The sequence below is a fragment of the Engystomops pustulosus genome, chromosome 4, assembly GCF_040894005.1.
Source record: "Engystomops pustulosus chromosome 4, aEngPut4.maternal, whole genome shotgun sequence".
Lineage (NCBI taxonomy): Eukaryota > Metazoa > Chordata > Amphibia > Anura > Leptodactylidae > Engystomops > Engystomops pustulosus.
The window spans coordinates 159,296,425-159,418,320 of record NC_092414.1 but is presented as its reverse complement, the minus strand read 5'-3'; the positions used below and the strand labels follow the sequence as shown (position 1 = coordinate 159,418,320).

Here is a 121,896-nt window from a genome sequence, read left to right as displayed (position 1 = left end):
TTCTTCCACATAATATCACTAAAACTGTAATACCTAGATATCTGCTTTTCAGCTAGACATTTTTAGACAGTCACAACCTGCAAAATATAGCAATAAAACTGAAAAAAAGGTAAAGGCGCCATAAAACCTATACAATTTTGAAAGCAGACAACCAGGCGATGCATTTGGCAATTAACATTCAAAATTTCCTCTAAAATATGTACAAATCCAGAATACTTATATAAAGAAAATATACTTTCCTAAAACAGTAAGATGTGAGGAGAGCATACATACCCCACACCAATATACAGTATTCACCAAAATATGCAGCAAATGGAACTGCAGAAAATTCACACAGATGTATCATTGTCTGTTCCTTAGACAATGGTAACCCAAATAAATAACTATATATCCATAAACCTCTCTAATGAGATAATAAAAGTCACTTTTAGATGTGCGCCATTGTATTAGCAGCGCAATAACAGAACCCTCCGCGCTTCATAAGAATGAGAGTGAGAACGTCATAACATCGGTGTAAATAATGTGTGTGTTTTTGGTGTTACATATAACTTTATGGACATGTTCTGGTCGCGGTGTAGTCACATTAGGCAAAGAGGATCGAATGTTCATCATATCAGTCAATTTTCCCAACAAAAAAAAACTATCACGAAATAAAAGGGAATAAGAGAAAAAGGGCCACATTTATCACTTTTGTGCGCCTAAGTGTAGTAGCTGCGCCTAAATTCTGGCGCACTGTTTTCCAGAATTATCACAAGCTACAACCATCTGTGATAAGTTAATTTCCTGCCTCTTATTAATCGCTTTACATTAACACAGTTTAGGCACAATTTTGGCGCAGTTAAGGCGTAATGTTAGATTCAGGCACTTACATGTGATCGTGCTACAAGCTCCTCTCTGCTTCTCTCACAGCCCAGCATAGCTCAGGTGTGTGGCACCCAGTGACCTCCTCAGCAGGGGCTTCTCCTGGAGGGGATCCCCCAGTGCTGATCTTCTGCTGCACCCCTGTAATTCTGCACAGTATCCCCCTCAGACACATTGGTGATACTGTAAAGAATTACATGGGGGACACTTGTCTGTAGTATCTGCAACGTTCTCAGCACTCTTGCTTTTAGCTCAGGATTCTGCAGAATGTGTTGTAAATAGAAGGTGATGAACTGTAAATAGAGTCTGCAGCTCCTGTCTGCAGAGTATCTCATGTCTGTATGATCTGTTCTAGTGTCTGTAGTGTATGTAATGTCTGTATGATCTGTTCTAGTGTCTGCAGTGTCTGGCTGAGCTTTGCTGCTAGAAATGAGCTGTTCTGCAAAGGGGCTCAGTGCTTTCTTCTCAGTTAACGCCACCTTCCGGCTGGAGTGTTTTTGCGCCTAAATGAAAAGTCGCAAGTGATGAATATCATAAGGCGCAGCAAAACATCTGGATTGCTAGGATAAATGAGGGAAAGCTGGTTATTTTTGCCGCGCAGCTAGTTTGGCGTTTAGCCGCAAAAATGGCGCAAAAACGGTGCGCCTGAAGGAAAATGCACAAAAACAACAGAAAAAAACGATTGATACATGTGGCCCAAAGTGTGTTCTTAGATAGTTCTGCATAGAGAAGGGTTAAAAACATGAATATTAGTTTATATTATCCATTCTCAAAATGTAGTAACATATAAAGTGAATATTTCCATTATCTGTGAGGTGCAGCAGCTCCTGTGTGCAGCAAATGCTCCCTGCAGCCTGATGGCTAAGAATCTGGATTGGGGGGGGTAATTTCAGAGGGCTATATCTCTGGCTCTGTGACACATAGAACCTTACTTCTTTTTTCCTATGAAAGAAGAGAGTCTCCTCTTTTAACCCCTTAAGGACGGAGGGTTTTCCGGCTCATTTCTCGCTCTCCAACTTCAAAAATCCATAACTTTTTCATTTTTCCGTGTACAGACCTGTGTGAGGGCTTATTTTGTGCGTAACAAATTTTACTTTCCCGTAATGTTATTTATTTTAACATGCCGTGTACTGCGAAGCTGAAAAAAAATTCCAAATGTGGAAAAATTGAAAAAAAACCGCACGTGCGTCACGTTCTTGTGGGCTCAGTTTTTACGACTTTCACTCTTCGCTCCAAATAACACGCCTACTTTATTCTTTGGTTCGGTGCGATCGCGGTGATACCAAATTTATATAGGTTTTATTGTGTTTTAATACATTTTCAAAAATTAAACGAATGTGTACAAAAAAGAAAAAAAAATTTTTGCCATCTTCTGACGCTAATAACTTTTTCATACTTTGGCGCACGGAAATGTGTGAGGGGTCATTTTTTGCGAAATGAGGCGACGTTTTCATTGCTACCATTTTGAGGTCTGTGCGACATTTTGATCATTTTTTATTTCATTTTTTATGTTATGTAAAAAGGTGTAAAAGTCGCATTTCGGACATTTGGGCGCCATTTCCCGCCTCGGAGGTCACCGCCGGCCGTAACCGTTTTTATATTTTGATAGATCGGGCATTTTGGGACGCGGCGATACCTAATATGTCTGTGATTTTTACTGTTTGTTATGTTTTATATCCGTTCTAGGGAAAGGGGGGTGATTTGAACTTTTAATATTTTATTAATTTTTTTTATTTTTTAAACTTTTTTTTTTCTTTTTTTTTTCACTATTTTTTAGACCATCTAGGGTACAATAACCCTAGATGATCAGATCGCTCCTATCATATACTGCAATACTACAGTATTGCAATATATGGCGTTTTTGCAGGTCTTACATTACAATGAGCCACTGGCTCATTGTAACGAACCTGCATAAACCATGTAGCCTCGTGTCAAGAGAAGACCCGAGGCTACCATGGTAACCGATCGCCGCCCCCCGATGACGTTCGGGGGCGTGGCGATCGAAAAAAAGATGGCGGCGCCCGCGCGCCGCCGTCTTTTAAACGCCGCCCGCGACTTTGCGGGCGGCGTTTAGAGGGTTAATAGCCGCGATCAGTGCAAGCACCGACCGCGGTTATTAGCGGTGGGGGTTTTGTGCAAAATGCAAAAACCCCCACCTCTGTATGAAGAGGACTCAGCCCGTGAGCCCTCTTCATACTTCCCTTATACCTCTGCGCCGTAGAGCTACGGCGCAGAGCGTTAAGGGGTTAAACTAATCTAAAATTGTGTTTCTAAGTTTTAGGAAAATGGAGATAATAACTGTTAAACTGCCGTTGGGAGTGATTTTTATATATAAAAATGGCACCTGATATTCTCACTTTAAACCTGAATATCTCTGGATCCATGGCACCTAGAAACAAAATTCAAGATTCATTTGAAAGAAGAGATTCTCTCCTTTCAGGGGGCCCTGGGCAATTGCCACCTTTGCCTACCCATAGCGCCGACCCTGTACCAGCTTATGGTGTAGCTTCGCAGGCTGTTACAATGTACAAGAGCATTTCCTCCCTCTCACTGTGTGCTAAAACTAACTGCTGACGTGAGATTTTAGGGAGCAGAGGGTGAGAAGTGCTCCTCGACAACGTTAACACCTTCAGGAGCTTGCTCACTAGCATTATTTTAGAAGTTTATTTTAGAAGGGAGGAGTCCATTCAGAGGCAGGGACCCATAGCAAACTTCTGAATGGGACCCGCTGCACATTTTATAGCCAATATTTACCACTAATATGAAATACATGTCATTAAGGAGAATGTACTACATACTAATTAAAAAGGAGGGGATGGCTATTCAGGGAATGTACTGTGTATCACCAGTTGTGAGAATTATATATTATTTAGGAGAACAGTATGGGTTAAAGTTGTTATCAAGACTCATTGGGGCAGATTTATCAAGCTGTCTGAAAGTCAGAATATTTCTAGTTGCCTATGGCAACCAATCACAGCTCAGCTTTCATTTTACCAGTGCTCATTATATTTTAAAGGGGAGCTGTGATTGGTTGGTTCCATGGGCAACAAAGAATATTCAGATTTTCATACAGCTTGAGAAATCTGCCCCATTATGTTATAAGTAACTGTGATATTTTTAAAGACACAGCCAATTCTGCAACCTTAAGTCACAGAACACTTTTATTGCTAAGGACATAACCCATGTGGCCTGGATTCTAGGAGTAATAACTTTGGATCACTGGCACCTAGAATCTCCGATTTTTGTTTTCTCTGAAAGAGGACAATGTTCTCTTTCATATGAATTGAAACGGAGATATGCACATTTAAAGTGTAAATTTTTTGGTGCATTTTGAGTGTATATACTTTATATCACAACTGTCACTTTACGAGGTAATATCTCTGGCTCCAAGAAATACAATCCTAGATTCATTTGAAAGAAACCTGAGATTCTAGGTGCCAGGCATTCAAAGTTACAGCGCGCTAAAGTGTACCCCCCTCCACTGCACTTTGCACTGCAAAGTTAGACAGAGTAGCAAAGGAACACATGCACAGTGAGCAGTGAGGCTCGGCAAAGTTGCCTCTCCACTCACTGTGCATGTCGGGGTTAACCCTACATCACAAGTGGAAGCTGGAATAGAGGGAGGTTGTGGGAGGGCATTTGGGATGTGGGGTGATAATTATGAGCAAGGGTATGGGCCAATGCTGGATTGAAACTAAAAGTCGAACATTATTCTTTTAGAAAGCACAACCCCCGGGACTTCAGTCAGTAGGGAGCCAAGTAAAACTTTACCATACAATATTTTTGTAACCAATTCATATATGGAATATTTACAAATAGGTTTCCAAAGTACTATTTACTGTCCGGTGTAAGCTGTCCCCATTGATAAAAAGCCCTGTGGTTCCCTTTAAAGGACAAATTAATATGCAAAAGGCACAATGTTTATAGGATACAAAAATGATGAAATAAACAGACCTACATAAAAATAAAACTGTAAAATAAAAAGGGACCTCTTACTAATTAGATTGGCAGAGATATCCCTGGAGGAGAACCAATTAAATCCTGGACAGCACTGCAAAACTTAGTTGACTAAACACCTAATCTTTACCCTTTTTCATGTGAGAAGGAGCTACACCTGAATCAAGGTGGGAAGTTGGGGACATTTCTAATTATTTTTCTAATTATGTCTGATCTTCTTCCAGGGGATCTACTGGAAGATTTTATTCCCAGCCAGGGGCGGGCTGGGAAACAACTTTACTACTAACAAATATAATATAGTACTGCATTTTATGAACAAGAATAGAACTGTCCCCTGTATATAGCCAGCCAACCCCCACAGTATGTAGCCCGCCAGTCCCCCAGTATACAGCCAGCCCCCTTGTATATAGCCAGCCAGTCCCCCCCAGTATGCAGCCAGCCAATCCCCCAGTATACAGACAGCCTGCCCCCTGTATATAGCTAGCAAGCCCCTGTATATAGCCAGCCCCCCCGTATACAGCCAGCCCACCCCTCGTATATAACCAGCCCCGACCCAGTATATAACCAGCCAGTCCCCTGTATATCGCCAGCCCCCTGTATATATACAGCTAACCCTCCCAGTATATACCCAGACAGTCCACCCAGCCCACTGTGTATATTACCAGCCGGAACACCAGTATACAGCTAGCCAGTCCCTCCAGTATACAGCTAGCGAGCCCCTCCAGTATACAGGCAGCCCCTACAGTATACAGGCAGCCCCCCAGTATATAGCCAGCCTCCCAAGTATACAGCCAGCCAGACCCCCACTATACAGCCATTCCACTGTATATAGCCAGGCAACCCCCCCCAGTATATAGCCAGGCAGTCCCCCTGTATATAGCCAGGCAGTCCCCCTGTATACAGCCAGCCTCCTTGTATATAGCCAGCCAGTCCCCTAGTATACAACCGGCCCCCTGTATATAGCCAGAGAGCCCCCGAATTTACAGCCAGTCCACCTGTATATAGCAAGCCAGCCCCCCCATATATAGCGACCCCTCAAGTAAATAGCCAGCCCCCCCAGTATAAACCCAGCCAATACAGTCAGCCCCCAAAAACCTCACCTCGGCTTATACTCAAGCGTAAAAAAAAAATTGTGTACTTACCTTCCGATGCCCCCCCCCCCCGGCAGGTCCTCTTCTATACAGCAATGTTCCGGCATCCGCTCTGTGTCTCCTTGCCGTCCGTTGTAGGGATGGTGACGTCAGATGCTGGCGTTATGGTGCCTGCAACGGACGGCGTGAGGACATGGAGCCGAGGCCAGATCCACTGTACAGTACACTGTTTATTTATTGCAGGCATTATATTGGGGGCAGGGGCAGCAGCCTATATACTACAAGGGGCTGGCAGGCTATATACTACAGGGGGCTGGCAGGCTATATACTACAGGGGGCTGGCAGGCTATATACTACAGAGGGCTGGCAGGCTATATACTACAGGGGGTTGGCAGGCTATATACTACAGGGGGCTGGCAGGCTATATACTACAGGGGGCTGGCAGGCTATATACTTCAGGGGGCTGGCAGGCTATATACTACAGGGGGCTGGCAGGCTATATACTACAGGGGGCTGGCAGGCTATATACTACAGGGGGCTGGCAGGCTATATACTACAGCGGGCTGGCAGGCTATATACTACAGGGGGCTGGCAGGCTATATACTACAGGGGGCTGGCAGGCTATATACTACAGGGGGCTGGCAGGCTATATACTTCAGGGGGCTGGCAGGCTATATACTACAGGGGTCTGGCAGGCTATATACTACAGGGGTCTGGCAGGCTATATACTACAGGGGGCTGGCAGGCTATATACTGCAGGGGGCTGGCAGGCTATATACTACAGGGGGCTTGCTGGCTATATACTGGTGAGGCTGTGACCAATGCATTTCTCACCCTCGCTTTATACTCGAGTCAATAGGTTTTTCCAGCTTTTGTATTAAAATTAGGGGTCTCGGCTTATACTCGGGTCAACTTATACTCAAGTATATATGGTACATGACAGTTTGATATTTTTTTATTTAAATATTCATGGATGGGAAAAATGGCAAAAAAAATGGTGATTTGGGCGCTATTTTCCATTACGCTGGGAATAAACGTCTTTTTTTACATTCTGATAGAATGGTTATTTCGGGCCGTGGCAATACGCAGCACGTTTATGATTTTTACGGTTTATTTTTATATGTGCTCTAGGGAAGGGCGGTGATTTAAAATTTAACTTTTTTCAATATTTTTTTTTACTATTATTTCAGACCTTTCTTTAGGGTACTTTAACCCTGTAGTATCAGATTGATAATACTATATACTGAAATACTACTCTATTGTAGTATATAGTAATTTTACTGCTGATCTCGAATTGTCTTTCATCTGCAAACTATTAGAGATCACTATCCATGGCAGGCCTAAGAAACTCTGTGGTACTGTAGGCTGCCATGATAACCAATTGGTGCCCACTGATGACATCACGTTGAGGGGGTGGGTTGATTAGCCATCCAAGATGGCAGCACCCACCTTCAGTTCTGTTAGATGTCACAGTAGGCTTCAACCACAGCACTTATACAGCCAACACCCACCACGGTGTATGGAGAGAGCTCAGCCAGGGAGCTCTCTCCATACACCTCCCCTGCATCAACAGGACATAATAGTACATCTTGTTGCACAAAGGTATGTTTATTACAATGATCAATGATTATTTGTATAAAGCCTAATGTACATGAATGTATGGGGTCACGTGATATGGGCGCACAATTTGCAACCATGTCACGGCTCCCTTAGAGGTCCATGGCACCTGATCATGGTACGGTGGGCACAGTGTCTCACCGCACCGTGACCTAGTTGAGCGTCTGTGTCGCAACTTATGGGATGTTTTACTTTTAAGTTTTTATGGAGCAGCCACTTGGCTTTCATTGTTGAGGGGAGGGGTGAGGAGAGCTCATACCCCTCCCTTCTCCACCCCATCATGTACTATGCCCAGGATCTATTTTTTTTTTGAGGGGGGGGCACGCGGCCGTGTGAAAGGGGTCTAACAATGTCAACTAACTTTCCATTGGGTTATGCCAATGACACTACAAGTTTTCACTGGGATTTTTTTATCAGACCTCTACGTCCTAGAGTAGTCCCAGTATACATGGCACCTAATGCAGGGGGCTCAAAGCAAACAGACTATAGGTCAAGATAGGAAGATTCATGGTCACGGCTAAAGCCCATTGCCCGCGAGAGTGTCTGGTCTGACAAATTCTGTTTGTATACTTGCAGGATTTACCAGACTGTACCTAAAATATCTGAACTGAATGGACAGGCTTAGCTTAGTTCTGTGATTCTAGGTTTGGTCGGTAAATCCTACAAAAGCATGAAGCATGCTTGTGGACAATGTGCTAAAGTCACATAAGAACATCAGGTCACTTGCAAGATCCAGAAACCTCCTCATAGAATAAGCTAAAAGTTGGAACACAATCGTCAAACCTTTGCCATAGACTAGACCAGTGATGGCAAACCTTTTAGTAGCCGAGTGCCCAAACTGCAAGCCAAAACCCCCCTTATTTATCGCGAGGTGCCAACCAAAAATGAAAGCAATGTACACAGAGAACCGTGGGGCCGGCAGTAGGTCCTCCAAAGATAATTCGGCCCTTCTCCCACTTCCTACAGTCCCAAGTAGCGAAGTAAGTATCACTTAAATATATGACTGAAAGCAGCATCTTTTAAGTTGCTTGGAACTGCAGGAAGATTCTTTGAGTCTTGTCTGGTGTAATGGGGCGATGGTCCGGGTGCCCACAAAAAGGGCTCTGAGTGCCGCCTCTGGCACCCGTGCCATAGGTTCGCCACCACTGGACTAGACTATTTGGAACAAATTCTTTTTAACAAAGAGGAAGTTTTGGACATTTTGAACACGCTGGAGAGGTTTTACATTATAATTCTTTAGCTTCACAACCTGTACATAGCTTAGAATAGTTGGCATTTAGAACAATGTGACATTTATGTATTGGCAGCGGGATAGTGTTCGCAAACAGTGCATGGTACAAATAGCAATCTGCCCATGCATTACATTCTACAATAATGAGTCAGAAAGGTAAACATAATGTACTTGTGTATATGTTGAAAGGTGTGTATACAGATATGAAGTGCTCTACATGTATCAATTGGAAGGAAGGAAAGATTACACAAGCTGGGATCTTGTATGGTTCACACTAAGCAAAGGCACTGAAAGAAAAGTGAAAAAAAACAGGCACATGAACATCAATGCACACAACAGTCTTGTGAGCTAAGGGAGGGGATGGGTTAATCCACATATCATATGCAGAAACATACTTAAGACAATAAAAGCATATTAAGCACCATTGGTTAACATTGCAACATAGTTTCCTTTGCTTGTATTCTGTCATGTGTAACAACAATAAACGGAGGGATATGAGGTGCAACCAGTCAAGGTCACAATCAAACCCTCCCTAGAAGCCACCATTGGGAAGGGTATTTGTTTTAACATTATGCTTAGATACACTAATATTCCATATGACGCATTTAATTTTCATCAGTGATAAATGTATGTACATGTACATTGAAAGAGATGTGCATAAATACATAGACTATGAGCTCTTATTATTTCCATGTGTACAGAAGGTAGTCTCACCCCTTAAATATTTTACTCTCTGTTTCATTGAGGCCAATTGGTAAGATCAAATCAGTTATCATTAATGTGCCCTCTGTACCGCATCTTGACAGAAAAAAACAGAAAGGTAGATATTTTTGCCAATTTATTAACCCCTTACTAACTATTACGTCGGGTGTGGATACATGTAGAGGGCTCACGGACTGAGCCCTCTCCATAGCCGGTAAGTCTTTGCTGCATATTACAAAAAGCCATACAGCAGATCAGCATGGGCCGGATTGCCATCCGCTAGATAAATAACACCAAAATGCTTGAAAAAATAAGTCAAATGCGTGACTATCATAAAATGTAAACTTTATTAAATGCAAAGCAAACATTTTTTACACAACACAAGCATGAAAGAAGCAATGAGGTGTGTGGACCACAGAGAGGAATTTAAAGTATGTGGGTCCCTAAGTAATGCCACTGAAGGCTGGAGGTAGGTTGTACAATCAGGAATACACATAATGTAAACATAAGACTGCAGCATGAATACCGCTCACAAAGTGCAAAGTGAGTAAATAGAAGCAAATACCATACCAAGGGATGAGACCACACGTATGAGACCCCTGGACAGATATATCAAATTGTACCCCACAGAGCGAGGGGAAGGAGGACAAGACTGTACTCACGAGAAAATAGCAATAAAAATATGAATCTTTATTGGAACAGTGCTAACATTAAAACTACATAATGTTATAACAACAATGGCACCAAGGGTAGGGTGCCCAGGGGATACAGAGCAATCAAGAATGGTGAAACACAGGAAATACAGTCAAACCCGGACAGTACATGGAGAGTATTGATGAAAAAGTTAAGAAGAAGCTGGATGCAAGGTATAATGGGGGCCTATGGAGAACCCTCTAAATGGTAAACGTATAGTACACAGAATATGCATGTAATATGAAACGTGATGAGAGGGCCTCCATTCAATTAATTTCCAGTCCTTAACAAATGATGAGGTAGTGTGCTCCACTGTTCAGGAAGACAGCGCCCCGACGCGCGTTTCGGCTCTGTATGAGCCCTCATCATTTGGGTCAACAGTGAAAGCCAGAAAACCCAAACCCCCAAGAAAATGGCGCAAATGCGTTTTTTCACCATTTCCACTGCATTTGGAATTTTTTACCCGCTTTCCAGTTCATGGCATGGAATATTCAATACCATCACTATGAAATGAAATTTGTTACACAGAAAACATGCCGTCATGGGGAGTGAAAAATGGAAATGAAAAAAACAAAAGGGCCAGGTCGTTAAAGGGTTAAACAAGAAAACCTGAAGTATCACATAGTCATATTCAGACCCTTTGCTGTCATATTTAACTCACTTGCTGTCCATTTCCTTCTGATCCTCCTTGAGATGGTTCTACGCCTTCATTGGAGTCCAGCTGTGTTTAATTAGACTTGATTAGGAAAGGCATGTCAGAGCACATGAAAATCATGAGGTCTTAGGAAATGCCCAAGGTGCTCAAAAACATAACTGTGGCAAGGCACAGATCTGGCCAAGGTTACAAAATAAATTCTGCAGCATTTAAGGGCCCTATGAGTACAATGGTCTTCATAATCCTTAAATGAAAGAAATTTGTGACATTCACAACTCTTCCTTGAACTGGCCCTCCATCCAAACTAAGAAATTGTGGGAGAAGAGCCTTGATGAGAGACGTAAAAAAAACAACAAGATCACTGTGGCTGAGCCCCAGAGATGCAGTAGGGAGATGGGAGAAAGTTCCACAAAGTCAACTATCACTGCAGCCAGGCCCGGCGCCACCACCCGGCTAACCCGGGCAAGTGCCGGGGCCCCGGGGTACTGGAGGGGCCCACCCGGACCCACGGATCTCCCCGGGTCAGCAGGACATCTGCCCCGCTGCCCGGGAGATTCCTTTCCTCTCTCATCGCGATCTGTGTCCTCCAGACACTTGCATTTGCACTCACTGCTTTCCCCAGAGGCTGAAGGCTGAAGGACCTTTGATGATGTCATGGTCACCTGACATGCTGGGGAAAGCAGTAACAACACAGAGAGAGCTGCATCAGGTGAGGGGGAGACATGACAGGGGCCAGGGAGGGGGTCAGTGTGTATACAGGAGGGGAGGCAGTGTGTATACAGAAGGAGGGGCAGTGTGTATACAGGAGGAGGGGGGCAGTGTGTATACAGGAGGGGGTCAGTGTGTATACAGGAGGGGAGGCAGCGTGTATACAGGAGGAGGGGCAGCGTGTATACAGGAGGAGGGGGGCAGTGTGTATACAGGAGGAGGGGGGCAGTGTGTATACAGGAGGAGGGGGGCAGTGTGTATACAGGAGGAGGGGGGCAGTGTGTATACAGGAGGAGGGGGGCAGTGTGTATACAGGAGGAGGGGGGCAGTGTGTATACAGGAGGAGGGGGGCAGTGTGTATACAGGAGGAGGGGGCAGTGTGTATACAGGAGGAGGGGGGCAGTGTGTATACAGGAGGGGGTCAATGTGTATACAGGAGGGGATGCAGTGTGTATACAGGAGGAGGGGCAGTGTGTATACAGGAGGAGGGGGGCAGTGTGTATACAGGAGGAGGGGGGCAGTGTGTATACAGGAGGAGGGGGGCAGTGTGTATACAGGAGGAGGGGGGCAGTGTGTATACAGGAGGAGGGGGGCAGTGTGTATACAGGAGGAGGGGGCAGTGTGTATACAGGAGGAGGGGGGGGCTGTGTGTATACAGGAGGGGGGGCAGTGTGTATACAGGAGGAGGGGGGCAGTGTGTATACAGAAGGGGGGCAGTGTGTATACAGGAGGGGGGCAGTGTGTATACAGGAAGGGGGGCAGTGTGTATACAGGAAGGGGGGCAGTGTGTATACAGGAGGAGGGAGGCAGTGTGTATACAGGAGGGGGGCAGTGTGTATACAGGGGGCAGTGTGTATACAGGAGGGGGCAGTGTGTATACAGGAGGGGGGCAGTGTGTATACAGGGGGCAGTGCGTATACAGGAAGGGGGGCATTGTGTATACAGGGGGCAGTGTGTATACAGGAGGGGGGGCAGTGTGTATACAGGAGGGGGGGCAGTGTGTATACAGGAGGAGGGAGGCAGTGTGTATACAGGAGGGGGGCAGTGTGTATACAGGAGGGGGGCAGTGTGTATACAGGAGGGGGGCAGTGTGTATACAGGAGGGGGGCAGTGTGTATACAGGAGGGGGGCAGTGTGTATACAGGAGGGGGGCAGTGTGTATACAGGAGGGGGGGCAGTGTGTATACAGGAGGGGGGGCAGTGTGTATACAGGAGGGGGGCAGTGTGTATACAGGAGGGGGGGCAGTGTGTATACAGGAGGGGGGGCAGTGTGTATACAGGAGGGGGGGCAGTGTGTATACAGGAGGGGGGCAGTGTGTATACAGGAGGGGGGCAGTGTGTATACAGGAGTAGGAGGGGCAGTGTGTATACAGGGGGAGGGGAGGAATGTGTACACGCGGATGGAGGGGCAGTGTGACTACTGGAGGGCGGCCCATAAAGGGGCCCACTAGGGCTCTGTCGCCCAAGGGCCCACTAAAACCTGGAGCCGGCCCTGACTGCAGCATCCACCAGTCAGGGCTTTATGACAGCGTGTGCCAACGGAAGTCTCTCCTTAGTGTAAGTCATATGAAGAAAAAAGAAAACACATGAAGGACTCCCTGACTATGAGAGGTAAGATTCTCTTATCTGATGAGACAAAGATTGAACTTTTGGCATTAGTTCAAAGCGGTAAGTGTGGAGAAAACCAGGCACTGCTCATCACCTGCCAAATACAATCCCAACAGTGACACATGGTGGTGAAAACATCACACTATGGGGGTGTTTTTCTGCTACAGGGACAGGATGACTGGTTGCAATTGAAGGAAAGATGAATAAATGAATGTGGCCAAGTACAGAGAGATCCTGGATGAAAACCTCTTCCAGAGTGCTCTGGACCTCAGACTGGGCCGAAGGTTCAACTTCCAAAAAGACAAAGACCCTAAGAACACAGCTAAAATAACAAAGCAGTGGCTTCAGAACAACTCTGTGGCCACTCTCGACTGGGCCAGCTAGAGCGCAGCCCTAAACCCAATTGAGCATTTCTGGAGAGACCTGAAAATGGCTATCCACCAACCTTCACCATCCAACCTGAGAGAATTGCAGAAGATTCCCAAATCCAGGTGTGAATCCAGGTGGCTGTACTAGTTCAAAAGGTGCTTCTAGGGACTTCTAATTCCGGCCCTGGCTGACAGCTGTTACTGTGGATTCAACTCGCTTAGTGAAATAACTAGATGACCTGGAAAACAGATCACATCGGAGCAATCTGCATCTAGTAGGGCTGCCAGAAACAGTCCCAGCTTCTGCTAGGGCCAAACAAAGTGTAACGGGAGTACAGAATAAGCCCCCAGAGAGTGCCACCATCCCCTTATATGCAACCATTGGGAGGGCTGGCCATGCCAGGTCATCAAGAAATACCTGGATAATGCGGAGAAGGAAACTATATTACGGAGTTACAGAAAAAAAGCGGGAACCACTGAGAATTGACAATGCATCCATACTGATCTTCGTAGATTACTCGGCAGAGCTCAAGAGTTGTAGCTTTAGCTCTCTATGCTCTGAACTTTTCCAGAGATGTTGGAAATTTCAAATGCTATATCCAGCCATGCTGAAAGTCACTCACCCAGTTGGCACATGTTGCAGCTTTACAGACTACAGAGACTACAATTCAAGGTCTACAGGTTTGGCGTGCACACCCAAGACAGTGACAGACGCCACCATCATACATTGCATCGTAACTCTTCTTAGGACGGGAAGTAGCCTGGGGAACATCTGATGGGTCAGCAGGTAGTCCGTATCTCCAGTGGAGGCTCTTCAACTTTGCAAGTTTCAGACTAGCAGCGAGGCTCATTTTTGCAGGAAAATGTGGAAGTCACCGTTTGAATCCTCGTTTTGCCCAGAGTTGTGGGCGTGGGTGACTATACACTGGATTTTATATTATGTTTTGTTAATGTTCAATGTGATGTTGTTTTTTTACTGCTTGACAGGAGACATTTGCCACATTGGGATAGTGACAGAAGGGGTACATGTTTCTATAGCAGCAAGGGAAGCTACTATGTTCACAAAGGTAGTCTTGTGGAATGTTAAGGGGAGGTCACTGCAGAAGAGATCCCTGGTTTTACGCCACCTACATAAGCTGAAGGCCGATGTGGCATTAATACAGGAATCCCACCTGCTTAGTATAGAATAAGGCCTGATGAAACATTTTTGGGTCTCAGAAGCAATAGGGGGTGCCTCAAGGTCTAGACGGAGGGTGAGGGGTGTTCCTTTTATTTATCACAGTGCACGCCCACTGGAGTATAACCAGGTACTGCATGCTCTCCTAGACACTCCTAGAACTGACCATGTGCCCCTAATCATGACCAACACCCATTCTTTCTCAATCTCACAAAAATATTGGCCAAGGCCACATCACCCCAAATACTCCTGGCTGGGGGATGAACTTCCCTGATATCAGGAGATACTATCTCGCATCCTTACTAGAACACTTAATTGACTTAATACTTGGCACAAACTACTTCTCCAATGTACGATTGGAATAGGCATTACTTCAGAACTGTGGGTTGGTGGCGGCTCTCAATATCCCCTACGAAAATTTTCCAAAGATGTTGAAACAGTTGGTACTCTTAAGAGATACCATAGCGACATGGAAAGTCCTGTGCAAACAATTTGGGATGTCATACCAGCTGTCTTAGCACCTCACCATATGGGATAATCCGGAATTTCAAGCGGGCAGGACAAGTAGGCTATTCACTCTATGGAAGCTTAGAGGTATTAAACAGATGCAACATCTAGTCCACCAAACTGCACCAAAACTTAAATCTCTGACCAAACTCTCGAATGAATATCCTTTACCAGGTAGACAAGAATTTTCTTATGCTCAGCAAGAGACATTTTGTGCCTCTAAAATGAGCAACCTGGCGGGCGAAATGACCACAAACACATTTGACCGGCTACTTGGGGTGGAGACTATACTATACATCATGGTGGGTCGGAGGGGGGGGGGGTCTGCAGACCATTAACTTCCCACACTGGGAGAAACGATTGTGCACGGACCATATACCATCTCGTATTCTACAGGGACAGGCGGGGGTGCGCACACATACTCTGAGTGAATGCTGGGAGAGACCTTCTACAAACGTATGCATGAGGCTATACATGCCTTCAATATTCCGGCATCCAAAACACTAAATGCCTGAAGTGCGATACACCGTGAGTGGACCTGTATCATGCTATTTGGCCATGCCCCAACCTTCAGCCTTTCTGGAAGGAAGTCCGAGACCAATTTGCTAGGGCGTACTCAATCATTCTTAGGTATCCTGTTCAGCAACCCAAGAGGGGGAGAGTGGAGAGCCATTGCCAGCAATTGTACATATAATTGTTGGTTAGCCAAAAGATGCCAGCTGAACCATTGGCTGGAGCAATCTTTACTTGACTGGGCGTATCGGCTGGCCCAAATAAAAATTTATCTAGAGGTGGACAGAATGGAAACAGAATATTTGGGCAATAAGCACACCAAAATCGTTAATTTATCACCACATATCTGATGAAATCAGGCGACTCATGACAAAGCTGTGCGGCTCTGAATGGTATCATACTGAACACCTGAGAAGGAACTTGGGTTGCCTGCAAGTAGCACTGTACACAAACTTAGCCTAACCGTACTCATTTATGTCAAACCAGGATATCCGAATCTTTCTGTTACTTTTTCGTGTTTTAAATGTTTTTTTTTTACTAAGCAAGCCATACCCTGAATGGACAATGCACCGCTGTAATTATATCATGGCAAATGCAAAATCACCAAAGTCAGACCAAATAAAGCATTAATAATTAAAAAAAAAAAAAAGGTGCTTCTATTCAATACTTCTTACTATGTGATATTTCAGTTTTTCTTGTTTAATAAATTAGCAAAAAGATCTACTTTTTTTTCTGTCAAATGTGGGGCAGAGTGTAACATTAATGATCTCCCCAACAAAGATACCCACTGTGTGTGGATGTATATATTATATGTATATAACAGAGAGTCCTAGTACCTTGTATTGGTAGTGAATTCATGCAATGCTCTAATGGCACTAGAATTTATATGTAAATGATTGATTCCCCCTGTAGTGAGACATAAGTCCAGCCTTTAAAGGGTTAATCCTTCAGATTCCTCCCTGTGTATGACATCATAATGTATGACAGGTGTAGACGCGCCCTCAGTGGTCACAGATGTTGTGCTGATGTCATAATTACTGAATGTTCCATAATAGCTTCCGCACTGCTGTGCCCGCTGCCATTTTGTGCCATTGGACCTTGAGCTTGACTACCTACAATATACCTACCTTGATGCGATTTGGAGGTTCTAGCAGGGACGCCCCATCAGCCCAGGACTCATCACTACAGCGCCGCCATCCTCTTCAAGGGGTTGTCTGCCTCAGACCTGGAGCTGCGAGGGAGGAAGGGGACATCCACCACCAGATCAGCCAAATTATTCTAAATTGGGTGAGAGATATTTATTGGCAGTGACCCTCTAAGCCCAGAGGAAGGGCGACCCTTCAGCCATGGCTTCCCTAGAGGTTTCCTCCACAGGGGGTTTTTCCTCTCCTGAGTGCTGAAGGGTGACTCTTCGTGAGTCGGGGGGCTGCCATGGGGTTGGGATATAAATAAAATTTGGTCATTTCATTCCCAATGAAATGTGTTTTGTGTTTTTGTTGTTTCATAGCGATTGGTAATTTTATATTCATGAAAATTAGCACAAGACAAATCCCTGGGAAGCAGCATGAGCTCTAGTGCTCGGTGATATAATTTACAGCAGCCATTTGGCCATATACGACCACTGTCTGGAGCGGACTTTCCTAGGTGTTCTTTGTGCAGATAAAAGATGGTGTTTACTATAGGCAGTATTTTGTGTTGTACTGCTGTCTTAAACAATCAAACAATCTCCCCCACTGATCACGAGATTGGAAGTTCTATCCTCACTTACTTTATGAAGAGGAGGGTCGAGCATGTGTCCTGCACCCTATTCAGTACGGTGAGAGTACCAGAAATTGCCAAGTGCAGCTCTCGGCAATCTTTGGAAATCTCAAAGACGATGAATGGAAGTGCCAGAGATAGCCAAGCATGCACAATTTCAGGTGATATACAATAAAAACACCCCAAATTATGCACTAATAAACATGGAATAGATATGGTTAGATCAGTACTGATCTCATCCTGTACATCAATTGGTTGTTCCTCTTTCCAGCAAGTCCACACACACATTGTACCTTTTCCTAACGTACATATTTTACACATCAGCTGCTATTAGTTTGCGAAACACACAAAATGGTTGCCACACAATTTCCTCATTTTAAATTTCCAAGTCCGTAGGGAGTAATGTATCCAGAGGATACAAAGGACAAGGTTTTGGCGTGACCTCCAAAAACATAGCCCGTCCACCTAAAATCATTATGAAAATCTGTATTGGTGAAAAAACCCACACCCAACTGCTATGATGCGAGGTTGAAATCTGCAGACCTGCGCAGGGAAACGACACAAAATTGGGCGCACGATTTTAGTGAATCGCGGCACAGTGCATTATCGTTGCACTTTTGGTGAACTCCGCTGACCGGGTAAGTAAATGAGCCCCATTATGTTGGAAATTTGTTTATAGTTTTATCCATTCCATGGTGAACTTCTCACCAGCTTTTACTCCACTACAATACAAGTACTCTCCTCAGGTAGAGTATGAAATGTCCCTCTTTGTGAAATCTCCCCTTAAATCAGGAAAATATGACCCTTCTCATCCCCTTTCACATGTGCTTGCAGGGATGGTGTCACTTCAGAAGCCCCTATCTTTGGTTCTATATCTAAACATCTAACTGGATCTTTATCTACAGCTTTTATTTCCAACTGGGTCTCCAGCTGCCTGTATCTCTGGTTCTGTAGCTCACAAAGCCACAAGACTGATGCGATCTGAAAGATGAGATCCTCATATTTAATATTACCTCAGCAGTAGGTTTTTAGGTACTATAGATGGGGGCTTATGAAGTGACATTACCCCTCTAACCGCTAAACTTGACTCATCATATGTGAAAATGGGATGAGAAGGGTCATATCATTCTCTAGATTTTGGGGGTAATTTTTTTCCTATTTAAACAATTTCACATAAAAGAGGGAATTCTAGAGAGGACATTACTAGCTGGGGGTGCTAGTAGCTTAGTGGGGTAAAACCTTGCGACAGGTTCTCTTGAAGGATTTTCAGATTTAGACAATTGTAAGAATTATTTGAAACTATAAAGTTGTGTTTATATATTTGGCTCCAAATCTTTCCCAGATATTATTACATAGAATAACCCATTCCCAAATAGACTCATGATTCACACCATAGATTATCTAAATTATGCATTTATTTAATCACAACATTTGTAGTTAAAAAATATTTGAAATATCCATTTATTATTAATTTTGTTAGTACTAAAAGTCTGAAACGTACAATTATAAAATGCAAAACAATTCATTAGATTATCAAAATTATCTTTTATAGGTCATATCTGTACCAAAAGGTATAAAAATGTCGACAAGTTCTTCAAAAGCTTCTCTTCAGAGCTTGTCAGAGTCTTCTATATACACCATATTGTGCTAACATGTACATGCACATGGATGAAGGTTGAGGGGCTTATGAATGGATTGCAAAGGTCATTTCCAGGTGTTTGACACGTTCTATTTTTCTATAGATCTGAAAGTGAGAGGTTTTATCAGTCCCACAAGAAGAATTCAGAGCTCTACAATATAGGAGGATTGAAGCTTGATGACTAATGTATGCAAATGTAACTTTCTTATGCGTAAAAGGAAAACTGGGTCACTGGATGGTAAAAAAAGTGTCAAGGTAAACAAGTACTACCACTATAAATAAATGAAGTGGAGAAGAGAAGTGGGATGTTCAGGCAACTATTTTCATGCATGCACACTAGATTTATGCTTTATTCATCTTAAAGGGGAACCTGTCATCAGGAGCCCTTTTTCTGGCTCCCCCATGTCCCCATAGAGAGGAACATGGGAGTTTTTTTTATGTGAAATTGATGCATGACAGAGAGGTTTCCCTGGGTCGGGGGAACACTCCTCACCGGCTACTTCCATGGGACTAGGGACACAGCTCTGCATACAGAAAGGTAAATTTTGATATCCTTTTTTGTAGTAGGCCAGTTTTACTATAAAAACTCTTTAGAAACGAGTACAATATTCTCCATGGAGACATGGGGGAGCCAAAAAAAATGGCTCCGGATGACAGATTCTCTTTAAAGTGAACCTGCCAACAGATCTCTACATTCCTATGTGAAAGCGGAAGAGTTTTTCACCACAAAATGAGTTCTGAAAAGTCCCTTTAATCTACATTGCATTGGGAGGCAGTTGCTGTGCTTATTTAGTGAGCACTTAAAAAAAAAAAAAAATAGTCGGCTCCTGTTCTAAATTTTTACAGTGGGCTTTGCCTTGGATTTCCATGGAAAAATGCTTGCTAGTACTTTAATTACAAAAACAAAATGTGTGAATTAGCTCTTAGCAGTCGAGTTCATACATAGCTGATACTACTAAGGTTGTGTTCTCCATTAGAGGATACAGCACATTGTAGATCCCATTGGGGTCTGTTCATTTTTGGCCCCTCGAGGAAAAACTGCCAACATAGTGCTGCATCGTATGCTATTCAATGGGCCATTTTACGTGGGTTAGTTAACCTGAAATCTCCATGTCACAAGTGAACAATATGGAGAAGGGTCACTTGCCATTGATCATAACCCATCCACAAATTCAGATATTTCAATCAGCAGAATTTTATTTTCCCAACCGCCTTCCAAAAAAATCAAAGCAGATCCACAATAGGTGCACAGCATAATAGATGGGGATGCAAGATGGAAATGACCTTACTTATAAGTGAGCCATGCAAATGTTGTGATTGCTCATGCAGACATATACATGAAGTGAAATAAATCTTTGAAGTTCTGTGCATTCAGACACCTAACTGGGTCCCTGGCTCCAGAGCCTTGTCCTACCCTGTTTATGTGGTCATGAGAAATACAACCATTTTTAATAATGACAAGGACATCTAGTGCACATAGGAGACCCATGTGAAGCACACCCATGAAGACATGATACATACCAATAATCTAGAAGCCTGGATGAAAGATATTGGTTTATGCTACCTCCATCTTTTTCCATCATCAGTGCAAATCCACTGTCCTTTATATTTTATATTAATAAGCTCCTCTGTGTATACTATATAAACATCTGCAAGCTAAGACTGGAAATTGAAGAGATATAGTATATGGAGCAAAAAGTCTCCTAGAAGATGAAATCTACAGACAGTACCTCTACCCCTCGTTGTCATTGTCCTCGTTCCTATAATGGCAACTTGATCATGTTCCTGTATTTGTAGTACAATGCCAACCCCCCCCCCCCCCCCCCCCGACCTCAATCAAAGATTGAGACGATCCGTAGGCCGGCCATCGAGAAGACAGCTTGGAGGTAGGAGAGTCTACTTAGTTTTGACTTTCTATCATTTACATTTTCTATAGGTTGCCATTTGGTAAAATCAAAAGATTAGACCCCCCTATTGACCATTCTTTCATGTTAGAAACAAAATGAAACATGTTGAGGGGATTTCCTTGTGAAGAGGCACAATATAGCTTCCCAGAAAGCAGACAATTCCTTTACACAGTGGATGTCATGTTGATATCAAATGTTCAACTAATTTTGACAATATTAACCATTTTCTCCTTGATCAGTCATGTTGAATTTTTTACTTCCATGAAAAGCAGTGGCTCACAACATGTACAAGTCAAACACCCAGAATGCAGACTATAATAGCAAAAGCTATATAAAAGGTGGAAGGAAACTGTGCACATATACATACATTATAGTGCAGATGACCTGCTGATTCTTTAGGTTATTGAGATAAGGCTCTTCATATTGTTTTATCCATATTTAAAGGGTATTTCCATATAAGAAATATATGTCATAACTTAACTACAGGATATACCAAAACTTAACTACAGGATATAAACTGTATGTTGTGGGTCCCAGAGTTGGAAATCGACTCTAGCTCCACAAAGGAGGCCAAGTCACATGGTAAGTGGTAAATGAAGTGGTGGACATGCCCGGATGTGGGCATTATCACTGTGATATGGCCATCTATGCATTCAGAATGGAATACCCTCTTAATACTTCCTATTGTCTTAAGATACAGGGGCTTATTTATGAAGGGTCCCGCGGGCGCATTTCCGTTGGGTTATCCGTCGTTTTCGGGGATCGCCCGCTGGGACCGAGATTTAGAAGGGGATTGTGTCACACGCGATTGAATTTTGCCGCATCGTCGCCGGCTTTCATGCAACAGAAATAGGGGCCGGCGATCGGACGATCCCACTGATTCGGACTGCGCGGGGGATTTAACAGTAAAATTGTGTTGCAAGCAACCCAGTTACATACACCGGGAAGAAGAAGGTAAACTCCGGCGGACCTGAGTGGGGAGCAACACATGCAGGATATCGGGCGCACGCTCTAAGTGAATCTCGGCAGAGTTCATTCTCGTTGGACACTCCGGATCGGGGAAGCACAGGGTCGGGTAAGTTAATGTGCACCACAGTGTCACAGATGTCCATTGATCGGTGCAGAAATTGAAACATCATATACCCGGTAATCTGAGGTAACCGCAACCAGTAGGATGTAGTAAGAGACTTATAGCAAAGGCTCACAGACTGAATAATGGAAACACTCACTATAGATTTCTGCTGTCACTGCACATCATATAGCACAGATCATAGATACAGGAGCCCCTATGAGAATCAGTAGAATTATAAGAAAAACTATACAATCCGGTCAGTCTTGTCGATTTTATGCCATTTTTTCATTTATGTCACTTTATATCTCACTTTTTTCTATTCAAGAGGCACAATTTACGAATAGGAAGGTGGAATACTGCAAAGAATTGGCAGAAATATACATCATTGTCTTTTTGTAGTGCACAGATCTTTCTGAAGTTAAGTAAGGCACAATTCAATGGAAAAAGATTTCACAGTATTCCAATCCTCCCTCAGATTTGTATAGAATAAAAAAAAAAAAAAAAAACCTACAAAATACTTTAGATTACATGTTGTAATGGGAAAACTGTAAACCCCAAGCAGAAATATTGATTTCATGATAAAAATACAACTGTGCAGAGCCTAAGGGTTACATCATGGTGCTCATTGTGCTTCCCCTCGTATAATGTTTTCTTCACTGACAGTGTTGTCCACTTGCTCCATGATCTAGAGTGAGAGAGAGAAGAATTATTATTGGGAACAAAGGCGGCAAATCAGCAGGAGAAAACACACAAGGTCCAGCAATGGACCAGATATCATTTTTTCCCCTAGACCATTAGAGGTATTTTACCAAATTCAATTTTTAAGACTGGCATTTTAAATGCCATTCTTGATACTCCACCGCCCATCTCCCCCAGCCACGAAGTAGATCAAAAAGGGTTCTCTGCCCAAATACTTGGGACAGGGTGTTCACACCCCCCACTTCCACCATCAGCTGTATCCAGGACTGAAGAGCTCAAAAACCTGTGGAGACAACACAGTACAAGCCCTCCAATATGTCTCATAACCAGAAACCTATTTTTATTTTTTGGGGTTCAGACAAAAGTCCTACGAATTCAAGTTCCACCAGTGGTTACAAAGGGTTTCCATGCATATTTCAAACAACTAACATCAGAGAAGTCACCTAAAAGTGGTTTTGGCTGCCTCCCGATACTATGATAAAGTGGATGGGGTCAGAAACAAAAGACACAGTGGGGGAGATGTATTAAAGGAAATCTACGACAACGATCAAGGATTGTAAACCAAGCACACTGACATACTTGTTTGTGCCCCCTCTGACTGGATCTGCTATTTTTTAAGATTCCTATGCCCTTGTGTTTAAGAAAAAAAGGCTGTAATAATTATGCAAATTAACCCGAGGGGCTCCGGTCTCCAGGCTCCATAGCTGTTAATAGAGCCTGGAGCCCCTCATACTCATTTGCATAACTTTAAAAGCCTTTTTTTGTACAATCCAGGACATAAAAAGCTAAAAAGAAGAACACATCCTGCCAGAGGGGGCACACACCATTATGTCAGTGTGCGTAGTTTACAATCCTTTATCCTGGTGGTAGACGTTCTTTAAGCCAAATTTTACAGCATTCAGCAATTTTTTCGATTTGTCCAACTAAGGGGGCGTGGTCTGTAAAAAGGGATGTGGTCTCATGAAAAGGGGGTATGGCCAGGGGGTATGGCCAGTTTTTAACGAGAAATTTTTGATCATTGCAGCCTGGGACTAAAATACAGTAAATGTATCCAGAGAGGTCTGTTTGTAACTAGGGGTTGTCTGTAAATCGAATGTTCTTAAGTCTGGATTGCCTGCACTAAAATGCAGTAACCTGGCACAGCTATAACACAATGGGTGCCATCTACTTCTGCCGCTATCCAATAAATAGGCTCTGTATAGGTTTTTGTTTGGTATGGAATTGGGATGCTAGACCCCTACCAATTCCATAATTGTAGAATAGGTTATCAGTATGAAAACTTCATTATGCAAATATACACACAACTCAGAGCACATGCAGAAAAATCCAGTTACAGAATATACACTATCTACATCTGAGATCAGAGGACACTATGGCGCGCTTTGTGGGTGTAGTCAAGGCTGATAGGATCAAGGTATGTAGTGTAAAAACAGTGTAAATGCATACCTCATAGCAGCCGCCATTCCAAAACTTCTTCATTTCCTTTCTTCTCCAGGCAACAAGAGAACTGGCGAGAAGTGTGCAAGGCACTAGATACAGCAGGGCCGGCTGCCCCATATTGAGTATAATCAGAATAACTAAAGTCAAAATCATTCCCACTGCATAACCTAGAAGAGAGGATGGGCAGCAGGAAAATCAATGCAGCTGGCAAAGAAAGCCAAATAATAAGAACGGCAGGCCTGAATACCACTAGCAAGTTACATTTATAACCATTTTAACAAATGACAATTGAATTGATAAACCATAATCCACCATCTAGAATATGTCCGCACATCGTCTTACAAATCAGATTTTCACGATACACTAGTTAGATAGTAAGATAAATAGCTATAGAAGCCCATAAGGTCCATCACAGGCATTAGGACATGAAGATATGACACATACCTATTGTGCAGGAGATGTAATAAGCACTAGAAGATGTAAATCGTACATCAAATCTTCTGCAGTACGCTACCAGCAGGCCTACAATGCAAACAGAAAGTGCACAGGATGAATCCAAATAATTGTACAAGAAATTCTGCAATACTGTGCGGGAGCAACCCCCTTCCCAAACTGTGTGCTCAAACCTCCTGTGCTGCAGTGATATCACATCAGGCCAGGGAGGGAAAGGGGGATTTGGTGCTGAGGAAGCACAGAAGGAGGGACACTGAATCTGCAGCAAATAAGGACTCTGGTAATGCCCTCAGAGCCCTTCAGGATCATTAACATAGCTTTAAGATCACCCTAACTATTAAGTGTCCCTGGTTTATCATGCTTGAAAAAAAAAAAAAATCAAAGGTTGATTCTTTCTGCAAATGTAAACAGATGCTAATTTATGCAGAGAAGTTAAAATAATGGGCAACTAAAAACATTAAATTACTTTATTTCAGAACTTCAGAAGTGTAGCTGCAAAGAGACTGACATGATGCAAACAGAAGGCTTCAGTCTTCGTTAATCAAAAAGGTGTCAAATAATCTGATCCATTAAAAAATGATCGGTTAAAATCCAAAGCATTTGGGAAGTAAACAGCAGAACCTCTTCCTTAGAGTCTGAAATCAAATCACATATTCTCAACTGACACAACACATCTGAGACACATCTTCCCCCAAATGACCCACCAAAAAGTGAATGTGGATGCAAAAAAATGTAATAGGCAGAAAATAAATGTTTACAGAAATATTGGGAAGTTTAGATACATTCAATAACTATAAAAGAATATCATATACAGCATGTACTATTTTCAGCCGGTTAGTATATCAAAACATTATTATATAACAATATATAATATCGATAAGATTACTTTTGCTCCCTTTTTTAACTCACCAGGTACAATAATATCTCCAAAGCCCAACAGTGAAAAAGGCATAACACATAACTTTACGGCTGAGTACTCCAACCTAGGTACTCTAATAACTACCGGTAACTGGAAAACAAGAACAGAACAGGTAGATTTTAAAGTGTAACATTAAAGAAGCATTGCAGGAAATAAAGACTACAATAGACACTAGTAGTGTGGTTTATTAGCTTAGCAAATTTCCTCATAATTTATGAGCTGTATTCTGATTCTCTGTGTATCCAATACTTGGTGACCCAGAACCCTGACTTCTTGTATCCTACAGTATGTACTGTGTGCACCAAAGTCAGTCTTTACATGCCCAGGAGATGCACTTTAAAGAAAATCTACCATGATGAATCTACAATCAGCATATGTCTGATGGTACATTCTTCCTGCTTGCCTCTGCCCTTATCTGTAATTTAATAATTCTAGAACCTTTGTAATATATAAATGAATTGCAGAGGGTACTGGTCAGGCACTGAGAGCTATGGTTACTCCAGGCCCCAGCAGCCTCTGCAGTTAATTTACATATTACTAAAATAAAGTTTTGTTAGATTCCAGGATTATTAAATTACATATTAGGGAAGAGGCAGGCACAAGGAATCTACAATCAGAGCTACTTCTGATAGTAGATTCCTCATGGTAGGTTTCCTTTAAGACTCTCACAGGTTCACACATGTGACGCTGTAGTTTACGGGAAGGCAGTGTGTGCTTCATGTGGAAAATCAGAGAACAGAACTCAAATCACGAAAAAGAAGATTATTTAAAAAAGTGACTAGCAAGCAAATTAAACAAATCGGTGTTCTAAAATTATGGTATTCACATTTCGGGAGTGCATCTCTTAGGTTGCTCACTGACATAAAGATGACCATCCCAACTGTCAAGAATGGGTATAAACATAAATTATTAGCTTTTTTAATGTGCATGGTATTGCTCACAATATATATAAGTAACATAGCAAAAGTAATGTAAACCATTGCCCTTTTCTCCACCCTTGCTGAATCTACATTTCTATGCTAGAGAACTGAGTAACCAATTTTTGCTTTGCTATGTGTTAATAAAATAGGCAGAAATTATTAAAATTCTCCACCAGCAATGGTGCACAATGCTTCTCTGCTGAAGGGGTATTACTAGGATTTGCCATTACTATAAAATAATGGTCCAGCTAGTTATGCGAGAGAACACTTGTATATCTTATGCAAAGTTTGATCTTGCTTTACTTTCGAGTATATAACATATTTGTCAACCTAGGGCACGTTTACAGGGCTAATCCTGTACAGCCCCTTTAAATAGTCAGTAAAGCTGTGATGGTCACTAACCTTTCAGACAACTTGTGCTCTGGTTCTAGCCATGCTGAACACAATTGCTATCTACTTCTGTTCATGTTCCAGCCCCCACCTTAGTAGAAAGCAGCCGATGACTTCACCATCCGTCCTCTATGGCGCTGATTTACTGACCGTTACCTGCTGTATACAGGCACTCAAGCGTCTCTATCCAAAACCAAGTGACCTACACGGGTTATTCTGATGAAGCCCTCTGGAGCTGCTTTGTTTATGGACATAAATTTATGCAAACTTATTATGCCAATATCTATGCCTGCTTCACGATCAATTACAGTGCAGTAGATATAAATCACATTAAGGGGTTGTGCACACAGGCGTGTCTGCAATACGCACCGCAAACAGGGAAACTATGCAGCCAATATTGCACAGGTGGACATGGGTACTGAGCAGTCGTTATGTGCTCTACATTTTTTGTCTTGATATGCTATAGATTTTTTGCCTCCAGCAACATGCTGGGCACAATAGATCTCTATGGGGGCCGTGAGATATTGCCACAATTTGTGTGGTTAGTTCATGCCCCCCAAATGTAGCCATGTGAATGAAGTCAAAGGATGTATAAATTTGAATGGGAGAGCATGGCTCCAAGATTATGTTCACATACAGCATAAAAGGTTTCAGTGTAAAAGGACTTGAATATTTTATCTTTCTGTGAATTGGATTAAGATGCTATGAATAATGATAGAACACATTTTACAATTATACATGTATAATTAAGGTCAACTTACAATTCATTAAACATTGCAAGCAAAACCCCCATTACTCTTATTGATGGAATGGTAACACATATAGTATGATAGTAGCAGATTATATGAAAATGCTAAGAAATAAAAAATGAGATAAATGCAATACGGTAGAGATATCATTGAATATGTGATAAAGTGTGATAAAATAATCCATTGAAGTTATCTGAAAGACAATCCTTACTTTCTCGAAGGTAGCTTGAGAGTCAGGGGGGACCTCCACATAGTTCTCACCATTCTAGGATCAAATCCAAGTCAAAGACATTTAATATCCAAATGGATCAGCCAAACATAGGCCAGACTTTATAATATTTAGAGTATTTCTACCTCAGTGTAATGCTTAGAACATAAAAGCAATCACAGGACTGACCATAGGCCACTTCACAGGTCATGCTTTAGAGTCTAAATATTCTACACTTGTACATGAAATCAAGTTGTTAGATATATGGTTACAGGTCTGATTGAAAAGTGATGCCTTGATAAAATTATTTCTGGCAGTGATCACTGTCCTGTAGAGATCATTTGCTCATTGCAGTAAATGCCGGAGCTTTGGCAGCATTTGCTGGTGCAGGAAGTTTATCTACATGGTGGTTTACATCCGTGTGGTATCTATTTCACTCTGCAAACAGGAATTTACATTGAAAGGAGATAAGGATTTCTATGTTTGTTTCCGTGTATTTGAGCATGACAATCCTATAATCATGCCATGCAGCAGATTAATGGCGTATTCTTGACATTTCTAACATATCCACAACGGAGGTCCACCATCCCCCAGTCCAATATAAAACTATAAATGTTAAAAACTGCACCAAAATAAAAAATACAATACAAAGATTTTAAGAATGGCTTTCATTTCAATTACTGAAGTACATACCTTTTCTGTACTTCCTGACGGCCCAGCTGCTACTTCAATCATGATGCTTTGGCCATTCTGAAAATATCCAGAATAAAATATCAGTCAGATGATTGAATTACATAACTCCTGACCATCCCTATAATAAATATGGGTCAATTGTCTAATTCCCACAAAACAAATCCTAGTTTTCAGTATTTGTAAGGGTGCATTCACACGCGGCCATGTGCGGGAGAGGAGGTGACCCCTTCCCCCTCCATATGAAACAGCGGCGCACGGCCGCACACTTGCGAAAAGATAGAGCGGGCTCTATTTCACTGTGTACGGTGCGTAACGGTACCGCCGCCGGGCCACCATTGCCGTCTGAATGTACCCTTACTGACATTCTCTTGTAGTGCAGCAAGTTAAGTACACATCAGTTTTCCCAATTTCCTGTTAAAAGATACTCAGTTTCTGTTCTCCTCATCACCACCCCCCTCCCCCCAACAGTTCTTGGTTGTGATTTGTATAAAATCACTAGGATGTGATTCAGTGTTTCATCTTGTGAGATAATAGAATAAAGAAATTCAACGTAAATGAGAAATAGAACGACATGCCACAGGCAGCTGTGGGTGCACGTACATGTGGGTTTTTGCCCCAGCTCCCAAACTTGTTGTGTTTTGAGCACCTGCTCTATGTGAATAGTTTACTATCCCATGAAGGCTGTGACAAAATCTGCACAATTGTTTATTCATCTGCTGTTTCAATGGTCATTGTCCAGGGAGGGGAGCTGGACTGATGTTGCTGCATACACTATCATGTGCTTTTTACTTCTTTTCACCTTTTTAATTGATTTTATTCACTTTGTGCGCAGTCTTTCAGTATTATTAGTATTAAACAGAGAGCATCCATTATCACAGGAAATGTTTATTATTATTCATCTTCTGAGATAAGTTAAAGAAATATTTAAGGCACAATTCTTATCGTTTATATAGCATCAGCATAGAAAGTGTAATCAAAATGCAACAAAAAAAAGATTAGGGGCAAATTATTGCTTAGCATGAATCATAAAGCTAGGTCTTCATCTCTTTTCTGCCCTCTGCTTTAAGGAAATGTCAGGAAGACTCCTGGTGTATCAGCACAATGGAGAAATGTATGCTCAAACAGAAAGATACCGTTCGTCCTGTTCAGCTCCTTTCCTCTAGAGCAGTGATGGCGAACCTTTTGGAGACAAAGCGCCCAAGCTACAACCAAAACCTGAGTCGGTCCTGAGTTCACCGATACAATATAAAGATGATGGAGAAATTTGGATTGTAGCTTCCCTCCAGGGTCCCCTGAAGAGAAAGAATCAGTGAACCCAGAGCCAGAGCTCCATTGACAATCCATCTCAATCCAACCATTCCCGCTCCTCCTGTAGTCCTAGAATCCAAATAGCGCTGAGCATGGCACGTCCTGGGCTATATTGGATCACAGGAGAAAGCCTTGAGTCCTAGCTGGTAAACCCTGTGTTGGGGTGAAGGTCTGAGTGCCCACAGAAAGGGCTCCGAGTGCCACCTCTTGCCCCGTGCCATAGGTTCGCCACCACTGCTCTAGAGAGTAGGAGAAGCAGTGAACAATTGCAGCGATTTGCTGATGATAATGCACAGGATAGGGGCAGTATCATCACGGTGGGAGCAACCACAGCGTACATTCAGCAGAGGCTGGGGATGGAGGCTGTACAGTGCAATCCATCTCCCATGGACTCCAATGGCCTCAACTGAACATTTACAGCAGGATGAAATAGCATTAGTCTATGATTTTTTTTATCTAGTGTTTCTTGCTGTATGCAATGTATATGTATATGTGGATGCCTCCGCCTGCCAGCATAAGCCTATGGACACGTTAAGCATATATGATGGTAGCCTTCCTTAACATGTACAACAATTAGATCTAATCAAAGCCTAAGTGCTAAGGGCACATGTAATTGTGACGTATAATGCAGGGATGGGAGTACTTGCGTTATATAGAAATATAAGGCAAGGACGTTCCTTGCATTATATCTCCATTTCTTTCTGTGTGCAGCCTTTGGGGTTGTGGCACCATACAGCAACTATTTACTGGCTGTACATATTTGTGTACAAGAGCCCTTAGGGCTCATTCACACTGCCGCATGTACGTCCCCATAGACGGCAATAGCGGCAGCAAGCTCTATCTTTCGGCGGATGTGCGGGCAAACCACGTGTGAATGTACCCTTAGACGGTGAAAAGGCAGGTATAGCAATTTTTTCTAAATATTTTTTATACCAAATGTAAACAGTCAAAATAAAGACATTTGTTTTTGCTCTTTTTTTAACATACCTTTGTAATGAATGGCGTTATAAAGACAAAGAATACATCATACAAAAGCAAGAGGCCTAGGAGAATGACACATGCCTGTAACAAGAAAACATAGATAGGATAAGCAGACATGACAAGAAACTTCCTCAATGAGAGGACAAGCCTCTTCTCTGCTAATTTACCAATCAGCAAGTATCAGGCATCATTTTCTACGACAAATATATTCTCCAAAGGGAATAGGGTTCAGGATACTGCACATTCCAAATGGCATAATCTATATTACAAATTAACTGCTTCTACAAGCAACATCTGACAATCAAGTGAAATCCCCAATATAGTATTGCCTTTGTGGAGAATCGCATAAACTGTTCCTTTCATGCTGGATACAGTGCTAAGACATCAAACATGGTCTACAAAGGAGGGCTGCAAAGTATTCACAATGTAGTGGCCCCTAAACTCCAATTCCACCAATTCCATCACCTGACATCTCTACAAATTATCAGAGATTAGATTATCATGTAATTGTGTGTATTTATAAGATGTACATTTACTAAATATATGACTGTGTATTTCTAATTGTGATTGTAAACTAATCAAAAAAAGATGTAGGTACTTGTCTTACCTTAAAATTTGGCATTCTTAATGTTTTGATAAAGTTAAGGCAAAATGCAATTCCTAGAATATCTTGTAGTATCCAGATCCATCTAAGTAAACAAAATATAATCAATACACATGGATTTCATGTCAGTACAATGTAACTATGCACACTATGTGGCCACTTGCATTTATAGTTTTATCTTAAGTGACAGCTGTAGCAGTAGCACAGTCAGGATATTAATAGTACAGGGAAAAAAAAAATCTGTCATGTGCATTTAAAACATCACCATACCTGTCTTCATTCCGAAATACTGCCCAAGTCACGGAAATGGCTGCACAAAAGAGTGCCAAGAAGATTAAGCGCACTTCTGCACTTTTACTTAAACAGGAAATTCTGTGTGAAGCAAATAATAAAGAACATTAATACATTTTACATAATTTAAGGGAAACCTAGAGTAAAAAAATACATATATAAAATGAAGGCGTACCTGCATCTTCCGTATGGGATGTACTGGATCAACGCAGAGAGACAGTTAAACATACTCAAGGCAGATGCCAAGCAAAACACACAAATGATAACATACACTGCAAAAAGAAAGAGAGAATTTATACTATGAGTGATTACACTAAACAAATGTTCATACAGATCACTAAATAGAAGAGCACGGCTGTGCAGCCACATTGTATATGCCATAAATATCTAACAGGCGCAGTTTTATTACTGGGACCCTTGATATCAGGAGAAAGGAGGTGCTGTGTCCCCTGAATTCATCATAGGTAATTATCAAGGGCTCATTTACGCAGGGTTATAATTGCCCAATCACCCCCATATATGTTCATTCTCAAACACTGCCAATGTTAAGTTTATCAGTAGCAGAATGGGGTTCAAGTTTACAAGTTATCCTCCAGCCACCGGACAGGTAAGTTTGAGCAGTTGGACACCCACAAACTAAAAGCATGAGGGTGTGGTGAGCCGACAGGCAAGTATGCATTCATCCTCTATAGGACTTTAAGATACAGAAAGTACAGAGCATCGCAACCTCCACAGTTGCAGACAATGAACTGAGCAGTAAAATGGTTGTGTAATCGGTTGCTCCACTCAGATGGGGATATGGGACTCATAGAAGGTAGACCTGCACCAATCAGATGGGTCCACCCTTTTCAAGAGAACTGGTCCCACAGGCTTTCCACATAACAGATTAAAGAAGATATGGAAACAGACAAGTTTGCTCAGTTAAACCATTCTATAGCCATCACATACTGGACTACAGAGTGATACAAGGTCCTGTCACCTAAAGTTAAATGGTACAGAGAGACAACAACAGCAAGGACCCACAAATGTAACTTCCGGATTACAAATCCCTCTTAATAGGGCCTGGAAACATCTGTGTGGATTTTACTGTTGTCCACTTTTCGGAAGTCGAAAAGCTCGAAAGATCAGTCTTTTTTTTTTTTTTTTACTTGTGGATGTACGAGGGCGGATCAATAAGTACCCGTGTTTGACGACAGAGGGTGTTCCTAAAGTTATTATTGTGTGCCGCCATCTATCTGACGATGGCAAAACAAATTGCAGACTGATTGATAGGTTAGTTTGGGTTTGGCAGCCATTTGAGTAAGACGTGTTTCGTGATTTTTGCTAATATGGAAAAAGAGCAGTAACGTTCGGTAATTCGCTTTTTGTTTTTGGATAGGAAAAAAACGTGAGGAGATAAAAGCAAAGTTGGATGCTGTTTATGGGGACACTTCGACATCTATGACCACAGTTAGATATTGGTTCAATTAATTTAAATGTGGGCGAACATCCATTTTTGAGCGACCAAGGAGCCCGGCAAACGTGGTTACCGAGGAAGTCCACAACATGATGATCGCTGATCAACAAACAAAAGAGCGCAAAGTAGCAGAGGCCATGTGTTGACCAGAATGGCAAATAATATCTTACGTGATAAGTTGGCGATGAAAAAATTGTCGTCCCGATGGGTGCCACGATTGCTCACGGTGGACAACAAGCAGATGCGGCTGTTAACTGCAAAGCAGTGTTTGGAGTAATTTAAGCGACATCCGAAGGAGTTTTTGCATGAAACCTGGATTCATCATTACACACCAGAAACTAAGCAACAATCAAAACAATGCATTTCTCCAGGTGAATTTGCTCCAAAGAAGGCAAAGGCGGTCCCATCGTCCGGAAAGGTCATGCGAAAGGGATGCGAACAGCGTCATCCACATGGATTTTTTAGAAAAAGGAAGGACGATCACTGGACTACTACAGCGAGTTATTGGACCGCTTCGACAAAAAAATTGAAAGAGACACGGCCGCATTTAGCAAAAGAGAATGCACCAGCACATTCATCTGGTGTTGTTGCCGCCAATCTGCATGAATTGCGTTATGAATTGCTGCCGCACCCCCCGTTTTCACCCGAACTAGCTCTCTCTGAATTTTTTTCTTGTTCCCCAACATGAAGAAATGGCTCGCGGGAAATTTTTTTTAGCTCAAACGAGGAAGTCATCGCCGAGACAGAAGCGTATTTTGGAGAGTTCAACAAATCCCCTTTTTTTTGGAGGGTTAAAAAAATGGCAGGAACGTTGGGAGAAGTGTATCTTTCTAAAAGAGGACTATGTTGAAAAAAAAATAATTTAAAAATGGTGTCTTCATTTCTAACCTGGCTACTTATTGAGCCATCCTCGTATACTACAGTTTTTAAAGGAAACCTACCACCACAAATCTACCTATAAAGGTAGATCGGGTGGTAGGTGAATCAATGGGACGTGAGGATAGCCCTTTTAAGGGCTAATCCTCACGTCCCCGCACTTTTTTGTAAACTTTTATTACCCTAATATGTTAATTTTGTTATGCGGCTACTTGGGCGTGGAGTAGCCGCATCTGAGATTACACGAGGCGGCTACTCCACGCCCCGGTAGCCACTTTACCCCTCCTACTCACCATGTTCGTCCGCCAATCCTGCCGTCTGCGCATGCGCAGAACAGCAGGCCCGCGCCTGTGCAGCCCCGGCTTCGGAGCAGTGACCGCGCAGGCGCGGGCCTGCTGTTCTGCGCATGCGCAGACGGCAGGATCGGCGGACGAGGGTGCGCAGCTACGAGCAGCTGCGCGCCGAACATGGTGAGTAGGAGGGGTAAAGTGGCTACCGGGGCGTGGAGTAGCCGCCTCGTGTAACCTCAGATGCGGCTACTCCACGCCCAAGTAGCCGCATAACAAAATTAACATATTAGGGTAATAAAAGTTTACAAAAAAGTGCGGGGACGTGAGGATTAGCCCTTAAAAGGGCTATCCTCACGTCCCATTGATTCACCTACCACCCGATCTACCTTTATAGGTAGATTTGTGGTGGTAGGTGCCCTTTAAATATGTTCTTCTACAGTCTTTGTCCTGTAAAGTTTTTATATTGTTTACCACTTGAGGTGCTGGAGACTGCCCTTTCTTGATTTAATCTACCGTTACTGACGTGCTTCATGGATCCAACTCCGGGCACAAAATGGGACGAAAAACTGGAGTGGTAAGTTGACTATGCCTTTCATTTTTCTCCCCAAGAAAGTACCTAAACTGCCTTCAAACCCTTGATAAGTCTACCCTAAAGAGCAAAAGAATATAACCAAAGTACCATAAACAATACTTACCTAACCACTTATAGAAGAAGTATAGCAGAAGTAACATGACGCAACATATAACTACAAACAGGATAACAGTAAAAGGAGTGAATGTCACATTCTCATCTTTCTTCTTCCCTCCTTCGCTTTCCCCAGTATTGTGGGAGGGTCTTAAGTCTTCCCTGTAAGAAGAAATCAATAGTTGAAAATGATATTTTCGTCTACAATGTACAGTTAACTGTTAGAAGACCAGGAAGTTTCATATTCAGCTTCTCTCCCTTTAAAATTTATCTGAAGGTCAAACTAGATATTAGAGAGCTGTGTAGCTACTGTAGCTCTCTGTAGTTCTTCAGTAGATACTACTATAGTAGTAGACACTACTACAGTATAGGGTAGCTTTCACTTGTAAGAGGGGAAATTCCTACTACAGACTTTTAGAAGGGTATTATCTAAGTAGCTCCTACATAGATAGGACTAACATTTCCAAAGGTGAAAGTACAGTTTGACTAGAAAGAGTAGGACAAGTGCATTACTGTATACAAAGATAAGAACAGAATATGTGCTCCCTTCCTCATACATAATTGGAAATGACAGAACCACAGTTTCTCACACTTACAGCTCTGATACTCCACTCCAATAGCCACCAAGTGCCACAGTGAAGACTGAGATAAGGAATATGACCAGCATGCTGTAATCAAACAATGGAGGCGATGGGGAATACATTGTCACATTAATATTCCTTCCAACGTCCTAAGAAAGTAAAAGAAAAAGAACAAAGTGTATATTATTGTATATCCTCGCTTCAATTTTCATTAAATGTAATCATTAAAAGTCATTTAAACATAAATGTAAGTATATTAAAATGTTGCTTCATTTGTAGGCAGTAGTTTTGCGTCCCAAATCACCATTTAAGTCCCTCCATAGCCGCAATTAAAATAAAAAACCTTGGTCCAGTATTTGCACAGTATTACACCACGGCTTTGCAGCACATGCTCCAGCTTCAGTGCAGAACTGCAACAGCACGCGGAGCACAAGAGATGAGTCCGATACAGTTACAGATCCGATAAAGTTGTTTTTTTTTATCACGGCCATGGAGGGACTTGGTAAAAGGCAATTTGGGATACTAAACCACCAGTCCTACGTGTCTTAAAGAGGACCCATCAGGGCAATTGAAGAATAAAAATTTGAAAAAAATAAATAAAAAAATCTGCATTTTTGACATTTTTACAACCTGACAGAACAGCCAATCTGGAATAAAGACAAAGTAAGAAATACATGAGCAACAGAATGAATGGTCATAATCAAATGCACATATAACCCCACCAACCTTCCATAGTCTCAAATCTAAAACAAGAAACTGTAGTGGGGACAAGAGTAACAGACAAGAATAAAGGACAAAGCATGTATAGTTGCAGCAAAAAAGATGTCATTCGTGTAAAAATGGGCAGAAAAATAGAAAGAATGTACACAAAAGTTTGTCCCAATGAACTTCACTCTGTATTCCATAGATAATGAAAATTGTATCCAGTGAAGCACAGTATTAAAGGGATAGGCCAGGAATAACTAATGGCTATCAATTGTTTACTGGGTGGAAGGTGACAATTCTCCAGGAGATCAGGTGCCTGTTATGGTCAATAGCTTTAACTACGTACAGACCGGCTCTCAATCACTTGCAATGGGAGCCAAAGCTGCAGTGATGGCACCGTTCACTACAGGGCAAGGGCGAATTCCATAGCACAGCGGGCACACATCGGCGCACAGGAGGGGGAAGGAGCGCTGCTTGCCCCTGCCCCTCTCCATAGAGATACATGGCGCATAGCACCATAATAAGGGGAAAGATAGGACATGTCTTATCTTTTCCCCAGATACTGAACGATACAGTGCCGCAAGTGTGCTGCTCCGTGCACCCATTGCCGACCAATGGGGGGCGTATATACGACATATATACGGCAGCCGTATATACGTCCCCCAAAGGCCGTGTGAATGTATCCTAAAAAAGCTAGCCAGTTCCATCTCACTCTCCTGTCCCTGTGTTAACATTGGCGTGGGGTTGTATTCGTATAATAGGCCATCAATAGTTAATCCGGACCAACCCTCTAAATAAAGCAGTACTGTGTTGGATGGAACACAAATCATTAATGCTTGGGTGTCAATAGCTGCTTTTAGTGGGTCAATTCTATACCAGAATGTACACTTAAACATACCTGCTCCATGTTAGCAATATCTCCATACTTCACATAAGCAATAGGTATTGTCAAGCTTTCATATCCACTTCTGTTGTCTGTAGGACGAGGCTGTAACAAAACAGGACAACAATTATTAGCAAGAGAGGCTGATGTATTCTTATAAGGTTTTTTTAGTTATTGCCAAGACTTGTGATGACAATCCCTGTTAAATTTTCATAATAAAACTGGCTTTTTCTCATAAAAAGAAAAGTTCACCTGTCTCTCTGCAGTGTCCCATGTCCTATGGGAGCAGCTTATGAGGTGTGCCCCCACCCCTGGAGAAACCGCTCCGCCAGGAGTCTTTTTCAAATTAGAAAAGGCCCATATTACTCCTTTTTAAAATAGACTCATGACCAAGGGGTTTCCCGAAGGTGGGGGGAACAACTCCTCACTGGTCACTCCCATGGGACTAGGGACATTGCTCTGCAGAGAGACAGGTAAACTTTCATCTAACTTTTCTCTTTATTGGAAAGAGAAGGTTTTATTAAAAAACACTTTGGCAGTGTGAGGGGAGCCAGAAAAAGGGTTCCTGATGACAGGTTCTGATTAAAACATTTATAAGTTTAAGTGTTGAAAAAAAAATGACACCATCCATACACTGAAGTATTAAAAAGTTATTAGCGCCTAATGAAGGCAAAATGAAAAATTTTAATGTTTGTAATTGTATAAAAACATTATAAAACCTACCGTATACACTCAAATATAAGCCTAGTTTTTCAGCACAATTTTTGTGCTGAAAAATACCCACTCGGCTTATACCCTGTTTATTTTTTATATACCCAAGTACTCAGCTTATTTGGTTTTATGTGCAGGTCATACTGGGGGCTGGCAGGCTGACTATATACCACAAGGGCTGGCTTTCTCAGGAGGCTATGACCAATGCATTTGCCACCATAGGCTTATATTCGAATCAATAGGTTTTCCCAGTTTTTTGTGGTAAAATTAGGAGCCTCGGCTTATATTTGAATATATACAGTATATAAATTTAGCATCCCTGTGATTGTACCGACCAAAATAATAGAAGAGACTTGTCATTTGGGACGCAAAGTGAAAGCTGTAAAAACCAATTCTACAAGAATATGGCGCAAATGCGTTTTTTCACCATTTGGAATTTATTTTTCCCGCTTCCCAGTACACAGCATGGAATATTAAATACCGTCACTATGAAGTGCAGTTTGTTAAGCAGAAAAGAAGTCCTCACACAGCTGTTTACATGGAAAAAATGTTAAAAAGTTATAGATTTTTGGGAGTGAAAAATTAAAATGCGAAAACAAAAAAGGGCCTGGTCGTTAAGGGGTTAATATCGGACAGTCACAGAACTGTCCGAATGAGCCTTCCTAATGATAAATAACCCCCATATAGCACAGTTCTAAGAGAAGATTTATGTATGGAGTTAACCTTTGACAACATGATACATGGACCTTAGAGCTGGGTACCGAGGAATATAGACATTTGCTATTGAGGTAAGGGGGGGGGAACATCCTAAGGTACAGCACTGGTTTAAACACCAGAGCATCATATTATCTTCTCACGTTTCCTCAGCTCTTGCAAATCTATTTTACAGCATGGCCCCCAATGTAACGCAAGGGCTTGGCGAGTTGGGGTTTATACGGTAAATAAAAGTGATTACAGTTACCTAAAGGTATCCCAGTAAAAAGGGGAAAATTACACTTTTTGCACATGGTGACACCTGTTACGTTTTCAGCCTCTCAGGATGCATTTACCCAAACGCAAATGACCAGTATATAACACAGACACTCACCAGACCATCTTTACTTGCCACCAGTAGCATTTTTGCATTTCTGCTTTGAGCAATCAGAGCTTTGTCCAAAATTGAGCAATTGCCCACCATCACCACTACGGCTTTATTCTTCAGATCTGTTCTAGGTAATTCGGACTCGCTGCATAGCCAGATTGAACTTATATTTTCTAGCTTGTAGTAATTCTAAAACAAAAATGATTACATCCATTAGATGATGTTTATCCTATCAGTAAACTGATCCTATACAAAGGGGAAGTCATTTCCTCCAAATATAAACAATATATGATTCTTCAAATGTATAATTACATCAATTTTAGCCACTGCTGTACTGTCTGGTATATCAGTACAGTGCCATGCCTGATTATACTACAGTACTCATTGTAATATTGCAATGGAAACAGCAGGGACAGAAATAAACTGCATTGTCTATAGAAAGGTCACTGCTAAAAATATGTGGCATCACTTCTAGCAGATGTCATGTTCAGTGTCCATCATGATCGGGTTAATCAGTGGTGTAACTTGGAGCTGATGGGCCCCGGTGCCAGGCCCGACTATAATGTATAGCTTATAGTACTAGCCTTCTCATATGGGAAAGTGACACCTTATGGGCCCCTTAAGCCTCTAGGGCCCGGTTGCAACTGCACCCTCTGCACCCCCTCAAGTTACACCCCTGGTGTTAATGAACAATTTCACTTTCGATCCTCCTGCATTTATATTACCAGACTATTAGATGTGATCAATGCGTGTTCATTCAGGGACGTTGTTGCCTCTATGTGAACATAATATAGAACTATTAAGACATTGTGAAGCTCAGTGTTTGTATAGCAAGTCAGGCTCTGGATTGTCACTGTGCAGACACCATAGCATAAAACACATGCTACATGGCTGCATACGGGCCTGCTTTAGCTCTTGAGATCAAGTGTGTCAGTCTCGGAGCTCCATATGTTGTTCTATCTATGGCACTGACACTTTCGGCGGTGTAATTATTATTTTTTTTTATTTAAGCCACTACTTCTCAAACCGGCTAGCCTACATTTTAAATAAATTACATTTAAGGAAATCTACAATCAGGCATGAATAGCCAGGGACACCAACTCACAGATCGAAGCACTGTGACTGTGGCAATCTTCTTATATTTGTTATGTATGGCCCCCTTCCCTATGGCTCCTTGGAGTGTTACCAGAGCCCCTCTGTGCTGTAGCCTCTATTGTGCAGGAGCACTTCCCACTCCCACTGCGTGCTGAAACCTCCTCTCAAAGCAGAAGAGGAAGGGAGAAACAGTGTAACAGCCCATTTACAGCACAGAGGAGCTCTGGTAACCCCTGCAGAGTTAATATGATAACAATTTAATTTTATCATTTTATCATTTTGATTTTGAAAGGAGATCATGGGTAACAAATATAAGAAGATTACCACAGTGGTTCTATGAGTAAGTGCCCCTGGTTTATCATGCTTGATTTTGATGGTAGATTTCTTTTAATATTTAAATGGAATTTTCACTAGAACAATGCTGTATGAGACTACCTGCACATATGTGAATTGTCGGGCCACAAACAATAGACTAATTCTGTTAACCATCAGTTCCTATAGGAAGGCTACCTTCCTTTATTTAAACTAAAAAATTATGGGGCCTGTTGTGCTATGCTTTAGATGAAAATAATGTAAGCATGATGAAAGGGATGCTGCCATACATGAAAGTCTACAGATGAAATATGGGTACTAGATTTAGGCTTCCGATTTCATAACAGAAGTGAAGTGAGCTTAGTCTTATCTGTAGGCAGGATGCTATAAAGGAGGGGGAGCCAGGCAGATGTATATTCAGGCTTGTATAAAATTACATTTTATTCATAAACCTCTGTTCTTTTTTTGCTTATCAATCTAGCGGCTAGTCCGATCAGAGCATACAGATATATAGCTGCCAACCACAGACTAGCTGCCAAACTACTAAGCCTAGAAAGAGCAGCATATTAGAAAAGAAACAGTAGGTTCCAGAAAGAACAGCAGTTTTCATTAATTTTGTATTTTTTTTTTATACAAAGTCATTTTCTTTGTGCTACAGTTGAATGAGGAACCACCTAGGTTTTCCCCAAGATAACTAAAGAAGCAAAAAGTTTACCTAAAATAACAAGCCAACAATTATTCAGCAGAGAATTCTGCAACACTCGAGATCAATGCTATTCTTTACTCACTTTCTGGTGTCCCATACACCCATTTACAATAAATTACCAGTTACTCATAAGGACTAGAGAATGTTGTTTCTTTATTACCATCAGTCATTCGTGTGCAAGGTCACCATGGAGGCCAGTGACCTCAAATGAAAAGAACACAAGAAGAGCTGCAGCAGCCGCGACCAGAGTGCCAGGTGAGCTGTGCTCTATCATACAATGTATAATACCCAGAAGAAATATTTACCATCTGTATGTGAAAATATATAAGGTCTTTTCTCACCAAACAGATTTCTTAGAAAAACATACAGATACATTTGGCTGTAAACTCACAGCATTGGCGTAAGATGTTGGAAGTGTAGTCCATGAAGAATTGTATGTGATACAATAATCTTTTCCAGTGTTGGGTACGCCATCGCCAACTGCATGCAAAATTCCTTGGGTTGCACGGATCTGTAAAATAAACACAGCTTTGTTTGAGACCATCCAAAGCAAATATTCAACAGCTTTCTCTAATGTTTTCACTGTACTTGACAATGGAAAAGCTAATTCTGAGACTCGTCTTAAACTATTGTCACAACAAAAACATAGATTAATATAGCAATAGTTAGTCCTGTTTGATTAACCAAGGAGTTACTTTAGACCAGGCAACAAGGGGTAATACACTAATAAGCAAATGCCCTAGCTATATATATAAAGCTTAACATTTAATTATGTAGTTAATAAAAACTTAGTCTCAGCGCTGAAAAAATGACAAACAGACACCCTAGTTACCCTGAACAAATAAATCACTAAGTTTAAGGGCAGAAGTACACCTCAGTTGTATATTTTCACAGATGGGAAAAATGATGCATAAATCATAGTTATTAATAAAGAAAAGGTATCATCTCACCAGTCTTCATTACAGGTGCAGCAGTCAACAAATAAGCTCTCACCTGTCTTCATCCAGGGTGCGGGAGTAGGGAATTATGCTGCGGTGCTCACCTATTAATCCCTACTTACAACGTAACCCTGAACCCATGGATTAGCTCCCAGCCCTTACAAGGGCGGTCCCAATCTGTCCCTCGGTGTAACTATTATGCCCTAGAAACTAAGTGATATAGACAATTCGTATCCCTACGCGTTTCATGTACCGGTAGAGGTACAATCCTCAGGGGAATAAAGTGCAAATGTAGAATTGTAAAAATTCGCTCAAAAAGAGATAGGGAACATCGGTTCCATAACATAGTAGAGGACGAGCAGTGGCTTATCCTTCCTCTGTAAGCGTGGACCCAGACATTAGGACGGCGTCGGCCAAAAACAACAAAAACATAGGAAGAAGGAAAGTGAAAATTCATAGTGCAGTTAACCACTACATCCGATCAGTGGTCTCAGTGGTAATGCCAGAAAGTATAGATTGGGACAGCATAAATTAGTAGTAAGTTTTATTTATTCATTTTCTACTACATTTGGGACACATAAGAAAAAAAGTAAAAAAATAAAATAAAAATCTGTAAACACCATTATATTAAGAAAACATCTTAATTAACATATTTTAATATTCAATATATAAAAAGAAATGGCTTAGGGGATTATCTCATAACAGTGTATAAATACCTAAATGGACCATACAGGGATCTTTACAACTATCTTTTTAATGTCTAGACCTGTGGGAAGGCCAAGGGGGCATCGTAGAGGAGAGGTGGTTCTACCATCGCCACAGACAGAGCTTCTTTCCAGAACTCTCTGCCGCTGGAGGTTGTTATGCTGGATACTTTGTACATGCTCAAGAGAGGCCTGGATGCCTTTCTTAAGAGCAAAAGTAAAATTTTATAAAATAGTTGTAATTTACCTTCCTCTGTTAAACACTTTAGGTTGGGTCTTGATGCAATGATACTATTATAGTGTATCAAGTAAGGAATAAAGCAGCCTTTACGTGTCCTATGACATATCCATGGATCAGCAGTACAGCTGTGTGTAGGAACTTGACCTAAACGTTGTATGGTCCAGGGTGGATCCTTAGTTAACCAGGTAAATGTAGCCCCATGTAGCTACAGTTTGAAATTGGAGGAAGTTCTTCAAGGAAAACCCCTATAATATGTCATTTTGTTTCTAAAATTATATGACAAGAGGTAGGTAGAATCATGTCATGGTTGTTGGATAATACATAATAGAAACCCTTTACTTATCACTACTTATTATGTAAAACAAAAAATAGGCAGCACAGTCCAGATCAGCAAGTACTTATTACTACGTAGCCCTAATGCTGGTGGTCAACTGGCTCTGTGCAATTCTCTGCAGATCTGATGCTGCTGCTCGGGAGAGGATAGAGACAATAGAATGGCTAGAGCCCTGTAAGCACTCGTTTGTAGAGAAGATCAGTATATAAGCCAGGGGCGGATGACTTCTGATATCCGGATTTGTTAATTCCCACACTGCACTCATTAAAACAAGCGCCCTTCCATTGGTTTGTTGTTAAGCCAGAAGCTTCTTAGGCATTCATACAGATGGTACACTAGTGCACTAGTAATAGCCAGAGGGGATTAAACAGGGATCTGCCAAGATACCTAATCACTGCAAGTCAGCACTATTTGTGCTGGAGTTTGAGAGCAGAGATCCAGCCGCCGTAGACAATGCTTCCTGGGAAAAGATTGGTGTATGTCAATTTTCGACCCAGTCAATGTAATTAACCCCTTAACATGTGACATATTAGAACATCATAAAGCTGTATGAACAGGCCTCATGGGCAAACAGCACGAGCTGTGACAGTCTGATGAAGACAGACTTAATAGATGAGCAGTATATGCACCATATTCTGCGATAGTACAAGTACCTAGGGGACCTAGCCGCTGCTGACATCACAATTGTGCGCTGGACGGGCCGTGCACACAAAGCTGTCGGGGACCTGGAGCCGGGACCCGCACACATGAAGACAGAAAAGGAACTAGCAGGGCGTCGGAATGGTGAGTACTGGTGAGTTTATTTTTTTATGTGCTGGATGGCTATACAGGCAGTCCCCGGGTTACATACAAGATAGGGTCTGGAGGTTTGTTCTTAAGTTGAATTTGTATGTAAGTCGAAACTGTATATTTTATAATGGAAGTTCTAGAAAAAAAATTTTCTTTTGCCCCAGTGACAATTGGAGTTTCAAAATTTTTGGTGTAATTGGACCAAGAATTATAAATAAAGCTTCATTACAGACACCTTACAGCTGATCATTGCAGTCTGGGACTATAATAAAGCATCCAGAGAGCTTCACCAGAGGTCACAGTGGGCAGAGGGGTCCGTCTGTAACTATGGGTTGTCTGTAAGTCGGGTGTCCTTAAGTAGGGGACCGCCTGTATAATAGACGGGGCTGGCTGCCTAAATACTGGGGAGGCTGTGACCAATGCATTTCCCACCCTAGGCTTATGCTCAAGTCAATAGGTTTCCCAGTTTTTGGTGGTAAAATTAGTTACCTCGCCTTATACTCGGGTCGGCTAATGCTCAAATATATACGGTAGGTTTTGTTTTAATAAATTGTAAAAAATTAAAACATTCTGTACAAAAAAAAAAAAAAAATAATCTTCATTTTGCCATCTTCTGGCAAAAAATGTTCATACTTCAGTATACGAAGGAGTTGGGCATGGTGTCTTTTTGTGTGTGTTGAGATGACGTTTTAAATGCTACAGTTTTGAGAACTGTACGGCCGTTTGATCACTTTCTATGTTGCAAAATAGCAAAAAAAAAGTGCACTTGCGCACTATTTTCCATAACGGGGTTAAACGCTTGGAATAACCGTTATTATATTTTAATAGATCGGACATTTTGGGATCTGGGGATACCTAATGTGTACGATTTTTACTGTTTATTTTTATTTATACTTTGCCATGCCTAATCCTGTGCACTGGCACATTGTAATGAATGATCAGAAGCTATACAGCCTATTACACAGACCCAAAGCAGTCATAGCAACAGATCGTCGCTCCCCATTGTATCGCGGGGAGCAACGATCGAAGCAGCTTTGCCGACACCCTCGCGGGTGTTACCGCTGGGCGTTTACTGCAATATACTGAAAACACTCACCTTGTATGGAGAGGGTACAGCCCCTGATCCCTCTCTATACGCTCGCAGGCTATGTGTGATGTTCAAATGTACAAATTACGGCTTTTGAAAGAAGCAAAAAAAAAAGGTAAAAGGGCAGCGGCGGTAAAAGGCTCTAACACATTTAGGGATATTGTCCAAACATCTAGAAAGCCAGAGTTCCTGCTTATTACAGAGCAGGGTGCTAACTGGGTGGGGAGATGCCATTTATGCAGAGCTCAGGAACGCTGGTCTGCCTGGCAGAGATCAAGGGAGTAAGAAGTACAAATACATGGACATGTGGATCCTGTGTACCTGCATCCAGGCAGTAGAATGGGCTTCCCATGGACTTCTTCACAGTCCTGCACACTAGGGTGTTTATGTATACACATACTTATTGTCCTGCCAACAGCTACAGCTTCAATGTAAGAACTATGTGAAATGGCTCCAACTTTGTTTGCTCAACCTCTATGCTTCTTTATTAATGCATTCCTGTTTGTATAATGTGTGTACATATTCCAGTGTGTGGCTGGATGCGTTTCATTTCAAACCAAGCTCATCTACAACCCTAAGGGCAAGAAGACAACTGGTTGTCTAATATTACTCGTCTGACCAGAAACAAATCAGAAGAGACTTTTGTTGATGTTCTCCTTTAGACAGGGCCTTCTCACCTTCATGGGGCGTAAGGTACTTTCTCCTCTATGTAATAAAAGGGGACATCACCAATTATCCATCTAAACTGTATTCTCACTATAAAACAGAACCTTAAAACTATACACCCAGTAGCTACTCCTCATAGCAACAGAAATCATTCTTCGGTAAACAGCATTTATTCTTTGTGGGTTTCTTGCCAAAGCGCTATATAAAGATTATTATTATTATTATTATTATAATTAATAAAAAAACAGGACACCAGCAGTATGTAAAGCAAAACAATGATCCATAAACCACAGGTTGTGTAGGAATGATGAATATGTGTGACATTTCCCTGCTAGACCTCTTGAGCTCTCACATTACTCCCACACCTCAGCAAAGTAACCTGGTAGTGGGAAGTGCTTTAAATCCCTACAAGTCATACTGGGGCATCTATGGAGAGCTCTTGCTTGTAAACAGACCAATAACTAAGCAATTGTAAGACAATTAATACAAAGGCAATTCCATTCTAAATCCAAATACTGAAATAGTAGAGGGGTTCCTGCTCAGCAGAAATGACATGTTATGTATCACACGGTGAGCAATTCATCTGAATAAATATTGAGCAATGCTACAATCCCCTGCAGAGAGACGAGTAGCCGCACGACTCCCTCGGTTCATTATTGGGGTAACAGAGGCCGGACCCGGAGACAACTTCATTTTAGTAGAATTGTAAACTGGATAAAAGCCTTTTAACACAATTGGATAAGTATCCATGGTATATGATGATTCTTATGGAGTTAATGTACTGTATCTTTTGTCAAATGGACCAGGAATTCAGGAAAGAACCAACCTCATTGGGTCGGTGACTGGGGCGACTGGTAAAATGGACAGCCCCGCTCTCCGTTCCTTTCTTATATTCTGTTTTGGAAACAACCTCTTGAACATCAGATTGAGGGCTCCTTAGCAATGTACGACATGGACCCATTGGCAGTATAATACAGCTTATAGACCCCTCAAACATAAAACAAGGTGGTCAGTGTGGACATTCCACTTTAGTGGTTACTCACTGATCCTTGGACTAGGTACATAGAGGTGCACTTGGAAAAGCTATGGCATACATGTTTACATTTCCATTACCTGCGGAAAATGTCTGTGCTGGTGACATCCTAGCAGGTCCTTACATACAGGATCCCCACAAGAAAACCTAAACAGCCATATGATACTACTGAGCAGGGATAACACTGTATGTGACTATAGTTTGCACAGTGCATTAGTCCTGACCGCTGGGACCATGAGATAGAGGAACAATATGTTGCTTGAGCTGAGTTTTGGATTTTTTTTGGACCTTATTTATATCACATGTATGTATCTAACAAATCTATAAATCTCATTCACTCTGACAAAGGTTTGTAATCATGTGTCAATCAGTACTTCCTGTAGAACTACATGTCCCAGCACACCCTTCCCCCAGAAGTAAGTGTCACAGCGGCCCCCTCCCTCCAGCACCCAGTGTAGTCAGGTAGTCGCCCGCCCATTACCTGCGGTAGGTGCAGCAGCAGTACGAGGCCCAGCACAGCGGGCAGCTCCATCTCAGCTGTCTGTCAGTCAGAGGTGGCCGGGCCGGGGTTTCATGTAGGCAGAGCCGCAATAATAATGTGTCAGCAATAAAATAAAATGGCTTCTTCTTCTTCTCCTATCCTCACTTCCTGTCGGCCGAGGACGCCCTGTAAACAAGCAGAGGACGGGACAGGACGTCTGCTCCCTAACCGCCCTATGACACGGCTCTGCCCGGGACAGGAAGAGCCTCTGACCGGAGCTGTCGGTTCAGTCCCTGGAGCCTCCTACCGAGATTTGCATAGCAACAAGTGACGCTGTGCGGTGGACGCTGGGACTAGGGTTGTATTTCTCGGCGCATGCGCACACGTCCTCCGTGCAATCCCCTGGTTATGACTTTGGATTATATGTCATGAGTTACACGTCCCTGAGCGGTGCCTGTGTGTGGACCTTATTATTATAACCATGTCCACCTGGATTTTAGCTACCAAATGTTCACACATCACGGTGCACAAGCAATGTCACACCTCAATGCGACCACCAAACCCCTCATCACAAGGGGTGTATATTATGCTAGCAAATTAACCCAGAATTGTCCAGAATTGAGTTCCCACACATGGTGCTAGCATTCTTGAGGAATGGAGGATGTGTTCCTACCGCCTGCTTTCAATCTGCGGTTTCAGGACCTTTGGAGGACCTTCAAAGGTCCCAAAATGGCTTTTGTGTACATGTGAATTGAGAGCAGGAAAAGACAGGGCCGCCATCAGGTAGGAAGTGGTTAGTGCGACTGTGTTCAGGAGCTGGACAGCAAATTTGCAGAGGTGCTGGCGGCCATTAACGGGTGCCAATCCAAGGTGGATGAGCTGCGACAGGACTTTGTTCTATTAAGGCATGATGTCCATAAAGCCAAGGAGCGAATCACCGAAACTGAACGCAGAATATCTGAGGTGGAGGATGTCCAGAGGCCTATGCCGACACAGATCAGAGAGCTTCAGCTCCAAATGTCTGCATCCATCGACAGAGCTGATGACCTCGAAAACCGCCTGCGACGGAACAACGTCAGAGTGGTCGGACTCCCCGAAAAAGAGGAGGGGTCTGACCCTGTATCCTTTTTTGAAAATTGGCTCAAAAATATGCTACCTGCAGATACCTTCTCCCCGTTCTTCACAGTGGAAAGGGCCCATCGAGTGCCATCCCGCCCTGGTCCCAAGGGGGCAATCCAAGACCCTTCCTGGCCCGGCTGCTGCACTTTAGGGACAGGGACTCTATCCTCAGGGCGGTCCGTTTCAAGGGAGAAATTCAGTATGCTAACAGCAGAGTGTCCTTTTATCCTGATTTCTCTGCATCAGTCAGGAAACAGCGCGCACAGTTCACCGAGGTCCGTGCCCGTCTCCGTGACAAGGGGTATAAATACTCCATGATGTATTCTTCCAAGCTCCGAATTGTGGACGGCCAGAAGACTCGATTCTTCACCTGCCCAACTGAAGCACTTCACTGGGCTGATGCAGCCCCTCGGGCTCCTGCTGGAAGGCCCGCACCTCCTGAGTAACTGGACCGATATCCTTTTATCTGTTGTGCTATGACAATGCTGGACTTAGTCCTGAATAGATGTCTAGGGGTTCCAAATCACTGTTACGGTTTTCTAATATTTGTTTACATTGGGGCTCGCGCCTCACAAAATGTACCCTGTGACTGATTTGCGTTCTCTTTTTGGTCATCTTGGCCAGTGCGCCACATATGGCACTTCCCCCTCTCCCTCCCTATCCCCCCCTCCTCCTCCCTATCCTGGTACCACTACCTCTCTACGTCTCCCTCCTTTCTCCTCCCCCCCTCCCCTATCTCCTCTTTAGTTCTCTCAAAATATGGCTGCCTAAGAATCTCCTGTTCATCTATACATTAACCCCGTCCCGACGCGTGCCGTACTAGTACGGCGCGCGCCGGGTCCCGGTGCATGGAGAGTGCTCGCGGGCCGAGCCCTCTACGCAGCGGGTAAGTCTTTGCTACCTCGATGGGCGCCGCCATCTTGTCGTGGATCGCCGCTCCCCGATGACGTCCGAATACCCGAGGCTACTGGAGGATAATGGTGTTCCGAATACCCGAGGCTACTTTGTTTTAACCCATGCATTACAATGTGCTAATTGCACATTGTAATGCATGGGGAGTAAAATCCACATATACTGTCATACAGTAGTATGGCAGTATATGATAGGATGAATCAGACTACCTAGGGTTAGAGTAGACAAAAAGAAAAAATTGTAGAGATTCAGCTCACCCTTCTGTGGTCAGGACATCAGGTGCCGGTGCGCGGATATGCTGAGCCGATTCAGTGCATCTTGGACAAACAAACGATTAATCCAGCATCCAGGCTAGATGTCTGTATTATGGTATCTTTTTTAAACCTTTTTATACCTTGATGAAATAAATAGAAGTTTTATAGCAGCTATTTCAAGCCTGGATGCTGGATTAATCGTTTGTTTGTCCTAGGGTTAGAGTACCCTAGGGAGTCTGAAAAATAGTAAAAATAAAAAAAAGTAAAAAAAAAAAAAAAATTATAGTAAAAAACCCTAAAAATCACCCCCCTTTCCCTAGAACTGATATAAAAATAAATAAACTGTAAAAATCAAAAACACATTAGGTATCGCCGCGTCCGAAAATGCCCGAACTATCAAAATATAATAAAGTTTTTTCACTGCGTTTAACCCCGTAACGGAAAATAGCATCCAAAGTCGAAAATGGCATTTTTTTGCCATTTTGAAAAATATAAAAAAATTCATAAAAAGTGATCAAAAGGTCGCACAGTCCCAAAAATTATAGTAATGAAAACGCCATCAAAATTTGCAAAAAATGACACTATCCACAGCTCCGTACACCAAAGTATGAAAAAGTTATAGGCGCCAGAAGATGGCAAAATAAAAAATTGGTACAGGTTTTAATTTTTTTAAATGTATGAAAACATTATAAAACCAATACAAATTTGGTATCCACGTGATCGTACCGACCCAAAGAATAAAGTAGACATGTCATTTGGGACGCAGAGTGAAAGCTGTAAAATCCAAGCCCACAAGAAAACGCTACAAATGTGGTTTTTCACCATTTTCACTGCATTTGGAATTTTTTTCCCGCTTCCCAGTACACGCCATGGAATATTAAATACTGTCACTATGAAGTGCAATTTGTTACGCAGAAAATAAGCCATAACACAGCTCTTTATGTGGAAAAATAAAAATGTTATAGATTTTTGAAGTTGGTGAGTGAAAAATGGAAGTGAAAAAACTAAAAAAGGCCAAGTCGTTAAGGGTTGAGGGTCCCGGGACAAATGGTGTAGGTTTGTCTTGAGTTAGGGACCACTGTTCTACTATTTGACTGTTCATGTGTCTAGGTCTACACTACTGCTGTTAGGGTGTTAGACAGGGGGTTTATATTCTTGGGATTGTTCGTTCAGTTCTGGTTATATTTGTTATGCTCACTGTTGTCTGTGTGTCTATGTCTCTGTGGTATGAAAGGATGAATGCTTGGTTGCTCAAGTCTCCTTCCCCACACCCCTTTCCCTTCCGCTAATATGTCTTCACTTAAGGTAATGAATTGGAATGTGAGGGGACTTAACTCCAAATTCAAGAGGGCCCTGATGTTAGATGTCATTAAGCGACAGGCCCCTCACATTGTATGTATCCAAGAGACACACCTTACGGGTCAGAAAGTCCTGTCTCTGAAGCGGGCATGGGTGGCTAGAGGTTATCATTCCTCCTATTCTGTCTACGCTAGGGGAGCATCTATACTCATTTCTAAAGCGCTTCCCATAGAAGTCATACAGATAGCGCCGGATCACTTTGGCCGGTATGTAGTCATACATTGTGCCTTATGGGGCTTTACCTTCACTATAGGGTCTATCTATGTCCCACCTCCCTTTGATCCAGCTGTGTTGCAACTAATATCCAGTAAACTGGCTGCTATGCCTCCCAGTCCTATACTCTACATTGGAGACTTCAATGCAGTCCCTAATCCCTCCTTGGATCGCACAAGTGGCCTAGACTCGGGCTCGGTCCGTCTGAATGAGTGGCTCACTTCTCTAGACCTCGCCGATGTTTGGCGTAGTAAGCACCCTCAAGAGAGAGAATACTCATTTTATTCCTCTGTGCACAAGAGCTTCTCTCGGATTGATCTGGCCTTTGTCTCTCCAGATATATTGCCGCACGTTGATCAGGTATCCTATTGCCCGAGCAGTGCATCAGACCACTCTGCCTTGCTCATCAGTCTCCTTATAGGCCCCCCCAGCGACTCCCGCTTATGGCGCCTGCACCCGGCCTATTCCCAGCGGTCCAGAGTACTGTTAAGGCAGAGCACAGCGAGTTCTGGGATGTACACTCAACCCATTCTGATACCCTTCTAGTCTGGGACTTGTACAAGTCCTCGGTGCGGGGAGCATTCATGTCGGAGGTCATCAGACCCTGGGTTTATATTATCCTTAGATAATTGCAAGGCGTTTGACTCTGTGGAGTGGACATATTTATGGAACCTCTTGCTTAGACTGGGTATTGGCCCTCGATTTACAGCATTAGTTAAACTACTGTATAAGGATCCTAACGATAGGGTACGGACCAATCTTAATATCTCACCGACTCTCCCTATGGCCAGGGGCACTAGACAGGGTTGCCCACTATCTCCCCTCCTCTTCGCACTCGCCATTGAACCCCTCGCTGTGGCAATCCGCCACTCCGATGGCATTACAGGCATTACTAGAGGTACTATTATGGAAAAGGTATTTCTCTATGCTGATGATACACTTATATACCTTGGGGATGTGGGCGCCTCTCTGGAATCCCTTCTGTCCCTGATAGAACGCTATGGGGGGCTCTCGGGTCTCCGGGTTAACTGGGACAAATCGGCCCTCTTTCCCTTATCAGATGCAGGGATACACTCCCTCCCCGACCCAGTTCAGGTGGTGTCCACTTTTAAATATCTAGGAGTCCAGGTGTTACGCAAGGTCCAGGCATATACGGAGTAAAACATTACACCCCTGATAACTGCAACGGAATTGTGCCTAAAAGCCTGGTCCACTCTCCCCTTGTCTCTGTACAGGCGTATTAACATATTTAAAATGATCTTTCTCCCAAAATTTCTTTACCTTTTCCATGCTTGTCCTATACTACTCCCCAAGAGCCTGTTTAAACGCATAGACAGCATTCTCAGGTCCTTCTACTGGCAGGGTGGCGCCCCCCACTTCAGGCTCCCAAGGCTAGGGGTGGGCTGGCTGCCCCGGATCTGTATCTTTATTACCTGGCTTCCCAGCTAGAATATGCCCAGTGGTGGATAGATATAGATATGGGTAATGCTGTTACTGCACTGGCTGGAGCCCTGGTAGGTTCCTACGAGGCCCTTACAAACCTGCTGTACAGATACAAATCCCTATCTGATACCCCACTTCCCCTACGTACGGTAGCGGTGTGCTGGTGTAGGGCGCAATCCCTGGTAGAACCGAACAGCTCTCCCCCTCTCTCGCCTAGGACTCCATTGTGGCTCAATCCGTGGCTTTCTCACTTCCTCTCCCTCCCGGGCTGGACAATGTGGGGGGCAGCGGGGGTGAAATTTGTAGGTCAGCTTTTATCCCCGGACACAGAATTGCTTAGCTTTAACGAGATAAGGGAGAGATACACTGTACCCGATACGGCTAGCTTCCACTACACGCAACTGCATTCAAAGCCCAATTTGGCTCCTTTAGCCTGACAGGGAATTTTTGAAACTAGAGACTCTGATGAGTACCTCGGACCTCCCTAAGCCACTCACTCAGTGCTATGCTCTACTACAAGAGCAAAAGTCCAGACCGTTTGATAGAGCCCGTGAATGTTGGAGACAGGATATCCCTGACCTTCACATCTGTAGTGAGTGCGAGGGATTTCCTGATCCAGTCTAAATTCCTTCATCGTGTATATTTCACCCCTGCTAGACTATTCCACATGGGAGCAATGCCTAATGATCTTTGCTTTCGCTGTCAGGCTGAAGTCGGATCCTTTCTGCACTGTGCAGTGGTCCTGCCCTAGGGTTCATGTCTTCTGGTCCGAAGTGCTGGAGTTCCTAAATCTACACTTTGATTTCCTACGCTTAATGTCTCTCTCCGTGTGTCTCCTCGGCGTCATAAATGAAGTTGTCAATGGCCACTATGACAACATTTTCTTTAGGTTTGTCTTATACTATGCCCGGAAAGTGGTGATGATGACTTGGAAGGACCAGGAGCCCTCTCCATTAAAAAGATGGATATTACTCATTAACAGTGTCATTCCCCACTACCAATCCCTGTACGTCAACAGGAAGTGTCCCCAGAAATTTGATCGCATCTGGTCCAGATGGTGCGTGACTCCCCATACAGCCTTATAATCACATGTGGCATCTACTTTTTTCCATGATGGAGACTGATTGTCTATGTGTCAATAGTTATTTGTGTTGTATCAAGACGTCTGGCTACAGTATCCTGCTGTCATTTACTGTGCAATATCCCTCAGTTAATTTTGGAACGCAGAAAGACCCTGAATGTTACCATGGTTGTTACATAATAATCCTGTAATGTGGGGAAGAAAATATGTGACAGACAATCTTGTTCTTCAGTTCTGTTTATTGTAATTGTATAAAATTAAAAAAAAACTGCAAAAATAAATACTTTTTAAAAAAAAAAGAAGTGGTAGGTGTAAGATGCATATACCGAGCACCAGCTCAGGGTGAGCTGGTGCTTACTTTCATTAGTGTCCTAAACCGCTGTATCACGGTTTAAACACTTCTTTACAGCCAAAGGAGCTTCGGCGCACCAAGAGCGCGACGTCACCTTCACTTCCTATGTAGGCTCCGGCATGGTGCGCAGAAGCTCCTTCGGCTGTAAAGTAAGTATATACATCTTACACCTACCACTTCAAGTGATAGGTTTCCTTTAAGCTGCCTAAAAGCAACACAGAGCAGCTTTAATTTTAAGATTTATCTTTAGAACTATCAGAAATGTAACCTGTGCTGTGTTTGGTTGCTATGGGTAGCCAGGATAATTTTTCCGTTAGGCCTTGTTTCTCTATGGACCTGAAACCTGTGCAATATGGCTTCTTCACATGGTAATGGGCAATCCCTGGGGCAGATGCATGCAGAGGAGCAGTTATTGGACTATGTTCCCTTATGACATGTGATGTGTACAGACCCTGATACTCAGACAGAATTAAACAAATCAAAGAAGACACAATAAATACACACAACACGCTTCATTGGGAATTAAATGGCCACATTTTTATTTATATCCAAACCCCATGGCAGCCCCCCGACTCACGAAGAGTCACCCCTCAGAGGAAAAACCCCCTGTGGAGGAAACCTCTAGGGAAGCCATGGCTGAAGGGTCGCCCTTCCTCTGGGCTTAGAGGGTCACTGCCAATAAATATCTCTCACCCAATTTAGAATAATTTGGCTGATCTGGTGGTGGATGTCCCCTTCCTCCCTCGCAGCTCCAGGTCTGAGGCAGACAACCCCTTGAAGAGGATGGTGCGCTGTAGTGATGAGTCCTGGGATGATGGGGCGTCCCTGCTAGAACCTCCAAATCGCATCAAGGTAGGTATATTGTAGGTAGTCAAGCTCAAGGTCCAATGGCACAAAATGGCAGCGGGCACAGCAGTGCGGAAGCTATTATGGAACCTTCAGTAATTATGACATCAGCACAACATCTGTGACCACTGAGGGCGCGTCTACACCTGTCATACATTATGATGTCACACACAGGGAGGAATCTGAAGGATTAACCCTTCAATGGCTGGAAATATGTTTCACCACAGAGGGAATCAACCATTTACATATAAACTCATGCCATTAGGGCATTGCATGAATTCACTACCAAATCAACGTCCTAGGACCTTTACAGTTAGGGAATGTGCTGTTTTAACCAATTTTACTTGAGTATAGAGAAATTCAAATTTTTTTAAATTAAAAAAGTCTTATCCCAAATCTGTTTTACATTGCTACTTTAAATTGTGTTGTTGCCGTTTCTGCTAAGTTTCATGAAGGCCAAAATAACACTAAAAAACTGGAGGGGTTAATGTAATATAGAATACAGGTAGATAGGTTCCTGTGCTCTAGGCGTTGCAAGCAATTCAGGGTTTGATACAGTATTGGCTCTACTGTATATCGTAGAATCAAACTCTGTGCATCATATATTAAAATTATACATGGAATTCAGTCCCCAGCATTGTGATCGGTCTGTGGCATGGGCACACTTCCATGATCTCAGACTAATATAAAAAAAATATAAACAAAATATTGGCAATTTACTTGTGTCCTGACCTCCTGAGGGCGGTGTCCTACGTGGCATTTTTGTCACATTTTTAAATGCATTCAAAATGCAAGTGGAGGGGGTTTGGCCAAAATGCATGCATTTAATGGGAAACGTATTTGCATTTTGTCCAAAGCCCCTCCACTTGCATTTTGGATGCGTTTAAAGATATGACAAAAATGCCACGTGGGAAACGGTCCTCAGGCTACATTGCTGGTCCCAAAGTAGCAGATACTGCATATATAGATCCTCTATTGCTCCCTATGGTTATTACATCAGGACCTGTCTACACAAATGTGTTATGTTGATTGTGTCACTTTAGTATTTTTCTATTAAAGATTATACCATTTTTTAAAATTAGACCATTGTTTCAGGCCTTTATAGGTTGTAATTGAGGCTTTAAGGCTCCTTATATCTCATACCAGGGACTGGCTACCGATTCCTCAGCAGTTGTGGCTTGTTGGACTTGGCTTTCTTTCTCCCCCTCCAACACTCTTGAGTCTCACGGCTTCTGCAGAATTATTCCTCTTGGTGACCGGCCAATTCCCCTCAGGCATGTGCTTCTTCCTGCTAAGTAATTAGTATTTGCTTAGTGTTAACTTACCATATATATTAGAGTATAAGCCAAGTTTCCAGCACAAAATTTGTGCTGAAAAACCCTAACTTGGCTTATGCTCTAGACTTAAAAAAAAAAAAAAATTACCACTGTACTCACCTTTCCGACGTCCCTCGTAGATAGTCTTCGGCTTCAGTGCCTCTTTAGATTCTGCAGGTCCTCTTTCGCTCCTCTTTGGGTACCCTCACAATGCCAGCACCTCACAAACAATGACAGCGGCTGACATCATTCTGTATGCCGTCTGAGTGGAAGAACTCAGAGGACGTTGCGGGGTCTGGCAGGCTTCTTACTGGGGCATGTTACCAATGCATTTCCCACCCTCGGCTTATACTTGAGTCAGTAGGTTTCCCCAGTTTGTGGTAAAATTGATGGGGGGGGGTCGGCTTATATTTGGGTAAATGGTATTTTATGACTCCATTTGCATCTAAGCTCTATTCCGCTTAAGGCCTTAGTCACACGTTCTGTTAGTGTTGAAGTAGGTGAGGACTCCTCAAGAATTGCCCTTGCAGTAAAATTACAGCAGTGAATAAACATCAGTTTTTAACAAAAAATACATTACTCCATGTACAGCTGTGCCCTCTGCATCCATTGTGCAGGAGGGTGCTGCTGGGTAGGAAAAAGCTTTAACCCCTTAAAGACACAAGACAATATTGATAGTCATCAGCAGGCCTTTGCCGCAAGAGGACGATTTATATCGCCTTTGGGATGGAGCTGGCACTGCCAGGGTGCCTGCATGATCCACAGCAGGAGACCAGCTGTTACATACAGCCTGGTCCCTGCTGCGTCTGCCCGACATGGAGATCAGTCCTTGCCAGGCAGTTTATTTAATTTTATTTTAACTTAAGGAGTTAAAGGAAAAAGAAGAAAAAAAAAAAAGAAAAAAAAAACTCCCATTTCTCTATATACACTTATATATAAAATAAATTAAAATGACCCCCTAAAAGCAAAATTGGTATTGTCGCAATTTAAGTGCTTCCTACCCCCCCCCAAAAAAAAAAATTAATAAAAATCAAAAAGGTCAGATGTACCCCATCATAGTACCAACCTAACCAATCTTCATTGCAAAAAGCAAGCCCCAATAACCCTTTTTTGGGTTTATTTATTTAAAGCTCTCAGAATATGGCGACACCTAGGAAGATGAGCTTTCCATAAATTGGAGTTTTTATTTGTTAAAGTAGTAAAATGTAAGAAAACCTGTACATGTTTGTTATCTTCTTAACCGTACTAACCTATACAATAATTATATTAAAAAACAAGCGGAAAAAAATAGATTTATTCTGTACGGTTGCAGAATTTAATACATTTTTATCATCATCGCTATTTTTACGAGCAAAATAAACCTATTGGAAAATACAAATCTTCCTGCAAAAAACAAGCCCTTATATGCACTTGTTGGGAAAAAAAAAAAAAAAAAAGTTAAATCTTTTGGAATTTGAGCAGAAAAAAGTAAAGTGTGTCCTGAAGGACATTTTAGGGTGTGGCCTTAAGGTGTTAATGAGCACTGAAGCCATAATAAAAGGGGTTTTCCCCTTAATGAACATTTATACCCCCATCCACAGCATAGGAGATAAATGTTTAATTCCCTTTGATCAGCAGGTTGTCCTAGCAGTCTTTAATTGCCGACTTTCAACTTAGGCCAATTCTGTGACCCATAGTGGAATGCTCCATTGACTTAAATGAGAACAAACAAACAAACAGGTTTTTGTCCGGTGCTCCATAAGTTGTTATGGGACAACTATCATGACTCACAGGACATTAATAACTGAAGTCTGGAAGCACAAGAAAGCTAAGGGGGGTTTTGCGTGCACTGGTTATGCAGATTATGGGCATTCCGGTAGAGGGACCTCCTGCAAATCAGGCATTAAACTCTATATAATGAAAAACTCCAACTTGTGCTCTATATGTTAAAAGCATTACGGATTCTTAAAACTAAAAAATAAATAAAATATGTAATTACATACCGGTAATTTTCTTTTGCGGAACCACGACAGCACCACTGAGAGAGGGGTCCACCCCCAGGGACAGGAAACCCAGACTTTAAAAAACTCCATTCCTCCTCCATAACCTCAGTGTATTTCAGAGAACGGTATGAGACTTAAACAGTATTTTAATTACCCACTCCCAAAAACACCCAGTGGCTACCACCACACCACGTGAAAATATAAAAACTCTCAAAAGTGCAGGAGAGAACTAAGTGGTGCTGTCGTGGTTGCGGGAAAGAAAATTACCAGTACATAATTACCGGTTACCCCCTCACCACGGCAGCACCGCCGAGAGAATAAAATAGGAACACCGCTTAGGGAGGGACAGAATATAACATCCTGCACCCAAAGGAAAGATCCTGTGCTCCACCAAACTCCAAGCGGTAGTGACGTAAGAAAGTATGAGGGGGAAGACCAAGTAACGGCTCTACAGATCTGGTTGATTGAAACTTCCCTAAATTCTGCCCAGGAGTAAGATACTGCCCTAGTAAAGTGGGCTAGCTCTAAGATCTGAGGGTAGTAGTAAATTAGCTACAGAGTAAACTAAGGAAGTGGCCAATTTAATCCACAAAGCCATATTTCCTGCAGAGGCTTCCCTGCCCTTATTTTTCCTCTGAACAGTATAAAAAGATTTTCTCCAGGCAGCTTTTCTGTCTAAATATTCTAGTAAAGCTCTCCTGACATCTAGGTTAAGGAATTCTCTTCAGACAAAGGATGGGAGAATTGTCTTCTGAGAGTGATGAAAATCTCATAATACCTTAGAGAGGAAAGCTGGATCTGTAAGGAGCACTATACTGTCATCTAGAATCTTTAGGTATGGGGCTTTACAGGATAAAGCTGATAACCACAGCAAGACGAGTGGGCGAGTTATTGCCACCAACAACACTACTTTAAGAGTCAAAATTTTAACCGGGATCTCCTCAATTGGTTCAAATGGAATTTTTGTAAAAAAAAAAAAAATTCAGTACTACTGAAAGATCCAAGGGAGGAATCGTACACCTTGGAATATGATGGATACGAGAAATCTCTTTAAAAAAAATAAATAAAAATCTAATAATCCATGTGTGAGAAGCTAACGAGAAATCAAATAAGGAACCCAATGCAGAAACCTAAAAACTTTAAGAGTCAATAATTTCAAACATTTATCCAGTCCCTTTGGGATCCTGACAAAAAGAAAAAAAAAATGCTTTCCAAATACTGAAATATATTTTAGAAGTTACAGACTTCTTACTACTCTGTAGGGTGTCAATGACTTGCTCTGAGAGACCTTTTTTAGTCAATATTAACCTCTCAAGAGCCAAGCTGTCCTATGAAGCCTGCTATTTGATGGATGAAAGACCCTGATATAAAGGCTCCGGAATATCTGGGAGGATCCAAGGATCTGCTATTGATAGTTCTCTGAGGACTGAGAACCACACTTCCCTTGGCCAAAATGGAGCTATCAAGATTACGGTGGCTCGATCACCCGATTTTCCTCAACACTCTGGGTAGCAGGATTAGTGGGGGAAAGGCATATGCCAGCTGAAAATTACACTGAATTGAACATGCATCCAGAGCCAAGGCCCATCTTAATGATTTAGGGAGCAGAACTTTTGGACTTGAGTGTTGAGTAGGGAAGCGAACAAATCCACCTCTGGATTTCCCCATAGCCTCATTATTTTTGAAAAAAGGTTTGTTGAGGCGCCATTACCTCTTAGTTTGGTTCGGCTCTCTTCTATGAACTGCTGATATGGAGTTCAGAGGTCTCTCTGCTAGGGAGAAGATGCTGAAAGTTAAAAATATCAAATTCTGGACTTGGGAAGTCCTTTTTGTTGATCAAAGCTTTCCCAACACTTTATCAAGTGTAGAACCAAAGAGATACTCTCCTTTATTAGGCACCACATTGCCACCCCAGGTTTTAAGCCATATGGCTTTTCGGGCAGAGTTCACCAAGGCAGTCCACTGATGCGTCTGCCAGAAACGCTGAAGCTTTCAAAAAAAGAGTGTTAAAATCTTTTAACACCTTATTCCTTCTTCAATCTTTTCCTCTAGTTGGGATAGCCACACAAAGAGGGATCTCGCTGCGCACGTAGCCAAAATATTAGGTTTGAAGGCAGCAAGGGATGCTTCCCACAGTCTTTGAGAAAGAATCTGTCTTCTTATCCATTGAGTTTTTCAAAACCCCCACATCATCAAATGGAAGAGATGATTTACAGGAAATCTTTGAAAGGGCTGCATCAATCTTCGGCGGCCTATCCCAAGTCTCCGAAGATTTTTCATTAAAAGGATACTTTCTTTTTACCAGCGTGGGGAATGAACCCTTTCTTCTCAGGTCTTTTCCACTCAGCCTGTAAAAGTGAAGAGATATTCTTTTTTAAACTTCTGTTTTTTCCCCCAGGCCCTGGAAAATGACGTCTTGAACCGACCAATGTTTTTTATGTTCCTCTATTTCCATAGTTGCTGAAAGTAGGCAGCAGGAAGGCAGAGAGGTAGAGAGGTACAATCCAGAGGCCAGCTGGGAGCATGAACTGCACACCGAATAGTGAACCAAGACCTTTTTAAATTCGAATTTTGCGCCCTCAATCAAATGACGCGCTGCAAGCTACCCCCTTTGCTCACTGTGATCTAGGAGCCCCCCTGCTACATAGTCAGTGGATCAGCACTCACCTGTCCCGGAGAAGGTCCTTCCCATGCCCCCAGACTGCAACGCTAAGGAGGAGGCAGCAAGGTGTGCAGAGCCCTGGCGGAGGGGTTCCCAGGGCCTCCGACGAAGGTATAGACATGGCCAACAGGGGACACTGGCGACTACCAGGACCCCCTTGGTCCGATTAACACCGAAAGGAGTGAGGTTCCAGCTGGGTCTCCCACAGGGACAGGAAACTGACGATATGGAGGAGGAGTGGAGTTTTTAAAGTCTGGTGTTCCTGTCCCTGGGGGCAGACCCCTCTCTTGGTGGTGCTGTTGTGGGGGGGGGGGGGGGGGGTAAACCTAGTTTTAAAGGTTTTGGAGTAATCTTTCCTAAAGCAGTGCTACGGGGACACATAAGTGATAAGTCCAAAGGATGCATGTACACCCTGAACCATGTCATTTAATCTGCTACAAGAATAAGAAGCTGAAGTAAGGCATTTTCGGATGTGACAGAACAGATGGAGCACAAGGCGACTCATTGAATAAAATACCTTTTATTTGCCATATGCAGTCAACGTAGAATCTTCATTAATGCACACACAGTGTACACATTAAAAAAAATATATATAAAGATTTAAGTGGCTAAACAATCCAGGTGAACCACATGCTACAAAATAAAACAGGACAATCCTCATGGCTACCCCAACTTGTAGTCAAGCATAGCACAGCACAAATTTGCTGGGAACACCATAGTGTTGCTGGCAAATACCTGCCATGATTGGTGGACAGGGCTCAATCCCACATTACTTTTAGAAGCAACCTTAAAACAAATAAAGGCTGCAAAAACCTTACTTAAATTTAGCATTCAGTACCAGAGCTAATAAATATATTGTTTTACTCCTAGTTCTGCAATTTGTGTTTTCTTTACAGAAATAAAACAGTGTAAAAATTACAAATAGAAAGTTGTGAGAGGATTAAAGTGCAAGACACAACTCACAAATAGACAATAGTCCTGAGGATCAGATCCAACCCATCATGTCTCTACTATACCATGTTATGGTCCAAAATCCAGGTCATTTATCAAACAGGACTTGTTTTGTCTTTGTTAGGACACAATATTTATAAAAGGAAAACAAAACAAAAACCAAGCAACCAAAAAACACAAACAAAAAACCATATTGGGTAAATAAAACTCAAATGGTTAATGGTTTTAATCAGACATGGAAAAAAAAAAGTGCCTAACATCCATGGTACCAGGACACGTAGGAATATTGAAGATTCACAACAAAAACAGTAATAGTGTAGTATTACACACAACTAGAAGCAAAGCGGGTTAAAGGAACACAACAGGACATGGAGTGATGACAGGCGTCATGCATGTGTTGTATGGTATGTGCCAAAATAAGCAAAAAGCTTCAGGATTGAACTTTGTGGACTTCACATTTTCAGTAGTACTTGAGTTCCAAAAATACCATTTAACTTCCATCTCATTCATTTCTTCATTGAAGATGTTCTATGCAATGTGCAGGAGAGTTTCCGGGCTATATCTGTATTAAAATCAGATCACATCACATAAAAATATATGAAATTAATGTAATTAGGACAAACAGCAATTCTCATCCGCAGTTCTAACATTAAAAGGCTATTTCCATCTGGGCAGACCCATTTACCGTATATACTCGTGTATAAGCCGAGTTTTTCAGCACAAAAAAATGTACTGAAAAACGTCCCCTAGGCTTATACACGAGTCTATTACAAAAAAATGTAACCACTTAAAAAAAATAAACTTGTATACTCACCCTCCGATGTCGGCGCGGCTGCCCGATGTCCCCGTGTTCCGTCTTCTTTCTTCTCCACGGCTCCTCTTCTTTCTTCTGTCATGGACGCAGCTATGTTTGCTTCGTGGCCACGCATACTATGACGTCAGCAGCGGCCGCGTCATAGTATGCGCATGCTAGAAGAAAACATGGCTGCGTCCATGCCGGAAGAAAGAAGAAAGAAGAGGAGCTGCGGAGAAGAAAGAAGACGGAACACGCTGACATCGGATAGCCTCGCCGACATCGGAGGGTGAGTATAAGTTTTTTTTTTTTTTTTTTTTTTTTTTTAAGGGCTGTGGGGGCAGGCTGCATACTACATGGGGGCGGGCAGGCTGCATACTACTAGGTGGCTGCTGTATACTACTAGGGGGGGGGGTTTGACCAATGCATTTCCCACCCTCGGCTTATACTCGAGTCAGTAGTTTTTCCTAGTTTTTGGTGGTAAAATTAGGGGTCTCAGCTTATACTCGGGTCGGCTTATACGGTAATTTATAGTTTGATACATTTCTTCAACTGCATTAAAAAAAAAAAAAAAATTCCTTTAAACTCAGTCATAAGGTCATTTAGAGATTTTTTTTTTTTTTTTAATAACATCCAATTTAAGAACTGTATGCATACAGCAGATTAATTAAAGGGGGTTGCAGAAATATTATATATATGGCTAAGGGGGGGGGGGCGTAAAAATAACAAAGATGATACACACCGCCTCTGGCGATCCCATTTTGTCGTCCACCAGGGTCGGGCCTCTCTTAGTATGCAGAGGCTGCCGGTGCCTTCCGAACATTGCTGTGCCTCTGCTACTGCTTGAAATAGTAGCAGAGGCGGGGCGGCACAGCACTCTGTATACTAACAGGGAATGATATGTGGTGATCAACCAAGGAGGAAAGTGTCAACTCTTATTTTAACAGCCCCCCCACCAACCACATATATATTAAAATAAATAAATTCCAGGGCAACTGCTTTAAACTACATGTGAATGGTGAATATCCAGTTGATTATACAAGCTTAAGGGTGTGCTGATGACTCGAACATCAAAAAATGTGGCTTAAAAGGCAATGATAAAACCAATGATGCTCCTTCCCCCTGCCGATACCCGTCGGCTTTGCCTCCACATGTCAGGACTTCAACTGTGTCTTCCAGGCAGATATAGAGTTCATTAAGATGATGGGTAGGAAGATGAAATTGGGGCCACAAAGTAAAGGGGAGCAGATGTAGGAACCAATTGCTTTTAACCCCCGGGACTGCGAGATCTTGATCCGGAAGCCAGGTCCGTGCCTTCTGGCAGGACCCGGCTGTATGACACTGGGCATGCGCAGCAGTCTTACATTACACAGTGCAATACATCTGTATTGCACTGTGTAACCTGTAAAAAAGCTTGAACAAGTGATCATAAGATCACTTGTTCAAGCTAAGATGTCAGTAACTGTAAAAAAAGTAAAAATAAATAAAGGTTTTTTACAATAAAAATAAATAATAAAAAGAACGTGAAAGTCCCCCCAAACACCACATTTCCCTTTACACAAGTAATAAAGTATAAAAAACACAAAATCACGAAAAAACCCCACTTATTTGGTATCGCTGCGTCCGTAACAATCTGTACAATAAATCCTAATCATAATTGGACCCGCTCGGTGAACGTGGTAAAAAAAAAAAAAAAAAAAAACACAACACTTGCCAAAAATTAAAACTATCAAATTGCTTTACAAAAAATGTTCTAAAAAGTGATCCGAAAAAGTTACAAGCACCAAAATGATACCAATAAAAAGAACAACTTGTCACGCAAAATACAAGCTTACAACCAGCTCCGTAAACCAAAAAAATACTATAGTTATGCCGCTATAAAAATGGCAATACTAAAACAAATGCAATTTTTTCTATTCTAGTTTTCCTTCAATAAAATTGGACAAATAAAAATAAAACTATATAAATGAGGTATCACCGTAATCGTAGTGATCCGTAGAATAAAGATAATATATTATTGTTATGCTACAGTGAACACCCCCCCCCCCCCCCCAAAAAAAAATGCTAAAAATACAAAACAAGAATTGATGATTTTATTAACTTTTTATGTGTGGAGGAAAATAAAATTGCTTCAATAAGCTAAAAACCCACTAAAATTAAGGTTTTTTTACAGTGCATCTCGTCTCGCAAAAAATAAGCCCTTATTTGTCTAAATTGCTTAAAAAATAAATAAAGATTGTATAGCCTATTCCCAACGCGCATTGTTATAGAACGGTGCAGCGGGTAGTGACTTTCCAACACCGGTCAGACACAGTGATCGGGGTAAGACGGCGGCTGTTCCTGACAGCCATCCATCCTGCCCCATGGACCAGAAGGGTTACGCCCCCCCCCCCCAGTTTATTATCGCTGCTATTGGCTCATCAATTCAGAAGAGCCAATAGCAGCGAATTTACTTATGACGTCAGTAATACCGATCACCGTGTCTGTAGACACGGTGATCGGGGCAGGGTGGTGGCTGTTCCTGACAGCCACCAATTTTGCCTTGCGGTCCAGAGGGGTTTTGTTGCCCCCCTCTGTCCATGTTTGCCGCTATTGGCTGGTCGATTTGGTCCAGCCAAAAGCAGCAATATTCGTCACAATGGGCATCGCTAGGGTGAATAAGAGCAACACTTGGCGATAATTTCCCTACTAAAACGAAGATATGGTACAAAAGCGCTGGCCGTGCACATTGTACAGATTACGCTGTACAACTCTTACGAGCTGTTCCAATGTGCAGGTTATGCCGTATCATTAATCAGTTTTCAAGAGGAAGCTATTAGGAAACTAATATTGGGACAAGAAGGACGGAGCCCCAGTACCTCTGGTTTAGATGTTCCTGTGTTTTGCCAGGACAGCATTTTCCCGGTGAATTCTGCTGCTCCTAAAGGTAGGACTCACTAAAGAGTCTGTTCCAAAAGAGGAGTTAGGATGGACACTATATACTACTAAGAGACCTGCGACACCTCCAGAGTGACAAAAGTTTAGTTGGTCCCCTGGTATATTCTACCTCCTTATACACTAGACATTCACAATTCACGCCCAACCTGTTGTGAATCAATTTCGGTAAAATGAATAATTGTAACAACTGTTATGTCCCGTTGCTCCCTATACCCCTCCATTATTTCATAATGGGCGCCACATAATGGGCACTGAACTTTCCAGAAATAATTGCAATTTCCATCTTGGACTCCATTGCACATCATATTTGGAAACCACCTGTATGTTCAAATGCTCATTTCACCACGTGTATTACACTACACCACATATTACACCATGCTATATTCCCCAAAGGGTGTACATTCAACAATTAGGGTCACTTTTCGGGTTTTCCTCTGTTTTGGTACCACTACGGCTCTCCAAATGTATCCTGACACATGTGAAGGATTTCTTGCAAATTTGGCCTCTAAAAGACAAACACCCCTCTTTTCCTCTACTGTGCGCCCATAAAGTATTTTTACAAAATAGTTTTACACCTTTTTTGGGGTTATTTAATATATTATCCCTTGTGGCTTATATAAATTAGGGGTAAAGTGACATTTATAGGAAAATTTTCACCTTTTTAATGATTAGGGCCTAATTGGATCATTCACCTGTAGGGGCAAATACATATATTACACATTGCAAAATTCTCTAAGGGGTGTGCATTCAAAGATTAGGGTCACTTTTTGGATTCTTCTCTGTTTTATACCACTAGGGTTCTCCAAATGCATGTCAAACATTTCTGTCAAATTTGGCTTCTAAAAGGCAAACATTCCCCTTTCCTTTTACTGTGCGCCCATACAACATTTTATATACACATGTGGTGTACTTCTACACTCGAGAGAAATAGGTTTACACATTTTGGGGGGTTATTACATTTTTTTATCCCTTGTGGGATAAGTAAAATGACCTTTATAGGAAAATTTTTACCTTTTTCCTATTTAAGTCCTAATTAAATCAAACACCTTTATGGACAAATACACATATTACACCTTGCTAAATTCTCTAAGGGGTGTGCTTTCCAAAATGGTGTCACTTGTTGGGGTTCCGCTCTGTTTTGGTACCACTACGGCTCTCTAAATGCATCCTGACACATGTAAAGGATGTCTGTCAAATTTGGCTTCTAAAAGGCCAACGCTCTCTTTCCCTTCTGAGCTTCACTGCGTACCCATACAACATTTTATTTGCATGTGTGGGGCAATTTTATACTCGGGAGAAATGCTAGTACACATTTTTTGGGGTTGTTTCATCTTTAATACCTTATGGGATACAAAAATTAGCCGTAAAAGTGACTTTTTTGGGAAAATGTTCATCTTTTTCCTTTTAGGGACCTAATTGAAGCAAACACCTGTAGGGGAAAATACACATATTACACCTTGCTGAATTCTCCAAAGGGTGCACTTTGCAAAATGGTGACACTTGTTGGGGTTCCCCTCTGTTTTGGTAACACTAGGGCTCTCCAAATGCATCCTGACACATGTAAAGGATGATTGTCAAATCTGGCTTCTAAAAGACCAAAGCCCCTCTTTCCCTTCTGAGCCCTACTGTGTACCCATACAACACTTTATATGCAAAAGTGGTGCAATTCTGTGCTTAGGAGAAATAGTTTTACACATTTATGGGGTTGTTTCATCTTTTATCCCTTGTGGCTTACAAAAATTTGGGGTAAAAGTGACTTTGAGAAAATTTTCACCTTTTTTCCCTTTTGGGGCCTAATTGAATCAAACACCTGTTGGGGAAAATACACAAATTACACGTTGCTAAACTCTCCAAGGGGTGTACTTTCCAAAATGGTGTCTCATGTTGGGGCTTTCCTCTGTTTTGGTACCATTATGGCTCTCCAAATGCATCCTGACACATGAAAACTTTTTCAGCCATATTTGCCCTGCAAAAACGAAACAACGCTCTTTCCATTCCAAGTGCCCCCCTGTGCCCGTACAGCAGGGTACAGTGACAAAATGGTTATTGGCATGCTCAGGAGGAATTGCCCTAAACATTGTAAAATGCATTTTCCTTTTTAACCCATTGTGAAGGTGCAAATTTTAGTGTTCAATGAATCTATTGTAAGATAAAATTACATTTCTGTAATTTCACTTTCATTTATCTTTCACCCTCATGACACGTTCATAGGGTTAACAAAATTCCCAAAGGTTGTTTTGAATATTTTGAGGGGTGTAGTTTCTAAAATGGTGTCATTTGTGGGGGTTTCCTGTCATGTGGGCCTTATAAAGTCACTTCTAACTAAATTGACCCTCCAAAAGTAGGTTTTGATGATTTTCGTGAAAATCTGAAAAATTGCACCTAAAGTTATAAGCCTCCTAACATCCTAAATAAAGGAAAAGATGTTTGAAAAATTATGCCAAGTTAAAGCAGACATATGGAAAATGTTAGTTATCAAGTTATTTTAGTGATATGACCAACTTTCCAAAAAGTAGAACATTTTGAAAACATTATTTTTTTTCAAAATTTTTGCCAAATTTCCATTTATTTCATAAATAAATACTAAATATATTGATTAAATTTCTCAACCAGCATGAAGTACAATGTGTCACGAAAAAACAATCTCAAAATCAACTGGATATGTTAAAGCGTTCCAAAGTTATAACCACTTAAATAGACACGTCAGATTTTAAAAAGTGGGCCGTGTCAGGAAGGTGAGAAGTGGCTTCAGCGTTAAGGGGTTAATAAGAGGTCCCGCCTCATGCTGGACCACAAGTTCATGAATTGCATTCTGAAAAGCATTTCAAGCTCATCAGGAGTATCTCCTCCCAGAACCCAGATGTGTTTAGAACCAAACATTGCTTCATGTTTGTTGTTACTTACCAAACACAAGCATGCGCTTGCGGGAAGAGTTCCTGCACATGAAATGCATTTTAATACACAATTGAAATGCATATAGTGTGAATGTGAACTTGGACTGCATTCACACCATGAAGTGTGGGTGGGGGGGGTATTTATTAGTGCTTCTATGCCAGAAACTGCAGCTATGCGTGTTCCTGCCCCATGCCTGTGTACTTTTTAAAAAGTTTTTACGCAAAACTATGCCACAAGCTCCATCGTATAATATATTGCGTTGAAAAAAAAAAAAAAAACACAACTCAAAATGCATTTGCTTTTTTACCATCATATTGATAGTAATGTGTTTTGAGATTCATTTTACATCTCGTTTGCAATGCGTTTCAAAATTTCATGGTGTGAATGCCGACTAAAAATGGACATGTAATATTTTACAGACCATTTATTAAATGGCCCATCTTTGAGGTTTTTTTTAGTCATACTTGCCAACTTTTAGCAGTAGTTGTGCTGGAGGATAGTGCACTGCAGGAGTTAGTTTTTAGATTTGTCCTATCCCCATTATTCAGGGCCCTCCTGAACTTTTCTGGAAAGTTGGCAAATAGATTTTGATGCTTATATCAGCCCCTTCTACTCTCCGTGCCTTACATGTACGTGCCAGGTGGCGAGTGTATGAAGAGGGCTCACGGGCTGATCCCTCTTCATACACAGCTGGGATTTGCTTCATATTGCTAGCACCAATCGCGGGTATTAACCCTTCCAATGCAGTTGGCAAAGCCGGTGGCAGAATCTAAAAGAGGGCGGCGCGTAGGCGCCGCTATCTTGGCTCCGATCGTCACTTCCCCTGAACGTCATCTTTGTCAAACCCGAGGCTGTCTGGTTTCTGCATAGTTGTTAAAATAAACCAGTGGCTCATTGTATGAATACTGTGCAAAAAAGCCATATACTGCGATACAATAGTATTGCAATATATTATTGGAACGATCAGACCATCTAGGGTTAATGTACCCTAGAGAGTCTAAGAATAAATAAATTAAGAAACCTAGAAGTTGAAATTGCACCCTTTCCCTTGAACTCACATATAAAACATAAAAGGTTTTTAAAAAATCACGAACACGCAAGGTATCACTGCATCCCAAAATGCCCGATCAAAATATAAAAACGGTTACTGGCTGCGGTGAACCTAATTTGGAGAGCACAGTGAATAAAAACTGAGCCCACAACAGTGAGGCAAATGCATTTTTCTTTTCACTTTCAGCACATTCTTCCAGAATTTTTCAATTTTTCCCAGTACACGGCATGGAATAATAAATAACGTCACTGAGAAGTAAAATTTGTTAAGCAAAAATTAGCTCTCACACAGCTCTGTACACGGAAAAATAAAAAGGTTTTAGATCTGTGAAGTTGGAGAGCAAAAAAAAAAAAAAAAAACCTCCGTCCTTAAGGGGTTAAGGTATTTAAGAACATCTACAACTAGCTAGTTCTTGTGGGCAACAACCGATAAATATATCTCTGGATGCATTTGGGGTCATCTCTCGAACTGTTCTAGCTAAAATTATTACAGATTGAAAACGATTATTTGTAAAAAAAAAAAAAAAAAAAGTTCTAATAAAAAAGGTACAAACTTTTCATATACTTACAAATACTAAAGTGCAGCATCTGAAATCCCTGGAGTATAACCACCTTTTGATTTCATCTGATCTTGAAATGATCCAGCCTAAGGTTAGACAACATTCTAAATATTATACACATATACAGGCAGTCCCGGGGTTACATACAAGATAGGGTCTGTAGGTTTGTTCTTAAGTTGAATTTGTATGCAAGTCGGAACTGTATATTTTATCATTGTAATCCCAGCCAGAACTTTTTTGGTCTCTGTGACAATTGGATTTTAAAAATGTTGGGTTGTCATAAGAATCATGATTAACAATAAAGCTTCATTATAGACACCTGTGATAACTGTTATAGATGTTTATTGTAGCCTAGGACTAAAGTACAATAAATTACCAATATCCAGAGGTCCGTTTGTAACTAGGGGTCGTATGTAAGTCGAGTGTTCTTAAGTAGGGGACCGCCTGTATACATACTTTATAGAAAGCTAGGTCTTCTTTATTATTACATCTCATGTTGATGGTCATATGATCTGTGCCACATGGATCCGAAATTTACCACCAACGTAAAACAAAATTAACCTGAAACATATTTACCTAAAGTCTTCTTCAACTTAAAGAAGACCAACACCACAATTAAGCTTGACACACCGGGATCGCCTGAAGAAAAAAAAAAAAAAAAAGGCAATTGTCTGGCGCTCCAGGCGGCTTTTTATAGCTCTTTTCAGGTGATCCCGGTGTGTCAAGCTTAAAAGAAGACCAGCGCCTGGATCGAGGTGAAGAGGAGTATAGGCGAGTAGGTGTCGTTTACTTTTTCCGGATGCAAGTGATAAATTTCCTTTAATGCTTTGTTAACTCACTAAAGCCATGCATGTAATGTCCAGCATTCCCAGCCAACCCCTATGCAGCAAATTGAAACACATTTCAAAAGTAGTTTAGGATAGAGAAATGTTTGCAAAAAAAGGAACCTGTACTCACTCTCCTACCATTCATTTCAATTCACAGTGGCACACTTCTGATCTGAGTTTGCAAACATAGGCTTCCAGTGTGGGCTTGGTGCAGTTCCTGGGTGCAAATAGAAACTCAATGATGGGAACCATGGTGCTGGAACAGAGGTATAAGAGAGGAGTAGAGATTCCTTTCCTTATTGTGCATCACGCACAACAAAGCACCATAACGTCGTGGTGTAGGCCTGCCTGGATACTGATCTCTAATAGCCTGAGGATGGAAGGCTATAAGAGATTGGCAGTAAAATTGCAATACAGTATATTGTATGAGAGATCACACCCTCCAGGGTTGAAGTACTCCAAGAGGTTTGAAAGAAAAAAAAAAAAAAAATTATATATATCCCCCTTTCCATAAAAATAAACAGTAAAAATCCTAAACATGTTAAAGTATTGCCATGTTCCAAAATGGCTAAATAGAAAATAGCACTCGAATGTCTGAAATCACTTTTTCCATCCATAAAAAAAAAAAGAAAGAAGAAGGGGTTAATAATAAAATGTAGAAATTACCAGAGAAACCAGTTGACATTTTACACTTGCTGTATTAGTACTGATAGTTCCTGTATTTTACTTACCATTGCAAACCCCGAGTTGGAATCTCCTGATCCTACATGAGCAGTATGTACAAAATTCATTGGTTTCCCAATCATACTGCTATCAATCCGCTTGCGCCTCTAGAAGAATGAAATCAAACAAGACATTTGTTACACAGACACAACTTAATCATTTTATTAAATTTGGATCACTCATATAAGGTTTAAGATACAACTTGTGTGCTCTCTGGCAGCAAAAAAAAAAAAAAAAAAAACACACGCCTGTATTTCGTTGTTTGCAGGTTGTGTGAGGTCTCCTCATACCCAGATGATAGAAGACAAAGTTATCCAAGCTACAAACACAGGCCACTCAGATCTGTGGCTCGGAACAATGGCTCAAACGCGGATGTGGGCACAAGCCCATAAAAATACAATGGAGCTAGCTGCAAAATAAAAAAAAAAAAAAAAAAAAGGCTAGCACATGTCCCAAAACAACGTTCATGTGCAAGAGGCCCAACTTATTTTCTTTATAACTCTGCTCTTTTTATGCTAAGAAAAACAGATCTACCAGTGATTGGTGGAACCAAAGGGAACCTACCACCAAAAATCTACCTATAAAGGTAGATGGGTGGTAGGTGGATCAATGGGACGTGAGGATAGCTCTTTTAAGGGCTAATCCTCACGTCCCCGCACTTTTTTAGTAAGTTTTATTAGCCTTGTATGGAAATTTTTTATGTAGCCGCATCTGAGGTTACATGGCGCGGCTACTCCACGCCCCGGTAGCCTTTTTCCCCCCTCCTACTCACCATCTTCGGCGTGCAGCTCCTCGTAGCTGCACGCCCTCGTCTGACGAATCTGCCGTCTTCGGAGCAGTGACTGCGCAGGCGACGGCAGATTCGTCGGACAAGGGCGCACAGCTACGAGGAGCTGCACGCCGAAGATGGTGAGTAGGAGGGGAAAAGAGGCTACCAGGGCGTGGAGTAGCCGCGCCATGTAACCTAAGATGCGGCTACTCCACGCCCCAGTAGCCGCATAAAAAAAATTTGCATGCAAGGCTAAAAAAAGTGCGGGGACGTGAGGTTTAGCCCTTAAAAAGGCTATCCTCACTTCCCATTGATCCACCTACCACCCGATCTACCTTTATAGGTAGATTTGTGGTGGTAGGTTCCCTTAAACACCGGTACAAGTGTCATAGACCCTTGAATGGGCAGTATTACTAATTTAAAGCCTGATGCATCTGAAAACGCATAGACTTTTCCCTGTACCTGGGAAGCAACAAGGTTGTCATCAGAGGACTGCTGGTGTGGCTCCTCACAGCTACCCAGTCACTAGAGAAGAGACTGCGGAGCTGTGATGTGGGGACCGCAGCTGACCTTGTGCCTTTGGTAAAAGGCACATGAATTTCAGATTGCACATGTGTTTTGGCCACCTTTTGGCACAATGGCCCAGATATATTGGGGCACATTTACTAAGCTCCGTGCGCCAGTTTTCTGTCGGACTTTGCACGTTCTTTTAGGTGCAAACTCATATTTAAGAAGGGTCTGTGCAACATTTGTGTAACACCAATTTTTGCACTGAAGGGGGCGTTCAGGCGCAGAGTCGGACCGTGTGCCAGATATAACATGCAAACTCCAACTACACCACAGGCAAACTGCACATATTTGGTAAATGTGCCCCATTGTGTTTGTGCCAGTTTTCATGGAAAAAAAAAAAAAAAAAAACCCGCACATGTATTTATTATGAGGTTGCATTTTGTCTGACACTTTAGAAAACTGTGCGCCTAAAGGTGTAGGTAGTGCTTTTTAGTAGTTTGCGACCAGATTAACCAAGAGCCTGCTAGTAAGTAATGTGGGACAACTTGTGCAAAAAAAAAAAATAAAAAAAAATAAAAATGCAAACTGGACTAAGGCAGGTTGCACCAGTTTTCATATATTTGGCCCAAGTTTGAAACGCAATAAAAAGTGCTGTGCAACGGGTTCGGACGTCAGTAGTCTATTTTTCATTGTTGTGTGACCCAAGTCAGAGTGCGTTTATTGTGTGGTTAGAGAGCTGCTGATAAGAAATTTAATAGATCAATCAGATTGCGATAAATTTCATACTTTTCCTTGACTAAAAACATTCATCAGAAACGATAAGAGAAGCATTTTTACTCTGCCACAGAGAATTAGTGCGACTTAGTGGGCTTACGGATATGCTCATATAAGTGACTTCACAGCGTAGAAAGCAAAGATTTAGATGCATAAATACAGCTTATATCTCATAACTACATATCGGTCTTCTCAGTTCTGCTCGCTCTATAGAAGAGATGGTGAAACTTTTAGAGACCGAGTGCCCAAACCACAACCAAAATCCTCCTATTCTCCGTGAAGTGCTAACATACTAAGCAATAACTTATTGCCATCTGTTTTTCTACATCTTTCAATTGTATCGGCTGCCTGAGCCCAACAATACAGTTGAAAGAAGGAGAGCAAATTCAGACCATCATTGTAGCTTCTCTGTACAGAAAGATGCAGGATGACCGCCAAAGAGAATGCACCTCTGTTAATCATTTCTCACTTTTCCCGCAGTTCCAAACAGTCAATATAATGTTGCTTTATAATAGCACTGAGAACAGCATCACTTAAGTTGCCTGGGACTGCTAGAAAGATTTGGAGGATTTGGTCCTGTTCGGGCAGTGGCCTGAGTACCAACAGAAAAGGCTCTGAGTGCCACCTCTGGCACCCGTGCCATAGGTTCGCCACCACTACTCTATAGCATGTTGCCTACAGATTACACTGACTTTTCATTGTGACAGCTTCCCTTTAATAAAAATACACCAGCCTGTTAGAGTAAAGCCCTCCCCTCAACCTTACTGCAAATTCCATGCAAGCACGGTGGTAACTCCCTTGCATAGACAACTCCCCAGACTCATTTGTATATTTTTTAAAACCTAAATGTTATTGAATTCAGGCCATTCCAGTCTATAAAATTACTAGATCCAACAACATGATTTAAAAAAAAACACACATGGGAGTATTAGTAATCTACCATCAGTGAATGTGATCAAGCATGATCAACTAAGGGCACTTACTCATAGATCCAGGCACCACAACTGTGGTAATCTCCTTATATGTTATCCACAGCCTCCTAACTTCTGCCATCAACATTTAAAAGTATGCTAATGAATCTGCAGGGCATTACTAGAGACCCTCTGTGCTGTACCTTCACAGGCTGTTACAGTGTTCAAGAACTAATTCCCTCTCCAACTGTGTGAGCTTACAGCAGGCAGGGGGAGGGAAGACAACAGCATTTGAAGCATAAAAGTTGATTTTATAAGGAAAGAGGCCATGTATAACATATATAGAGATTACCACAGTCACAGTGCCTGGATCTATGAGTAAGTGCCCCTGGTTTATTATGCTTCAAATCTTGTACATATTAAACCTACTGGTTGTGGCTGTTCTCCGATGCAGCAGCTGAAGCAGAAGAGAAATTCAGTCATCTTCAGAAGGAGTTAATGGAAGGAGCTTGCTCTCACGACAAAAAAAAAAAAAAAAAAAAGTTTCTTCCTGCCAGCCTCTTATGCTACCACCACAAACCTATCCGGAAGAGACACAACGGAAAGTAAATCATATGAAGAGACATGTCATCCGTGCAAAAGAAACAAAGGCTAGATGCCATCTTAGAAATGTAAAGAGTTTGCAATACAGGCAGTCCCCGGGTTACATACAAGATAGGTTTGTTCTTAAGTTGAGTTTGTATGTAAGTCGGAACTGTATATTTTATCATTGTAATCCCAGCCAGAACTTTTTTGGTCCCTGTGACAATTGGATTTTAAAAATGTTGGGTTGTCATAAGAATCAATATTAACACTAAAGCTTCATTACAGACACATTTGATAACTGTTTCAGCTGTTTATTGTAGCCTAGGACTAAAGTACAAGAAATTACCAATATCCAGAGGTCCGTTTGTAACTATGGGTCGTATGTAAGTCGAGTGTTCTTAAGTAGGGGACCGCCTGTACAAGAATATTAAAAATGGAATATTGAAATGTTCCATTTCTCCCACTCTGCAACTTATCAACATAAAGGGCATACATAGAAGTTACTAATACAAATATGTGTGAACAGGTGTCTGGAAAGTCTCAGGAGTTGATTTATTTATTTTTTTAGATAAAGTAGTCACCATAGAGGGAGATATTTTCTGGACTGTGTCATGATAGATAACATCAGCCAGTCTGTAGGGGTGTTGCAGAGTTTAGTACTTTTTAAAACAAGATACTAACAGTGTCTAAACTTCACATGGAGTCATACAGTGCAGGTAAAGGGGCTAAACTATATATCCAGCCTAAGGGGGCTGTAAAAACGCTCAAGTTATCTTGCGCCGCTGCCAGTCAGTGCTGTGCCCCTGTTTACCCACTGATTTATCCAGCGACACTCCTGTCCAACTACTTCCGCTTGCCTGATACACATTGAAGGTGATGCTGTAATAGGCATGTGGCAATGGACAGATGGATTCCCCGGAGAACCCCCTTTTTCTTTCCAGATGTGGTTATAAAGGCAGTGAAACATGAAGAACCGCAACCACCCTTAAAACTGCAGCAAAACAAGTGCAGTTCTAACTGCAGCATATGAACACACTATTAGGGCCCCTGCACAATGCCATTGCGGGGATTTAAGCCCCCACAGACGCCCAGCCTCGGTATGGGAAAATATAGAGCATGCTTTAACTTTTTCCTATGCTTATGGCTGGGTGCCATGCCCCGCTATGGAGAGGGTAGGGGCAAGCATTTGTCACCTCTCCAGCAGGCTGCTAAATGTTCATGCTAGCATATGGCATTATGAAAGAGGCCTTAGAAAGTATTCTACAGAAATCAGACATTTTAATTCCAGCATATTTTATGTGGTTTTCATATCAATTGTGATTGAAATAGGGAAGTCTGGCAAATTATGACACTGGCTCGTCCCACCACCTTTAAGATCACACGATTATGTCTATTATGTCAAACATATAGCATCAGTATTTTTCGCATTCCCAAAGACTTCTATAGCAAGGCACGGGACACACAGGCAGGAAGATGACCCGCTTCATAATTTGCAGAGCTGCAAAAGGTCTATAGATGGGGCTGTGAGAACAACGGCCATGAGTCTGACAATAACGAGGATGTCAGCGAGCTTTGGAGAGGGAAAAAAAAAACAAAATGTAGCACACATCCAAAAACAATAGCCGTGAGCATGTAGCTTCATTGATACATATAACTGGTGAATAACTGGATTGTTTTCTAGATGCCACGATTTAAAGAGCAATGGAATATGATGGCACTATGTAAATAAAAATTATTATTATGCCAAAGCAAGATCTTAATTGCAGAAGCTTTGCCTTGTAATCCTCTTATCCTTTATCATTGTAATTTTGAGTTAATTTGGAAAAAAGTTAACTTTTTTTTTTACTATAAATAAAAAAATTCAATTTTTTTTGTAACATTTTAAATTTTTGAACTATAACTATGTGTCAAAAAAAAATAAAAAATTATGACCAATAAGTACGGTATAAATTTTTTTTTTACTAAAAACGGCCTAACCATTTAAGCCTTTTAGGGCCAGGTCAAAAAGGGGTTGAACCTTGAACAGAATATTCAGCAAAACAAATGACACAACACCATTTGGCATATAATAGACTTCTATAAATATGAAAAGGGGAAATACATTTTGCCAGCTCACTTGCTTTTGTAACATTAGCATAATACACAACAAAAAAACCCAGAATGTTATGACCAAATACAGTCACTACTACTTGTCAAATGGAAGCAAGTCCGACAGTAAGAAAGGCACCACCATATCAGTGCCTAGGGTAATTTCATGTGTTGCTCATTTGTTGAAGGGTTTCTTGAGAGGATTTCTACAAAACCCATTCAGATGAGTTGGACAGTTAGTAATTTAACAAGGGGGTCCTCAAAATAGATAACCTCAGAAATCTATTATCTAAGTATAAGCCAGGGGGAAACAGCTGTAAAAAGGACACTAAATTCACATGGTGTATTACAGCATTGTGTATATTATGTTCCATTGCTGTTTAATACTTTCTGGGTCTGTTTTCCAGTCTTCGTACCCACTAAGCTTCCATTCCCTATACGAGAAAGAAAAAAAAAAAAACTCCCAAAAAACCACTATACTCTCCTTCTTCTTGGCCGCATCACTATGGCGCTGCGGTTTCGCGGCCACGTGATGTCCTCGTGTATGTGCCGCATGGGCCCTTACACTATGACATCAAGCAGCTGCGACTCCGCCATGTCATAGTGATGCACCTGGACCGGAAGAAGAGAAGATGGAGCCGCGGTTCCGGAGATAAGAAGATTCTATCCCCCCCCCATGATGGCCCTGCTCCAGACATTAAATTAACAGGGGGAGGGAGGAAAATCTGCCAAGACATTTCATTAAAGGGGACATCTACTGTTAACTAGGGGGAGCTGAGTGGGCACAAGCGGGGGTCATCTATGTTCTGAGTGGGCACGTGTAGAGTCCAGTGAGGCCCTCGCCAAAATTCCTTGAGGCGGCCCTGAGCAGGACAGACCTCATCCTGCCCATTGTCCATACAAAATGAGTAACTGTGCCCCAAATCCGGGAATCCAGTAAAGTACCTGCTCTATAATTTGTTGTGCAGTGGCTTGACTCCCTCTCGTTCCATGCACCATACTACACCGCTCTGTGACCATGCACAATAGAGCAATGCGGCCTGTGAATTAGCTTCTGTATTGGCGGCTAGTTCACAGGTCAAAAAAAAAAAAAAAAAAAAAAAAAAAAAAGACCTCCCATGATCCTTGGGGGTCTAAGAAGTCAAGCCACTGTCATTCAGACACTTTATTCTTTGGAAAAGACATAAGTGTTAGGCCTCATTCACATAGCCGCAATCTGGTCGCCTGATTTGCAACCAGACCAGCCCCCCCACCCCCTCCATGGACGGAGTAAGGGTGATGAACGCCGGACCTTACGGCCTTAAAGGTATGAAATATCGCTTGGAACAAGTTGTGAACTAGAAGTCCATGCCATCCCAAATGACAAGAAAAGGTAACAGCACGGAAAGCCAGGTTACATGGCTGGAAAATAAACACATGAAGGTTAAACCTCCAGTTACTTTGAAGGACAATCTACTCCACTGTACAGTGAAGAATGCTTTCACACAGAAGGATCATGAACATTTTAGCTGTTTGTTGCCAATTACATGTAATCAGAATTATGAGGCCAGATTCCAAGATATCGAAGGCCACCATCACACAGTTATTTGGAGTATTTTGCATCAGAATTTGTGATATATAATCAGAGGTGGGTCCAAAACCATTTTACTTTTTCTTTGTGTCACTTCCACTTCTGGCTTTGGCTTTCGACTACTGATGTATCATACTGCACAAAGTCTGTGAAAGGGACCTAACAGACACTTACGGTATATTTCTTACAGTGATAACTATAATAAACATTTTTCCTGGCATACATTTGGTTTAAACAAAAAATAAACAAAATTGAATGTGTGAATTAAACGCCCTCCATCACTGCTGTGCAGGGTCACTGAATGAAGGTCCAAAATCAGTTAAAATTATAATATTCACTAGTCTGATGGTTAAAGGGTATTTTATTATAACTTTTGCTAAAGTCACATTCACACACTGGATTTATCAATGATTTGTAAAGCACAGTTCAATTAGGTTTACATTGCATTTACAACACAATCACACCTCTTTAACGTTAACACAAGGTTAAGGTACATAAAATGCGGCATGTGAATGTGGCCTCAGGATAAGAAATCGCTATCAGAATATTGGAGGGTATCCGGTACACCACCGATTATATGTGGAAGAAAAAGCGGTTGTGGATCTCAGTCCCAAGTAAATTTGTTTCAGCTGCAATACCAATCACAGCCACTACCCAGAAACAGTGCTGCTATAAAAGTATATCACCCATCCAGTAACCCCAGTGCAAAGTCTGTTCCAGGCCTGACTAGAATGCATGATTTATACTAATATTACTAAGCTTCTCATATTGGAAAGTGTCACCTTATAGGCCACCTAAGCCTCTTGGGTCCAGTTATGACTGCAGCCCCTCAAGTTACACCCCTGCACCTCTCAAAAATACAGGAAAAATACCAGCAGGCTCCACAATGTTAGCTTCAATCCTTCAAGCTGATGTTTAACCTGCACCCGAATGTGGAATTGCCCTTTAAGAACAGTTCATACTCGAAAGAAACTGAGGGCGAGTAAACTTCACAAGAGTCAGAGGAGGGGGCACCATTACTAGGTTTCCATTTTTGGCTCACTTGGCACCTTCTGTGGCAGTGGAGAAGTTGGGATTTTGGCAGATTTGGATTTTAGGAGAACGGCTTGCCCTGGCAGTGAATAAAGCCGGAGGATAATGTAAGTTGTGCTGGTGCCCCGACTGCCCCGTGAGAACTGAGCCTTACCTTAAAGGCGTGCAGAAATCAAGTGACCCTAATTCATCCCGCAGATATGAAGCAATGGAACCGGCTTCCCCAGACCTCTTCATGCGGTATAATATACTCACGTGATAATGAACCTGCCCTACACAAGGGGAAGAAATATCTACCGCGTGACACGCTCAGAGCCCAATGCAACTAATCATGTAGCAGAACCCTCCGCCATCCCCATGGTCCGTCCATCCTCCCGGAATACTCACCCGGGACTCATGAGCCGCCACTGCAGCACTGCTGCCAGAGATTCTGCAGCAATCTCCATAACCACGCCCCGGAGGCGGGAATCACACCGTGGTCCTCTCACGGCCACGCCCCATCGCAGATACTTATTAACAGGTGCGCGGCAGAGTAGACGCTACACATAGAGCAAGCGGAGCAGTACGCGGCATCTTCTTATATAAGTAGTATATCTCTTATTCAGGAGGCAATGTCTGTTTCAATACTTTCTGCTTCACGCAGATTTATTTGCAGTGTAATTTCGTGCTGTGTGGCAGTACTGAAAAGCCCGGGCCGCAAGGTGTGGAGGGTGAGACGGTCATTGTTGGCCACTAAAAGTGAAAATACATTTTCAGAATGTGCATATATTGTTAAGGCCATGGTCTCACGTGCCACTACCGGGGAGCTGGACTCGGATTCATCGCATGTCCGTTTCCAGTGAAAACCAAGTGATCGCTCTTAGGGTGATGTCACACATGGCGTTTTTGGGCCGCTTTTAGTTTGTGCATTCTCAGATTTTAAAAAACAGATGCGTTTTTGTCAGTTTCTAATCGCGCAAGTTCAGAAAACTGGACAAAAAATTCATGCATTTTTTAAAACCAGATGCGTTTTTTAACGCATGCGGTTTTTACGATCTGAAAACGCCTAAAAAACGGCCTAAAAACACCATGTGTGACATCATCCTTACAAGACACTGGATGCTGGTTAACTATCTCATGCGTTTCACTGGAAACACACATGCGATTGGGCCAAGACATCCCCCTATCTATGCATTGGAGCAGATTTGATAAGGGTCTGCAGACCGCATTTTCGGCGAGTTTCCTGACTCTTTCCGTTTTGTGCCGCATTTAACTGGGGTTTTTGGAGCATGTAATCGGATTTTCATGCGACACAAAATTGTGTCGCAAGACACGCACTTACCCTGGGAAAAAGGTGAACTCCAGCGGACCTCAGCATGACCTCAGCATGAAATTGGACGTACGATCTTAGTGAATCACAGCAACTCCGAATCCTCACCGGACAACGCACCTTCTGCGTAACAAATTGCACTTCATAGTGATGGTATTTACTGGGAAGCGGGAAAAAAACTCCAAATGCAGTCAAAATGGTGAAAAATCACATTTTTGCCGTTTTCTTTTGGGCTTGGATTTTACGGCTTTTACTATGTACCCAAAATTAATTGTCTCCTTTAGGCTACATTCACACTACAGTATGGGGACGTATATACAGCTGATGTATATGCGGCCGATATACATCCCCCATACACTTCTATGGGCTCACGTGCGGCACCGTACCGCTCCGTAGCCCGAGAAAAGATAGGACATGTCCTATCTTTTCCCGTATTACGGCGCCGTGGCCATACATTGCTATGGAGAGGGGCGGGGGTGAGCTGCGCTCACCTCCTCCTCCTCTCCCCCCGCTGCCGTGTGCCCGCCGTGCTACGGTGCGGTGGGCTCACGGCAGTGTGCAAGCAGCCTTATTCTTTGGGTCGGTACGATCATGGGGACACCAAATTTGTATAGGTTTTACAATGTTATCATACATTTACAAAAATTCAAACCTACTGTACAAAAAAAATTTGGGGGGATTTTGCCATCTTCTGGCGCTAATAACTTTTTCATACTTCGGTGTACAGAGCTGTGGGTAGTGTCATTTTCTGCGACTTCTGATGTTGTTTTCAATGCTACCATTTTGAGGACTGTACGACCTTTTGATTACTTTTTATTGATTTTATAAAATATTTTTCAAAATGTCAAAAAAGTGCCATTTCCGACTTTGCGTTACGGGGTTAAACGCAGCGAAAAACCGTTATTACATTTTGATAGATCGGGCTTTTTTGGACGCGGCGAGACCGAATGTGTTTATGATTTTTTTAATGTGTTACTGTTTTTTATATTTTATAATTTTTTAAACTTTTTTTTTAGTTTTACTTTCACTATTTTTCAGACCCCCTAGGGCAGTGATGTCAGCTCACCAGGCTTTGACCTCTGAGTAGAAGCAGGAGTTCGAGCTGTACAGGAGTACAATGGTGGGGCCAAGCTCTGAGGAGTGAGTAACAAAGACAGGCCACATGTTGTTTTTTTAAATGCATCCAAACCAAAGCCCAGCCCCTGTGACTACCCCAGGATTTTGTCAGGGTGCAACAGTAAGTCATAGCACACAATTACCTGCACTGCAGGTATGATGGGCTTTTATAATCTGTCTTTAGTGAAAATGAGGTCCCTGGTGACAGATTCCCTTTAAGCTCAGCACAAAGTTCACCAGACAGGACTTTAATCGCCAAGGAACCCTTCAATCCTGGAAGATAGGAGCCATAACTTTAGATCCCTGACACCTAGAATCTCTTGGCAGCTTGGGACTGAAGGAAAACAAGAAGGGGCAGAGAGGACCAGAATATCTTTGAAGGTCCTCCTGCTGGCCCCACAACTCTTCCTGTACAGCGGGAATCTGGAGAGAAGCTACAGTGATAGTCCGGATTTGCCCTCCTGCTTTCAATTGTATCTGTGTCCTCCGTAGGCTGGTATGTTAGGAGAACAGTTCAACAAATAAACAAATTACTGCTTATATTGGCACTCTGTGATAAATGTGTGGGTTTTGGATGTAGTCTGGGCACTCAGTAATTTAACCCTAGGTCAGTGGTGGCAAACCTATGGCACGGGTGCCAGAGGTGGCACTAAGAGCCCTTTCAGTGGGCACCCAGGCTGTTACCCTAGCACATCGTTCACTAGACAAGACTCAAGGCCTCCTCCTGAAGTCCATGGAAACCTAGGACATGCCTTGCTCAGTACTATTTTCAAACACACATCCTGGCCTTCCTGAGACTACTGGAGGAGCGAGACGGTGTGGACAGAGCTGGATTTGCGCCAGGCCCCACCATTCTTCCTGTTAGGCGATCCTGGGGGGAAGCCACAATGATACACCAAATTTGTCCACTTTCTTTCTACTGTATTAGTGTCCTCATGATGCTGATACGACTGAAAGCTGTGACAGAGCAGCGAGAAATAAGTTACTGCTTAAATTGTGATGTTGGCACTTTTCAGTAAGGAAGCAGGTTTTTATTGCCGCTTTGTCTCTAAAAGGTTGGCCATCACTGCCCTAGGTTGTCTGATTGATCCTATCATATACTGCCATACTACAGTATGGCAGTATATGGGGATTTTCTTCTTTATTCATTACAATGTGCAAATCGCACGGCGCGCTTCGTTAAGGGGTTAAAGAGGTTTTCCCACAAAACAAGTTAGGCTCTACCTGCAGAATAGGGCCTAACTTACTAATCGGTGGGGGTCTCAGTGATGAGACCCCCACAGATCACGAGAACATGGGCTCCCAGGTATCTATGTCGGATCCCTCTTAGCTCCCGCCACGCATGACCTTCTGCTCCATTCATCTCTATTTGGCTGACGGAGATTGCCGAGCGCGGCGCTGAGAACCCCACCGACAGGGCCGATTCGAGACAAAGTGGGGCCCTGTGCAAAACTAAAAGTGGGGCCCCAAAATAAAACTATTTTATGACCAGTCAGTAAGAGGTTCCCTTTAGTATGTTAAAACTAACTGTAATATGGGAGAATTTTATAGGAGATAGATGATAGGGAGATTGATGGGCAGCATGGTGGCTCAGTGGTTAGCACTACAGCCTTGCAGCGTTGGCCAACATCTACAGAGTCTGTATCTTCTCTTGGTGTTTGTGTGGGTTTCCTCCGGTTTCCTCCCACACTCCAAAAACATACTGGTAAGTTGATTAGATTGTGAGCCCCAATGGGACCGATTTGGCAAAGATCTGTGCAGCGCTGCATAATCTGTGTGCGCTATATAAATAAAGAATTATTAATTATTATGATAGAAGATAAATATGAAAGATGATAGAGATTTCTAGATGCAGAACTATGAAGTAGATTATATATACAGTAGATAGATATGAGATAAATACAGTAGAAGAGAAATAGAAGATTGAATGAAAAATAGAGAAAAAGCGAGATATATAAATATTATAGTACATAGATAGCATATATACTCGTGTATAAGCCAAGTTTTCAGCACAAAAATTCAACTCGGCTTATACACAAGTTAATAAAAATAATAAACTTATATACTCACCCTCCGTTGGCCCCGATGCTCGGCGCGGCTCCTCTTCTGTTTTCCCCGAGGCTCCTCTTCTGTCTTCGGTCTTTTGTACAGCAGGTAGGGACGCGGCCATGTTATTTTCCTGGCTGGCGCATACTATGATACAGCTGTTGATGACGTCATAGTATGCGCCGGCCGGGAGATAATATGGCTGCATAGAAAACCGAAAAGAAACCATACATAGAAAACTGTACAGAAAACCGAAGACAGAAGAGGAGCCTCGGGGGAGACAGAAGAGGAGCCTCGGGGGAGACAGAAGAGGAGCGCATCGGCAGCAGCACTGAGTACCCACAGTGCTGGCTGGGTTGGCTGTATACTACAGGGGGCAGGCTGGGCTGGTTGTATACTACTGGGGGCTGGCTGGGCAGGCTGTGCGCCCATAAAACAAGTAACGGCCACATGTGGGGGGTCTCTGTACTTGGGAGAAATCGCACTACAAATTGTAAGGTGGGTTTTATCTTTTGGAAATGTGTAAATGAACGCATAACCAACAAAATTTGACTATTCTAAATTTCACCTTCGTTTTGATTCAATTACTATGAAGATCTCAAGGGGTTAACAATTTTCCTAAAAGCTGTTTCTGATAGTTTGAGGGGTGCAGATTTGAAAATGGGTTGATTATATAGGGTTTTTTTATGTTAAATATGTAAAATTTCATTCAAAACATTATTTATCCCCAAAATAGTCAATTCTTAAAATACAGAAAATCAATGTTCGATTTGTCAGCCGTGCAACATTATAATAAATTATGTAGACATTTCAAAAATTATGAAAATGTAAAGTAAGCATGATTTTGAATTTCGAAAATGGCAAATTAAAAAAAAAAATCATAATTTTTTCCTTTTTTTGTAAATAAACAAAAAACTTATCAGCCACAATTTACCACTAAAATGAAGTACAACATGTGAGGAATCATCTCAATTGTTTTGATAAGTAACACTGTTCAAAAGTTATAACCGTATAAAGCGACACGTCAGAATCCAATAAATGGGTCTGAGGCTTAAGCTATAAAATGGCTGCGTCCTTAAGGGGTTAAAGAGGACCTGTCACCCATAAAAAAGCACTAGGAGCTGCTTACTAAAGTAAGCAGCTCCTAATGCCACAACAGATGCAGTAGTGCTACACTGCTAGTGTTATCGGAAACCTCTGATAATGCTAGCAGACACTGGCGCACTGTACAACAGCAATGCCGGACTGTGCTGTAAGCGGTCGGTTGTATTAATGAGGGGGTGGTCCAAGGCGCTCCTACTCCCTTTGACCTCCCCCCTCCTACTCCATATGCCGGCGATGACTGCCAAGCCTCATGCGGCAGTCACCGCCCCTGATCCAGCCCTCTCATGACCGTTTAAGGCGCAGTCCGGCATTTCTAGTGTACAGCACGTAAAAATAAACATTTTATAGATTTTTGAAGGTGGGGAATGAAAAATGGAAATGAAATCAGCAGTCAATGGTGACTGCCATGTGAAATGACACTTTCTTTCTGTACCACCAGAGGTCATCTATCAGTAATCTGTATTTACATGCTCGTTCACCTAACAACTGCTATTTAATATATAACTGGGCATTAGAGATGGGCGAATCGATTCCAATGATTCTAAATTCGTTTAGAATTTCAGGAGAACTTCAATTTGTCCCGAATCCAAAGTTTACAGTGATTCGTGGGAATGAATTTTGATTTTTTTTTTAACCCTTTATTAGCAAAATGGCCACAAGCACAACATGTTACATGGGGCAGAGAACTCTGGGAAGAAGAAAGGAACATGGCGGTAGTGTTCCTCACTGTATGGGGGTAGTGTTCCTCACTGTATGGGGGTAGTGTTCCTCACTATATGGGGGTAGTGTTCCTCACTGTATGGGGGTAGTGTTCCTCACTGGATGGGGGTAGTGTTCCTCACTGGATGGGGGTAGTGTCCCTCACTGGATGGGGGTAGTGTCCCTCACTGGATGGGGGTTGTGTTCCTCCCTGTATGGGGGTAGTGTCCCACACTGGATGGGGGTAGTGTCCCTCACTGGATGGGGGTAGTGTCCCTCACTGGATGGGGGTAGTGTCCCTCACTGGATGGGGGTAGTGTCCCTCACTGGATGGGGGTAGTGTCCCTCACTGGATGGCGGTAGTGTCCCTCACTGTATGGTGGTACCAAATTTGTATAGGTTCTATAATGTTTTCATACATTTACAAAAATTAAAACAATTAAATCCTGTACAAAAAAAAATTATGGCGCTAATAACTTTTTTATACTTTGGTTTACGGAGCTGTGGGTGGTGTCATTTTTTGTGACTTTTGATGACGTTTTCATTGCTATAATTTCAAGACTGTGCAACCTTTTGATAATTTTTTATAGAATTTTTTATATTTTTCAAAATGGCAAAAAAGTGCCATTTTCGACTTTGGGTGTTATTTTCCATTACGGAGTTAAACAAAGTTAAAAACCGTTATTATGATTTGAATTTTTATGTTTTCTTATTATTTTTTATTTTTTTTTTTTACTTTTTTTTATTTTTACTATTTTTCAGACTCCCAAGGGTACTTTAACCGTAGATTGTCTGACCTGAGTGAAGTTGCCCCCCCCCCACCTTGTTCAAATCAAACAAAATTGGTGTCAAACGTTTGTGCTGTTTTATGCAGCAGAAATTTTCGTTTGTGCCACTATCGTTTTTAAAATATTAATGGAAGTTTCCAGAGGTCATCAGAGGTCAACCAGCCCCCCGCATTGCCCAAATCAAACAAAACTGGTGCCGAACAATTCTGCTATGTTCATGCTGGTTTGTGCTGCTCACATTTTTGTTTGTGCTGCTTTTGTTTTGAATATATGAACAAAAAATTAAAGGTCAAAAGGTCAAACAGCCCCCCACATTAACTGAATCAAACAGTGCTACGTTTGTGCTGGTTTGTGCAGCAAAAATTTTCGTTTGTGCCGCTATCATTTTTAACCCCTTAGCGCTCTGCGCCGTAGCTGTACTGCGCTGAGTCCCGCGAATAGCGCTCAGCGCAGTACAGCTACTGCGCAGAGACGATGCCAGTTCAGCGCTGTATAGCAGCCGAACCGGCATCGTTAGCCGCGGGATTTCAACGGTAATCTACCGTTGACATTCCCGGCTAACACCCGCGGTCGGAGTGGGCTCCGATCGCGGGTGTTTAACCCGTTAAATGCCGCGGTCAACGCGACCGCGGCATTTAACATGCCTTCTGGGGGTCTTTACCCCACGATCGCCCCCCCGCACCGTTTTCGGGGGGGGGGGGCGATCGCTGTTTTGGCACCTCTGGGGTCCGATCGGGACCCCAGAGAAGCCTGGAGGGTTTACCTTTAAGATGGCGTCTGTGACGTCATCTTAAAGGCAAAGTGTCAGCCTATGCATCTGCATAGGCTGGCACTGATAATACCCTGCAATACATTAGTATTGCAGAGTATTATCAAGAACAAGCAATCAGATGATTGCTTGTTCATATCCCATGGTGGATCATGTAAAAAAAAGTAAAAAAAAATGTTTTTCAATAAAAAATTACTTTATAAATCACTAAAAATGCCCATAAGCCCCAAAACATATAAAGAGACATATAACGCTCAAAAAAGTCTAAATCATAACACAAACCCCACATATATAGTATCATCGCGTCCGTAACAATCCATAGAATAAAACGAAATAACTATTGAACCCATATGATGAACGCCGTAAAAAAAAAACGTTAAAAACCCGCCAAAAATTATGATTTTTACCTATTATATCCCACTAAAAATGCAATAAAAAGTGATCAACAAAACATATGTACTCCAGAATGATATTGTGGCAAAGAACAACATGTCCCGCAAAAAACAAGCCATCGACCAGCTCTGTAGCCAAAAACGTAACAATGTTATGCCACTTGGAAGACAGCGATGCAAAAATGATAGATTTTTCCCCACATTAGGGTTTTATTTGGTAAATTTAGTAAAACATAAGAAAAAATATTCATGTCTGGTATCCCCGTAATCGTATCGACCCATAGAATAAATATAACATGATTATTAGGCTATACGGTGTACACGAAAAAAAAAAAAAGTAAAAAATCCAGTACAGAATTGATGCTTTTCTACTCATGACCTCAAAAAAAGTTCCAAAATTTTCAACAATAGGTGATACCAACCCCAAAATGGCAACACTGGAAAAAGCATCTCGTCCCGCAGGCTGCGTCCTTAAGGGGTTAAGGTATGTTTAGGTGTTTACATAGCTTAAGGTGTTTAGGATGAACTGGTAAAAAACAAACCTAGTGACAATTCCCTGGTTTGATCACCAGGGGGAGCTAGCAAACACATTGTACTCTGATAACCTCTGAAAAAAAGTATGAATATATTAAAAATGATAGTGGCACAAATTAAATTTTTTGCTGCACAAACGTAGCACTAACGTTTAACACCAGTTTTGTTTGATTCGGTTAATGTGTGGGGGCTGGTTGACCTTTTGACCTTTAACTTTTTGTTAATATATTCAAAACAAAAGCAGCACAAACAAAAATTTGAGCAGCACAAACCAGCAAAAACGTAGCAGAATTGTTCGGCACCAGTTTTGTTTGATTTGGGCAATGTGGGGGGAGAGGGGGGGGGGGGGGGCTGGTTGACCTCTGGAAACTTCCATTAATATCTTAAAAATGATAGCGGCACAAACGAAAATTTCTGCTGCACAAACGTAGCACAAACGTTTGACACCAATTTTGTTTGCTTTGAACAAGGTGGGGGGGGGGGGGGGCAACTTCACTCAGGTGGTTGTCTGATCCTATCATATATTGCCATACTACAGAATGGCAGTATATGGGGATTTCCCAGATTCATTACAATGTGCTGATCACACATTGCAATAAAGGGGTTAATCCAAAGCAGCCTTGGGTCTTCCGAAGACCTGAGGCTGTCATGGTGACGAATGACGTCACAGGGAGCAACGATCCTCGGAAAGATGGCGGCGCCCATACACCCGCACCTGGCATGTGACAGACCGTTACTTCACATGCCGTGATTCGATTCGAATCTCATTTTTTGTGAAAATTCTGCAAACCGGGTCGAATCTAATTTTTATAAATTCGCCTCTCTACTGGGCAAAAGTACTTCTTTCTAATCGTAGATCCACATCTAAATTGTTATTAACCCATTAACAAACATTTTTGCGTTTCCATTTTTCACTCCACACCTTCAAATATGTGTAACTTTTTTATTTTTCCATGTAAAGTACTGTGTGAGGGCTTGTTTTCTGAGTAACAAATTGCACTTCCTAGTGATGGTATTTAATATTCCATTTCTTGTAGTAGAAAATTGGGAAAAAAATCCAAATGCAGTGAAATTGGTGGAAAAACGCATTTTTGACATATTCTTGTGGACCCAAATGACATGTCTTTTTTATTTCTTCACTTGGTTTCAGACCCCCTACGTTACTGTAACACTAGGTTGTCTGATTGCTCTTTCCATATACTGCCATTCTACAGTATGGCAGTATATGAGGACAGTGCGCACATTGTAACAAATGATCAGAAACTGTAAAGCCTCTGGTCTTACAAAGACCCAAGGTTGGCATAGCAATAGATTGTCGTTCCCTGATGACCTCATGAGGAGCGACGATCTAAGCCTAGCTTTGCCATCAACGATCAAAGGGTTACCAGTGGGTGTTTGCTGCAATATGCAGCAAATGCTCACATTGGGGCACATTTACTTACCCTTCCGAGTTGCGATTCCCGATATCCAGCATGTGTTGCTTCCCCGCTCAGGTCCGCCAGAGTTCACCATCTTCTTCCCGCTGTATGTAAGTGCATGTCTTGCAACACAATTTAAAAGTTAAATCCGGCGCTTAGTCCGAATCTGTTGGATCGTCCGATGGCACGCCCCCGATTTGTGTCGTATGAAACTAGCGACGATGCGCCAAAATCTGGTCACGTGCGCCAAATTCCCCTTTTAAATACATTGCAAATTGCAAATCATTTGAATATCCGCGGACCCTTAGGCCCATTCCACATTTGCGAGTGTGATGCGATGAACTTGCATCACACTCGCAACGCATGCTGCCGGGATCGCCCAAACGCTGAAAACCGGGACTGAACTCAGCAGTGTTCGGGCTGTGCGATCCCGGCAGCATGTATTGCGAGTGTGAAGTAAGTTTGTCGCATCACACTCGCACGTGTGGAACGGGCCTTAGTAATGTGTCTGCACCAGTATTGTGTTGTGGCTGCACTGTGTCCAACATGACCCAAAATTCTACATCTAAAGGGGTTTCCTGGTGCAGACTCTGACTGTGCATCACAATTATTACTGAGACTCAACAGAATTGTGTCATACGCTCTGGACCACATTTACTCCGCAGTCTGCGGTAGAATTCTGGCGTAAACTGCACATAAATACATGTGTAAACTGCTTGCACGTGTATTTATAAAGTGTTTGTATTGTGTCACGGCTGCACTGTTCACATAAATGGGCGTTCCGATTCCGATGCACGTTTATACCATGCACCATAAGTCATAAGGCACATATGCCCACCCATTCTTGTGAGGTACCGGCGGGGGTCAGACACTTTTCCCTTTTCCTTAGTTTTAAAACCTTTTCAAAGGTTTCATGTCTGGTGTTTTTTCCCACTTTAAACTGTCCCCAGATTGTGTACAATCCAGTGATGACATTTCCTGTACCCAATACTGAGCTTTCCATTGCTGTGAAGTCAAGTAACTAGTCACAGATGGTTTAACTTCATATTGTCATGCACTTATTGTGGTGAATCGCAAAGTTAAAGGGATTGCCCAATTTACTTTTAATTTTTTTTAATGCATGTGTGTTGGGGGAGGATATAAAATATGTTACCAATATACATCTATTACTTGTTAGATTTCTAGAAATATCCATCTATGTTTTCAGTAGTGTAGACATGTAGTGAATAAGCCTCGGTTATGAGTGTGACGTGTCCCCCGGGTGACAGCTGTGCGCCAGCCCCAGCATCTCTCTGCGCTGTATTGACAGGCGGTGGTGACGTCACGTCGCCACGCCTCAATCCTTCTAAACGACCAATGGCGTAGGCGCAGCCACCTGACGCGCCCCCGCAGCGGCTCTCGCACGTCCTTTCCCTCCGATCCTTGTGGGTGACCGGCTGAGCTGCGCGCTGCTCTATTCACAATGGACGCTTCTACAAGTAGTTGACGTTGACTTCGCCTCCTTCTGCTCTCTGCGTTGCTCTGGGGTTTACTACTTTCCATCCTTCCATCCATCATTGACGTTTCTCACGTGTGTGGATCGTGGTGAATAGACGGACGCCATGCAGATCATCGTGGGCATTGGCGGGTGAGTCACTGCGCATGCGCGGCTGGGTAACACGAGGCTGCGCGACAGCTGCTGGCGAACTACAAAGCTCAGCAAAGCGCAGCAAAGCGCTGACCGTAGGCTCTGGGTTCAGTGTAGGAGACTATAAGCCAGATCAGCATGTGTCTTCAGCTCTTGTTCTCTCTTACTATACAGCTAATAATGATAACATAGTCGACTTGTAATTTTTGTTAATACTAATGTCCATCAGCATTGATTATGGCTGCCATATCATATGACACATAGGTGTTGCCTGTCCGGTGCCATCCTAAATGATCTAGGACAAATAAATTGTACCCATTGATTGCAGCGATCCATAAATATTATTTACTCCTCTCATAATATTGCTGCAGTTTGTTTCCAGATAATACATGGTATCTGTGCCAAGTGGGTGTGGAGGCCTGGGCGCGCCATTATAGCCTCCTGTTTTCCCTCCTTTTTTGGGGATAGTTTTGTTGCATAGGAACAGTTTATGGCTCCCGTATTGTTACTGGACTCCATAGTTTCCATCGTGTTATTCAGCAATACGTCACATGTACAATACAAGGATAAAGCGGTGTACACCATTGTGGGATCAGGATCTTTGGCGGGTTGTTGACTTTGTATCCAGGCTGCAGGACAACCAGTTATTACTTGTTGATTCCTGTACGGAAATACAGACAATGGAGTCTCCGCTGACAAGTTCCTCAATGTCAAGTTCATTCACACTGCCTACTGTACTTGGGGCTTGTCTTTGTGACCATGACCATACGATTCATGTCACAAGTTCTGTGAAGTGTCCGTCAGAATCTTAAAAAGTGTCTTGAAATCCAGATTAAAAGAATTCCAAAGTTTTTATTATATTTCCCAGTATTTATTCATGGTATTGCTCCTAGTCGCAGAGTTGTGGTTGTGGATAGGAGATTACAGTTAAATTTTATTGTCATCCCTGGTATGACTTTGGTGTATATACATGATGCTGGTTTATGGTGGTTTCACATTGTCATAAGGCTTCATTTGTGTGTGCTGAAGAGTATTGCATGTGATTGCCAGTGGGCATCGCTTGGCAGTGTGTCATTGGCGTTTGAGGTCTGTTCACACACCAATGACAGGAGAAAAGACAGCTGAGCAGCCATAGGACCTGTGCTCATTATTTTGGCTCCAGCAGTCTACTCATGCAGGAAACAGCCGTATATAAGCCGTAGAAATGAATTTGTCTGTGTGCAGTCAACTAATGGCACATGGATAAAAACAAAGTTCCCTTAGAAGACCGTATTTTATTTATATCGTAGTCACAAAGCTTTTCTACTGAGCAGACATTAACTCTGCCTTGCTAAACATACAAGGTGTTTTTTACAATACTTGGATACAATTTACCGTACATTGTTTTATTGATCAGTTGACTGCTGTTCATTGCAGATTGGGCTGCGTGATCCTCATGTATCAAATGTATACTGAAAGGGCACACTCTTGGCATGTTGTAACCTTTTAAAGTCTGTGGTCATTTCCCCTTAAACTAACTAGGTGTAGAAAAATAATAATAATAATAAAGGGTCATGTTATGGGGTCATCATACACTGCTGTGCTTTACAGATCATGGAATACATATATAAAATAAAACATTGTAATGTGAGGGTCCTGCTTGCGAGAGCTTACAAACTATGAACATATTAGTTACATCTTGGGCTACCATAGAAGAACCTTATGGAGAACCGTGTGGATCACAGAACGACCATGCTGGTGCTGATAAGGACTTATGGTTGCATGACTGTCCCAAATCACCCTGAGAGGTTTCCTTTAAAGTATATTGAACATAAGACAGAGTGTGCTTAAATTTGTTATGCGTTTTTGGGGGCACCGCTCCAGGCATCTGGTGTTTCCATTTGCTGTATCCATGGATGAGAAATATGTACATAATATCCATTCCTCCACCATGAGTACTCCTAAAATAAACAGACACATTAACCTCTGTAGCTATGCCCACAGATGCTTCAGATTTTGCAATCCTTTTTCCCTGTCCTTTAAAATAGGAAACTTTACTCACCAGCTCCTGAAAGTTACCTTCAGCAACAGTTGAATGAATATATGGTGCTCCAGACCGGACCTAATTTCTTGTAGACATGGCCCATATGAGTATGTAATAGACTCCTGTGCAGTAACACATCCTATATTCTATATACTACATCTCATCTAGATATTTCTTCTTGTCTTAGTGTTACCAATGGTGGGAAGACCACTCTGACAAACCGATTGATAAAGTCTCTGCCCAATTGCTGTGTTGTACATCAAGATGACTTCTTTAAGGTACGTAAAGTGAAATCAACCTCTTTTTATGTCTGTTCTATCCTTGTGGAATTATAATAAAGTAGATATAGAAATTGTTTTACACAGATAAATTATTTGCATTGTTTGGGATATATTAGTATCACCCTATAGTTAACGTTGTAGCTTGCTGGGGTCCTTGCCTTTTAGTTCTTGCCACTGGTACATCATTAACTTTAGTCGAAATGTCTATAATGCAATAATATGGTGTCATATAGTAATTAATTAGTATTAATTTCTCCTAATCTTTAGTCTTTGTAGACATTTTATATGTAAATTTCTGTGTGTTGACTAACAGTTGCATGTTTTGTCAATCTATGTGTTAAGGTTTATGTAGACAATGCTCTTGTATATTTTTCTTTTTGATCACTGTTGCAGCCTCAGGACCAGATCCAAGTTGAAGATGGATTTAAGCAGTATGATGGTAAGAAGGTGCCACTGCTTCACACTGCCTACATAACTGGTGAAGGTGGAACTGTGCTAACAGCAATCACACGACACAGGGGTAGTCTCAGAGTAGTCCAGTAATCTAATAATTATATATTGCTTCTTTCTAGTGTTGAGTGCATTGGATATTGAAGCCATGATTGAAACAATTGAAGCTTGGAAAAAGGATCCTGTGAAGTTTGAGAGATCTCATGGTGTGAACAACATTCTGGATAGCGAGACCTCCAAAGAAATTGAGGAGCAGGAGACTTGTCATATTCTGATTGTAGAAGGTTTTCTCCTGTACACCTATGAGTAAGTACTTCATTTTCTGATTCTTTATAGGTTTATGTATTTAAACCGTGTATATAACTTAGGGCAGTGCCCCCCAACCCTTTTTTGTATCAGGGATCACATGCAAGCACATTATTTATAAACTTTCATTCTCCACCGTTACTCCGCCAACTCCTTGTGAAATTACAAAGTATATTCCATGCTATAACATGCCTTAGGGGTCCCCACATAGTTTGATGTCCCCTTTACTGCAGCCCCTTCTTCTTTCATTCCCGACATCACAGTTATACACAGGCGCAGCAAAGACTTTGGCTGATGTAGGGGAACCGACAAAGGTGGGTTTGATTTCTTTAACCCCTCCCCCCCCCCCCCCCCAGTCTATGATCATGTGTTCCACTGACCTAGGGGGGCATAGAATGTAGACTAGTAGTTAATGCTTGTAGAGCAGAATACTTTCCATCTGTGTGTGTGTGGTGTGTTTATAAAGTCACATGTATATGCAGGAAGTGTATAATGTATCTCTACCACATTGTTGTGTAATATTGCAGAAGGATATCAATCTTGCGTCACTTTTTTGCCGTCCACAGGAAAGTGATAGTATTGCAGTTGAGTATTCAAGCAGTTGAACCATTAATATTCACTTGAACTGGGTCCCTTGTGTGTGGCAATGGTCCATGAAGCTCTATACTTGGCACACTGTGTTCATGTCATAGAAGTTGGGTTCAGGAACCTTGTTCTCTTAATTGCTGGACGCCAGTGATCAGACACTTTTTCCTATCCTGTCTGTAGGGGTATAAGTAGTCTTATTATTTAAGCTCTCTTACTACATGAACCCTCCATCTGGATATGTATTGATTCCTTGACTTTGTTTTGTAAACGGCTGAAAATTCCATTTTGGTGATTTTTTGCCATGTGCTTCATAAATGGTTCTTCAACTGCAGTTGCCATTATTTTCTATATAAACTAGGACTGTGTAGTTTTTATATTGTATAATATATATTGTAAAAGACATGTTAATTTTTTTTTTCACATTGCAGACCACTGATCGAGTTATTTACACACCGTTACTTTATTTCTATACCCTACGACGAATGCAAGAGGAGAAGGAGGTATTAAACTCACTTGTGTCTGCATGTTTTTACCTGAATGACTGGTTTTATTTCGGAAGGACCCATCCTCTGCGCATTAATTTTTTTTCTTCTCCCCATTCACTGTAGAATTTGTTGACTTTTTGTATGCGACCCTATTGTGTTTTAATGTGTTTTTTTTTCACTTGGGGATGAATGAGCAAAAAATTCAGTCTTGGCCTATGCCATAAGTGACCTTCTGAGACCTCGCTGTGGGCACCAAAGTTGTCTCTAGCATAGAGTTTACCAGACAGGACTCTAGGGGCTCATTCTGCACTCAAAGGAAGCCCAGAACATTCCGCACTGCATTCTATTTTCTAGCACATGTCCTGTGCTGCCTCGGACTACAGGGGTGCGGACAGAGCTGGGGTATCATTGGAGCTCCTGCTCCGAGCCCCACCATTCTTCCTGTTCAGGGGACCCTGGAGGGAAGTTACAATGATAATTAGATTTTCTCCACTTCTATATTGGTTTTCTCGGGATGCTGACAGAGCAGGGTGTAATTAGTTACTGCTTCAATTTCGATGTTAGTGCTGTGCAATAAAAAGGGGATTTTTGTTGTAGTTTGAGCACTGAGTCTCTTGAAGGTTCACACTCTCTGGTCTATTATGGTCAGACTGATGTCATTGTATTGCACTGTATGCACCTTGACTGGTTGGTGAAGGGGTGAGGTCTTAAAAGTTGTATGGCTGTGTCTTATTACTGTATTGTCTGTGATACTTAGAAACTAAACGTGGCTAGGACATGGTACCACATCTGTTGTGTTTTTATGGCCCAGAAAGTCTTACAGTATTAAAATAATGATGGGACTAGTTCACCTTTCAGTTTGCAGAATAAAAAATCCATTTTTATCTCTCGGTCAACATGTTAATGATTTCAGTTTTGCTACTTGGATACTTAAGTGTGAAAACGGTACCGCTCTTTGTTCTGGGATTTACAGTGTTAATAATGGCAATAAGCGGCACTGTACTATATCACAGGAGACAGCTGCTAGCGGACAGGAGGGTGAGGCTTTTTGCTGTCAGCATTCTGGATACATGGCTGCTGGGCTCAGCATTTGCTTATGTGCTGCCAGTGGAGGCTTATGTCAAATACTGTGCACAGAGGAGTGGTCACATTCAATCACTCAATATAAAAATAGCCATGTATCTAGAGTTATACTTTCTTTAGTAGACAGTAGGTGTGTTGTTCCATGGGTGCCTGACACCTTTTTTTTTTTTTTTTTTTGTATGCCACTGTCTTTTATTTTACCTTTTTCACTTGGTCAATTATATATCTCATATCATAAGAAGTTCTGATACACTAGACTTTGCTTAGTCATTCCTTGGGATAGCTTAGAACAATGTGACTGTGAGCTTTCCTAGATCTGGTGTACAGAAGGGTATAGAACATGTGCTTTCTTATCACCCGAGAAACAGCCAGATATGTGCAGTGCTGCAGGGATTCAGAGGTGCAATCGACTACAGGACAGGATGTTATTGACGTGAATGTCCTCACACAAAGTTAATCCAGATGACTGTCCTGTCCTAGAGATGTAGACACAAGATAAAATGTTGTAAATTTGAGAATTCTGTGTTCTGCAACAGTTCTCTGCTGAATGTGTACGCATTTTCCTAGAACTGTCTCATGTATTTGAGAACTGTGCGTACATAAATCTTTTACTGTACTTGGACATTTTCTCTCTCTTAAAAGGGTTGTCCACTTTCAGAAAATGATTGCTAACTTTTCTTTACACAAACTATCAAATTCTTTCTCAATGTATAATTTCTGTATCAATTTTTCATGGGTTTCTAGATCTCTGCTTGCTTTTATGTTTACTTCCAGTGGATAGTAATCTGTCCATGGTCATGCGATGACTTTTGATATTGCAGAGAGTAGTCAGAGCTGTATAATCCTAACAGCCAGTGCACCTGCATGTACATTACCTGGCCGTGGACACTAGAAGTAAACACAGAAGCTTTCTACAGAGGAACAGCAAGCAGATCTAGAAAACCACAAGGAATTGATACAGCAAGTATATTGGAAAGTTGGACAACTTTTGCTTAAACAATAATAATTTGCTGAAAGTGGACAAGCCCTTTAACTTCTGCTACCCATCTCTAAAACATGTTTACCTCTTGCAGTACTTTTAAATGATATTGGAACTTGCATGTTCCTTCTCCCCTCGGTGCCAATATAATTTACTGTTGATAATCTGATAATCTAGCGGCTAGTCTGTACCTAATATGTCCTATGGACATTGTAATGCATTCCCATTGTGTATGTCCACAAGGGACATGTATATTTTGGACTTTCTTCTACCAATATCTGAGAGGTGTTTGATGCGTTATTGCTACTGACTTGCATTAAATAGGCTAAAATGCAAAATTAAAATCTATACATTGAAATTTTTTGATGTTCAACGGGATGGTGTTGAGGTTGAAAAACAATGCTTTCTTTCAAAAACGACGCCACAACTGCCAATGGTTTGTTCCGGTATTGCAGCTCCTCTCCATTTATCCCTATGAGTTGCGATTGTGGCACAGACTATGGTCAGGTGTGCTGCTGTATTTGGAAGAGAGCTGCCATGTTTTTCAACTCCCAGACAACTCCTTTAACTATGTATTGCCCGCAGACTTTTACTCAATTTTGAGATTTTATTTAGCGAGATCTTATCCACTTTAATTGCTGCAAAATTTCTTCAGTGGATCAATCTCATGCAAGAATATTGTTATTGCTTTTTATATATGCAAATATCCACTGGAATGTATCTGTATACCAAGTCTGTGGCAAGACCATTGTGATACCTGCAGCAGTATGAGTTATGTATTTAGAAAAATTGCAGACGGTGTTATAAGAACTTCGGGTGACTATCTTTGATCTTGTATATTGCTCATATATAATTTTGAGTCATCAGGTTGAGATCCACCTTGAGCTTTGTTGGATAGATACATATGTATCCACACCTAGTTACTTCTATAGTCTGTTAAGCCAGTGCATGATCCCAGACATATTTATATTTTTTTAATACAGTTGCGCCTTCTGACTTTTATTAATTTTTATTTTTTTTAAACAGCTCCCGAAATTACACAGTTCCAGATCCACCGGGACTTTTTGACGGTCATGTCTGGCCAATGTATGTGAAGCACAAACATATCATGGAAAAAATGAATGTTATTGTGGGTAAGTGCTAATTCTATGTTGACTTTGTCTTCAAATGAAAACGATGGGAGACATTTATCGTATTCTTGTGCATTGGTATATGTTAGTCTATGCCCCTCTGGTGCTGCCAGCTACATCAGAAGGCTGGAGCGGTCCGCACTGACCCACTCTGCTGCCAGCTGCACCCCACTTCATGCACTTCCATGCCCACTCGGTGTGGAGATGGCATAACTGGAGAAATAATCACAATTAATTATGCCAATGTTACCATGTTCAAAACATGTTCACTTCTCTTTATAGAACAACTTGATGGGACACATACAAAGGAAGAACTGTTTAACAGAGTGTATGGAGATGTGCTCAACCTGCTAAACTGCAAGGTAACTGTGCGGTCCTATATGTACTAGAAGAATGCATTAAACCATGTACAAGACTTATTAGTATCTTATCACTGCAATGTTAACATACCTGTTTAAAGTACATCTACCGCCAGGATGAAGCATTGTAAAGCAAGTGCACTGATATACTGGTGTGTGTGCCCCCTCTTGCAGGATCTGCTCTTCTTTTAGCTTCTTAGGATGATATTTTTACGAGAAAGTGTTTTAAAATTATTCAAATTAACCAGATGGGCTCCATAGCTGTTAATGGAGCCTGGAGCCCCTCAGCTTCATTTGCATAGTCTTTCATCCTGGTGGTAGATGCCCTTTAAACTTCAATAGCCAAAGTGTTGATTTCGGAATATTTTAACCCTTCTTTCTTTTCTCTTTCCAGAATTAAGTGGCAATGTGCAAGTGGCCTTAACACCTGGAGATGCCTTTTAGATAATTTATTCACCTTTATTACACTCCTTTTTATCTGGAGTTTGTTTTATTTTATTTTTTTTTATTGGCAACAAGTTTTTTGCAATAATTTTATAACGTGAACTCAAGCAAAGCACTCCACTCCAATAAACGGCTTCTTCCAATCTCGCATTGCGTCATAAGTTGTGTGTCTGTGAAATCAAACTCTGTGGGCGCACAGCAAAGGTTTATTATCTGAAAATTTTATAATTTCCTGGCAAATTTTTCAGTCATACCTGATCAATGCCAGATAGCTTATTTTATTTTGAATGTTTTATTTATTTTGTGCCATCAGGATCATGGGTTATAAACCAGCTACATTTACATACTGGTGTGTGCCCCCTTTATCAGTTAAAAGAAGGCTCTTTTAACTATTTATGCCCTGAATTTTTAAGAAAATATTATTTAAAAACTATGCAAATGAGCCTAAGGAGCTCCAGGGTTCATTAACTTCTATGAAGCCACTCAGACTCATTTGCATATTTTATTTGCTCAGTACTGCTTTTATGGAAAGATGACTGCTAATAATGGAGTTGACACTTTTACAACAATGTCACTTCAAAGCAGTTTAACAAGCGGATAGATAATACGTTGCTCAAAGATTTATTCCAATTGCCAAACAATGCTGTCTTATTACTTTAGTAAATATATTAAAAGTTTTACAGCATTTTCTTGTTTATGTAATTCCAAAATACCTGTATAATAGTTCTATTTTATCCAGTGTTGATAAAGGAATGTTTTAGTATTTTGTTATTTACATAATGATATAATTTGGGTTGTTATTGCACCAAGTGTTATAATCTGCTGGCTCCATGTTGTGATTTCCTCCATTCCTGTATTATTTCTTTCCTTTATGCAGTTTTTGAGAGATTTCCATTTAAACCTGTATGCTACTGTGACGTGTCTTCAGCACCCGGAGCCCTGTTTTTAGTGCCTGGATCATTACTCTCTTCTATCACTGTTGCTCCATGATTCTTAAAAGACTAGTCATCTGCTTATCTGATGGAGAGGGCAGTGGTCTTGGTGTTGAGGACCTGGCATGACCTAGTTGCACCAACTGCCTCATTAGCATACAAATTAAAATGAGAATATCTTGAAAAATCACATCATGGACATAAATAATAAAGGTAGTATGAGAATCACAGTGCATTTCTCTATTACATGCAAACAGCATATTATAACTCTTTAATAGCTAGGTAAAATGTCATGTTGTTAAGCATGGTATAGGCCTTAAATGCTATGTGCCATGTAATTTTTTTCCCCCCGGCTAACCATTAATATATTCAGCCTTATAGTTTTGATACATTTTTCTCTTATGGAGAACAATGGGCCTCGTTTATCAAGTGTCAGAAAGAGACTGTTCTAGTTGCGAATAGCCACCAATTGGAGATCATGTTTCAAAGTGAAAGCTGAGCCCTGATTGGTTGCATTGAGCAACTAGAACAGTTTTGCTCTGAAACTTTTGATAATTCTATCCCATAGAGACTTATTATTGGTCAAGACAATTCCAAACTTTGTATTTAAATATATCATATACACTAAGCTTGTGTTCTGTTCTGAAGCGTCCTCACTTGTACATAAGATTGTCTACATTTTGCCCTTTTCTTAAAAAAAAAAAAATATGTGCCGCCTCAGCCAGTTACAAAAGAAAGTTGCTGTACACAGAGGTTAAAACTGGCCTCAACTGAGAGCTTGCAATAGAAAATCTGGTTTGAGTGTTGTATCATATAAAATGCGAATGATACCTGAGAGGGGGACCGGGGGTTAGGTGATCAGTAGATATACCGACCCCAGATCTCCAGTTGGGGGAAGGGAGACAAAAGACAGGAGCGCTCTCCTTGTGTAATATTGTAAAAGGTCTAAAAGAACAGTTTGAAAGTGCTCACCTTGTAGCACAAACACATGTGCATGTAGAATAAAATAAAGGATTCCTGGCGCCGTTCTCCTTTCTACCTGGATCCACCCAGGGGTAGACTGATCGGTAGTGGTATGAATTCTGCAGTAGATTCTGAGCCCCAAGCACTGGAGCAGGATGAAGTGGCGTTCAACGCGGAATCAATATCCAAGGACAGTGTTGCTGGTCCACTGGAGCCCCAAGTTCCAGTGCTTGGGGCTCAGAATCTACTGCTGAATTGTATCACATAAAAGCCACAATATTAAGTTACAACACACAACATCTATGTCCTCTCCTGCTACTGTGCAAGACACATAAATAATAGACTTATTGAAAAAATGGGGTCAGAGCACATGCCCACAATAATGAAGGTTGTGCTGCACGATTTAAAATCTACAGTATTGGCCAATCATCTTGTAGACTTGGGGTTTCTCAAAATGCAAAGTCAGTTGTAGAATCTGGATTTAACATCCTGACAAAGATAAGCGATTTCTACAGTGGAAACTTGAAGGGAATCTGGCCGTATGTAGGTGCAGTATAAACAAATCTGCATGGACGTGGGGTGTTACTCTTTTCCTTGGGGCTCTTGACTTAAATCTTTCTCACTACAGTTCTTAAGTGCTGCCATTGTTAGATTATTTTTTATATACATCCGCAATACGGCTGTGCTAACATATTGGCCCACGTTTACCAAAAACGTTCTGGAGTGTGCAAAGTGCTCCAGATTCAGTTTTTCATGAATACGTAGGAGCAATGGAGGGTGGGCCAGAGTGTTCCAACTTTTTTTTTTGCTGCAAAGGGCGTGCAACACAATTCTGTTGGACACTGCATGATAAATGTGGCGCACGGTCCGACTGTGCACCGGAACACTCCTTTCAGTAAAGCTCGTTGGGTATAGCACAGCGGACACTGTAAAAATATGTGCAAGCAGTTTGCATTGAAAAGAAGGTTTAAATTCCGACAAAATTAGTGCAGGGGCTTTAATAAATGTGGACCATTGTGTTAACACAACATTGTAAGTGCAATGGGTGAACATGCGCTTATGAGACTCACAATCACGTTTATAGATCCTTAGAAAATGTAGCACTAGCTCTTGCAAACCCTCCTTACTTTTGTGTGATCAATATAATTAATCTCCTTCCATGGTTTGTGAGGTTTGCTTCTCCTGGATGTGTTACTTTTCTCCCTGATCATCAATGGAAATCAAATTTATCATCCAATAGAGGCTTGAATTTGGAGTCTCACACAATTAATTGAAAAAACAAACCCCAGACTGATCCAAATTTGATGTAATGTCCATAAAACAAAATAAGGCTCAGTATTGTGTGTGTGGCCTCCACGTATGGTCTACCTGTATGACCTACCTAAAACACATTGGTAACCCACACAAGTGGTTCATGTAGTGCAGCTCATCCAGGACGGCAGATCAATGTGAGTTGTGGCCAGAAGTTTTGCTGTGTCTGTCAGCGTAGTGTCCAGAGGCTGGAGGAGCTACCAGGAGACAATCCAGCACAGGAGGAGACAAGGAGGGACCAGAAATAGGTCCGCTTCCTCCACCTATGTGCAAGCAGGTGCGCTGCCTGTGCCCTGCAATATGACCTGCACAAATGCTTAGAAATCGACTCTGAGTCTATTTGGCAGAGAAAACCAGGATTGGCTAATTTGCCACAGGTGCACTGTGCTCTTCACAGATGAAAATATGTTCAGCACGTGGCAGGTTCTGGAGACACCGTGGAGAGAGGGAACTTCTGCCTGCAACATCTTTCAGCATGACCGGTTTGGCAGTGGGTCAGTAATGGTGTGGGGTAGCATTTCTTTGGGGGGCCCCACAGCCCTCCATGTGCTTGCCAGAGGTAGCCTGACTGCCATTAGGTACCGAGATGACATCCTCAGACCCCTTGTTGACCCCTTGTAGTTGTCCCTGGGTTCTTCCTAATACAGGGCAATGCTAGACCCCATGTGCCTGGAGTGTGGGACATGAAAGAATTGAAGCTTTGCACTGGCCTGCCTAATACCCAGACCTGAATTCGGGACTTCTGGGACATTGCGTCTCACTCCACCAACATCATGTTGCACCACAGACTGTCCAGGGGGTCGGCGGATGCTTTAGTCCAGGTCTGGTTGGTGATCCCTCAGGACCATCTGCAACCTCATCAGGAGCATGCCAAGGTGTTGCAGGGCATGTAGAGACCACACACAATACTGAACCTCATTTTGTTTTGTTTTTCATCAAAGTTGAATCAGCCTATAGTGTGTTTTTCCAATGTAATGTTGTAGGTGACTCCAATTACAGGCCTCCATTGGTTAATACATTGAATTCCATTGATGATTTTTATGTTATTTTGTTGTCATCACATTAAGTTTTGTACAGAACAAAGTATTCATTGAGAATATTTCATTCATTCAGATCTAAGATGTGTTATACGAGTGTTCCCTTTATTTTTCTGGGCAGTGTACATTGTGGAACACTTTTCTGCTGATTTTTGTGATTGAGACGTGTTACTCATAGCAGCGGATCCCAGAGCTCAAATCAACCTTTACAATGGAAAGATTAAGCATTGGCTGTGATAAAATGGCACCACGGTACACATCAAAAACCAGACTATGGCAGGCAGCTTGCAGGATTACTACTGGGGTAATTCCCTCAGCCATTCTGTCACATGTGCAAATACCCTAATTCTGCCTCAGGGAAAGGCGGATTTTCTAGCTTTAATATTGAGTGTATAATACAGATTCATTACAGCTTTCTATGTGGGGTCTAATGGAAACATGGCTGCAAAGAATAGTGCAGCAGTGACTTCATATAAAACTGCACGTATTTCATCCAGACGGAACCACCCCATGATATGTTACAGTCTGAAATACAGCAGATTTCAAGAGAACTCAAACTCCCAGGAACTATTTTTAGTTTTTCGTCATCATTTCCAGCTGCGTAAACACCTGAAAAATACACAACAAAAGGCAAACCTACATATGTGGAGTGTATTCTTTATCCAGCTGCATAAAATATATCATTTGAATAACAATACAGATTTGTCCTGAAATCCAAAAGAAAGCTGTCTATAGATTTTGAAGATACCTATATACAGGCAGTCCCCGGGTTACGTACAAGATAGGTACCGGAGGGTTGTACTTAAGTTGAATTTGTATGTAAGTCGGGTTGCTGGTAACTAAGGATGCATTAGCTGGTGCAATCTCACGCTTCCTTAGTTACCTGGAACCTCCGGCTTCTAGTGTACTGGCCGGTAACTAAGGAAGTGTGAGATCGCACCAGCTAATGCATCCTTAGTTAGCTGAACCCCCCAATACTGCCGGCAATTACTTTTTTTATCGGCAACTGATTGCGATCCCGGTCACCTCCATGGCCGCTCCAGCCTTTCGCTCGCTCCGCCCAACGATCACTGTCACCTCATGGTCCGCCCAATGAGGAGGCGCTGCACTCCAAGCAGCGCTATTGAAACTCGGAAGTGGACTGCGCATGCGCGGGGTTCCGAGTGCCCCATTCGTATCTACGGGTTGTCTAACTCGAAACGCCGTAAGTCGGGGACTGCCTGTACTTTGGGAAGTGCAGTGTACTGGATACCTATATACTTGGGGCAGATTTCTGGATACCTATATACCATACATATGTATCCACCACACTGCCCCCAATATATATTCTTAAATATAAGATGTAAAGATGATATAATGTGGCGTCCGTACGCTTTAACACAGTTGGTGCTCGTAGTCACATAACTTACAGACCACCTAATATCTTGGAAGGTCCCATTGTTCTGCCAAAACAGCTCTCAGCTGTCAATGCATTGACACCACAAGACCACAGCAGGTGCTTCTTGGTATCTAACATTTCATTCCTGTACATTGCAATACTGGATCTCCATGATCTTTAGTATGATTTTTCCTTGGCCATGTTCCATACTGAATAGAATAAATACCCAACTTTTCAGGCTCACTGGGAGCATCTGAAGACATGTAACTCAAAGCCAGGAGGAGGAAAACGTGCAGATGGGTCTTAAAATCTCATTCATGTGTCTCTTCAAAAATCCCAGGTTTTGCAACAATTGTAACTATAATACCAACACCAGACATCTATCACCAGAACAATGTCTGGAGCATTACACCTGCTGGACTCTGGTGCTAGTCATCTCCAGGTAAGTGATGAACATGCACCTGGTAGTTTACTTAAAGTACAACAAATACTGCTCAATGGACCAGTTCTTCTGCTGAAATGTCCTATAGTAGACACATGTGGTCATCAATGGGGTTCACCATGTGCAATTTAGTCTTCAGCTGCAATCTGTAGCTCACGTTATTCGGGCACTTATCATGACCAGCACAAATCTTTTCAGAAATTTTTGCTACAATAATCATCTTTATGAGCCTAAATAGAAAGCATTCAAGTATACTTGGCATTTCCCGACATTACAAAGACATCTATTCTTTTGGATGGCCAGCAAGTACCATAAAATAGGATATAAAGGATATAAAATAGGATATTTTCTGTTGTGAAATAGAACTGTAAAGGTGCCATACTTGACACACTAAGTCATCCCTGTTTGAGGGTATGTAATATTACGACCACTAGCTGCAACGTGTTGGGCATGTCGCTGGTGACCTTAAATGCCCGGGTGATATCAGGTCATCCTTTGAGAAAAATGTCTCAGTGGTGACTGGTCATTTCTAAACTGAGAGCCTTAAGTGACCCTTACATAGCATTAAAGTAAGGGTATAAAGCAAATACAGAATGAAGTGATCTTGATGGGTTTTATGCATTACAAAAGAAATTTTATCAAAAATACATAATTGTGCCAGAAGAAAACAAAAATGTGTTCTGAAATACGAGGTTCTTCATGGTTGTGGCAATGAAACAATCTTCCTGAGCAGGTCGGTGGATTTCTTTGTTTATAAGAATAGGGGATGTATTTGCACGACATGTGTGTCATGTGACACATCCTTATTTAAAGCCAAGGTGCATTATTTTCCTGATGGGAGCTGGTCCACCCCAATATCCCCTGTAACAAAACAAAGTAATAAGAATTAGAAATTCTGATGTTTATGCATTTGCTGGTATTAAACAGGGTGGGTATTTTTAGAATCACTGCAGCCACTTTGAGTACATTGGCTTTGTTCTTATCAGTTGTAAACCTGACTAAGAAATCACTTACTTGAGAAGCATATTCCAGTAAAGGAACGGCATCATGTCCGCCTTCATATGGTACATAGTTCTTCTCTCTTTACCCTGGTTAATTGGAAAAGTCTCCAAGGGCTGGGCATTGTAGTCAAATTCAGCTAAGATCACTTTTCGGTAGCCAGTTACCAGTGGACATGAAGTGTATCCATCATACTGCAAGGAATAGAAACAACAGCAATTTCACTGAGTCTCGGTTACCTTAAAGGCAATAACATAAAACAATAGACCTTATTAGCCTCTGTTCACACCTCGTTTTGTGAACAGATATACGCTGAACATGTCCATAGCCATATAATGGCAGACAGAGGCATCTTTTTGTCCTCCACAGTATAAGTCGCATACTGCCGGAAACAAAGTGTGAAAAATCACAGTAGACAGTGCATTTAGATCCCGCTGGTATACATTCAGCAAAGGCCATTTGAAGCTATCACAATATGACATCCATCCCCAGCCTCAGCTGAATGTATACTTTGGGTCTTTGAATAGTGACATATCTGTGTTCTGATGGACTGCTACATCACTGAGGGTAAAAACCCAAACATTGGCAACAGCAAATCACTGCCTGTTACTGATGCCCCCCCCCCCCCCCCCAAAGCTGTTTTCAATAAACAAGGAGAACCAGAGGAGAAAAAAGCTTTCTGAACACGTTATATGCATCATGGAACAATGGAAGAAAGACAATGATATAGCTAAGAATAAATGATACAAACCTTTGCTGAAGGATTTTGACCTTTTAGCACCAAAGACAGGGTTTTGTCCAGGACTGCTGACTGGGCAGCTGAAGGCAGAAAAAAAGCTTAGTAGATCATCAAACACACTGTCCCGCATGTACTAAAACCGGCATTTCTTCCTAAGAAAAAGTGTGACCGTCTTAAATTCAGATACCTACAGCTGCTGCTTACAGGTGTAAACTTATAAAATATGTACACTTTTTGTATGGTATTACTCTTAATCTGCCACCAAAATCAAGCATGACAATCAGGGACACTAACTCATAGCTCCAGGCACTGTGACTGTGGTGATCTTCTTATATTTGTTATCCATGGCCTCCTCTCTTCTAAAACCAACTTTTAGCAAAATTATGCTAATGAGCCTTAAAGTCCCCACAGGGGCTTCTGTAACACACTCATAGCTTTTCTGGCTCATTAGCATTGATTTTAGAAAGAAGGGGGGCATGGATAAGAAATACAAGAAGATTACCACAGTCACTGTGTCTATATATATGAATAAGTGTTCCTGGTTTATCATGATGGATTTTGATGGTAGATTTAATTTAAAGTTACTGCAGGGACAAGAATGGAGAGATGTTGTATTGTAAATTCAATACTTGGACAGAAATTCAGTACAGTGATGTCCAATCTTGGCCTTTGCAGCAGGATGTCACTGCTGATATTGTTGACTCAGGAGCTAATCCTGTGCAGTTATTATGTCCTGTACGTTTAGAAAATATTTTTGCTTTTTTAAAAATAATAGTGGCACACATCCAACCTCACAAGCCCATGTATTGAATTTTGGTTGGTGTGGGGTTTTCCAGGAATCCTTTAAATAAAGAAATCATTCTACAGTTGGGAAAAATCGAAAACAGCTAAATAAGGAAGGTTTAAAATTCTGAGTTATTGTCCTCTGTAACAACCTAAAAACTAAGCTGTGATGGGAAATGAATTAGTAATGCGCAGAATAGAGAGGAGTGGTCTGTACTACCCATTCAGGGTTCAGGTGCAGCCAAACAGACAATCTGCCATATTAACTCACGTAGCAATTAGCCATGGCTTCTAATGACCGGAGGTGTTTCCTTGGCCAATCACAGCCCTGGCTAGTCGCTAGAGTGCTCTGCTTTATTATCCTGTACAGGAAGAATACACTAATGCTAAAGAACAAGAAGAAGGAGCCAAGTGACAAATTCTAATGAAGAAATGTCCACAGAATTGTCCACTGTATCTTAGGAGAAAGAGCATTTAGTGCTGGGAATTTAGGGATCATCAGAGGACAACATTCAATATCCTTATATGACCTTCACACATATCCGCCAATGACTACAGGCTCTCTTCATTACATGGAACAGATACAGAGCATTTAATTAGAAAGAACTAGCTTCATACATAAATCTCACTTCTATGAAGCAGGTCTAGGTATGTTCCCATACTACATACCTAGTAACAAAGGTGGTAAGAGGCAAAATAAACAAGAAACCAATTAGTAGTTCATCCTCTTACTAGTGATCATATCTGCATTTGCATATATGTAATTTATTTTATGTTAGGACTTAGTTTGGGTCATTCATTGTAAGCAAAGGTGTCCATCAGTATATTTTTTCCAGTAAAAAAAGGCAAAAAATACCCACTAGTCAAATGCAGTATAAATTTTGTTGAAATACAAGCACTTCACAGTTATTAAGAAGATCTGATAAAACTGATATAAAGTCTGTACTTTTTGTCCCCTGCAAAGTGCAAGTCTACAAAAGAGATGTCTTGTTATCAGTCATGTGACACAGGCATGCAGGGTGCAGATAAGCGCTGTGGTCCTGGAAGTGGTGGCCTGTCAGTGTACACACAACAGTAGTTTCAGCACCGAATGAAGTCTCGGCTTATTCTTGTCTTACGAGACATTGCATCATATTAGAGAAAGTAGTCGAGACAAGTCCAAATCAATTTATTATAATTGTATTTTATCAAACACAGCAATGAGGCAAATGACAAGTCAAAATAATAATTAGTTACGTAATATGGTAAAATAATATTGATGTGACTATAATTAAATATACTTCAAACAAACAACAAAGAGACTTGTACCATCATCTGGGTTACCTATATTTTAGTGGTGTCAACAATGTGGAATTACACATGAGGTCCCTCCTGCCTGGTTCTGCAATCATGAGGGTGCTGATGCCATTGTAATGGCACCCAGGTCTGCCTTCAGTATATTAGCGTGAAACACTTTAAGCTATTTGAGGTATATTTTCTATTGCTTTTCTCTGTTTTGGTTTTCATAGACTGAATAATCCATCATGTCCCTTTAGTGTCCCTGGCTGCCTCTCTATGTCTCTCTCCTGCATTGCATAGCAGCCATGTCTGCTCACTTTGCAGAAGCTCAACAATCTCACCAGTCAATGCACACTCAGACATAAGCACCAAACTAAAGCATGCTATCAAATAACTGTATGCACAAATCCAAATTATCTTCAATATAAAGAGAAGCCTGAAGCTCTGTGAAAGGCAGTATGAAAATCTCTAGGTCTTCATAAAGACGTATACATTATTTTCTTACCTATAGCTGCAGCTGTTTTTGATGTTGGAAGGTTTGTACAGTCTCCAATGCCAAAAACATTGGGGTACTTCTTATGCTGTAGGGTCTCCTTGTTTACATCCACCCAGCCCGCTGCGTCAGCCACAGCACTGTTTACCAGCACATCTTGTGGTCCCATTGGTGGGGTTACATGAAGCATTTCATACTATAGGAAACAGAGATCAATCACATTGTACGTCATAAAGAAAACAGAAGTTACATATTATTCTGCTATGAAAAAGTTATTTTTGAAACTGGACTCAACACGTAAACACCAATTATTATTTCCCCAAAAAGGGAAATAAGAGCTGAAATGAGTGATGCAGATAATTTCTGAACTGCTAATACTGTAATTAATTTAAGAAAATGGTTATGCATCAATTTCTAACTTTCACTCATGTTGCCAATGATACTTTCTGTCCCTTTATTATTATAAAATGATAGTGACTTTTATGAGACTTATTTGAATTACCTGGTATACTTTGGTTTCGCCTGGGTTATCAAGATTCTCAAACACGGCTTCTTGTTTGTCTGCTCGGACCTCAATAAGGTTGTGTTTAAAGTTGACCTGAATATCTCGCTCCTTGATTATTTGCAGTAAGGCATCTGCATACTTCTTCACCCCAAAAATAACTCCCAAAGATGTGTTAAAGATGAAGTTGGCATCAGATCGTTTTCCTGTCTATTTGTGCAAAGTAACAAATAAACTATTATGGTGAAACCGTACAATGACAATATTAGGTACCATTCTACAAACTTTAACAAATGAGGTTGCCACATTTATAAGATGAGATACAGGGACCTCAATAGGCATTGCTGCTGCTAAAGCCACTCTTTGACACACACATATTGACAACTACAGTAAAAAGAATAAAAATAAACAACAAAGGAGACCAAATTTTACCCGATTAAACTACTAGCACCCTCAGGTAAGATATGTACTTTCTACCTATAATCTCATACCCTAGCCTAGTAGTTTAATGGGGTACAATCTGGTGACAGGTCTCCTTCAACGAGCAACATTTATTGTGAACAAACAAATGGCAATATGACAAATTTATGTAATCTTTAAGGCCTCTTTGCACTCAAACTTATGTTCTGGCCCCGAGCTAGTCACACAATCAGCAGCCAAATCAACACCCCTTTAAATTCTACTGGGCACATTTAAGGTGCGATGCATGCACTGAGGCCCTATGCATCACTGTGGTGTGAACGTGCCGACTGCCCACACCACATTAGGCAGGTCTGAGTTTGTATTGTTTATCTGTCTATGTTAACTTTGCACACCGTGTGAGTTGCTAGAGGATTTGTGTGTTTATTTCTTATACCAAATAAAAGAATATTGATAAAATAATAGTCAGCATACTCCTGCTCAAGTTTTCGGCACCCACAGTCATTCAACGGCATACAACGTGCTGCTTGTGGCCTGCAAAATTCACAAATTCATGTGCATGAGGCCTAAACCTGCGGCCAGAATCAGCCAGCAATATTCAGCTTGGCATTTACAAGCCAAGATCAAGAAAATGTCATAAACACATAATCTATCCATTATACCTACAGATACTAAACGCTTTCAGTGCCAGGATACTGGCCTTATTTGCAGTCAATGTTTAAACATGTGAAAAAGAATTCAAAAGCCTTTTTATTTCCGAAATTAATAACGTAAGTGGTAATGGAAAATATTGCAGTATAATTTATTGAAGAAAAAGTTTTTTCCTTTATCTGAAACTTCATACACAGCAGACAAATATGGTGAAAAGGCTTCATATACACCTGGAGAATATTTCCGTCTTTACTGTCTGAATCTTTGACAACTTCTCCTTATCTACATGTTCTGTGTGTAAAAATGGAGGGATGGTTTTTAGACACAGAAACAAGTTCAGGAAAAAACATAGTAGAAAGCATTTTTCTTCAATAAAGTATGAGATATTTTACTATTATCACCTACACTTTTGCTGTTCTCAGACCATCAATCAATGAAATGCTGTAAGACATAAATGAGTGGTGATCTTACTTTTCTGAGATATTCCTCGGATAAATACATGATTTTCTGTGGTGCTCCCGCACATTTTACTGGTGTGTTGGGAAAGGTAAAAATTGCATTCCCCTTCTTAAAATCTTGCAGAGCTTTCCATGTTTTCTCTACAGTTTTTACAGAGTAATTGGAACCAATTTTGGGATAGTTAAATCCTTCAGGGAGTCCTTTCACCTGTTCAAAAAAAAGGCAAAAACAGCAACAATTGGCCTTTCTGTACATCAACATTTACATTCAACTCTCTTCTGGTTCCAGGCTAGCAAAAAGAAAACATATGTTACTAAAACTGGGGTTATTCAGCAAAAAAGAAGGCTGCAGGGAGCCCTCATTACAATGTAGATACCTGAATGAGAAGTACAGACATCTATCCAAAGATCTTTTTATACGCAGAGCCTAGAGGATGCCCCATTTCAGGCTTGCCCGCACGGCACTCTCCTGGTGGGCAATACAGCCATTTAAATGGATGCCCAATGATGTGAATGTGGCCGTGTGCTACTTGTATTAAAACGGTACAGTACGGGTAACATATATAAGTGTGCAAAGGGTCTATCTATGTATGTGTATTGGGCTACGCAAAGGACCCAAGTGATTTCAGGGTGATGCATAATCAGCAACTGTATTAAACAACTTGAATAAATGAATGGGGGAGGAGGGTGTGGGAGGGCAAAGGGTTGGGGAGGGGTGGATTAACTTGATGATGGAGTTAGTACAAGATATATGACTAGGAAATTTATAGATAAAATAAATTGGTTAGTGAACATATAGCAGAGTGTGTTTGGTAAAAGAGGAGCTTTTAGTTTGAGTGCTGGTGGAATGACACCTTGGCTCATGTTTCCGGGGAATTACTGTGCCATAGGCTACATATGGTTTCACAACACTACTCTGAAGCAAATTTCTTGTTTAGGTTACTGTCGACTGGTACTGGGAACCTGGTAATGGCTGATATACCATATACTGTTTCTGGAGGTACAACCTGGCTTTGGACAGGAGGTGGGGGCATTGTACCGGCAGCAGTGGGTTTGTTTTTGAATTCTTTTGAAAAACTGTTAAGTAAATATATTTTTATCAAATAAAATTTTATTAAAGACAAAACCAAACCAGTCTCTTTTTCCCATTTTTGACAAAAGGAAACAGAACTTATACAGAACAAAAAAAAGGAATTTTTGTTAAAAAAAATTCCCTTTATTTACAGAGGTTTTAAAAGGCAAAATCAAAGGTTGACTGTCCCTTTAACGCTCTCTCTATTTATGACCCACAACTGTTTTAAAAACTGCATAAAAAACCTGAACATTAAAACAAAGAATGTGACCAGGTATACTTTAAAAGGACTGTCTTACAAAGCAGCCAAGAGGCAATGTTTTCCTTATATCATCCCAGAAAATGTATTTGCATATTTCCTCGAATCCCCAGTGGAGCATCATTGGCTGTCAGTCTCCATGCAAGGGATACCCACAACAGCTTCACTACACTACCATCTAGTGGTCAGGTAATGTAAAGACTGCACAAATCTGGCAATATGGAATATTGTATGTAAGTCTTCCATTAAAAAATGGACATTTGGATGATAATTGGCTGTGAAAACAGCATCTGTTTTCTTGGCTAAAAATCAGCTTGGTTGTGGGCATATAACCTAAGGCCTCATTCACCCAGATGTGAGCTCACCCAGATCGTATCCTAGGCGTAGCATATGGATGGCTGGAGAGGGAGGGGAGGGTGTGCGCATCCATAACCACAAATCTGGCAAAATACAGGACATGTCGTCTACTTATATAGGACTGATTTTTTATAATCGTCTGATATTCAGTACTGTTATGTATTTTATCTATTGTTGCTTATGTATAACATTGAAATTTAATATGTGAGAATAAGGATATGTATTTTTATTTTTTTTGATGTATTGAGACCACAACTCGATTAAAACTTCTATATTAACTGTCTTACGAAATCAGTGTGAATTGGTGCTTGGTGTATTTTCTCTTCTCTTTTTAGTTTTTGTTTGATACAGAGAGACACCTGTATCACACCGACAGCACTTCCACTGCTTAGTTATCCTATTCTCTAACAATTAATGTCTGGGTAGTGCAGAGGTTTTATCTATTTTTATTTAATGTCGTATAAATAGTGGCGGTGCGGTGAGACACTGCGGCACATTTACTAAGGGTCCGCGGACCGCATTTTCGTTGGGTTTCCTGACTTTTCACCACATTTAACTGGGTTTTTTGGCGCATGTGCCGGCTTTCACGCGACATAAATCGAGCGACATAAATCGATCCGACGTATTCAATGCTCGCGCGGGATTTAACATTTCAAGTTGTGTCGCAAGACATGTACTCACATACACCGGGAAGAAGAAGGTGAACTCTGGCAGACCTCAGAGGGGAAGCAGCAACACATGCAGGAAAATGGATGCACGACCTTAATGAATCGCGCCAGCTCCGAATCCTCGTCAGACAACACACCTCGGGGATCGCGACAGGACGGGTAAGTAAATGTGCCCCACTGTGTGTTCACCACACCATAACGATTGCTATAGACTTCTATGGGGCTGTGATCTGCCATCAAATTGTGTGGCCAGATCACGGCCCTCCATACGGTCGTGTGAATGGGGCCTAACACTAAGTTTACAGGAATTACATATACATGTAATGTAAAGCTTGCATGGATATCCAGATGCTAATACATGTGTACAGAAAGTGTGCTTACTGCAGTTCTCACTGTACACCTTTTTTGATTTAAATTAGACTGATTATAGTACAGTGTTGGAAGTTTCCATATCCTGGATTGAAAGTGAACTCTGATGCCTATTTACTCGGCAAATAGAAAGATCTCGATAATGTCTCATGTCAGATATGAATCCTCAATGATTATACACCCAGAAGTTGTTGATGAAGAAGAGCTGATATAATGGCAAATTCTTGCACACTGCATGATTTTGCAATTATAATAGTGACTAATCCATCTCCCTGCCGTGTGGGCAGGCACAGGCTTTCCAGCACGAGTGCTGACGTATGATAAATTCCCCCCAAGTGATTCAGATTTATATGATTTCAAATTCAGGTGCATTGTGGTACGAGTCTAATGTATCAGAGGGGCCTGGGGCTTTACCTCGAAAGGTATGAAGACTTAGTTTAACATTACTTGTAACTTGTAGCCCTTTAATCAATGTCTGATAACAGGGAAGAGATAGATCTGGAGTTACAGCTTATTCATCACTATACAGTTTGTAGTTGACAGCAACACTTACCAAGTTCGTAAACAGAGAACTTCTGTCAACATACAATGATTTTAGCATCTGCTCAGTTGTCTGTTGCTTGCTAGTACCTTTACAGCTAGTACACACAACTGTGCTCAGCTAAATCATCATAGACTATGGTACTTGGTTGTTGGATTTAACAGACTGAGCATTGTGAAGTTCAGGGCTGTTGTCCTGTGGTTTTGCGCCATGTTTTTTACTATGGCAGTTTGCAAGAGAACATGCAGCAAAACCCCATTTTGTCCATTCCACTCCAAACTTTTACAGTCATATCCAGTAAATATATAACGGTACTTTACCTTTTCAAATTGCAACTTAAGACCAAGAGCAATGATCAAATATTTGTAGCCTATCTGTAAAGAAAACAAAGATTTAGAAATAAAGTATATAAACAGGAAATGCTAGCAACGAAGTGTAAGGCTACCTGCACATCTAGCCTAATGGCTGCAGAATTTAACTCAGCGGTAATTTCACAGCCAAAGCATTTTATGCTGTAATTTTGCTGAAAAAGGGAGCTCAAACTTTCCATTGCACAGGTTAAATCCTCACTAGGATCTGCAGCAGATAAATTACATTCTGTAGATCATAAATCTGCAACAGAAAGACGAATTTGCTAATTTTCTGTAGGTTTTGTCCAAAAGCTAGTTATCACTGCTTGACACATATAACCCGCATACTCATTCATCTCTGCTGTAATGAGGAGATGCCTCTCCTAGTATATGGTAAACCAAATAACCCCATTATCCTGCCAGAAATCCAAGACAAATGCTAACCCATCTGGTTGTGCTGGATCTCCTATATCCAACTGATGTGTGAGTGCCTCGCCCTGCTCTGTCTCAGTGACCATGCCTACACACGTGCCCCCACCTCCATTTCCTCCCTCTTCCAGAACTTGTTTATCAGCTCAAGTCACCTACCTCTCCATTCCATGTTAATTTAAAGGTGTTAAAGGCTGTCTGCACATGCAGTGGAATGGATGTGGGATTTAACCCCAATGAAAATCCCACAGCCATTCCACTAGCATCAGAAACCAGAGGAAATTGGATTGTCATAGTTCGGATTGTCATAAATCCCATACACTATAATGCTACTGTAATATGCTGTGGATTTACAGTGGAAATGCTTCAAGGCGAATCTGCACGTAATATGATGTGTGCAGATACTACAACATTTCATCTCCCTGGACTTGTCTGCTAAATCACAAAACAAAGACAAAGAAATTGTCATACGTTGTAAGCTGATGGTTATTTTTTCCTGTATGTTAGGCTACCTACACAAAGTTTTTTTTCTCTGCCCACGGATCTCTTTTTGCGTTCAGTGTATTTTTAATATTTCAGAGGCGTAGATACGCACAAATGGTCCACCTGTCATCTGGATATCATCCATTTTATGGATCCGCAAAAAAAAAACTCCAGAAAACTGGCAAATGATGTCAATAGCTTGTCCCAGCCTCTTAGATTATCACATGATTGTGTTATCTAGCAAATGATCCGCAAATACTAACGGCACACGGATGACACCTGTGTTCATCTGTATTTTTCACATTCCCATAGACTTTTATTGGAGGGCAGAGCTGAAAATACGGGCAGGAATAGGACCTGCCCTCAATTTTTTCTCAGGGACAATGGGCTCATCCGCAGATCTGTGGAAACCACAGCGGTGTATGAGCCCATCGAAATACATGGGGATGTGAGCTCGCCGCAAAAACAGCAGCTAGCACACATGTGAAAAATATGTTTGTGTGCATGAGGGCTCAGAATTGATAAAATAACATTGTCTAGTTGCCTTTGTGTTCAGTCCCCCCCTCCCCCCAACAAAAGTAGAATTCAGTTTTGGAATATTCAAGGTAATATTGAACTTTCTAATTAATTCTACATTTACAACAGCATATTTACCTCTTTGCCATCATCAATATGGATACAGTTTTTATCAGGATCGAAACCTTTTACTTCTGATTTAATCCATTTGACTCCAATTGGGATTGTGCTTGAAGTAGACCTTGCAGAGCTGGCCAACTGTTTTGCACCACCACCAACAAGAGTCCACATGGGCTGGTAGTAGTGAACCTAAAAAATATAATATTTTAAGATCATGTATACAATATTTTTGTCATGTTTCTCTTTCAGTTCCTTTATTTAAATTTGGTTAAAGAAAAAATGTAGCTTTTCTGCTTTGTCTCTCAACTTTCACACAGAAAACAAAGAAACAGATGTATGCAATTTTTAACAACATAATAGAAATTACATTAATAGATAATTAAAGTATAAAGGAAAACTGGTTACTGCCAGACAGTACAGCAATGGGACAGAACACAGTCTTTCTCTTTTTTTTTTTTTAATAGTTTACCTTTATTTAGGGCAAGAATGCTGGTAAAGCAGTCCCCATCATATCAGTCAATACATAAGACATGTACAAAATAAAGACATTTGTACTATATGAACAGTATGGAACAAAATGGATAAATATAATATGAATGGTTATATAGGACCTACATTCAGGCATCACCCGCTTCCCAGCCTATTTTATGTTATATATAGAATGGGGAAACAGAAGAACCCAGTGAACCTTCAGGATCTACAGAAAGGGCCCTCCACAGAGACAAATAGAGGAAACATAAAGAAGACAGGGGGAGGATAGCCAGTCCGGGTAAGGGGGAGCAGGAGGGAGCAATCCCTTCAGAATCTTACAGTGCTTGTCTATAATTGGCACATTGCTGAAAGGTTGCCAGGTTTTGTGAAATTTGACATAGGTTAGACGGGTTGAGGTGTGCATAATGTCATTTACTTTGGTAATCCACATGGCTATTGTTAGGGTGGGGGCAGCCTGTTTCCACAAAATCGGAAGACAGGAATGGGTGGCCATGATTAAGTAGCACAAGAAGGAACACTTGTAAGCCTGTATTGAGGTATTACAGTGGTGGAGAAGGAGGAGCGGAGGGTCCAGCTGGATCGAGTCTCTGCAGATCAACGAGATGAAACATTGCAACTCTTGCCAGAATGGCGAGAATACTCTGCAAGACTAAAACACATGAAGGAAGGATCCCTCATCTGCCCACATCTCCAGCACATAGCAGGTAATCTGGTCGGAACTCTATACTATCTAGCCAGGAGTTTATATCCCACTTCCTGAAATCTAGAACTAACCGAAGTACATAATTAGAATATCCTTATCTTTTGTTCAGGCGTCAAGAAGGTTTAGGTCTAATTCCCATTGAGCTAAGTATTGCAGGCAGGATCTTCAGGATGAACAAGAGGCAGGAGTATGCTGAAGAGAAAGTATGATGTAAGGTCCCCTTGGTGGATCGAAAGCTATCAAAGATCCTCTTGCTCCAAGAGAATTGGGAGCAAAGAGATTAGATAATGCCTTAGCTGTTGAGCTTTCCATACATCTAGAGGGACAGGTTCCTTAAAGCCCATGAGTAGCCAAATCTTTCATGAAATGTTCTGCCCTGTATTTACCGGGGGCCTCTCCACTGCTTGAAAACAAGATCCTTGAATTCTGTAGGAAAATCTGGATGACCCAGGATGGGAGCCAGAGGGGACTGCTGAAGAAGAAGACTCAGCAGAAGTTCTCTCACTATCTCTTAGTGACAGCACCAAACAGTTGTATCCAGCATACAGTAGGATGGGATTTTAGGGTAAGCGTCTTACTGGGGTCCAGCCAAGGTGCTACCTGCAGGGGATTTGGGTGAAAGACTGCTCCAGACGTACCAAAGACTTCATGCTAGAGTTGCAGCACCTGAGATTTTGTGCCTGAACAGAGTAGTGTGCTTAATCTTTGCAGGCTTCTCAGCACAAACAAATTTGTGCTGAGTGGCATTCAATGACATAAAGTAAGCCTGTAGTAGCTCAATAGGAACCGCCTGGAAAAGATAGAGTAGGAGAGCAAAATTTGGCACTTTTCTGATGACCATGCCCTCAATTACACGTGTTTGTGTAACCCCTTAGCACAGATTCCCAGTACCTCACTTGGCTCGATTACAGCGACTTTTCCAGCTCCAAGTTTTCTTTTCATTCGAGAACTCATGGTGATCCCAGCAGCACCTCCTCCAACAACGACTACATCATAGTACTCTTTAGCAGCATATCTGTTTGTTAAGTGTAAGGTCCGACAGGAACTACTGTGCACTCCAATTCTCAGTAAGTGGGCAGACTGATGGATATGGGCACCACATTGCACCACTCCAACGAAAGCCATTTCTGGTGAAGATAATTAGCTACAAATAAAGAAATAAAAGTCACTTAGGTTAACACCACAGACAACTTAATACATTACGATGGTCCCTGTAAGTAACACTGACATAAAATTGGTAACCAAAGTTTAACAATGAATTGCACAAAGTAAGAAAACTAAAAAGTATGTCAAAGCATTTTTCATTTTAGCATGAAGGAATAACAGAATAATAACCTTTTATGCAACAGAATCAATACATAAGCCCAGGAGAGGAGGGGACTGGAAAAAAACTATTCTACATCATCTATTTATAGTAATATAACATTTTTAATATTAAGATTAGTAGGATTTTATGTAGTCTAACTTGTATTAGACTTTTCAAGTTCCTTTTGAATATCTAAAAATATAATATTCAACTTTCTGCCGGCCGGCGCAATAATGTGCGCCGGCCGGCAGATCGCATGGACGCGACTCTGCCGGCTATTACAGCAAAAAGAAGAAAGAAGAGGAGCCCCGTCTAGGAGGGGCTGGCATACATGTGGCTGGCTGTATACTACAGGGGTCTGGCTGGCTGTATACTACATGGGACTGTCTGGCTGTCAAAGCTCTCCCTTTGTTCTGCGTCATCTCCCTTCAGTGCTGTACCTTTGTTTGTTTACATCGGCAGGACCCTTTTCAACATTAATTCCCAATCTGCTTTAATAATTGACATTACTGATTCCACTCACTTTGAAAAAAATGTACATGTCTCCCTGCTAGCAAACTGCATGTAGTCCAGTAGCCATCATCATTATGTTCACAATGCTTTAACAACTCTCCTTCCTCCTCCTCCTCTTGTATCACAGGGTCAGCTCACGTTAGTGGGAAGAAGAGGGAGCAGGAGGTAAAGTTGTTAGAGCATTGTGAAGATAATGATGATGATTCTATGACTCTTTGCTGGCAGGGAGCAGTAACGTTAATTATTAAAGCAGATTAGGAATTAGTATTAAAAAGCCTATAGGAACCAGTCATTCGGTGAAAATGTTAATGTATGATTCTGAAGAAAGGTTCTTTCAGGTCTGATTTATGGGATTAGGGCTCCCCTTATGGTCCCCTTTTTAGTCCACATGAGTTTCCTTTCAGGTCTGCTAGTTTGAGTTTTGCTGGAAAAGTTTTCTCTCTATGCTCATATGTTTTTTGATGGACCAGTGTATGAAGAAACAATATGAGCCTCCATTCAGATCCCTTAGGGCATTTATTATATTTTGGGTAATTCTTTAGGCATATACTCTTTGTATGTTATACACACTGTATATTCTATCACTATAGGCATGATTATTGCCTGAAACGCGTAAGCCTTGTCTCTATCTGGCAGTTTAATGATGTGTGAATGAATGATGAGTTCAATGATGTTTGAATAAATGTGATGAAATTTTCACATCCCTTTACATTTTCTAGGGGACCATAAAAGTTCGAGATTTTGTTAAAAAATGTTTTACATTATGGTTTGCTGTGTCTGTGGGAACCTGGCAATACTAAAAACAGTCCTTTGGTGACAGGTTCCCTTCGAAGATATAGGGGCTATATCTATTGGTGAAAGGCATGGAAAAAGTAGCACATTTCGCCACACAGTAATCTTTGTGCCAAAGTTATTGATTTATAGCGCATTTTCTTCCTGAATATTTTTCCTAACAGTTGCCGATTTAAGTCTGTGGTTCAGTAGGCCTGACTGATTATAATCTACGACGAAAACTGATGTAAATTATATCTTATAGGAAATCTACCGTTACCAAAAAGTAAAAAAAAACCTACAGACACTGACCTGTCCTCCTCTTTATCTTGATCCTTGCTCTAATCTTGACAGCACCTAGAAAAAAGACTTCTAATTAGAAGGCTGGAGCGAGGGGACGTGTTGTCCAGCTGCTAATTATGCACGTCCATGCATGCGAGATGACATCACACGAGTGGCGCAAATTCACGCCTCATCCATCATAGATGCCTCCCTCTCACATGTTGGAGAGGAACGTGATGAAGGGGGCCTGCAAAATTAGCAGCCAATAGCACTGGACATCTCGTCTCTCGCCAGGTTTTCTTTTTACTTTTTGGTACTGGTAGATTTCCTTTAAATCAATGCTAGTGAGTGTCCTAGGGAAGAATCTACCTCTTAATAAAAAAGTGTATCTTCCCTCCAGCACCTTATGTCACATCAGGCAAATGAAGCAGTGGTCCCCTATAGTTTTACTCAAGTTTAGGC

At 41.7% G+C, this 121,896-nt stretch overlaps 4 protein-coding genes across 11 annotated transcripts in view; 1 reads left to right on the top strand and 3 right to left on the bottom strand.

The window, feature by feature from the left end:
• Positions 1-1,754: 1,754 nt before the first annotated feature.
• Positions 1,755-80,381, bottom strand: LOC140127508 (CDC42 small effector protein 2-B). Of its 5 annotated transcripts, none has more exons than XM_072148301.1 (5): positions 80,042-80,268; positions 75,042-75,192; positions 71,657-71,755; positions 70,108-70,184; positions 1,755-1,764 (listed from the first exon to the last, which is right to left on the bottom strand). In XM_072148301.1, exons 2-4 carry the CDS (start codon positions 75,093-75,095, stop codon positions 70,113-70,115), a joined length of 225 nt encoding a protein of 74 aa, XP_072004402.1. In that variant the 5' UTR covers positions 75,096-75,192; positions 80,042-80,268; the 3' UTR covers positions 1,755-1,764; positions 70,108-70,112. The 5 variants fall into 5 exon arrangements, with proteins under 5 accessions (XP_072004402.1, XP_072004403.1, XP_072004400.1 ...); XM_072148302.1 differs by lacking the exon at positions 1,755-1,764 and adding an exon at positions 29,945-29,956; XM_072148299.1 differs by lacking the exons at positions 1,755-1,764; positions 80,042-80,268 and adding exons at positions 61,417-62,425; positions 80,275-80,381.
• Positions 18,844-47,731, bottom strand: SPPL2A (signal peptide peptidase like 2A). Of its 2 annotated transcripts, XM_072148293.1 has the most exons (16): positions 47,374-47,730; positions 41,492-41,611; positions 38,994-39,176; positions 37,211-37,300; positions 35,623-35,756; positions 35,037-35,188; positions 31,895-31,991; positions 31,699-31,800; positions 31,432-31,513; positions 30,831-30,905; positions 28,536-28,592; positions 27,846-27,899; positions 25,566-25,665; positions 24,648-24,725; positions 24,210-24,370; positions 18,844-22,749 (listed from the first exon to the last, which is right to left on the bottom strand). In XM_072148293.1, the coding sequence occupies exons 1-16, from the start codon at positions 47,422-47,424 to the stop codon at positions 22,687-22,689; spliced, it is 1,599 nt and encodes a 532-aa protein (XP_072004394.1). In that variant the 5' UTR covers positions 47,425-47,730; the 3' UTR covers positions 18,844-22,686. The 2 variants fall into 2 exon arrangements, with proteins under 2 accessions (XP_072004394.1, XP_072004395.1); XM_072148294.1 differs by lacking the exon at positions 27,846-27,899 and having other exon boundaries at positions 47,374-47,731.
• An 11,074-nt stretch (positions 80,382-91,455) lies between the features above and the next one.
• Positions 91,456-99,964, top strand: LOC140127507 (nicotinamide riboside kinase 2-like). 2 transcript variants are annotated; one of them, XM_072148297.1, is made up of 8 exons: positions 91,456-91,689; positions 93,900-93,990; positions 94,387-94,432; positions 94,566-94,749; positions 95,766-95,837; positions 98,911-99,017; positions 99,297-99,376; positions 99,768-99,964. In XM_072148297.1, exons 1-8 carry the CDS (start codon positions 91,664-91,666, stop codon positions 99,771-99,773), a joined length of 612 nt encoding a protein of 203 aa, XP_072004398.1. In that variant the 5' UTR covers positions 91,456-91,663; the 3' UTR covers positions 99,774-99,964. The 2 variants fall into 2 exon arrangements, with proteins under 2 accessions (XP_072004398.1, XP_072004397.1); XM_072148296.1 differs by lacking the exon at positions 91,456-91,689 and adding an exon at positions 93,749-93,819.
• A 6,515-nt stretch (positions 99,965-106,479) lies between these two features.
• The window catches only part of SQOR (sulfide quinone oxidoreductase), a 22,253-nt gene continuing 6,836 nt past the window's right edge, over positions 106,480-121,896 (bottom strand). Inside the window, exons 1-10 of one of the 2 annotated variants that reach the window (XM_072148292.1) lie at positions 121,465-121,511; positions 119,454-119,706; positions 117,386-117,556; positions 115,790-115,843; positions 112,217-112,411; positions 110,675-110,884; positions 110,185-110,368; positions 107,631-107,698; positions 106,895-107,073; positions 106,480-106,741 (exon numbers count right to left, since the gene is read on the bottom strand). In XM_072148292.1, coding sequence (XP_072004393.1) covers positions 106,684-106,741; positions 106,895-107,073; positions 107,631-107,698; positions 110,185-110,368; positions 110,675-110,884; positions 112,217-112,411; positions 115,790-115,843; positions 117,386-117,556; positions 119,454-119,687 — 1,353 coding nt within the window. In that variant the 5' untranslated portion in view covers positions 119,688-119,706; positions 121,465-121,511 and the 3' untranslated portion in view covers positions 106,480-106,683. Of the gene's footprint in view, positions 106,742-106,894; positions 107,074-107,630; positions 107,699-110,184; positions 110,369-110,674; positions 110,885-112,216; positions 112,412-115,789; positions 115,844-117,385; positions 117,557-119,453; positions 119,707-121,464; positions 121,512-121,896 lie in introns of those variants that run through there. The other variant, XM_072148291.1, reaches the window with a different exon arrangement.

What these genes read in the sequence shown, in the direction of transcription:
- SPPL2A (XM_072148293.1), bottom strand. Translation starts at nt 47,424, where the DNA reads ATGGAGCTGCCCGCTGTGCTGGGCCTCGTACTGCTGCTGCACCTACCG. An exon ending in CAACATCTTACGCCAATGCT is followed by an intron (nt 39,177 to 41,491) that starts GTGAGTTTACAG and finishes TTTTTGTTTTAG; the next exon opens with AATTACTACAAGCTAGAAAA. An exon ending in GGAATGGCGGCTGCTATGAG is followed by an intron (nt 22,750 to 24,209) that starts GTATGCATTTAC and finishes CTCTCACTCTAG; the next exon opens with ATCATGGAGCAAGTGGACAA.
- LOC140127507 (XM_072148296.1), top strand. Translation starts at nt 93,764, where the DNA reads ATGAATATATGGTGCTCCAGACCGGACCTAATTTCTTGTAGACATGGC. An exon ending in TGTAGACATGGCCCATATGA is followed by an intron (nt 93,820 to 93,899) that starts GTATGTAATAGA and finishes TTCTTGTCTTAG; the next exon opens with TGTTACCAATGGTGGGAAGA. An exon ending in TTTCTCCTGTACACCTATGA is followed by an intron (nt 94,750 to 95,765) that starts GTAAGTACTTCA and finishes TTCACATTGCAG; the next exon opens with ACCACTGATCGAGTTATTTA.
- LOC140127508 (XM_072148299.1), bottom strand. Translation starts at nt 75,095, where the DNA reads ATGACTGAATTTCTCTTCTGCTTCAGCTGCTGCATCGGAGAACAGCCA. An exon ending in TCGGAGAACAGCCACAACCA is followed by an intron (nt 71,756 to 75,041) that starts GTAGGTTTAATA and finishes TCATTCTTCTAG; the next exon opens with AGGCGCAAGCGGATTGATAG. An exon ending in CCAACTCGGGGTTTGCAATG is followed by an intron (nt 70,185 to 71,656) that starts GTAAGTAAAATA and finishes GTCTAACCTTAG; the next exon opens with GCTGGATCATTTCAAGATCA.